At 43.7% G+C, this 110,961-nt stretch overlaps 1 protein-coding gene across 1 annotated transcript; it reads right to left on the reverse strand.

Annotated features, from left to right (window-relative positions):
• Positions 1 to 383: 383 nt before the first annotated feature.
• Positions 384 to 70,726, reverse strand: LOC122172274 (protein AHNAK2-like). The gene is made up of 7 exons (XM_042841279.2): positions 70,551 to 70,726; positions 31,659 to 31,723; positions 30,589 to 30,684; positions 28,831 to 28,893; positions 25,582 to 25,723; positions 24,807 to 24,988; positions 384 to 23,849 (listed from the first exon to the last, which is right to left on the reverse strand). Exons 4-7 carry the CDS (start codon positions 28,843 to 28,845, stop codon positions 1,431 to 1,433), a joined length of 22,758 nt encoding a protein of 7,585 aa, XP_042697213.2. The 5' UTR covers positions 28,846 to 28,893; positions 30,589 to 30,684; positions 31,659 to 31,723; positions 70,551 to 70,726; the 3' UTR covers positions 384 to 1,430.
• Between the last annotated feature and the right edge of the window lie 40,235 nt (positions 70,727 to 110,961).

Raw genomic sequence — 110,961 nt, forward strand, 5'->3', positions numbered from 1 at the left:
TGGTGAGTGCAGTTTGTGTGGAATTCTCCTTTGGGACAGCTGAGAGCTTGAATATGTTAATTTAGCAAGATATGATTTGGGACTCATGAAATATACTCTAGTAACATTCCAGTTTTTTCTTCTGCTGCATTTGCTTAGCCCCAACTAAATTGAATAGATGGGAACAAAAATATAATATAAAGAAACTGGGATAAAGAAGTGTGAGTGAATATGTGAAAATACAATATGCAGAATTACAATGGTGATTAGTTATTTGCCAGTACCAATGTCTCTTAAAAAAAGTTCTCCCCCCTCTAACTGAAGTTGCAGCTACATCAACCTTTCAAGCAATGTCCATGCTACTTTGTATTGTAGTTTTCATAATCAAAAAGTTATCACAATAATAATGTTACTGCATTTATTATCAATACAGTGACTGTACTGTGAATTGAGAATACATTCAACATTCTAGTAATACATGTACAGTGATGGCTAACATATATGGTACTATCATTTTGGTCGTGTACTTAAGAGAAGCATTGATATAAACAAAAGGTAAATAACTATTTACATCTTATTTCTCCGGAAAAACCTTTCCAGTGATTCCTCACATATGCCCCATTCTATGCATTAACTATTCTGATAAATATTTACATAATAAACTTTCTTACCCCAATTTTTTCTTATTCTTCTTCTCAGTTGCCATATTTTATTTTTGTATTTTGAATATGTGAATCAGCAGTATATATTTTTCAGGAATCTGGAGCATTTCCTGAAGTTTTTATTTTTTTTTAAGGCTAAATATTATCCACTCTACTAACTGGGGGGGGGAAAGGATTGTCATATCTACAGTATTATTTCTGTTTGTTCTACATTTTAAAATGATCATGGAATACAAATATTGCTCTATCTAAGATAAAGAAAATATATTTTTCATAAGAAAGCAACATCAAGGCAGAAATATATTTAATAAAATAAAATCTAAACAGTTATGTATATTTCTAGTCCTCATAGCACTAGCTTTATACTCCTTTCTGCAAATAATCTATAACTAAACACAATTGGCATGTTTTAGAGAATTATATTTAATAAAATCTTTTCACTATCTATGCTCCATTCAACACTTTATTTTGCATGGTTAGGAGAATTTTATCAGACTTTGTTAAAAGTATGAATGCCTCCTTTTCATCAGTAGTTGTGTGTTTCTTCTTGGCTACATCTCATGAAACAAATGTTTCATTAGGACCTACAGTATGTTCATGTGCTTGCAAATGCCAGTGTAGTGAAGAATGATCCATAGACTGTTTTCATAAATATCAGTTTTAAGTTCTGTTCCACTTTCATTTCTTCTGGAAAACTCTTTGGAAAGACAGCATTTTTCTGCATATGTTTTTCTCTTAGTTTGTTCTACATTCAGACTTTCCATATACATTTAGATCAGAAAAAAAACCTCATTTGGTGGTCTTTTCAAGAATACTTTGCTGACTAGCTCTTTCCCTCTCCAACAAAATTAATTCAGTTCTTGCTGATGATGTAACTATAGCACCAGAAACTTGGACATTAGATGAGGTCCCTGTGGTTTCATTTTCTTCACCCTTAATTGTTTCTTCTTTAGGTGATAAGCTTTCCTCTGCATCAAAAAATGTTTCAGGTTTCTCTGATGGACTTTCATCATCTGAAGTTTTCATTTCTTTTAGATTTGTCTCTTCTTCTTTGTCAACGTTCGTAGCCTTTTTTGATGGGGATGAGAAGCCTAATTTGGGAAATCTAAACCATCCACTTTTTTCAGTTTGTTTAGAAGAGTCAGTATCTGACACAGAAGAGTCAACAGGCTGGGTTTCTTCAGGAATTGATTTTTGGACTTCAGGTTTGGAATCTGAGCCTGTGTCATCAACAGAGGAAGAAAACCCAATACTTGGAAGCCAAAATTTGAATCTGCCAGATCTTTTACTGTCAGTTTTTTCTTTTTGATCCTTCATATCTTTTTCTTCATCTTCTGGTATTTTAGCTATTTCATCATCTTTAGAAAGAGGAGATACAGCTATTTCCTCTGGTTGCTTATCAGATTGAGTGTCTCCAAGTTTACTGGAAGGCTGTACTTCAACTGTAAATGTTTTCAATTTTGGCAAACTCACACTGGAAGATACGACATCATTAGATTCATCAGTTTCACTTTGTGGTTTACCAGATAATTTAAACTCAGCAGTGCCAGTCTTTTGTATTGCTACCCCTAAATTTTCATCAGAAAGTTTAGGTTGGTGAACTTCACTCTCAGACACCTCATGTTTATATTCTGTATAAGACTGCAGTTTGACTGGCATGTCTAGTTTAACATGTGACTCAGGTATCTTCACTTTGAGAAGTGAAAATCCAAAACTAGCAGTTTTAATTTCTGATGAAGGAATCTCAGATTCTTTCACTATCTGAGAGGAATAAGTCTCATGCGTTTCGATATCAACATGTCCAGATTCAACTTCACCTTGTGTCTTTATTTCTTTACTCTCTGCAAGTGGTCCCTGAATCTGTAGTGCTGCTTTTGAAACCGAAGAGTCTGAGACCTTAACGTATACCTGTGGGGTTTTAATGTCACATTCAGCCAATGTTGGAATTTTGACTGATGGCGTTTGGAAATTACCACCTGCAAACTCTGGTTTTTCTTTAGGGATCCTAGTGCTTACTTCCAGTTTTGGTGTTTCAATGTCAGTACCAGCACCTTTTAAGTCTGTTGCCACTTTTGATGTTGAAACGTCAGTTTCAACTGTGGGTGCATTGTAAGTGAATGCTGGTATTTTTAACTTGGGAATTTTAATATTTACCTCTACACTTTCACTTTGTTTGTCTGGCTTGTCCTTTGAAATCCTGGCTGATGATTCCATAAGGTCTGAACTTGGACTTTGCAGGTCAATGGAGCCATCTGCTTTTTTAAACTGGATTTCTACTATGCCTAGTTCAGTTTTAGGCAGTGAAACATCAGCCTCTAACTTTGGGAGAAAGACATCAACTTCAGAACCCTTTGCTTTTGAATGTAACACTCCAAACTTTGGCATCTTAAATTTAGATGTTTTCATTTTGCTTGCTTCATCTCCATCTTCCACTTTCACTCTGACTCCTGCAGAAATATCCTTTTCAACACTTTCAGCTGGAAACTCTATTTCATGGTCTACAACACTTATTTCAGTATCCATTTTAATTCCCGGAGCACCTATCTTGGTCTCTTCAAGGTTGGTTTTAACATCAGCAACATCTCCTGTTCCCTTTGTGGCAGGCCATCCAAATGAGGGTACACTGAATTTTGGCATTTTTAATTTACTTTCTCTTCCTTGAACATCCTTTCCTGTCGATTTTATTACACTCCCTAGCTTTTCAGTTTTAACTCCTGCACCGGCGTGTAGAATGTCCAGCTCTACTTTTGGGAGGACATCTAATTTCTTCTGTGTTCCATCCAAAGCAATTTCAACAGATGGTGCTTTGGTTCCTATTTCTGGACTTTTCAGCTCAATGGAATGTTCTGCTGTTGGAATCTCTGCACACTCTGATTTGGCTTTTTGTTCTTGAAGGGTCAGATCACATTTAGGGAGTGTAATGTCAGCTTCTGGTAAGCTGATGTCCATCCCAGTTTTTGAAGCACTAATTTCTGATGTAGAGAGTTCTGCCTGAGGTATCATGACTTTTGGAGTGTGTGTTTTCAATTGTTGTCCTTCAGCACCGCGTTTAACTACATCAGCATAAGTTTCGGTTTCAGGAATGCTCACTTTAATAACTGCTTTTTCTGGAGGTCGTGAAACTTCTGCTTCAAACTTTGATGAGGTAACATCAGAACTTTTACCTTTGTGGAGAGAAACTCCCACTTTTGGAATCTCTGCTTTAGCAGATCTGATTTTACCTTCCAAAACATCCTTTCCAGCAGCAGATTCAGTGTCCACATGTGGCAATGATGTTGCATATTCAGGAGCTTCTATTTCAGTTTGCATTTCAGCAGAAGGAGCACTTACTTGAGGCTTTTTCAGGCTCCCTTCACTATCAGTGTCACCTCTTTTTTCCTTAGAAGATGACCGACCAAATGTTGGCATTCTGAATTTTGGCATTTTAAACCAGCCCTGATGTTCTTCAGTCTGAATTTCTCCAGACTTCATTTCATGTTCTCCGTGCACTTTCATATCCTCCACCTCAGGGCTTTGAATGGCCACCTCTGTGGTTGAAACAGAAACTGATGGGAGACTAACATCCATCTTTGAAGCTTTAATGTCAGTGATAGAAACTTGAGGCATTTTCATTTTCCCAGCTGAAACCTCTATTTCTGCATCAGAGACATCAGATTTAATTTCTAGTATTGGAGCTTCCACAGCAATGTCAGCAATATCTGTTGTCATTGTAAGCTGGGGAACTCCAGCTTCCATTTTGGGTAAGCTGATCTCACTTTCTGGTCTTTTTCCTTTTGGAAGTGAAATTCCAAACTTTGGCTTTTGGAATTTAGGCATTTTCATCTTCCCTTCAAGACCTTCAACTTTCACTTCCGCTCCTTCCACCATCAATGGTCCTTCAATTCCTGTTTCTGGACCCTTCAGCTCAATGGAAGCTTCTGCTGTGGGAACTTTAATACCCGGGGACACGCTGACATCATCACCAGCAGACCCTAATTTGAGGTCAGCTTGTTGAAGACTCACATCATATGTAGGAAAGGCGGCATCAACCTTAGGTAGGCTAATGTCCATGTCTGATTTGGGAACTTTGATTTCTGGTTTGGAAAATTCTAGAGTAGGAATCTGAACTTTTGGCATTTTTATGCTTATTTGTGCTCCCTCTTCTATGCTTTTGGTATGACTGCTTTCTATATCAGGTATCTGCACTAAGTCTTCTCCATCTCTTTCTGATTTAGGAACAGTAACATCAGCTTCCACTTTTGGCAGATTCACCTGAGATTTAGGAACCTTAATTTTGGAGAATGAAATTTTAGGCATGATAAATTGAGACTTTTTAATTTGGCTTTTTTGTTCTTCTTTTCCTGTAGATATTTCAATATCAAGATCCATGCTTGGACCCTGTTCCTCATTTACAGTTTCTGCTAGTTTTGTGTCTGTTTTGCCTGATGATACAGTAATTTTAGGCTCTTCCAGAGGTGCTTCAAAATCAGCTTTAACGCTTGCTTCTTTTTTTGGTGACCAACTAAATGATGGCAATTTGAATTTTGGCAACTTGAAATGTCCTTCTTTCCCTTCCATATCTGTATCTCCAGGTTTTATTTCTCCCTCAAACATTGTTGCTTTAGATGCCATATTTGAATCTTGAATGCCAATCTCTGTCACTGGAACAGAAACGTTGGATTGGAGGTTAATGTCAACTTTGGGTGTCTTAATATCAGCTTCAGGTATTTTGGGCATTTTGATTTTCCAGCCTGAAGATTCTGTTTCTGCATTAGGGATGACAGATTCAACTTCTACTGTTGGTGCTTCCACAGCAATGTCAACAATATCTGTCATCGCTTTTAGCTGGGGAACATCAGCTTCCATTTTGGGTAAGCTGATCTCACTCTCTGGCACTTTCCCTTTAGGATGTGAAATTCCAAACTTTGGCTTTTGGAATTTGGGCATTTTAATCTTCCCTTCAAGACCTTCAACTTTAATCTCTGCTCCATCCACAGCAATTCCAGCTGATATTCCTTCAACTCCTGTTTCTGGACTTTGCAACTCTATGGACCCTTCTGATGTTGGAATCTTAATAGCTGGGGCTGACAGGCTGACATCAGCACCAGCAGACCTCAATTTCAAGTCAGCTTGTTGAATAGTCACATCATATGTAGGAAGTGTGACATCAACCGTAGGTAAGCTAACGTCCACATCCATTTTGGGAGCTTTGATTTCTGGTTTTGAAAATTCTGAAGTAGAGATCTTAACCTTTGGTATTTTTATGGCTATTCCTTCTCCATCTCCACTGCTTCCTTTCTCTGATCTCTGCACTGAAACATCTCCTTCATTTTCTGGTTTAGAACCACTAACATCACTTTCCAATTTTGGCAGAGAGACCTGTGCTTTGTGACCCTTCATTTTAGGAAGTGATATCTTTGGCATGTTGAACTGAGACTTTTTAGTTTTGCCCTTCTCACCATCTTTTCCTATAGGCATATCACTTTCAAGATCCACACTTGGGCACTGAACCTCAGCTACAGTTAATGTTAGTTCAGCTTCTGTTTCTCCTAAAGAAGAGGCCAAAGCAGGCTCCTCAAGGGTTGTTTCAGTATCACATGTAACAACCGCTTCTTTCTTTGGTGACCAACTAAATGATGGGAGTTTGAATTTTGGCATTTTGAATTTGCTTTCTTTCCCTTCAATGTCTTTTTCTCCAGATTTTATTTCACTCTCAGTCTTTACCACTTTACTTTCTAAATCTGGGCCTCGAATGTCTACCTTTGTTGTTGGCATGGTAACATCAACTGATGGGAGGCTGATGTCCACCTTTGGTGCTCCGACAGCTTTAGGTATTTGAGGCATTTTGAGTGATGGCAGTTGCATTTTTAAGCCTGACACGTCTGTTCCTGCATCAGAGTCTTCAGATTTAATATCTAAAGATGAAGTTTCAATAGCAATCTCAGTAACTTCAGCTATTGCTTTTGGCTTGGGAATGTCAGCTTCCATTTGGGGTAAGCTGATCTCACTCTCTGGAATTTCTCCCTTAGGCAGTGAAATTCCAAACTTCATTTTTTGGAATTTAGGCATTTTAGTCTTCCCTTCGAAACCTTCAAGCTTCACTTCTCCTCTATCTAGAGCAATGTCAGCTGATGGTATTTTAGCAACTATTTCTGGACTCTTCAGCTCAGTGGAACTTTCTGTCATTGCAACTTTAATATCTGTCTCTGGAATGCTTACATCACTAACAGCAGACCCAGATATCACTTTGGGTTCTTGAATACTCATGTGATACTTAGTAAGAGTGACGTCATCTTTCAGTAAGTTTGCATCCTGGTAAACTTTAGGGGTACTGATATCAACTTTGGAAAAACCCAAATCAGGAACCCAAAATTTTGGTAAATTAACATTTTTGGCCCTTGAATCTCCTCCACACTCAGGAAGGTCCACGCTGCTCTCAGGGCCTGAAAATTTCAATGGTATTCCTTCAGCTATTACATTAGATTCAGTTATAGGGTGAAAAACATCAGCCTGCAAATTGGGATCACTAATTTCAGATTTAGGAATCTTAGAAATTGACACCTTTGGAATTTTAAAATGAGGCATTTTAGATATCCCCTTAATGCTATCTTTTCCAGAACTACTTGGAATTTCAAGTCCAACACTTGGACCATGGATTGCAGGTCCTGACACTGTTATCTCTCCTTCGGCCCTAGCTGGTGGAATAGTCACCTGGGGCTCTTTCAGGCTTCCTTCAACATCTGCTACTCCATAACTGGTTCTTTTTGAGGTGGACCAGCCAAACGAAGGCATGCCAAATGTTGGCATTTTGAATTTACTTTCTTTTCCTTTAGCATCTTTATCTGTGGCTTTTATTTCACCTTCTATCTTTACCGCTTTAGCTGTTGCTTCTGGGCCCTTAATGTCCACCTCGGCCTTTGGTAGAGAAACGTCTACTGATGGGAGGGTGATGTCCACCTTTGGTGCTTGAATGTCTGCTTTAGGCATTTTGGGCATTTTGAGTGATGGCATTTGTATTTTCCAGCCGGAAGCTTCAGTCTCTACGTCAGGAACATCAGCTTCCATTGCTAGCGTTGGGATTTCCACGCCGATTGCACCCACTTGGCCTTTGACTTTTGGCTTGGGAAAGTCAGCTTCCATTTTGGGTAAGCTGATCTCGCCTTCTGGCACTTTGCCTTTTGGAAGTGAAACTCCAAACTTTGGCTTTTCAAATTTAGGCATTTGAATTTTCCCTTCCAAACCGGCAGCTTTCCCCTCTGGTCCCTCCACCGCAAGTTCAGCTAATGGCTCTTTCGCTTCAATACCTGGACCCTTCAACTGAATGGAACCTTCTATTTTGGGAATCTTGACTCCAGGTACTGAGATTTTGACATCTCCGGGAACAGAGGCTGCCTTGAGGTCAGCTTCCTGAAGACTGACATCACACGTGGGAAGTGTGACATCGACTTTGGGTAAAGTAACATCCACGTCTACTTTGGGAGCTTTGATTTCTGGTTTAGAAAATCCCATCGAAGGCATCTTGACTTTTGGCATGTGTATTTTCATCCCTGTTGCCTCTGCTTTCCCTGTCTCAACTTCAATACTACTTTCCATGTCGGGAACTTTCACTTCAAATCCCCCCTCTTTAATTTCGGCTTGTGATTTGGGAAGGGAAATATCTGCCTCCACCTTTGGCAGACTGACCTGTACCTGGGGAGCCTTGACTTTGGGAAGCTTCACACTCGGCAGCTTAGCATCAGGCATTTTAATTTTCCCCTTCTCACCATCTTTTCCTGCAGAAGTCCCGATTTCCAGTTCAACACTTGGAGCCTGGATTGCAGGTCCTGACACTGTTATCTCTCCTTCGGCCCTAGCTGACGGCATTGTCACCCGGGGCTCTTTGAGGCTTGCTTCAACATCTGCTACTCCACCACTGGTCTCTTTTGAGGTGGACCAGCCAAATGAAGGCATGCCAAATGTTGGCATTTTGAATTTACTTTCTTTTCCTTTTGCATCTTTATCTGTGGCTTTTATTTCACCTTCTATCTTTACCGCTTTAGCTGTTGCTTCTGGGCCCTTAATGTCCACCTCGGCCTTTGGTAGAGAAAAGTCTACTGATGGGAGGGTGATGTCCACCTTTGGTGCTTGAATGTCTGCTTTAGGCATTTTGGGCATTTTGAGTGATGGCATTTGTATTTTCCAGCCGGAAGCTTCAGTCTCTACGTCAGGAACATCAGCTTCCATTGCTAGCGTTGGGATTTCCACGCCGATTGCACCCACTTGGCCTTTGACTTTTGGCTTGGGAAAGTCAGCTTCCATTTTGGGTAAGCTGATCTCGCCTTCTGGCACTTTGCCTTTTGGAAGTGAAACTCCAAACTTTGGCTTTTCAAATTTAGGCATTTGAATTTTCCCTTCCAAACCGGCAGCTTTCCCCTCTGGTCCCTCCACCGTAATTTCAGCTGATGGCTCTTTCGCTTCTATCCCTGGACCCTTCAACTGAATGGAACCTTCTATTTTGGGAATCTTGACTCCAGGTGCTGAGATTTTGACATCTCCGGGAACAGAGGCTGCCTTGAGGTCAGCTTCCTGAAGACTGACATCACACGTGGGAAGTGTGACATCGACTTTGGGTAAAGTAACATCCACATCTACTTTGGGAGCTTTGATTTCTGGTTTAGAAAATCCCAATGAAGGCATCTTGACTTTTGGCATGTGTATTTTCATCCCTGTTGCCTCTGCTTTCCCTGTCTCAACTTCAATAGTGCTTTCCATGTCGGGAACTTTCACTTCAAATCCCCCCTCTTTAATTTCGGCTTGTGATTTGGGAAGGGAAATATCTGCCTCCACTTTTGGCAGACTGACCTGTACCTGGGGAGCCTTGACTTTGGGAAGCTTCACACTCGGCAGCTTAGCATCAGGCATTTTAATTTTCCCCTTCTCACCATCTTTTCCTGCAGAAGTCCCGATTTCCAGTTCAACACTTGGAGCCTGGATTGCAGGTCCTGACACTGTTATCTCTCCTTCGGCCCTAGCTGACGGCATTGTCACCCGGGGCTCTTTGAGGCTTGCTTCAACATCTGCTACTCCACCACTGGTCTCTTTTGAGGTGGACCAGCCAAATGAAGGCATGCCAAATGTTGGCATTTTGAATTTACTTTCTTTTCCTTTTGCATCTTTATCTGTGGCTTTTATTTCACCTTCTATCTTTACCGCTTTAGCTGTTGCTTCTGGGCCCTTAATGTCCACCTCGGCCTTTGGTAGAGAAACGTCTACTGATGGGAGGGTGATGTCCACCTTTGGTGCTTGAATGTCTGCTTTAGGCATTTTGGGCATTTTGAGTGATGGCATTTGTATTTTCCAGCTGGAAGCTTCAGTCTCTACGTCGGGAACATCAGCTTCCACTGCTAGCGTCGGGGTTTCCACGCCGATTGAACCCACTTGGCCTTTGACTTTTGGCTTGGGAATGTCAGCTTCCATTTTGGGTAAGCTGATCTCGCCTTCTGGCACTTTGCCTTTTGGAAGTGAAACTCCAAACTTTGGCTTTTCAAATTTAGGCATTTGAATTTTCCCTTCCAAACCGGCAGCTTTCCCCTCTGGTCCCTCCACCGTAATTTCAGCTGATGGCTCTTTCGCTTCTATCCCTGGACCCTTCAACTGAATGGAACCTTCTATTTTGGGAATCTTGACTCCAGGTGCTGAGATTTTGACATCTCCGGGAACAGAGGCTGCCTTCAGGTCAGCTTCCTGAAGACTGACATCACACGTGGGAAGTGTGACATCGACTTTGGGTAAAGTAACATCCACATCTACTTTGGGAGCTTTGATTTCTGGTTTAGAAAATCCCATCGAAGGCATCTTGACTTTTGGCATGTGTATTTTCATCCCTGTTGCCTCTGCTTTCCCTGTCTCAACTTCAATACTGCTTTCCATGTCGGGAACTTTCACTTCAAATCCCCCCTCTTTAATTTCGGCTTGTGATTTGGGAAGGGAAATATCTGCCTCCACTTTTGGCAGACTGACCTGTACCTGGGGAGCCTTGACTTTGGGAAGCTTCACACTCGGCAGCTTAGCATCAGGCATTTTAATTTTCCCCTTCTCACCATCTTTTCCTGCAGAAGTCCCGATTTCCAGTTCAACACTTGGAGCCTGGATTGCAGGTCCTGACACTGTTATCTCTCCTTCGGCCCTAGCTGACGGCATTGTCACCCGGGGCTCTTTGAGGCTTGCTTCAACATCTGCTACTCCACCACTGGTCTCTTTTGAGGTGGACCAGCCAAATGAAGGCATGCCAAATGTTGGCATTTTGAATTTACTTTCTTTTCCTTTAGCATCTTTATCTGTGGCTTTTATTTCACCTTCTATCTTTACCGCTTTAGCTGTTGCTTCTGGGCCCTTAATGTCCACCTCGGCCTTTGGTAGAGAAAAGTCTACTGATGGGAGGGTGATGTCCACCTTTGGTGCTTGAATGTCTGCTTTAGGCATTTTGGGCATTTTGAGTGATGGCATTTGTATTTTCCAGCCGGAAGCTTCAGTCTCTACGTCAGGAACATCAGCTTCCATTGCTAGCGTTGGGATTTCCACGCCGATTGCACCCACTTGGCCTTTGACTTTTGGCTTGGGAAAGTCAGCTTCCATTTTGGGTAAGCTGATCTCGCCTTCTGGCACTTTGCCTTTTGGAAGTGAAACTCCAAACTTTGGCTTTTCAAATTTAGGCATTTGAATTTTCCCTTCCAAACCGGCAGCTTTCCCCTCTGGTCCCTCCACCGTAATTTCAGCTGATGGCTCTTTCGCTTCTATCCCTGGACCCTTCAACTGAATGGAACCTTCTATTTTGGGAATCTTGACTCCAGGTGCTGAGATTTTGACATCTCCGGGAACAGAGGCTGCCTTGAGGTCAGCTTCCTGAAGACTGACATCACACGTGGGAAGTGTGACATCGACTTTGGGTAAAGTAACATCCACATCTACTTTGGGAGCTTTGATTTCTGGTTTAGAAAATCCCAATGAAGGCATCTTGACTTTTGGCATGTGTATTTTCATCCCTGTTGCCTCTGCTTTCCCTGTCTCAACTTCAATAGTGCTTTCCATGTCGGGAACTTTCACTTCAAATCCCCCCTCTTTAATTTCGGCTTGTGATTTGGGAAGGGAAATATCTGCCTCCACTTTTGGCAGACTGACCTGTACCTGGGGAGCCTTGACTTTGGGAAGCTTCACACTCGGCAGCTTAGCATCAGGCATTTTAATTTTCCCCTTCTCACCATCTTTTCCTGCAGAAGTCCCGATTTCCAGTTCAACACTTGGAGCCTGGATTGCAGGTCCTGACACTGTTATCTCTCCTTCGGCCCTAGCTGACGGCATTGTCACCCGGGGCTCTTTGAGGCTTGCTTCAACATCTGCTACTCCACCACTGGTCTCTTTTGAGGTGGACCAGCCAAATGAAGGCATGCCAAATGTTGGCATTTTGAATTTACTTTCTTTTCCTTTTGCATCTTTATCTGTGGCTTTTATTTCACCTTCTATCTTTACCGCTTTAGCTGTTGCTTCTGGGCCCTTAATGTCCACCTCGGCCTTTGGTAGAGAAACGTCTACTGATGGGAGGGTGATGTCCACCTTTGGTGCTTGAATGTCTGCTTTAGGCATTTTGGGCATTTTGAGTGATGGCATTTGTATTTTCCAGCTGGAAGCTTCAGTCTCTACGTCGGGAACATCAGCTTCCACTGCTAGCGTCGGGGTTTCCACGCCGATTGAACCCACTTGGCCTTTGACTTTTGGCTTGGGAATGTCAGCTTCCATTTTGGGTAAGCTGATCTCGCCTTCTGGCACTTTGCCTTTTGGAAGTGAAACTCCAAACTTTGGCTTTTCAAATTTAGGCATTTGAATTTTCCCTTCCAAACCGGCAGCTTTCCCCTCTGGTCCCTCCACCGTAATTTCAGCTGATGGCTCTTTCGCTTCTATCCCTGGACCCTTCAACTGAATGGAACCTTCTATTTTGGGAATCTTGACTCCAGGTGCTGAGATTTTGACATCTCCGGGAACAGAGGCTGCCTTCAGGTCAGCTTCCTGAAGACTGACATCACACGTGGGAAGTGTGACATCGACTTTGGGTAAAGTAACATCCACATCTACTTTGGGAGCTTTGATTTCTGGTTTAGAAAATCCCAATGAAGGCATCTTGACTTTTGGCATGTGTATTTTCATCCCTGTTGCCTCTGCTTTCCCTGTCTCAACTTCAATAGTGCTTTCCATGTCGGGAACTTTCACTTCAAATCCCCCCTCTTTAATTTCGGCTTGTGATTTGGGAAGGGAAATATCTGCATCCACTTTTGGCAGACTGACCTGTACCTGGGGAGCCTTGACTTTGGGAAGCTTCACACTCGGCAGCTTAGCATCAGGTATTTTAATTTTCCCCTTCTCACCATCTTTTCCTGCAGAAGTCCCGATTTCCAGTTCAACACTTGGAGCCTGGATTGCAGGTCCTGACACTGTTATCTCTCCTTCGGCCCTAGCTGACGGCATTGTCACCCGGGGCTCTTTGAGGCTTGCTTCAACATCTGTTACTCCACCACTGGTCTCTTTTGAGGTGGACCAGCCAAATGAAGGCATGCCAAATGTTGGCATTTTGAATTTACTTTCTTTTCCTTTTGCATCTTTATCTGTGGCTTTTATTTCACCTTCTATCTTTACTGCTTTAGCTGTTGCTTCTGGGCCCTTAATGTCCACCTCGGCCTTTGGTAGAGAAACGTCTACTGATGGGAGGGTGATGTCCACCTTTGGTGCTTGAATGTCTGCTTTAGGCATTTTGGGCATTTTGAGTGATGGCATTTGTATTTTCCAGCCGGAAGCTTCAGTCTCTACGTCGGGAACATCAGCTTCCACTGCTAGCGTCGGGGTCTCCACGCCGATTGCACCCACTTGGCCTTTGACTTTTGGCTTGGGAATGTCAGCTTCCATTTTGGATAAGCTGATCTCGCCTTCTGGCACTTTGCCTTTTGGAAGTGAAACTCCAAACTTTGGCTTTTCAAATTTAGGCATTTGAATTTTCCCTTCCAAACCGGCAGCTTTCCCCTCTGGTCCCTCCACCGTAATTTCAGCTGATGGCTCTTTCGCTTCTATCCCTGGACCCTTCAACTGAATGGAACCTTCTATTTTGGGAATCTTGACTCCAGGTGCTGAGATTTTGACATCTCCGGGAACAGAGGCTGCCTTCAGGTCAGCTTCCTGAAGACTGACATCACACGTGGGAAGTGTGACATCGACTTTGGGTAAAGTAACATCCACGTCTACTTTGGGAGCTTTGATTTCTGGTTTAGAAAATCCCAATGAAGGCATCTTGACTTTTGGCATGTGTATTTTCATCCCTGTTGCCTCTGCTTTCCCCGTCTCAACTTCAATACTGCTTTCCATGTCGGGAACTTTCACTTCAAATCCCCCCTCTTTAATTTCGGCTTCTGATTTGGGAAGGGAAATATCTGCCTCCACCTTTGGCAGACTGACCTGTACCTGGGGAGCCTTGACTTTGGGAAGCTTCACACTCGGCAGCTTAGCATCAGGCATTTTAATTTTCCCCTTCTCACCATCTTTTCCTGCAGAAGTCCCGCTTTCCAGTTCAACACTTGGAACCTGGATTGCAGGTCCTGAAACTGTTATCTCTCCTTCGGCCCTAGCTGACGGCATTGTCACCCGGGGCTCTTTGAGGCTTGCTTCAACATCTGCTACTCCACCACTGGTCTCTTTTGAGGTGGACCAGCCAAATGAAGGCATGCCAAATGTTGGCATTTTGAATTTACTTTCTTTTCCTTTTGCATCTTTATCTGTGGCTTTTATTTCACCTTCTATCTTTACCGCTTTAGCTGTTGCTTCTGGGCCCTTAATGTCCACCTCGGCCTTTGGTAGAGAAACGTCTACTGATGGGAGGGTGATGTCCACCTTTGGTGCTTGAATGTCTGCTTTAGGCATTTTGGGCATTTTGAGTGATGGCATTTGTATTTTCCAGCTGGAAGCTTCAGTCTCTACGTCGGGAACATCAGCTTCCACTGCTAGCGTCGGGGTTTCCACGCCGATTGAACCCACTTGGCCTTTGACTTTTGGCTTGGGAATGTCAGCTTCCATTTTGGGTAAGCTGATCTCGCCTTCTGGCACTTTGCCTTTTGGAAGTGAAACTCCAAACTTTGGCTTTTCAAATTTAGGCATTTGAATTTTCCCTTCCAAACCGGCAGCTTTCCCCTCTGGTCCCTCCACCGTAATTTCAGCTGATGGCTCTTTCGCTTCTATCCCTGGACCCTTCAACTGAATGGAACCTTCTATTTTGGGAATCTTGACTCCAGGTGCTGAGATTTTGACATCTCCGGGAACAGAGGCTGCCTTGAGGTCAGCTTCCTGAAGACTGACATCACACGTGGGAAGTGTGACATCGACTTTGGGTAAAGTAACATCCACATCTACTTTGGGAGCTTTGATTTCTGGTTTAGAAAATCCCAATGAAGGCATCTTGACTTTTGGCATGTGTATTTTCATCCCTGTTGCCTCTGCTTTCCCTGTCTCAACTTCCATACTGCTTTCCATGTCGGGAACTTTCACTTCAAGTCCCCCCTGTTTAATTTCGGCTTGTGATTTGGGAAGGGAAATATCTGCCTCCACCTTTGGCAGACTGACCTGTACCTGGGGAGCCTTGACTTTGGGAAGCTTCACACTCGGCAGCTTAGCATCAGGTATTTTAATTTTCCCCTTCTCACCATCTTTTCCTGCAGAAGTCCCGATTTCCAGTTCAACACTTGGAGCCTGGATTGCAGGTCCTGACACTGTTATCTCTCCTTCGGCCCTAGCTGACGGCATTGTCACCCGGGGCTCTTTGAGGCTTGCTTCAACATCTGCTACTCCACCACTGGTCTCTTTTGAGGTGGACCAGCCAAATGAAGGCATGCCAAATGTTGGCATTTTGAATTTACTTTCTTTTCCTTTAGCATCTGTATCTGTGGCTTTTATTTCACCTTCTATCTTTACCGCTTTAGCTGTTGCTTCTGGGCCCTTAATGTCCACCTCGGCCTTTGGTAGAGAAACGTCTACTGATGGGAGGGTGATGTCCACCTTTGGTGCTTGAATGTCTGCTTTAGGCATTTTGGGCATTTTGAGTGATGGCATTTGTATTTTCCAGCCGGAAGCTTCAGTCTCTACGTCGGGAACATCAGCTTCCACTGCTAGCGTTGGGATTTCCACGCCGATTGCACCCACTTGGCCTTTTACTTTTGGCTTGGGAATGTCAGCTTCCATTTTGGGTAAGCTGATCTCGCCTTCTGGCACTTTGCCTTTTGGAAGTGAAACTCCAAACTTTGGCTTTTCAAATTTAGGCATTTGAATTTTCCCTTCCAAACCGGCAGCTTTCCCCTCTGGTCCCTCCACCGTAATTTCAGCTGATGGCTCTTTCGCTTCTATCCCTGGACCCTTCAACTGAATGGAACCTTCTATTTTGGGAATCTTGACTCCAGGTGCTGAGATTTTGACATCTCCGGGAACAGAGGCTGCCTTGAGGTCAGCTTCCTGAAGACTGACATCACACGTAGGAAGTGTGACATCGACTTTGGGTAAAGTAACATCCACGTCTACTTTGGGAGCTTTGATTTCTGGTTTAGAAAATCCCATCGAAGGCATCTTGACTTTTGGCATGTGTATTTTCATCCCTGTTGCCTCTGCTTTCCCTGTCTCAACTTCAATACTGCTTTCCATGTCGGGAACTTTCACTTCAAATCCCCCCTCTTTAATTTCGGCTTGTGATTTGGGAAGGGAAATATCTGCCTCCACTTTTGGCAGACTGACCTGTACCTGGGGAGCCTTGACTTTGGGAAGCTTCACACTCGGCAGCTTAGCATCAGGCATTTTAATTTTCCCCTTCTCACCATCTTTTCCTGCAGAAGTCCCGATTTCCAGTTCAACACTTGGAGCCTGGATTGCAGGTCCTGACACTGTTATCTCTCCTTCGGCCCTAGCTGACGGCATTGTCACCCGGGGCTCTTTGAGGCTTGCTTCAACATCTGCTACTCCACCACTGGTCTCTTTTGAGGTGGACCAGCCAAATGAAGGCATGCCAAATGTTGGCATTTTGAATTTACTTTCTTTTCCTTTAGCATCTGTATCTGTGGCTTTTATTTCACCTTCTATCTTTACCGCTTTAGCTTTTGCTTCTGGGCCCTTAATGTCCACCTCGGCCTTTGGTAGAGAAACGTCTACTGATGGGAGGGTGATGTCCACCTTTGGTGCTTGAATGTCTGCTTTAGGCATTTTGGGCATTTTGAGTGATGGCATTTGTATTTTCCAGCCGGAAGCTTCAGTCTCTACGTCGGGAACATCAGCTTCCACTGCTAGCGTCGGGGTTTCCACGCCGATTGAACCCACTTGGCCTTTGACTTTTGGCTTGGGAATGTCAGCTTCCATTTTGGGTAAGCTGATCTCGCCTTTTGGCACTTTGCCTTTTGGAAGTGAAACTCCAAACTTTGGCTTTTCAAATTTAGGCATTTGAATTTTCCCTTCCAAACCGGCAGCTTTCCCCTCTGGTCCCTCCACCGTAATTTCAGCTGATGGCTCTTTCGCTTCAATACCTGGACCCTTCAACTGAATGGAACCTTCTATTTTGGGAATCTTGACTCCAGGTGCTGAGATTTTGACATCTCCGGGAACAGAGGCTGCCTTGAGGTCAGCTTCCTGAAGACTGACATCACACGTGGGAAGTGTGACATCGACTTTGGGTAAAGTAACATCCACGTCTACTTTGGGAGCTTTGATTTCTGGTTTAGAAAATCCCATTGAAGGCATCTTGACTTTTGGCATGTGTATTTTCATCCCTGTTGCCTCTGCTTTCCCTGTCTCAACTTCCATACTGCTTTCCATGTCGGGAACTTTCACTTCAAGTCCCCCCTGTTTAATTTCGGCTTGTGATTTGGGAAGGGAAATATCTGCCTCCACCTTTGGCAGACTGACCTGTACCTGGGGAGCCTTGACTTTGGGAAGCTTCACACTCGGCAGCTTAGCATCAGGTATTTTAATTTTCCCCTTCTCACCATCTTTTCCTGCAGAAGTCCCGATTTCCAGTTCAACACTTGGAGCCTGGATTGCAGGTCCTGACACTGTTATCTCTCCTTCGGCCCTAGCTGACGGCATTGTCACCCGGGGCTCTTTGAGGCTTGCTTCAACATCTGCTACTCCACCACTGGTCTCTTTTGAGGTGGACCAGCCAAATGAAGGCATGCCAAATGTTGGCATTTTGAATTTACTTTCTTTTCCTTTAGCATCTGTATCTGTGGCTTTTATTTCACCTTCTATCTTTACCGCTTTAGCTGTTGCTTCTGGGCCCTTAATGTCCACCTCGGCCTTTGGTAGAGAAACGTCTACTGATGGGAGGGTGATGTCCACCTTTGGTGCTTGAATGTCTGCTTTAGGCATTTTGGGCATTTTGAGTGATGGCATTTGTATTTTCCAGCCGGAAGCTTCAGTCTCTACGTCAGGAACATCAGCTTCCACTGCTAGCGTGGGGGTTTCCACGCCGATTGCACCCACTTGGCCTTTGACTTTTGGCTTGGGAATGTCAGCTTCCATTTTGGATAAGCTGATCTCACCTTCTGGCACTTTGCCTTTTGGAAGTGAAACTCCAAACTTTGGCTTTTCAAATTTAGGCATTTGAATTTTCCCTTCCAAACCGGCAGCTTTCCCCTCTGGTCCCTCCACCGTAATTTCAGCTGATGGCTCTTTCGCTTCAATACCTGGACCCTTCAACTGAATGGAACCTTCTATTTTGGGAATCTTGACTCCAGGTGCTGAGATTTTGACATCTCCGGGAACAGAGGCTGCCTTGAGGTCAGCTTCCTGAAGACTGACATCACACGTGGGAAGTGTGACATCGACTTTGGGTAAAGTAACATCCACGTCTACTTTGGGAGCTTTGATTTCTGGTTTAGAAAATCCCATCGAAGGCATCTTGACTTTTGGCATGTGTATTTTCATCCCTGTTACCTCTGCTTTCCCTGTCTCAACTTCAATTCTGCTTTCCATGTCGGGAACTTTCACTTCAAATCCCCCCTCTTTAATTTCGGCTTGTGATTTGGGAAGGGAAATATCTGCCTCCACTTTTGGCAGACTGACCTGTACCTGGGGAGCCTTGACTTTGGGAAGCTTCACACTCGGCAGCTTAGCATCAGGCATTTTAATTTTCCCCTTCTCACCATCTTTTCCTGCAGAAGTCCCGATTTCCAGTTCAACACTTGGAGCCTGGATTGCAGGTCCTGACACTGTTATCTCTCCTTCGGCCCTAGCTGACGGCATTGTCACCCGGGGCTCTTTGAGGCTTGCTTCAACATCTGCTACTCCACCACTGGTCTCTTTTGAGGTGGACCAGCCAAATGAAGGCATGCCAAATGTTGGCATTTTGAATTTACTTTCTTTTCCTTTTGCATCTTTATCTGTGGCTTTTATTTCACCTTCTATCTTTACCGCTTTAGCTGTTGCTTCTGGGCCCTTAATGTCCACCTCGGCCTTTGGTAGAGAAACGTCTACTGATGGGAGGGTGATGTCCACCTTTGGTGCTTGAATGTCTGCTTTAGGCATTTTGGGCATTTTGAGTGATGGCATTTGTATTTTCCAGCCGGAAGCTTCAGTCTCTACGTCGGGAACATCAGCTTCCACTGCTAGCGTCGGGGTTTCCATGCCGATTGCACCCACTTGGCCTTTGACTTTTGGCTTGGGAATGTCAGCTTCCATTTTGGGTAAGCTGATCTCGCCTTCTGGCACTTTGCCTTTTGGAAGTGAAACTCCAAACTTTGGCTTTTCAAATTTAGGCATTTGAATTTTCCCTTCCAAACCGGCAGCTTTCCCCTCTGGTCCCTCCACCGTAATTTCAACTGATGGCTCTTTCGCTTCTATCCCTGGACCCTTCAACTGAATGGAACCTTCTATTTTGGGAATCTTGACTCCAGGTGCTGAGATTTTGACATCTCCGGGAACAGAGGCTGCCTTGAGGTCAGCTTCCTGAAGACTGACATCACACGTGGGAAGTGTGACATCGACTTTGGGTAAAGCAACATCCACGTCTACTTTGGGAGCTTTAGTTTTTGGTTTAGAAAATCCTATAGAAGGCATCTTGACTTTTGGCATGTGTATTTTCATCCCTGTTGCCTCTGCTTTCCCCGTCTCAACTTCAATACTGCTTTCCATGTCGGGAACTTTCACTTCAAATCCCCCCTCTTTAATTTCGGCTTGTGATTTGGGAAGGGAAATATCTGCCTCCACCTTTGGCAGACTGACCTGTACTTGGGGAGCCTTAACTTTGGGAAGTTTAATACTCGGCAGCTTAACATCAGGCATTTTAATTTTCCCCTTCTCACCATCTTTTCCTGCAGAAGTCCCGATTTCCAGTTCAACACTTGGAGCCTGGATTGCAGGTCCTGACACTGTTATCTCTCCTTCTGCCCTAGCTGACGGGATTGCCACCGGGTGCTCTTTGAGGCTTGCTTCAACATCTGCTACTCCACCAGTGGTCTCTTTTGAGGTGGACCAGCCAAATGAAGGCATACTGAATTTTGGCATTTTGAATTTACTTTCTTTTGCTTTAGCATCTTTATCTGTGGCTTTTATTTCACCTTCTATCTTTACTGCTTTAGCTGTTGCTTCTGGGCCCTTAATGTCCACCTCGGCCTTTGGTAGAGAAACGTCTACTGATGGGAGGGTGATGTCCACCTTTGGTGCTTGAATGTCTGCTTTAGGCATTTTGGGCATTTTGAGTGATGGCATTTGTATTTTCCAGCCGGAAGCTTCAGTCTCTACGTCGGGAACATCAGCTTCCACTGCTAGCGTCGGGGTTTCCACGCCGATTGAACCCACTTGGCCTTTGACTTTTGGCTTGGGAATGTCAGCTTCCATTTTGGGTAAGCTGATCTCGCCTTCTGGCACTTTGCCTTTTGGAAGTGAAACTCCAAACTTTGGCTTTTCAAATTTAGGCATTTGAATTTTCCCTTCCAAACCGGCAGCTTTCCCCTCTGGTCCCTCCACCGCAATTTCAACTGATGGCTCTTTCGCTTCTATCCCTGCACCCTTCAGATTTATTGAACCTTCCATTTTAGGAATCTTTACTCCAGGTGCTGAGATTTTGACATCTCTAGGAACAGAGTCTGCTTTCAGGTCAGCTTCTTGAAGACTGACATCACACGTGGGAAGTGTGACATCGACTTTGGGTAAAGTAACATCCACGTCTACTTTGGGAGCTTTGATTTCTGGTTTAGAAAATCCCATCGAAGGCATTTTGACTTTTGGCATGTGTATTTTCATCCCTGTTGCCTCTGCTTTCCCTGTCTCAACTTCCATACTGCTTTCCATGTCGGGAACTTTCACTTCAATTCCCCCCTCTTTAATTTCGGCTTGTGATTTGGGAAGGGTAATATCTGCCTCCACCTTTGGCAGACTGACCTGTACCTGGGAACCCTTGACTTTGGAAAGCTTCACACTCGGCAGCTTAGCATCAGGCATTTTAATTTTCCCCTTCTCACCATCTTTTCCTGCAGAAGTCCCGATTTCCAGTTCAACACTTGGAGCCTGGATTGCAGGTCCTGACACTGTTATCTCTCCTTCGGCCCTAGCTGACGGTATTGTCACGTGGTGCTCTTTGAGGCTTGCGTCAACATCTGCTACTCCACCACTGGTCTCTTTTGAGGTGGACCAGCCAAACGAAGGCATACTGAATTTTGGCATTTTGAATTTACTTTCTTTTGCTTTAGCATCTTTATCTGTGGCTTTTATTTCACCTTCTATCTTTACCGCTTTAGCTGTTGCTTCTGGGCCCTTAATGTCCACCTCGGTCTTTGGTAGTGAAACGTCTACTGATGGGAGGGTGATGTCCACCTTTGGTGCTTGAGTGTCTGCTTTAGGCATTTTGAGTGATGGTATTTGTATTTTCCAGCCAGAAGCTTCAGTCTCTATGTTGGGAACATCAGCTTCCACTGCTAGCGTCAGGGTTTCCATGCCGATTGCACCTAGTTGGCCTTTGACTTTTGGCTTGGGAATGTCAGCTTCCATTTTGGGTAAGCTGATCTCGCTTTCTGGCACTTTGCCTTTTGGAAGTGAAACTCCAAACTTTGGCTTTTCAAATTTAGGCATTTGACTTTTCCCTTCCAAACCGGAAGCTTTCCCCTCTGGTCCCTCCACCACAATTTCAACTGGTGGCTCTTTCGCTTCTATCCCTGGACCCTTCAGCTGTATGGAACCTTCTATTTTAGGAATCTTTACTCCAGGTGCTGAGATTTTGACATCTCCAGGAACAGAGTCTGCTTTCATGTCAGCTTCTTGAAGACTGACATCACTCGTGGGAAGTGTGACATCGACTTTGGGTAAAGTAACATCCATGTCTACTTTGGGAGGTTTGATTTCTGGTTTAGAAAATCCCATGGAAGGCATCTTGACTTTTGGCATGTGTATTTTCATCCCTGTTGCCTCTGTTTTCCCTGTCTCAACTTCAATACTGCTTTCCATGTCAGGAACTTTCACTTCAAGTCCCCCCTCTTCAAGTTTGGCTTGTGATTTGGGAAGGGAAATATCTGCCTCCACCTTTGGCAGACTGACCTGTACCTGGGGAGCCTTGACTTTGGGAAGCTTCACACTCGGCAGCTTAACATCAGGCATTTTAATTTTCCCCTTCTCACCATCTTTTCCTGCAGAAGTCCCGATTTCCAATTCAACACTTGGAGCCTGGATTGCAGGTCCTGACACTGTTATCTCTCCTTCTGCCCTAACTGACGGCATTGTTACCTGGGGCTCTTTGAGGTGTTCTTCAACATCTGCTACTCCATCATTGGTCTCTTTTGTGGTGGACCAGCCAAATAAAGGCATACTGAATTTTGGCATTTTGAACTTACTTTCTTTTCCTTTGGCATCTTTATCTGTGGCTTTTATTTCACCTTCTTTCTTTTCCACTTTAGTTGTTGCTTCTGGGCCCTTAATATCCACTTCGGTCTTCGGTAGAGAAACGTCTACTGATGGGAAGGAGATGTCCACCTTTGGTGCTTGAATGTCTGATTTAGGCAGTTTGGGTATTTTGAGTGATGGCATTTGCATTGTCCAGCCTGAGTTTTCTGTCACAGTATCAATTTGAACTGGTGCTTTTGGGACCTCCATATCAATTTCAAGTCCTTCTATTTTTACTGTTTTCTTGTGCATGTCAGTTTCCACTTTGTGTAATGTGATTTCACTTTCTGGCTGCTTTCCCTTTTTAGTGTAAATTTCAAAGTTTTCTTGTAGATCTGATATTTGCGTCTGATCCTGCTCATATTCTTCATTTATCTCTTTTTCTTGTTTTGTTTTTCCAGTTTCTTTTGTTGTTGTTTTTATTTCTAGACCCTTTATTTGAACCGAAGTGTGTTCTAGGTGATCCCTCATTTCTTTATTTGTTATCTCTTCTCCAGGATGTTGCAGAGAAACTTTTGTGGGTTTTTGTTCTGATGAACTTTTTTGTTTCTTTTTTCTGGTCCTTGGTAGAGCTTGTGGTATTTGTTTGCTTTGTGTGTCTTTGAAACCAGGTGTTTGTATTTCTGAAGTAGGTTTTGATATTTGTGTTGTTATTGGTGGTATTTGTGATGTTGTAGTAGTAGGTTTAGATATTGCTAACTGTTTTTTTTGTTTTTTAATGTTAATTTCAACTTCAGGGTACTTCTTTGTATAAATTGGTAAACCATTTTCCATGTCTTTTAAGTCTTTTTTGACATTGTCTTGTATGTCACCTGCTTTTGTTTCATATGCAGAAGATGTGCTATATTGTACAGTTAGTATTTCTGGAGTTTCCATGCTGATATCTTCTTTTCGTATTTTATCCTTTTTTGTTGGTGTCAGGGTTTTTATTTCTAATCTCTGCTTCTCTTCTGTTTCTGCTTTTGTTCTATGCATTTTGAATCCAATATTAGGGAACTTCAGTTTCTTTTGGCTTCCTTTTTTCTCTTTAGCACAGAATTCTTCTTCTTGTAACTGTGACTCAGTGTCAGTGCTTGTTGGGGAAATATCTTGTATAGCATGCTCATGTGCATCTGATGTACTATGAGATCTTCTGTGCCCCAAAATCTTTTTATTTTTCATTGACTGGAATTTGGGCCATGACAATCTCTCTTTTCTGGGTCGTTTTGTTCTTCCCACCCTTTGTTTTACAATTTCCTTTTCCTTGTCTTCTTCTGAAATAATCTTTTCTGAAATTTCCAGTGTTGTTCCAGGAATTTTTTCAGTAAGCTCTTTTTCCTGAAGAAGAGGTTGTTTTTTTGTAAATATTAATATAAAATGTGTATAATATTCATCTTGTTTTGTTTAAAATCAACTACTTTTTGGACATATAAACACACTAAAAATTGAGGGTGCACTACAATCCAAAGTTACATGAAATGAAATTAGTATACTAAGTTAATAGATATATATAGCTACCGAAGTCTAGATTCTATATAAAACATGCTGGCTTGTAGTCAACAGCAACTCCTAAATATATTTTATTCAGAGATTATTCAATTTGCAATGTGAGAAATAAGATGCATTTTGATCAGATGGAGACCCATGATTAGATTCTGTTGCGACAGATGTCAGTGACTAAACCAATATTGACTAGAGGTGCTCAACAGAACAGCTATTTTTCATTGCTATTTTGTGTGATGAAAAATTCCAACCATGGCTAATACTGACTTCGTTTGGAGCAGGCTCAGATCCCTAGGATACCTAATTGAACTCTAAAACATTGTGATTACAAATATGTTTGTCCTTACTGTTTGATGATTTTATATTTTCTCTATCACTAGTTTATAGTCGAAGAACCAAATCCCTTTTTCACTCTGGACCTGTTCCTTTTCCCATTCAATGTAACGGAAGCTGGGTCAGGCGCTGTCTCCTCCCTTCAAGAAAACTCAACTTCCATCATATTCAATGCAAGTTTAGCTTGATTAAGGACTTAAGTGAAATACTCCCTTGTACACAGGGCTTAATTTGGACTAAAGAGGTGCGTAGTTTTTGTGCTGGCTTTCTGCATAGGAGTGGATTTCACCCTGAGTGAGAACTGCAGGTTTTGTCCGAAAGTATCATAAAGGTAGTAAAGTGAAGCATGTGTGTGTTTGCAGGACAAGGGCCTGTATTTCCCCATCTCCAATGTTACTATATAATGTACATTTGTAGTATTTTCTTATTCTTTCTAACATGATACAGAAATAATTTTACCTGACTTATTTTTTCCTTCTTGTGTTGTGCTGTAGAATGTATTTTTTCTAGCTCTTCTTTCCCAGCAAGTTTTCTTTTGAGACTGAATTGTACTTTGTATGGCTCGGAATATTGTAGAATCTTGAGTGCATCTTCATATTTGATATTATCAAAAAATATTGTGGCACTTAATAGCTGATCACCTGCAAACGGTACCAGACATTTTATTTTAAGATATCAGTTTGCTATATCATGCGGTTTTTCAAATCACATTGTTCTTGATGATCATATAAACATGAAGGGTCATAAACATATGATGATTATATAAAGCATATCATGATTTGTTTTAATATGTATGCTTTGGAGTTTTATTTGTTTAAATAGTATTATTTATTGTATTATTGTGTATTCATACATATAATAGTTCATAAAAGGCTTACTGCATATTGGGCCATATTCTTCATAGATGTAAGTTACTTTTATCTTTGAAATTTAATGAATTAATTGTATCATATATATATTTTTTAATTACTGACTAGTTCTAGTGAAAAGTAGTGTATTCCATGATTTATAGGAAATCCATATTTCATTATTATTTCAGGTACTGATCCTGCAAACTGCTCATGGGAGTAAAGTTAAACATGTGCACTGGTGTTTGCAGGACGGGGACCTATTTTTGCTAGTATCTGAAAATATGAGTGTGTGTGTGTGTGTCCTTATAAACAAACTTTGTGATTTTTTTTTTCAAATTTCTAGATAATAGTGTTTTTAAAAAATCCAGAATATCAGACTGTACCTTCTCTCAAACTGAATATTTTCGAAGCAGGGGATCCCTTGAGCACCTGTTTTACAAATATTCCTTCATTTCCTCCACCAGTCACACTAAAACCGCTAGCACCAGATTCCACTTCTGTTTTCAGGGTCACCTCCATAGACTCCTAGATGCCCAGGAAGATGTCATGTTAAAATTCATTGTTAATTCATACCGACCACTTGACACTATATTGAAATCTTCCTCTCACACACAAGATGAGCATCTTCAGAAATACTTACCATATCTCCCTCAAGAAAGATTGCTTAAAAATGGGAACTTATATGTACAATATGGGCAAAGTGCTGAACACCTTCACTCCATTCCAATGGGACTGTGCAAATATTTACAGTTAAGCACATGCTTAAGTGTTGTATTGGACAGGGGCCAGATTGCTCAGCTCAAGTACGGCTGGGGGAGCAGAAAGACAGAGCCTCAGGAAGGAAGGGCTGGGTCCTCTCTTTAAAGTTCATTTCATTCGCCCCAGTCCTAAGCTGCACAGACGCCGACTTTCCAATGTGCCGGGGGTAGGGTGACCAGACAGCAAATATGAAAAATCGGGACAGGGGGTGGGGGGTAATAGGAGCCTATATAAGAAAAAGACCCCAAAATCAGGACTGTCCCTATAAAATTGGGACATCTAGTCACCCTAGCCGGGGGGTGCTGGATCCCTGGCTCTGCCAGGGCTCCGCCTCCTGCCCCCACTCATCCCTTCCCCCAAGGTCCCACCTCTGCCCTGCCTCTTTCTGCCCTCGTTCCACCCCCACCCCGCTTCTTCCTGCCCCGTTCCACCCCCTCTCCCAAGCGTGCCATGCCCTCGCTCCTTCCCCCCCCCCAAGAACCTCCTGCATGCCGTGAAACAGCTGATCGTGGCACGTGAGAGCGTGGAGAGAGAGGGGGAGGTGCTGATCAGCGGGGCCTGCCAACGGGCAGGAGGCGCTGCGTGGGTGGGGAGAGCTGATAGGGGGGCTCCCGGTGGGTGCTCAGAACCCACCATTTTTTCCCCATGGGTGCTCCAGCCCCAGAGCACCCACGGAGTCGGTGCCTATGCCAAGCTGGGCTCAGCCCCTGAGGGTCTGTCTTCCTGTTCTCCCACCACCACCCCTTGACAGGAGTTTGACCTTCTCCACAGGTCTTTGCTGTTGGTGTCTTTGGGGCAGAGAATGTTTTTTTGTTCTGTATTTGTACATCATCTAGCACAGTGCATCCTGGTTCATGACTAGGGCTCCTAGGTACTATGATAAGACAAATAGCAAATAATAATGCACTTTCAGGAATGTGCCAGACATAAGATTGCGTTGGCTCCTCTATATGATTGGTCAGAAGTGAGCAATAGATAAAAATTATATTAATTCGTAAACTAATCCTTCTTTTATTGCCATTCAGATCTTCCAGTGTCAGTTTTTGGCCCTGTATTTCCTTGAATGGGCCAGATCCTTGACTTACCCTACTCTTGAGATAAGTCAGCATTTATATCAGCTGATGATCTGCCCGAGCATGAGATTTGAGTGTGTAAAAAATGTAGACTCTTACCTTAAAAAGGCTGTATGTTAAACTTCCCCCAAATAGATAAAATAATGGTAGAGTCTGACAACAACCATACCAAGAAAATTGGCTTTTATGTGTCTCTGTATGGCAGAAACCTATAAGAAATGTGGGAGACCACTCACTCTTCTTAGAACACTCCAATCCTGAGATCAGTGGAGCAAATAAAAGAGAGAGGGGTATCGCAGAAGAGTGTGCACCTGTATTCCCAGCAAGGGATTAGAGGGCACATCTGAAAGCAAGTGTTGTAGTCTCATTTTCTTTTCTTTATTCTGTGTGTTGATCTCCATCACCTCACGGACTCGCAGTGACAGAATGTACCCCTGTATTCGCACCCTATACACTACATGTACAAAGTATGCCTTGTAAGGTATCATTTGAAAACTCATAATTTTCTGTTCACTATTGTCCTGATAAAATATTGTGTGGCAACATTGTACGTAAAGTTTATAAGATTTCCCTGTATGGTGTACATATTCCAATCCTCACAGCCCTGCCCAAGCAGACGTTGGCAAACAGGTCTGTCCTAAATAAAGGAATATGTGTTCTGCTTAATTTGCATGTAAGCTGTAACCAGAGTATTCAAGCAGGAAGAGAAGACAAAGGAAGTTCAAACAGGTGGAAAAAGCAGCAGGGAACATCCTTCCACATAGACTCTTTGTCTCCTAGTGCCAGCTGGAAATGTTTTTCAGGAGAGGGACTGAAACTGTAAAAAGGGGCAAATACCCCAATACACCCCTCTCTCTCTCTGCCAATCACATTCTCTGCACCTGAAGCGACAAAGTTGGACTCTGGGAGAGGGGTCCTGATCTACAGGTTTTGGTCAGTAAGACTGCTGAAAGCATGTGGTGAGAAACTTTGCTTGACTCTGATATAGTTTGTTAGGCATTAGTAAACATCTTATCTTTATTTTTCTTGTAACCATTTCTGACTTTTATGCTTCAGTGTGTTTAAATTGAAGTGTCTGGGGATAACTCCATTTGGTTCAAGTTGTGTGCATATTAGTCTCATAAAGGAATAATGGACTTAATAAAACTTGTATTGTCCAGGAGAGTGCTGGGCAATACAGGACATTCATTTCTGCGGAAAATCTAAGACGGGGGTTAGGGTGGGAGGTGTGCTGGGGTTACCCTGCAGTATAGTCAAGGCTGGTGAAAACCAGAATGTAACCCACATGTAGCTGGCAGGCTGCAGTGACACACACTCAGGGTGTGGGTGGCAGCTACTTTAGCAAGGCATTGTAAGGCACCCAAGGTTGCAGGGCAGGAGTGATACAGCTGCTCATTAGTCTGGATTGTACCCTGGTGTGTCACACACACCTGTGAAGCTTTTATACTGTAGAAAACAATGAGCCTAACTGTAAAAAATTGCTCATGGGTTTTTACAGAGGTGTGGCATGCAAGATTATATTCTCTCTCTATCCCATCCCATCAAGGCAGGAGTTTTACATTATAACAAAGTTCTTTCCACTGGGAAGGGGAAAATATCAGTGGTGCATACATTCCCATGATGCAGTAATTTCTTGTGATTTACACAGTATACAATATACAAAAGTATACAATAGAAATCTTATTTATTAAGCAGGTTGCCAAAACTCATCTGAATCCATTGTTCTTTCTCCTCTGTTTACTCTTGCCATATTTGCACTGTCTAATGAAATTTGCTTTCTGTGTAACCATTTAAACTCACCTGTGAATGACTCATTTTTTGTTTGTCTGTAGAATATTTTTCGTTCTCTGTATCTTCTTGTAGCTGGAAAAGCAATTGTAATTATTTAGTGTTCGGCTAAGATAGTATTGTAAAGTTCACACAGAGATTATATGGCCTGTGCCTTGCTCAAAACAGGGCTCTTAGCCTATATTTTGGTGAGAGCTAACATTCATAATTCACACTGAAGTCTATTACTGTTTTAAAAACCAGTAGCGGATGTCTCCATTAGCGTCTATAATGTTAATTTTCAGCTCAGTGTGTGTGGATTTAACCGCATGATAAGAGCTGTGCAGATTGTTTGCTGGCACTTAAAAAAATAGTTTCCTTTTTTTTTAATTTTTGGTGACTTAAAAAGCCAAAAAAAGCCTAAAAAAAAAAATCATTTCAGGTCAGTCAAAGCAGATAACACTTCATTTTGGTTTTGAGCATTTTTAACATTTTTAAATATTGTAAATAAAATTAAAAGCCATTTCAAAATGAGAAATCATTTTACAGAATTTTTTTTACAACCAAAACGTTTAGATGAAACCGACAAGAATTCCCAAATATTTTGATTTCATATTTTTTCGACGGAACAAACTGTATGTCAGTCACGCTGTGGATTCATCATGTTTGTTTAAACATGCATGTCTGAGGTACAAAAAAATGGGATAGCCGAACCATTTTGTCTGGGACAGCTACCTCAAAAAAGGGACAATCCTGGGAAACCCTGGACAGGGCGCAGCCCTACTGGTTGTGTGTATAACCCCACAATGAGCAAGAAGGATTTCATGAGAGCCTGTGGGGTCAATCAGCTCCGCCTCACTACACCAGTAGTAGCTGTCAAACTTAGAGGGAGGAGCTAAAAGCTCAGTGGGATACTGACCAGGAAGGAGAGCAGATATCTGGCTCTGATTCAGGGGCAGAAGACTGGCTGCCTCCAGGTATCTGTGTTGGCCTGCTGGCAGATAGAGCCTCCCTGAAGGAAGGCAGGCCAGCCTGCAACTGGGAGTACAAGGCAGTTGTGAAGGCAAGATGGAGAAAGTGAGTTTCCCAGGATTCTGCATGCTGGTGGAGGGACAGGAAAACTCCCACAGGGTCAGGGACTGCCCTGCTAGGGAAGTAGAGAAACTCTCCTGCAGCAAAGCCACATGAGTGGCAGAAAGTGCTAAAGCTCTGCAGTGAACTTGTGAAAGGGGTCTAGAGAGAGAGAGAGAGGCTGATAGACAATGAGCCTTGGACAAGGCTGTGGGAAAGGCTCAAGACAGGTGGAGGAAGGAAGTGGTCCAAGGAGGCAGCAAGGGGTCTGTGTAGACACACCTTGGCTGCTTATTAAAGGGTGCCTGGGCTGGAACCCAGAGGTGAGGGAAGGTCGAGGAAGTTGTTTCCTGATACTCTCCACCCCACCTCCAATCAGGAAAGAATTAGGAAAAAATCCTTGAATGCTTTACATTTTCATATAGAAAACCAAATATTTTCTTAATATATTACTGATCATGCTTTTTCTTCACAATGAAATGTCAGCTGAATCCTGAAACTCTCCTGCCCATAAATACAAGTAATTATGCACTGTTTGGTAAACTAAAACGGCTATGAAAGGATTGAGAAGGTGAGGGTGTGGATTTCAAAGTACTTTTTATACATGTCCAAATTCTAGTCCTACAGAAGTCAATGGGATTTTTGCTAATAAGCCCCAAAAGATGAGAATTTGGCCAAAAATGAATTGAGTGTAACATGAAAACCTTATGTATGTCTTGCCTTTTTGTTAAAATATTCTTCTTCTATGGAATACTCATAAACTGGAGAGGATCCTTGTGGCCTTGGCCGTATGTTTTCTATTGTCACTTCATTGACCTGCAGGAAAGAAATGAGGGGAAATAATGGTCAACATTTAGCAACAGTAATCCCTATTGGTCGGGAGACAATGAATATAATATAAAATTCCTCTCTGTGCAAGCCTGATACCAGTCACAGTGGCTGCAGAATGGCCATTCGTTATTTTCTTTTGGGGCAAACATAATTCCCATTTAAGAATTTGATATAAACAACAGAGGATATAGTCCTTGGAAACAGAAATGATGCTTTCACAATGTCTTTCTTAACTAAGGATACATTTGAAATACAGTAAAAAGCAACAGAGGGTCCTGTGGCACCTTTAAGACTAACAGAAGTATTGGGAGCATAAGCATCTGAAGAAGTGAGGTTCTTACCCACGAAAGCTTATGCTCCCAATACTTCTGTTAGACTTAAAGGTGCCACAGGACCCTCTGTTGCTTTTTACAGATTCAGACTAACACGGCTACCCCTCTGATATTTGAAATACAGACAGATTAGACAGAAATAATGATCACAAGAGGTTATGACGACTTTCCCCCCTTGCTTTAGGGTTAATTATGCCCCCAGTAACCTCAGATGTGCAGTGGAGCCTCATAGCAGTTGGAATTCCTAGGAGGAATTCTGGATGACTCAGCGAAATTCTTTCTGGGGTCTCTCGGGAAGCTCATGCCAGTGGACAAGTTAGGCCATCCTTGAAACAAAAATTCAACCACTGTGAAAACAAGAATTTGCTATACCATGGAATATAACTTTTACTGGCACGTTACAAATCTCTGAGGGGGAAAGCCCTCCCTTGAATGCAAAGAGCCCCACTCTAATGCATGTGACGTTGCCCCGAATTCTGAATATCTGAACATCAGTTTATCAAAAGGCCGATCAAGCTGCCAGGATATCTCCTTAACAGAAGTAATAATAGACACATCTTTGTGAAAAAAAGTGTAACTAAAACATTAATTAGCAAGCTTTCAGAAGTGAACAGTAACATTACTCACAGAATCGTCTTCTTCTGCATCAGCATCAACCTCAGGCTCCCCTGGTCTCAGCTGTATGCCAGAACCTGGAAACAACATATGAGCCATCAATCCTAGGTGCTAGTCCATCAACTCAGTGCAGAAGGCAGTGAGTTTTACAAATACAAAGTTTACAGAGCAGTATGGTTATGGAAAGTCTCAGGATGGCCTGATATCCTTCAAATCCAATCTTTATGGCAGGGTTTCTCAAATTTCATCCTGCTAGTCTTCCCAAAGGTACAAAAAGTAGTCACACCTCCACTGATGTAAACTTTGTAAAGAGAAAAGAAGAAAGAAGTCCCGAACCTGGAAAAATACATTACAGACTGGCAGGAATCTTTTAAATTAATGGGAGGGATTGTGGCCTAATGGCTCGAGACAGGCACTAAGCATCTGAGTTCTATTCCAAGCTCTTTAATTGACAAAGAGACAGGAAAGCATACAGCAGTCAGGTGGCCTGAAATAATAGTTCCTGAAATGTGGGCATTGCCTCATGCCGTGGGTGTTAATGCTGAAGCTTAATGATGGCATTTTAAATATCAACATTAACTATTTTACATCAATCATTTTAGCTGAAGCATCTAGTTAATGTGCTTATCCATAATTGTTTGGTGCATTGAAGCATATTGGGACTGGGAGATGGGGGTTGGGGTTGGTTGCTGGAATAGGAAACTTGGAGTTCCACTTTCCAAAGTGTTCAAGTCACCTCTGCCCTTGCCCTCTCAGGGTGAGTGAAAGAGTAAGTCCAGAACTTCCTTACTGCCAACAGATTCAACTGCCTCGTGGATATGAAATCTGAAACTGCTGCCTACAGCTTCTCAAGGTTAAAACTCTCTTTCCACCAAAGCCACCGCCATTCTAATGCAGTTATGCATTGGCAATACAAAAATCTGCAGTGAATGGAAAATTTGGGGGCAGGATAAAATCAGGTGAATTAGCACATGGAATATTATGCTGGTTGCAAGATTTATTTTTCAAATATGATTCAATAAAAGCGTCAGAGTTTGAATTTACTTGAAGCTGCCAGAAAATTTCCAATGGGCTGCAAATTCAGCACTGGGATAGATCAGAACCAGGGGGCCTTGCTGTGGAATGTAGGTCTATCTTTGTGCAGAGTGCTTAGGGCTATGATAACCAAAAAGACTCAGCTGTTATTGGTCAGTATCAAATAGCCATGCAGGGATAGCTGAACTTATTTAGACAAAATAAAAAGCAAACTAAACCTTTGTCTAGTGGAACCAAATTTCCTAAAATTTGAAGGCCTTCCATCCCTTATCCAAGGACACCAGATGGTCAGAAGTGACCAGGGATTTTGAATCCCTCAGTTTTGGGTGCCTAAACTGAAACATCTCTAAAAAGCTTAATTTTCAAAGGCTGGGTTGTCATCACTTCCTGAACACCAGACCCCCTTTAGGTGCCTTGAGTTGGACACCCAAAAATTGAGATACCCAAAATCACTAGTCACTTTTGAAAATGTAGGCCTAATCGATCATAGTGTGATAGAATTGCACATTCTCTAATGTGCATATTGTTCCACTAATACTCCCTCATGAGCAAATATTCCTTTTCTTCTTGCCCTTTCTAGTCACTCCTCTTACCTCCCCACCCAATCAAACTTCCTGCTCTATTTTCTTTTTACTTTGTGTTTTTTATGCCACATTTAGGGCCCATCTTGCAATTGTCAGTCATGTGAGTAATTCTCACTCACAGATGATCCTATTAATGTCAAAGAAATTTATGAGCAGTTCAGACAATAGCAAAGAGACCCACAAGCAGAATGGTTCAACTTACTGACCACTCTGAGTGAAGAATCTCCAGGTCAGATCTCTCATGTAGAGTCTGATGAATGATAACAGGGATGTGTGAACAGGCCAGCCCTACTTGTGTATATTTAACCCTCTATAATGCTGATCTTTTGCTACGATTTTCCAAGTCACTTTTTCTACGGTGACTTTTTTGTTGTTGTTGCTAGCTCATCTTCATAGGGCTCTGCACTCTGTTCTTTAGTTTTTCCTAATCTGGTTTTTCTTTGAATGTGAAATTATTTAGATAATATTATTGGTATTAAATAATAATACTCAGAAACAGCAAAGCAATCTGATTGAGGATTAAAAGCTTCACTTAAATGAAGAGAACAGAGTTCTTCAAATATAAATGTCCAAAACAATTCTGGGCTAAAGTTTTCAAAGAAGGCGGGTATGCAGGTTGGGCTCCTAAGAGCCTACGTCATTTATATGGGCCTGATTTTTCACAGGTGCTGAGCCAATATAAATCTCACTAAAGTTAATGAGCATTGCAAAGGTTTGGCGGCTTTGAAAATCAGTACAGTTCTGTTTAGAAGCCTAAATATGTGTTTCGAAGCCTAAATTTGGGCACTGAAGTTTGAAAAGTTTGGCCTGGGAGGGATGGAGGGGGGGAGCTTTTACCCACATGTAAATCAGTTTCACACATGCAGAATAGGAAGAGACTGTCTAGGAAGGAGTACGGCAGAAAGGGATCTAGGGGTTATAATGGACCACAAGCTAAATATGAGTCAACAGTGTGATGCTGTTGCAAAAAAAGCAAACATGATTCTGGGATGTATTAACAGGTGTGTTGTGAGCAAGACACGAGAAGTCATTCTTCCGCTCTACTCTGCTCTGGTTAGGCCTCAGCTGGAGTATTGTGTCCAGTTCTGGGCACCGCATTTCAAAAAAGATGTGGAGAAATTGGAAAGGGTCCAGAGAAGAGCAACAAGAATGATTAAAGGTCTTGAGAACATGACCTATGAAGGAAGGCTGAAAGAATTGGGTTTGTTTAGTTTGGAAAAGAGAAGACTGAGAGGGGACATGATAGCAGTTTTCAGGTATTTAAAAGGGTGTCATAAGGAGGAGGGAGAAAACTTGTTCACCTTAGCCTCTAAGGATAGAACAAGAAGCAATGGGTTTAAACTGCAGCAAGGGAAGTCTAGGTTGGACATTAGGAAAAAGTTCCTAACTGTCAGGGTGGTTAAACACTGGAATAAATTGCCTAGGGAGGTTGTGGAATCTCCATCTCTGGAGATATTTAAGAGTAGGTTAGATAAATGTCTATCAGGGATGGTCTAGACAGTATTTGGTCCTGCCATGCGGGCAGGGGACTGGACTCGACGAGGTCCCTTCCAGTCCTAAAATCTATGAATCTATGAATCTATGTAATTCAATGAGAATTTGTGTGTGTCATGGCTGTAGGCCTGAGCCCAGAGCGTTTAATTTGGTTGGTTTTTCTAAAGCTGCAGCTGCAGATGCCTAGTTTTATGGCTGTTACCGTAAGCCCAAGTCTTTACTATTTTCTTGGACATTTTGTATTATTGTATTTTCACTGGAAAACAAAAACAAAAATGCACCCACAAGCACAGGTGGCCAGCAAAGTGACTTAACAAAATATCATTTCAGTCTGTTAGCTCACTTGCTCCTCAGACATGTCAAATGCAGCACTTGAAGTCCTGCCATTGCTAGGTTAATTTTAGTGTTGAGTGTGGGCAGTTGGCAATAATGTTGTCATTTGTTACTGGAAGACAGAAAGGAAAAAGTTCTCTGTACAGTTTGTAGGGCTGACTCACCCTGTTTTCCCTCCTGTTTTACCCCGGTATGACATCAGTGATTGCAGTGAAATTACCCGTTTATCGAACAGGAGCAATGCAGCAGGGAATCAAGCCCACCGTTTTCAAAACCAGAATGGCCCTATAAACTGTACCTGATTGGCTTGTTTAGCTGGGCAGAAAGCCACACCTTTTTATGTCCTATGCGGTGACTGTATGCATTTACACTAGAAGTTCTGACTAAGGTACAATGAAACTATACACAACATGTTAAACCACATGCTTTAAACAAAGGAAACCTATAACTACTATATGTCTTTATCACCTGCTGGTCTAGCCTAATCTCTAAGATTGGGATGTTCAAAAGGCCCAAGGGAGTTAGGCACCTCATTCCTACTGAGTTTGTGACAGTTGGGCACTTATCTCCCAACCTTGACTGCTATTTTTAATTCTGATTTTAACTGTCTGTGACTGAATCATAAGTTCATCTCTTCTCCAGGGCAAGCACGGGCAGGTAGGTGGATTGTAGCAATGACGGAGCAAAGGGAGTTTCCTGTATTTTGCCAGGGATGGGTCAACAGGGTGGGGGAACCTGATACCCACAGGTATTTTTCAAATACCTGACCAACCTACAGATGGTAGATATCACTCATCATTCTGACTCATTCAGGGGTATTGTACATCTGACAGGCAAACCCCTCACCTATCTCTGAACATAGAGGTGTTTAGAGATTAGGGTGACCAGATGTCCCGATAAAATCGGGACCGTCCCAATATTTCGGGGTGTGTCCCTGCTCCGCCGGCAGGACTGACTCGGGGTTGGTTTTGGGTTTTTTTGCTTTGCCGGCGGGCACCCTCCCCTCCTCCCCCACTCCATGTGTCCCAATATTTGCTTTCCCTCATCTGGTCACCCTATTAGAGATTCACCAAAAGATACACCAAAATGCATCCGTGTATTTTAAGGAGCAAATCCATCCCCAAGAGTAAAAAGACCTCTTTCTTCAGTTTTGGTTAGTAAGGGAGGGAGTACCCCGTGCATCTCTTCCTGAAGTACCGCTAAAATTATTTACTTTTACTTCATGAAAAAATTAGGAAACCCAACCCCATCTCACCCATATAGAAATGACTCGGGTGATGGAGAGAGGAGGTCTCCTGCACAAATATCCTACCTCTCAAGAAACTTTGCACGTCCTGCCACTGAGTGAATATGAATCTGTCCTTGCTGCCCTCTGCCTACTCATAGGTCAGTTGCCCTCCAGATCAGTTAGCCTTGTATTCAGCCTCCTTATGCAGCCATCTGGGGCTAATACGCCCTTTTCTGCCATAGTAAAACTAGCCCCAAGATTTGGCCCAAATTTTTCTTACTTCACAAGACACTAAAAACAAACTTATAAAAATGAGAACTATGCTGATTAATTCTGTCTTAAGCAAAGCTTTTTATTTTTCTGTATATAAATAAACGTGCCAAGAAACTGTGATTCATGTGTATGTCATTTTCATGCTCTAAATAGCAGTTATGCCAACATTTCATAGGTTTTAATTCTTTTCATAAATCCTTAACAATCAATGCTTTGTCCAAAATGTTTTCATAAACAAAATGGAATTCATGCCTGTAACCACTTCCAATAGCCACTGGACTGATTTCAGAACAGAGGAATTTTTTTGAAAGTGGGGAGTAGGAGTTATATCGAACAGAACAAGTTCATATCATATGACTCAAAATCACATTAGCTTTTTAAAATAAGTTTTTCTGATAATTTCTCTCTAGCGTGGCCAACTCAATTTGGAAAAAAATGCAAAAATTTAAAACCAGGTAACTATTTCAATGTTCAAATCTACAGCTGTAACAATTTCTAAAAAAGCAACATTTAAGTGTCAAAATAAAGTGTGACAGTATCAGCTAATCTAACAGTCATGCTTGAATTTGTCATTTACATTTAATTAAAATCTAGATTTAATTTGGAGACTGGGAAATTAATTTACAATAATATTTATATATTTAAGAAAATAAGAGAAAATAAGAAAATTCATATAAAATGTCATTAAAAGTATATTTTAAAAACTTGAATGAATTGTGTGTATACCAATTAGTATACTCTCTGTTTTGCTTGCATATTGCATCTCTTCTCCCCACCCTGTTCTGTTGATTAACACGGGTTAGTTTAACAAGGGGTAAAAATTCACCTTTTTCCTAGTGTAGCCTTAGCCTGAATCATGCTAACACTCAAGCCTTGTCTTCACCAGGAAAAAAAGTGTGTTCTTACCATGTGTTCCCTAGCATGTGGCAACTAACACAAGTAAAGACACGGCTGTTGTAGTTTTAATGCATATTAGCAGACAAATGTGACACTCCCCTCTCGTGTTTACCTCAACCTGTTAACGTGTGAAAACTACAAACTGCTTTGTCTTCACTGTGATTTTTTTACATGTTAGGTAACACATGGTAAGAAAATGCCTTTTTTCGTGATGTGGATGCAGTCTTACGTATGGGATTAACTTTGAGTTCAGTTGAAGTACTCATGTGCATTGTGTTTGCAGGATGCAGTCATAAATTGCAATCTCTTTAGGGAAAGGACTGTGTTTTCCTATACTGCATGTTGTACAGGGCCTAACACATTTTGAGCATATAATAACACAATAATGAAAATAATAATAGCAGATTTTTGAGCCTGCGCTGGATTTTAAGAGCAATTTTGCAAATCGTGTACAATATAAATAAATGTCAAGTGATGTCACTGGGTCTACTCACATGCTTAAATGTATGCATGCAGTGTTGTGGTAGCCATGTTGGTTCCAGGATATTAGAGAGAAAAGGTGGGGGAGGTAATAGCTTTTATTGGATCAACTTCTGTTACCTCCCCCACCTTTTCTCTCCTGTTTAAATATAAGCATTTGTGTAAGCCTTTGCAGGATTGGAGCCATAATAGGTATTTATCCTCAGCTGATGTAAATCAGCGCACATAAATAAATTCACAGTATAAGGAGGATGTGATAGAGTGTCCATTCCACACAGGACTGGAAGGGGTTAAGGTCGCCAGCTAGGCCCAATTAACTTTCCAGGCTGCCCCGGGAGGAAGAGCCAGGGAGCAGGAATTGATTAATCAGATGCAAGGCTCCACTGAACAGGAACAGGAGGGGCCTGTATAGAGGTAGCTGGCAACAGAAAGGGGCTGCAGAGAAGGAGTCTGCAGTCACTCCCTGGGAGAAGGGAGGTGAGTCTGCGGCTAAAGGCAAGTAGCCTAGATTACTCCCTGGGTGAGGAGAGTTTGGACTGGCAAACCCAGGGGGAACGCCAGAGAGATAGGCAGGGCTTAGGAGAAAGAGCAGCCAGGTATGAGGTAGGTCAAACCTTGGCTGCTGATGAGAGAGCCCCTGAGCCAGGCCCCTGAGTAGAGGGTGGGCCCAGGAGTGGGGAACACATGGTGATCCAGCTGAAGAGCTGAACCACGAAGAGGAGGCTGCAGTTCCTGGAGAGAGAGAGGTCCGAGGGTGAGAGGATGGTGGGAGAGACACCACCAGGGCGCAATGCCTGCCCGGAGCTAATCCCCAGGATGGCCAGCAGGAGGTGCCACTAGCGGTGAGTGGACCCTGTGACAGAGGACCTGCGTAATTAGCATCTTGGAAGGTTTTAAACAAGCCCTTATACCAATAAGCCATTCCAAGATGTGCATTAGTAATACACCGGTGGAAGCACCTCACATGCATTTAGCTCCATGCCTTTAGTCACCCCAGATGTGTGCCTATTAACTCACACACTTGAGTGGCTGATTGCTGTCAGAGAACAACTCTGTAATTCTATGAATTTTTATTTGAAAACCCTTTTTCAAAATACGCTATTGTGGCAATCGGTGCAATGTAGTCCTTCGCTCTGAGGAGTAGTGTCTATTAAAAGCACAAGCAAGAACATTTAAGAAATGTTTCTAACACCTTTTCTCCATTATTTTTAGTATATGAGCTATTTGTTATTTTTTCTCAGCCTGTTTTCTCTTTCTTTAAAGTGTCCTTCCTATGTGAACTCTTCCTTTTTCCTTCTAGCCCTCAGAAGCCCAGCTGCGCTTGCAGCTGCGGTTTGTGGCCCAATGGCCACTTTCAATTCACTTTCTCTGACAAATGCTACATTTAGGATATGAAACAGTTCCTAGGTTAGCCCCTGATTCAGGAAAACACTTGAGCCCATGCTGAACTTTAAGCATGTGCTTAAGTTTCATTATTGTCAATGGGATTTAAACACATGCATAAGAGCCGTTCTTGGATAGGCAGGTTGTCCTGAATCTGGGCTTTTTGTTTGTACAATAGCAAGAGGGTTAACAGTCGCTGAAAGGGCCACATCTGGTGGCATTGCATTTGGTGGTGGTGGTGATAAGGGCAGTTCAAACTTGCTCCTTTTCCTCTTTCAGCCCTTCACCAGTCCCTTAACTGCATCTTTTTACCCATTCCTCCAGCATTCCCATCCACCGCCCTTATTACCTTTATTCGCCATTAACCTTCCCCGTTAACTTAATGGGCTTAGGGATTGTTTGTGTTTCAATGGTGAGATCCTCGCAGAATGCCCTTTGGGGAGCTGGTGAATAGCTGAGACATCCTCCAAAAGGTTCATGTGGCCAATCACAACAGAGCTTTGGACAGTCAGTCAACTCCCAGCCTTTACTAAACTAGTGAATTCTTGGGTTTGGTCTCCCTAAAGTTCTCATAATTGGAAGTTTCCTAAATTGGAACTTTTAATTTAATTAAAAAGCATCACAAACAAACAAAACCAATGTTAAAACAACAGTGAAACAGACCAACCCCATCATCTCTCCTACTTACCATTTTCTGAGCAAAAGCATGAATCTGCAGTATTTAAACTACTCTCTGCTCTTTGGCTTCCTTTTCTGCACTTTCCAAAATCTACCGTAATAAAGATTCATGAATCAATAAGCAGAACCACTTTCTTTTTCCTAATTGCATCATGTGGCTGGACTAGTCAGAATTTGCCAGTCCATCTGCTAAATGTGCTGTGCAAATGGTATGTACAGCATAAAAATAGTTATTGCACTCAATGTAATCAGCTGCCTAAAATATTCCAATATTCCTCCTGATTTTCCCCAGAGCCTCCACCTTCTTTTTTTTTTGCTCAAGTTACAAATGGAAATGATGACCCATTGCTACACTAACGAGTAAAAAAGCCAACATTTTCATAAGCTTCAAGATCTATTGTTATAAAAGAAACCCCCTGTAGATTCGCTTAATGAAACTGCAGTCTTGAAGGGCCATGACATGACTGATTAGTGCATCTGATTCAACTGATGCTAAAACATCTTAGCTACGATTCAGCTGAGAGGGTTTTTTTTTAAAGGACAATGTTGTTTGAACACAGGAACACGAACAATAAAATCTATAACCACAGGGTGACTCAGCGCCTGCCTGTTAGTTTTTCCTCTTCCCCGTGGGATATTTTGTTTGAAAGAGAAACCGAGAAAACTTCCTGCTTACCATGGGCGTCGATCCCATTTTCATTAGCGGTGCTAGTGGCTATGCACTGGCATGAGCCTATGACATTCCAGTATGAACTTCCCCAAAGATCTAGGCTGTTTGGATACACATTTGAGTTGGGGGTGTCTTGGTTGGTCAGTTCCCCCTCCTGAGGCAGTCAGCAATCTCAGCTGTTAGGGAAACATCTTTCTAGATTCACTTGCTGAAGGTAAAATGTATTTGTGAGGGGAAAAAAGCAATAAATGGCCTTTACTGATAAAACTACAATGAGCTGTAAGGCCCGTATGCTTGCCTGGCTTTCATGTGGTACATATATGCCTGAAACTGAATGCCCACAGGTTAATCGAATGCTGTAATATGCATCTCTAGGAAAGGTCTGCCAAGAACTGAGAGACTCATTTTCAGTAGAGATTTCCTAGAACACGCCATGTACTCTATGACTGGAGAATAGTATTTTTTAAAAAAAGTGGGGAGGGGGGCGGGAAAGTGATTATTAATGACCTTGAGACGAAAAGTGGAGACCGGAAGCGGGGCCGTGAGCAGGGGTCATGGCCGGGGGCAGGGCTGGAGCAGAGCAGGGGGCAGAACAGGGCTAGATGATGCTCCCTTCCCACCCTCTGTGGGGGCTGGCTCGGGCCCTGCCGCGCCCCCTGGGCATTCCTCTGTGTCCCAGTTTGGGGACCACTGGATTGGACTGAACTCTGGGGGATCTTTTATTATTTATTTATTTATTTATTTATTACAAATTCACCTAGGACACCCAGTCAGGACCCCTTTGTGCTAGGTGCTTTTAACAGAACAAAAAGACAGTTCCTGTCCCAAAGAACGTAAGGCTTATAAAACATTTTCTTTGGGCTTATCCAACTATCCGTGAAAGATGAGGGATAGAAACATGGAAGTCAAAGCAGGATGGATATTCACACTATTCTAAGTACAGGATCTAACGAACCACGGGTGGAAAGGGAGGTGGATGATTTTATTAATGATTGTGTTTTAATTGATATGCTCTCTTCACAGATAAAATCCCCAGAAAAGGCATATTGCTCACGAAAAGAACCATCATTTGCAATGGGAACCAGGAATTTAACCAGCTCACTCAGGAACGAGCTGTTTCCTGGCACAGTGGCACATCTATACTGTATTTTGGAAGATAAACTTAACGGACTTAGAGGACATTTCAGAGCATGAGAATTAATGTTCTCAGGCTGGGTTATACACAGGCTTTCTCGGTGTCATATTTTAAACAAGGACAGTATGCTAGTGGGGTTTTTTCCAACCCCTTTTTTTCTTTATTGTCAAAATGAAGTTTCCCAGGTCCTGGGTTAATGTGTTTCATCAAACTATCTCTAGAACATCCATTCCTCATCACTCGGCTGAGGAATACTGCAGCATGTTTACACTTTCTCTCCTGATCTCTCTAGGAAATGCAGTTTGGTGGGGCTCACAAAAACTCTCGTGTTTGCCAGGATGAAACCTCTGTTATTAATAGAACATTTTCAGGCTAACACCCAAAACTAAACTTGTTTTCCAGAGGTAATGTAGCCTTTGGCAACAAGCCCTTCAGCAAAAGTTTATTAAGGGAATGTCCCCATATTTGCAGGACCCTCAGCAGGATATAACCAACAAGTGAGGAGCAGGGCCACCCAGAGGGGGAGGCAAGTGGGGCAATTTGCCCCAGGCCCTGGGCCCCGCAGGGGCCCCCACGAGAATATAGTATTCTATAATATTGCAACTTTTTTTTATGGAAGGGGCCCCCAAAATTGCTTTGCCCCAGGCCCTCTGAATCCTCTGATTGGCCCTGGTGAGGAGTGATATCCCAAGAGACATAAAGACCACGCAGTAATAGTAAGTCTTTGAATATATCCCTTCTGGTTCTTCCCCTTCTCCATTGGTTTGAATACAGCTGGGAGTGGCAGGATGGAGAAGTATACTCTTATGGCAAAGGCCCTGGCCTGAGATTCAAGAAATCTTATCCTGGGTCAATCTACCCAATGTTTTTGTGTTTTTAATGGCCATGTCTCATTAATGCTAGGGCTTGTTCTGATTTTTGCTTTGTCCTGAAGGGGTAGGAATAATTTCCCTGGATATATGGGCATCCTGTGCTCTAGTGTTTTTTTGGTTTGGACATACAGGAATTTTCTATATGTCAGTCTTTTTATGTGATAGGATTAGGGTTTCCAGATGTCCCGATTTTATAGGGACAGTCCCGATATTTGGGGCTTTTTCTTATATAGGCTCCTATTACCCCCCACACTCTGTCCCGGTTTTTCACACTTATTATCTGGTCACCCTAGATAGGATGGGATGTTGATATGTGTCTTCCTTTCTGTATGAATTCTCTTGGTGTTTTATAGTATGCCATAGTTATAGTAATAACCATAAGGATGTCAGGATGATCTTCTAACAAGTCAAGTTACCATCCGTTATAGTAACTTCTTTTTAAAATTATGATGCTCCCATTCTCACGCCTTCACTGCCAGCATGAAAGCACTTTTATATTTGTTTCAAGTTTCAAATCGTATGTCACATCTTATGACTGGTCCAAAATTCATTGCCAAAATCTGGAAGGCCAGAAATGGGTTACAGCCTTGCCTCCCAAACAAGGCGTATGGTGAAAATGTTCAGAATCAGTCTCACCATAGGTGATACTCAAGAGCCAACTCTTGTGAGGGCAAACCTGGGAGAGGGCTCATTTCTTGCAGGAAATCAAGCCTGTATCAACTAGAACAATATAAAATTAACATGTCACACATTAAATGGATTAAATATTGGCTAACTGATGGGTCTCAAAATGTAACTGTAAATGGAGAATTGTCATTGAGCAGGTCTGTTTCCAGTAGGGGTCCTGCAGGAATCGGTTCTTGGCCCTACACTATTTAAGATCTTTATAAATGACTTAGAAGAAAATATAAAATCATCACTGATAAAGTTTGCAGATGACACAAAAATTGGGGGAGTGGTAAATAATGAAAAGGACAGGTTTCTGATGTAAAGCAATCTAGATTGCTTAATTAACTAGGTGGAAGCAAACAACATGCATTTTAATACAGCTAAATATAAATGTATACATCTGGGAACAAATAATGTATCCCGTGCTTACAGGATGGGGGACTCTATTCTGGGAAACAGTAACTCTGAAAAAGATTTGGGAGACGTAGTGGATAATCAGTTGAACATGAGCTCCCAGTGTGGCCAAAAGAGCAAATGCAATTTTGGGATGCATAAACATGGGATCTCAAGTGGCACTGAAAAATGTATTTTACTCCTGTAATTGGCACTGGTGTGCTCGCTGCTGGAATGCTGTGTCCAGTTCTGGTGCCCATAATTCAAGAAGAATGTTGTTAAACTGGAGAGGGTTTAGAGAAGAGCCAGGAGAATTATTAAAGGAATATGAAACCTGCCTTTAGTAAGACACTCAAGGAGTTCAATCTAGTTACTTTAACAGAGAGAAGGTTAAAGGGTGACTTGATTACAGTCTGTAAGTACTTACATGGGGAACAAATATTTAATAAAGGGCTCTTCAGTCTCGCAGAGGAAAGGTATAACAGGATCCAGTGGCTGGAAGTTGAAGCTAGACAAATTCAGACTGGAAATAAGGCATAAATTTTAATGGTGAGAGTAATTAAACATTGGAACAATTTACGAAGGGTCGTGGTGGATTCTCCAACACTGACAATTCTTAAATGAAGATGTGGAGGTTTTTCTAAAAGATCTGCTCCAGGAATTATTTTGGGGAGGTTTTATGGCCTGTGCTATACAGGAGGTCAGACTACATGATCACAATGGTCCTTCTGGCCTTGGAATCTAGGCCTGTGATGGGGTATTCACCCTCACACAAGGCAGAGTAGGTTAAGTAAGGTTAATTAACTTGATTGGCGCAACTGAGGGAGAGCCAGGGATTGAAAGACTGATGGAAGATGAAGCTCAGCTGAGCAGGTGAAGACTGCGCTGGTATAAAGCCAGAAGTTGGCAGCAGAAAGGGGTGACAGGGAAGTAGTCTGCAGTCACTCCCTGGAAGAAGGAGGTGTGTCCAGGGCTATGGTGTTAGGTAGTCTGCAGTTATTCCCTGGGAGGAGGGAGTTTGGGCTGATAAACCCAGGCAAGATCAGAAGATAAGAGCAGAGAAGTAGGAAGGAGTCCAGGGAAATAGCAACTAGGTCAGGGCACAAGCAGACTGCAGTTGCTGGACATAGAACTGGAACCCGGAGTGCAGGCAGGCTGGGATCCCCTACAAGCTGCTGGAGAAGTGGCACAGACTGAGCAGTGGAGTCAAAGACTGTCTGGGACTATGTCATAGGACTATGATATCCTGGAAGGGAGGATTATAGTGACCTGGCTGGAAGGCTGAGTCACAAAGAAGGAATACACCAAGTCCTAGAGAGAGAGTGAGACCATGGGGTGAGGAAAGGGATATGGCATCTGAGTGGAGCTAATCACCAGACGTGGCCACAAGGAGGTGCCCCAGCGGTGAGTGGAAGCCTGTGGCAATGCCCTATTGAGATTTTTGTATTTTAAGCAGGCCCTCAGGGGCTTGTGTCTGATCTTAGTGTCTCACCAGGCTTGGGAATTTTGGAATTACAAGGGAGTTACAACTTGTCACAACAACTGACTGGCTAGTTGTTTTGGTTAATTAAGTTGCAGCCTTTTTACCATAATAAACTGATTCTCATTAAGCTAATCCTTGATCTGTATCACAAACCAGTCTATCCAGGTAAAATTGAATCTCTGGCTTTCCTTCACAATGTAGTGGAATAATTCCCTAATATACTGCCTTCTAGATAGCCATGAATTCAGCATTACTCCTCTAGAAAGGCAGGCAATGAGTATCTAATGTGAAATAAGATCCCTCAAGCTTAAGCATGTTATCTATACTGCATTGTTTTGCATCTCCAACCCACTGAGCCAAAGAACCAAGCTTTTTCTACAGTAGATTTCCTATTTCACTGTCAAAGCTCAGCCTGGTTCCAATTTAAATATTGATCAAATAAAAAATGAATGTATTGCTTGAGGCAGTGGCGGATTAATAATTTTGCCGCCCCTAGGCCGGGAAATAATTGCCGCCCTGGCCCCGCCCCAACCCAACTCCGCCCTTTTCCCGCCCCCATTCCTACCCCCTCCCCAAAGTTCCCCTCCAATTCTGCCCCCTCCCTTCCCCTATTGGATCCCTTCCCCAAATCCCTGCCCCCGGCCCCACCTCTTCCCCCAGCACGTGGCATTCCCCTTCCTCCCCCCCTCCCTCCCTGCCCCGCGAAACAGCTGTTTCGCGGCACAAGTGCTGGGAGGGGAGAGAAACAGGACGCCGTGGCGCGCTTGCAGAGGAGGTGGAGATGAGCTGGAGCAGGGGGGCGGGGCGCGGAGGGGAGCTTCCGCCCCTGAAAATTTGCCACCCTAGGCCTAGGCCTTGTCGGCCTAGGCAACAATACGGCACTAGACTGGCAGCCTAGGCAATAATATGGCCGGCTAGACTGGCAGCCCTGGAGGCTTTAGTTCTCTGTCTAACCAGAGAACAGGTACAGCATGAGCATAGCTGTAAGCTTCCACTGGCCTAATGTGATTCAGCACTGACCTGGAGAGGCAACAAGCAGGGCCGGCTCCAGGGTTTTGGCCGCCCCAAGCAGACAAACAAACAAACAAAAAAGCCACAATCGCGATCTGCGGCGACAATTCGGCGGGAGGTCCTTCGCTCCGAGCAGGAGTGAGGGGCCATCCGCCGAATTGCCTTTCAAAACAGGAATGCAATCAAAACATTGTAGCTTTTGTACAACCATTTATAAAGACTCATAAATATCTGCCCTTGGAAACTTCTTTGCTATTTGAGGAAAGCAACTTGTTTTGATGTTAAACATTACAAAAGAAAAGACTTGTAACTTAAATTACTCAATTTAAGAGCAATAACAAAAGTCTGAGTGTGGGGGGGGAATGCAACAGAAATTTTCTATGGGAAAATATTTTATATCACAGACAACATTATTAGTTTCCTAAATTTAGTTAGATAAAAATCTTTTCTGCCAAGACGCTGTGGCTGTAGCAACATAATATTTAGCACAGAACACTTTGCTTTATTTGTATGCACTTCAATGGGGAGGAAACTCTTTTAAATTCAGAAAGTTTCCGGAAACTGTAAACTCTGGGTTCACAAAAGGGAACCCAGATTTACAGATAAATCTAGATACAGCCAGATTCATCCCTGGTGCTATTCCACTGACTTAAACAAAATTGACGTTTGGTTGGGTTCACCTGAAGGGGGACAGATTTGCAAGTACTCAGAACTGCCAATTGACACCAGATCTTCAAAACACCTCAGCTAGTAGAACCAGATTGTCAAAAAAGCAGAGCACTCAAAACACTGAGCTCTTCTGAAAAATCTTGACCATTTATTTTGGTTCCTAAATGGGAGCTGATCTCTTCTGAAAATCTGGCCTAGTTACACAGGGGTAAATTTGGGCCAGTATGTTTTAACCATGGGAGGATGCAGTTGGAAAAACTACTCTTTATGTGTTTGTTAAATAATCATAATCTGTTTTCTAAGCTTGAAGAAGAACAGGAGTACTTGTGGCACCTTAGAGACTAACAAATTTATTAGAGCATAAGCTTTCGTGGACTACGTGGGCTGTAGTCCACGAAAGCTTATGCTCTAATAAATTTGTTAGTCTCTAAGGTGCCACAAGTACTCCTGTTCTTCTTTTTGCGGATACAGACTAACACGGCTGCTACTCTGAAACCTTTCTAAGCTTGCAGTTACATTGTTGGAAATTAGATAATTATCTTCAAGTGATTAAAGTACATTTAAGATCATAAGGTCATGGCTGTTACAGAGGGACAGACAGTGCTGGAGCTTGAAGATCACAAATTTAATTGATTAGTTTATTGTAGTTTTTGCAAAGTCCATGTGAACCATTGTGCGGGTATTGTAAATAATTTAATGTTCTTCACCCTGCACCTCTCCCTCCTCGCTCCCTGGAAGCAGTGTCAGCACCATCAATCCAGCACGGCTGGGGCACCCAAAGATAACAAACCAATGTTCACACACAATGTAGAAAAATACGATTTAGTTAAGGAATCAGATTTCAGTTGTATGTTTCACAAGGGTTATTATAAACAATAGTGAACATATTTTTATAGCTTTAAAAATTATCTCCTTGATAATGTCTTGGGTTTCCTTTTAAGTCTCATATAGTAGAGAACATAATTGCACTGTACTTTCTAGCTCCAGCAGGCAGTGAATGAACTGAGAGGGGTGGAGTTGTTTCAAAAATCTAAAAACATCATGTCTTGCCTGGCATTACTAATCCTAACACTGATGCATAATAGTTCCAGACGTACAAAGCAGTTCTATTAAGTAGAAAATAATGGCATCTTTATCTAAATGCATAGCTGTCTTTTTATCTTGTAGCTTGGCATGGAGGACCATTCACATGTAAAGGTTAAACATATTTTGTGAATTAAAATAAATGCTGAGTGCATTCTTCCTGGAGCTACATAGTTAACATTTTCTTCACTAAAAAAAGTAGTGCCGTGTTCAGAGGTAATATATACAAAAGCTGTGATGATTTGGGGAATCTACCTACAATTTATGAACTCTGGTTGATTTTACATTACTGAATGGCACCCTCTGCTATCAGGACTGTAGCATGTCTCTCCCAGACCAGGGACAATGGAGAGTCGTTAACCTGAATGGCTCCCATTCAGATGGAAGCACCTTAGGGCTTGGCTACACTGGCGCTTTACAGCGCTGCAACTTTCTCCCTCAGGGATGTGAAAAAACACACCCTGAGCACAGCAAGTTACAGCGCTGTAAAGCACCAGTGTAAACAGTGCCCCAGCACTGGGAGCCTTGATCCCAGCGCTGTAAGCTAATCCCCTCGTGGAGGTGGAGTACCTGCAGCGCTGGGACAGCTCTCTCTCAGCGCTGGCACACGACCACACTCGCACTTCAAAGCGCTGCCGCAGAAGCGCTCCCGTGGCAGCGCTTTGACGTTTCGAGTGTAGCCACGGCCTTAGGACAACAGGGTGGCTGAAACTAGGAGAACTAGTTTTCTCCAGCTTCTCTGAAGGAGGTTGGGGTTGGGAGCAGAAAAGAGGAAACAAAGGCCTTGGCTACACTTGCGGATTCACAGCAGTGCTGCCTCGGCTGTGTGTACTCTCTCGCAGCGCTGCAAGTACTCCACCTCTCCGAGGGGAATAGCTCGCAGCGCTGCGAGCGAGCGTGCAGCGCTGCAGGCGCTGATTACACTGGCGCTTTACAGCGCTGCACTCGCTGCGCTCAGGGGGGGTGTTTTTTCACACCCCTGAGCACAGCAAGTGCAGCGCTGTGAATTGCCAGTGTAGCCAAGGCCAAAGAAACCAGGGTTAGTGGTAGAACCTTATAAATAGGACCCTATCAAATTCATGGTCCATTTTTGTAAATTTCACGGTCATAGCATTTTTAAAATCTTGACTTTCATGGTTTCAGATATTTAAATCTTAAATTTCACGGTATTGTAACAAAACAGGAATTTGTATTTAAAAACGGCAAAATATAAACATGCAAAGCCCTTAAGACTCAGCGTTTCTCAAACTGGGGTCCTGACACAAAAGGGGGGTTTACACGGCTATTGTAGGGGGGTGGTCATGGTATTGCCACCCTTACTTCTGCGCTGCTTTCAGAGCTGGGCAGCTGGAGAGCAGCAGCTGCAGGCCGGGTGCCTAGCTCTGAAAGCAGCGCTGCTGCCAGCAGCAGCGCAGAAGTAAGGGTGGCAATATTGTGCCTCTCCACCCCCACAATAACCTTGAGACCCCTCCTTTTGGGTCAGGACCTCCAGTTTAAGAAACGCTGTGTACTTGTGTATACTTTTACCCTATATTATTGGGTATTTTTATAGTATAGGATAAAAGTACAGAAAAAAACAGATTTCATGGTCCGTGATGCATGTTTTACGGCCGTGAATTTGGTAGGGTCCTACTCATAAGCACAGAGAGACTCTCAGAATCAAAAAAGGAAGGTTGGGGCAAGTAGGAAGGACAAAGAGGCATGTTTTTTTGTAGCAGAGGGACTTTTCTGACTGAGGGATCGATTCAGCCCAGGGTAAGACCAAAGGAAGCTGATCCCGAAAAAAAAGAGAGGGAGACTCCATGATTCAGAGAAGCCATGAGCTGCAGGAGTGGGTATCTGGACACTCTAGAGCAGTGGTTCTCAAACTAGGGCCGCCACTTGTTCAGGGAAAGCCCCTGGCAGGCCGGGCCGGTTCGTTTACCTGCTGCGTCCGCAGGTTCAGCCGATCGCGACTCCCCCGGCCGTGGTTCGCCACTCCAGGCCAATGGGGGCTGCGGGAAGCGGCGCGGGCCAACGGATGTACTGGCCGTCACTTCCCGCAGCTCCCATTGGCCTGGAGCAGCGAACCACGGCTAGTGGGAGCCACGTTTGGCCAAACCTGTGGACGCGGCAGGTAAACAAACCGGCCCGGCCCGCCAGAGGCTTTCCCTGAACAAGCGGCGTCCGAAGTTTGGGAAACACTGCTCTAGAGAACTCTGCCTTAATCCCAACAAACTCTCCAAAGTGGTAAGGAAACTGAGGCACGGAAATATGTGTGGACATTTCTCAGTTTGCCTGAATCTGCCTCTTTTTTGTGCTGTCTAATGTAAAGAGAAATTGTTTTAGATTCCCTTTTTTGCCAACCCCTTGGGTTATGTACTTCAATTATCGCATGTCCCTGACGAGTTAAATGGTAAACTAGCGCGTCCACAAGGTTGGTGCTCTGGGAGAGGATGTGCGTGAGCCCCTGTGGTGTCTTCTGGGGCTCAGCACTCTTCCTGGGAGCCTCGGGAAGCTGGACTGTGAGGCCCCATTTCCTTGAAGGGGTAACAGACAGAGAGCCTGTGCCCAGGGAGTGTGCCAGAAAGGTCAAAGAAAGAGACAGTGCTGGAGCCTAACCAGCCTCAGGCCTGGTCTACACTAAAAAGTTAGGTCAACCCAGCTACGTAGCTCAGGGTGGGCCCTGAACAACGTAAGTAAGCCGACCTAACCCATGGTATAGATAGTAAGAATTTTTCCATCGACCTAGAAGCTACCACCTCTCAGTGAGTTGGGTTATCTACATCGACAGGAGAACCCCTCCTGTTGGCGTTCATAGTGTCTACACTGAAGTGCTACAGCAGCAGAGCTGTGCTGCTGTAGTGTTTTAAGTGTAGACAAGCCCTCTGCCAGCTTAAAGCACAGGGGTCCGGGGTGTTGGGACCCAAACACAACCTCCTAGTGAGCAGGGGGAGCTCAACCAGGAGTGTAAATTAAGCCTGGTCTACACTGGGGGAGGGGGAATCGATCTAAGATACATTGACTTCAGCTACGCTATTCTCGTAGCTGAAGTTGTGTATTTTAGATCGACTTAGAATTACTTACTTCGCGTCCTCGCGGTGCGGGATTGACGGCCGTGGCTCCCCCATCGACTTTGCTTCTGCCTCTCGCCAAGCTGGAGTTCAGCAGTCGACGGGAGAGCGATCGGGGATCGATTTATCACGTCTACACTACACGCAATAAATTGATCCCCGATAGATCGATCGCTACCCGCCGATCTGGCGGGTAGTGTAGACGTACCTTTAGATTCCTTGTCCTGACTCTGATCTCGTTGTAAATCAGGATTGCCTCCACTGAAGTCAATGGAGTCATACCAATGGAAAACCAATGTAAGTGAAAGGAGAATCTGACCCACTTAGACTCAGACTCCCGTAGACCTATTTAACAGTGTGTGGGCTGGAGTTGCCACTACCTTGCACCTTATGTAGTCATTTACCCCTGTTCAAAACAGATTTACACACACTGTGCACAGTTGTAATGACTGCACTTCACTGCAAGGCAGTGGAAACTCAGGTCCTTTGAGCGGAAGAGTGGGTAATATACACACCAAGGAACTGTAAAGTGTAGATTATAGGAGAGGGTGGCCTACTTTAACTTATGCCTTCTTCCACCCTGCCTTACTTCCTGGTTTCAAGGAGGCACGATCGGCAAGCACGCGAACACAGCCATGACCCCAGCTTCCTGTTCATTAACTGCAGTGAACGGTTCCTTTCTAGAGCCAGGCACACGCTGGTCCCTCACAAAGGAACAGCAACATGCACTAGAGGTCCTCGCTGCCAGCCTGCAGTGATGGCAAGAGGTCTGACACTGCTCCCCAACCCTTGGGGAGCCATTTCAAAACACAGAAAGATTGAGCACTAAAGGCAGGTTGTGCTGCACATATTACCCTGCAGAATTGCACAATAGCACTGATGGAGGGGAACAACAGTCCATGCAAAAGTCAGCCTTGAGCTGCTCCCTTAAGGAAGTAGAGGAGGAGCAGTCTCCGAGTGGGGATGAGGAAGAGAATGGTAGTGAGGTATTTCCAGTGGAGATAGAGAGGTACTGATACCATTTTACAAGGCACTGGTTATAAAACCTCAGCTGGAATACTGGGTAGGATTCTAGAATTCAAACTGGAACAGGTGCAGAGCCCGGCTACTAGGATGAGCAAAGGGATGGAGGGCCTATCTTCTGAGAGGGGACAAAGGGTATGTCTTCACTACCCGCCGTATCGGCGGGTAGCAATCGATTTATCCGGGATTGATATATCGCGTCTCGTTAAGACGCGATATATCGATCCCCGAACGCGCTCACCGTCGACTCCGGAACTCCACCAGAGCAAGCGGCGGTAGCGCAGTCGACGGGGGAGCCACGGCCGTCGATCCTGCGCCGTGTGGACCCCAGGTAATTCAATCTTAGATACTTCGACTTCAGCTACGCTATTCACGTAGCTGAAATTGCGTATCTTAGATCGATTCCCCCCCCCCGCCCCCAGTGTAGACCAGCCCAAAGAGTTTGGCTTGTTCAGCCTTGCAAAACAATGGCTGAGATGGGAGCTGATTGCTCTCTATAAACACATCAGGGAATTAAACACCAGAGAGGAAGAAGGGCTACGTAAGCCAACAGACTATGCTGGCACAAGAACAAATGGATATAAACTGGCCATGAGTAAATTTAGGCTGGAAATTAGAAGGTTTCTTATCATCAGAGGAGCATAATTCTGGAACAGCCTCCTAATAGGAGTAGTGGGGACAAGAAACCTAACTGGTTTTAATATGGAGCCTGATAAGTTTGTGAAAGGTGTTATATGGAAGGGTTGCCTGCGATAGCAGGGGATTGGACTTAGTGTCTGAAGAGATCCCTTTCAGTCCTATGTTTCTATTTTCTTATGTTCTTAGGACTGCAAAAGCAGACTGTATGTAATCCTACAGAAACTGCTATCCTGCCTTTAGGGTGACACAACTGGAGCTAAATCCTAGTGAGCCAAATGTTCCAGGCTTCCTGCCCAGGGTCAGCAGATAAGAATCAATGCATCTCTTCTCAGTTCCATTTTTTAAAAAACATTGGGCATTAGATATTATGGAAATAATAAAAACAAGCAAAGAAACCGATTAAAAAATGCTTGGTAAAATACGAAGGCCTGATCCCACAAGCATTTACTGCCAGGCATAATGCTCTGTACAGCGAAAAGCCTCATTGATTTCCATGGGACTACATCCAATATTAAGTACTAGGCCCAGTAGCAAGTGTTTGCAAGACTAGGCTCCCAGTCAATAAAACAACAACAAAAACCAACAAAGGATGATTGCACCACTTAACTTGACATTGTCCGATCTGTTTTTCCTAAGGGGGGGGGGGAATTGTCTGAAATCTGAACCCTTGTTGCATTTTTAGACACCGCAGTTTTAGGATTCCTACTTCAACTGTGATTTTAATAGCATTTTAACATTTATACCAATAATTAAAATATTTTGTTGTATATTGTATGCTTTGGGCCAGATTCAAGTGTTACTCCAGATTTATGCCAGTGTCACTGGGAATAAATTTTGGTCCTTCATCTTTAAAGCACATTTGAAACATTACCTAATCATCATCTGACTATGGTATATACCCATTTTACTTATGGGGAAACTGAGACCCAGTGACCTGATATTCAGAAAAGCTGAACTCCCAGTGCCTTCAGTGAAAGTGGCAAGTGCTCAGCACTCCTAATATCAAATCAAAAGTGGCAGATTTTGAAAAGGGCTCAGGGACAGATTTTCAAGTGCTTTATACACACAATAACTGACTTCCACAAGGAATGAGAACAGAGCTGGGACTAGTGCTCAGGATTTCCTGAGTCTCATTCTGGTGCTCAGACCACACTGATCTATCAGTGCTGACTTGTGATGTATTTCAATGGATTCAGTTTGAGAAAAGAATTAATTACTTCTGAAACTTGGTTTTGGCCATGATTATTCGGTAGTTTCTCTATTCTGAATGGCTGGACTCTAAGAAGTAGAGTGACCAGATGTCCCGTTTTTAAAGGGACAGTCCCGTATTTAAGCCCTCCTGCAGGCATCCCGACTTTTTCTTAAAAACAGGCAAATTGTCCCATACTTTCTGTCTCTTTCCATCAGTACTAGCGGGTCCTGCTGCTGACTGGATCCCCGCTTGCCAGCTGCCCTGCCACCAGCAGTGATTGAGGGGTGGGGGAGGTCCAGTGGCCAACGATGAGAGTGGGTTTGCAAAGCTGGTGGCAGGGCGAAGATGCAGCGGGCGGGGCCGGACACTCCTCTGCTGGTCATCAGCACAGCCCCTTCTGCGTGCCAGCTCTCAGCCAGCAGGGCCTTGCCCCCTGGTCCTGTTTCTGGCCGGCACTGGCTGCGCAATGTGAGCTGCAGTGACTGATGAGTGCGGGCAGGTGCCAGGCAGCAGCCAGCTCCGTGTCACCTCTGCTGCCCACCCATCCGCCCTTTACGTGCTCCCCCTCTCGTTGTCCTCTCCCTGCTTTGTCCCTTCAACCCCCAGCCCTGCTGCTCCTCCATAGCCACACTGGTAGGGCATGTCCCGCTCCCAGCGCTGTGAGGAGAACCAGCCCCTGGTTGGAGCTCTCAGCTCACGAACAGCCTGGCCGGCAGGCTCCTTCCTTTCCCCACTGCCTCTGGTTGGGCTGGCCAGGAGGAGCCAAGCCCTGCATGTCTCAAAATCCCGCACAGAGCTGGCATGAGGAAGCCTCTCTACCCCTCAGATGAGCTCTAGAGTGGTGGTGGTGGGGGAAGGGATTTCCAGGCTGTTCAGGCCCCGAACCTGCAGGCTTAGGGTTACCATATCTAATAAATAAAAAAAGAGGACCCTCCACGGGCCCTGGACCCGCCCATTTCCCCACCCCTAGCCCCGCCCCAACTCCGCCCCTTCCCCGCCCTAACTCCGCCCCCTCCTCCCTCCCACTCCCAGCCGAGGGGAAAGGGCTGCCCCAGCGCTACCGGCTTCACGGTTTGCCGGGCAGCCCCCAGACCCTGCGCCCCCGGCCGGCGCTTCCCCAGCGCAGCTGGAGCCCGGGAGGGGAAGCGCCCAGCCAGGGGCGCAGGGTCTGGAGGCTGCCTGGCAAACCATGAAGCCGAGCTGCCCGAGCGCTACCGGCTTCGGGCAGCCCCTATGCCTCCGGACCCTGCGCCCCCAGCCGGGCACTTCCCCTCCCGGGCTCCGGCGGTGCAGGGTCCGGAGGCACGGGGGCTGCCCGAAGCCGGTAGCGCTCGGGCAGCCCGGCTCTTAAACAGAGCCGAAGAGGAGCAGAGCCTCCAGCCGCGGCGGCTCTGCTCCTCCCCGACTCTTCAGCTCTGTTTAAGAGCCGGGCTGCCCGAGCGCTACCGGCTTCGGGCAGCCCCTGTGCCTCCAGACCCTGCGCCGCCGGAGCCCGGGAGGGGAAGTGCCCGGCCGGCGGCTGGGGTCCGGAGGCAAGGGGGCTGCCTGAAGCCCATTGCGCTCGGGCAGCTCGGTTCTTAAACAGAGCCAAAGAGTCAGGGGAGGAGCAGAGCCGCCATTTTCCCGGACATGTTCGGCTTTTTGGCAATTCCCCCCGGACGGGGGTTTGAGTGCCGAAAAGCCGGACATGTCCGGGAAAAAGAGGACGTATGGTAACCCTATGGACGTGGCCCTAGGTACTGGGAGAGGTGGGTCCATCCCGGAGGCCCAGCCAGGTATGGAGGGCAGAGATTGCTGGGTTGGATGTGTCAGTCACCCGCCCCCCCCAGTGAGAGAGGTGTACATGTGTGTGTCACTTCTCTCCGTGGGAGGGGGGGCGAGGGGTGGTAGGGATGTGTATGTCACTCCTCCCTGTGTGAACCCTAAAGCCTTAAAGATAAGAAGGTAAATAAAAATAATCCAGCTACGCAGTATTTCTTTTTAACAGGGGCTCAGTCAACTTGATGTTGATTTGAACGTTTCTACTTCATAGTTCTGATTGTTTGCCGTTGAACTCGCTTGAATACGAGTAATTTTACCAGTTGTCCTGTATTCAGCATAGAGAAATATGGTCACCTTACTTAGAAGTAAACCTTCCAGTGGGCCTTCCTTCAGCCTTCATGTGTGTGTGCAATGCATGTACAACACCTACACACAGGGCTGGTCTACGCTGGGGGGGAGGAGGAATCGATCTAAGATATGCAACTTCAGCTATGCTATTCACGTAGCTGAAGTCGAAGTATCTTAGTCCGACTTACCTGGCCGTCCTCATGGCGGCAAGTCGACTGCCGCGGCTCCCCCGTCGACTCCGCTTACTCCTCCTGCCGAGGTGGAGTACAGGCGTCGATTCAGGGATCGATATATCACGTCCAGACGAGACGCGATAAATCGATCCCCGATAGATCGATTACTACCCGCCAATCCGGCGGGTAGTGTAGACGTGGCCACATGCTTGAAAAACGTTGACACCTGTGCGCACACTTTGAATAGTCTACTGCAGGTGCAAGTGGGCTTAATGAGTTTTATAAGTGCAAAGTCTAACACAAGGGAACCCGTAGCTGTTAAGCTATTGAAATTCCATGCAGAGATGTTTTCCCCATGTAGATGCATGCAGACTTTTGCAACCACATGTCTGAAGGGAGCAGTCTGAAAATGTGCCCTTCCGGCTTCTAGTTAACATGAGAATCTCCCTGCTGAACAGTTCCAGCCCGAGGATGCTGGAAGATACATTTGACATGCATGTGTTTCTTATTAAGTGAAGCTGTCAGAAAAAGGGAAAGGTTTAGATTCCAGAAGTGATGGAGCTAAGGAGAAGACAAATGGTTGGGCTGCGGCATTACCAGAGAGACTGTCTCTAGCTAAGTCATGCTGCCCCTGTAGCTCATCGTTCTTCACTTCTCGCTGTAAGGCTGCAGATACTCCTTTCCAAGCCTGTCTGCAGTGAGATTAAACCACAGATTGCAAACCACTTTCTTTTATACCTAATCCCTGTGCTGCGGTCAAATTAGGGAGGAGAATACAGCAAAGAAACAGGATTAATTTCACTCGGTAAGCCTCTCTTGTTGTTCCATGTACATAGGGCCATATTCTGTTACAATGGTGTAAATTCAAGCCAACTCCACTGACTTTAGTATAACAGGGTTGAATTTACATGGGTATAACAGCAGAATTTGGCCTGTGATCTTTAAATGACAGCATCAATTAAAATCCCTTTAATTTCACTGTAGTATGTTTTTTGCAAATTTTCTTTAAGGTTTTTACTCAAAAAGCCCAAACAGCCCCATGAGGGAGCTGTTGTGTGGCAACAGAGCACCACATAAATTAAGCAAACTCTGGGTAATATCTCTAAAAATATGTGTTTATAGCTCCCTGCCAGTTTCTGACTAATGCTTTTGTTTGTTGCTATAGCGAACCATACATGAATCTGATAGCCAAAAGCATTCTTATGACTAACCTTCGCTCTCTGGGGACTGAAAAATGGAATCACAAAACAATCTGAGGAGACTGTGGGAGGAAACACCTTTTTTGGCACAAGATCCACCAACATTAAAAAGAAGAATACCGAGAGTGGAAAACATTAGAAATGCGAACGGTGCGGCTGGGTTGGCTTTAACCTACAGTGATCCAAACAGAGCCTCTGTCTAAAATGAAACACAGAAAGTTGTCTTATTTGTGCAGGGAGCAGTAGTGGGAGCTTTCATCAGGCGTTACGGGATGGATCCAAAGCCTTTGGAAATCAATGGCCTCTTGGGATCAGACCCCAAGGCATTCACAGCCTGCTCACTCAAAATCCTTTTATCTGATTCGATGACACATAAGCCACTGGTTTTAATTTTCTCAGTTTCTATTATTATTTGTATTTTGGTAGCATCGAGAAACCTCTACCAAGATCAGAGTCCCATTGTGCGAGGCACTGTACAAACACAAAGTGAAAGACAGTCTCTGCCCCAAAGAGCTTACAGTCTAAATGGACGAGGCACATGATGGGAGAGGAAACGGAGCTGATGTGACTTGCTTAACACAGCAGATCAATGGTAGAGTCAGGGACAGAAACCCCCCCACCCACCCACATGTTGCCTCAGGAAGACGCGGCCCCAGGTACTGGGAGAGGCGGGTACATCCCAGAGGCCCAGCCAGGTATGGAGGGCAGAGATTGCTGGGTTGGGTCGGTCAGTCACCACCCACCCCCCCACCAGTCCCGGGTGAGAGAGGTGTACGTGTCACTGTCCAGGTCACTGGACCAGGCTACCCAGCTTTTATTGTTTAAAGAAAGAATTTCCTACCTACAAGAAGTTTCCTATCTAAAGCAAAGTTCAAGCCATTTCTAAAATAGAATAACTTATTATTTAATCTATATTCTGCCAGACCAGATTTATGTTATTGTTGCTTCATTATTTATTTTAAATAACCCTTTTCTTCCAGGCTATACAAATGTCAGGGTAAGGTATTATTGTCTATAGGAAAAATCAACATTTTCTATTGATATTAGATATCTGACCACAGCCTGCATGCTGCCTCTTTGTCCTCAATGGAAAATTATCTGAGCTCCATGTATAGCTCTGTTGAGAGAGATTCCAACAGAGTCTGATTCCAAGCGGCCATTGACTTCCCTGTAGACCTTAGGAAATGTCTGTTTTTTGACTAGTGAACACAAGATAAATGACTGGGATACAGCGTGCTATAATTTGAAATGCAAATTTCATGGGATTTATATGGTAGTTGCTGATCATTTAATTAACTAGGACCAAATCCTCAACTACCCGGATTTCGTTCTGTCGAGCAAAGCTTTACTGGACTCCTGTGAAACTGATATTATGACGTTAAATATTAAGGGGAAGCGACATAATCATTTCCATCCTGTACCCAGTAATAACTATTGAATTTGTTTAAAGCTAGCTTTTCAATCTGTTTAACTTTAAATATTTTCACAAAAGATCAAGTACTTTGTCACTTAACTCTTCATTGAATTCATTTATAGGTAGGGCCCTACCAAATTCACGGTCCATTTTGGTAAATTTCACGGTCACAGCATTTTAAAAAATCTTGAATCTCATGGTTTCAGATATTTAAATCTTAAATTTCACAGTGTCGTAACTGTGGGGGTCCCAACCCAAAAGAGATTGGGGGGTGGCAAGGCTACCCGTGGGTAATGTAGGAGGCTTCGCGGTATTGCCACCCTTACTTCAGCACTGCCTTCAGAGCTGGGCGGCCCGAGAGTGGCAGCTGCTGGCTGGGCACTCAGCTGTGAAGGCAGCATTGCCACCAGCAGCAGCACAAAAGTAAGAGTGGCAATACCATACTTCTGCGCTACTGCTGGTGGCGGCACTGCCTTCTGGGCTAGGGGCCTGGCCAGCAGCCATCACTCTCCAGCTGCCCAGCTCTGAAGGCAGCACAGAAGTAAGAGTGGTAATACCACGGCCCCCCTACAATAGCCAGATTTCACAGGGGAGGCCCGATTTCACCGTCTGTGACACGTTTTTCACGGCCAAGAATTTGGTAGGGCCCTATGTACAGGGAAACTAACATGAGGCATCTGAACCAGGTAGAAAATAAAGACCAAACACAAATAGCTATAAGGCAGTGGTTTATGGAATTGTGGACTGTTGCTCACTATACGACTCTGGAACACTTATTGGTGGTCCATGGAGAGGTCATAGGATGCTGGCTCCACCTCTCTGCTTTCAGCTGCTTCTACAGATGCCCAGGCTTTTCATTAAATGTCTGAAAAGGTGCCAGCCTAGCTGGCTCCATGCTGTGGACAAGAATCTGAAAGCACCTGCAGGTGCTGAAGCCACCACTGTAACAATTAAAAATAGCTCAATATCCTAACGTTATTTATTTATCCACGTCAATAACTGCTGTGGATGATGGAGGGATGCCATGTGATCTGGGCTAGGAGGGGAGATGGTCCAATCAAAAATGGGGGCAGAGGTGGGCCGCAAAACAAACTCTTGTTCCGTCCTGGAGAGCAAAGCGCAAGTCACTAGCCTAACATCACTATTATGATTATTGTTCCTTAGATCTTATATGGCACTTCTTATCAATCGCTCTCAAAGGGCTTTACAAAGGAAGATAAGTATGACTATCTCTGTTTTACAGTGATGGAAACTGAGGCAGCGCAGTGAAGTGACTAGCACAAAGTTTCACAAAAAATCAGTGGCAGAACCAAGGCTAGAACCCAACTGTGTTGGAGCTCAGGGCTAGCTCTACAAGACGACACTACCTCCCTCAGCTAATGGGGGAAAGGAAATACTTCATATTTACTCTTCCACGTCTTCCCTGCTCTCCCTTTGTCAATAGAAACTGAACCAACCAAGCCTTGAGAAGGCAATTGTTTCCAACACTGGCAAGGAAGTCAGTTAGCATTTTTATTGAATCCAGCCCTAAAAGAGAGCTAGGAAACGATTTCTTTGCCAACTACAGCAAGAGTCCTCTAATTTTATATATATATATATATAATTGAAAACAATGTATTTACTCAAATAATAATTAATATCTGTTATATAGCACTTTTCCTGAGTAGATCGCAAAGAACTTTACAAAGGAGGTCAGTATCATTTTCCCCATTTTAGAGATGGGGAAACTGAGGCACGGGCAAGGGAGTGACTTGCCCAAGGTCAGCCAGTAGTAGAGCCAGGCATAGAACCTGGGTATTCTGAGTCCCAGTATAGTGCTCGGTCCAGCTGACTGCACTGCCTCCGTGAATTAAAACATTCTTGTGGAGATTTGATGTGTTTGTGCAGCGCCTAGTACGCTGGAGTCCTGGAATAGGATGAGGGCCCCTAGGGGCGACAGTCGTAATAACAATGATAACGGATTGATCTAGCTCCCTTTCTTTCAAATCCTACTGGAGCAAGATTTGATAAGTATGCACTAGGATTTATTATATACAATAATAAAAAATCTTCAATGCATCTGTGTTGTACTGGCAGGGGAGGTGGGCCACAGCAGTGGGGCCCTGGCACTGACCTCAGTGAGGAGTTCTCCTTAAAAACGGGTGGTCCAATCAGTGTTAATTTCACATCCCCTTTAAAATACAATATAAGACACAGTATCTGTCTAGGGGGTCACTCTCACAGCCTTCCCAGGAGCTATGGACTTTTATTTCTATTGAGACGTGTTGGTATCTACTGCTTCTTCAGCTCCGTACAAGATCCCCAATATATTCCTGTCTGGGTAAGCCTGGATATCTGGGTGATCATCAGCTAGGATATTCTATTACTTGCCTCCCTTTTTTCCTTTCAGGGCAAATACCACTCCATTTTTACTGCCAGTCACTGTACGAATCAAGAAATGCTGGACAGGCAGGTTTTGTGGTGCTGCTGCTGTAACTTCATTGCCTGTAGCTCTGGCAAAAGGCTATTTCAGAGGACCTGATCAGTAATTAAAAGGACAGCTGCAGGTAACAGGCATTTTATCACTCCCCACCTAGATGCTGGTGTAAACAAAAACTTGACCCTGAAAGCTGCAGTTTACATAAAATGCTTCCTTTACAAAAATCCTGCACTTGTGATTTCTCTTGAACAGAGAAGTCAGTGTTGCAAAGGTAGGCCTCTGCTCTGACATTCTGCTCTTCTCTATGACAGCAGACTGTGAGCCCCACATGTAGCAGGATCAGAACACTGACGCTAATTTCTGCTGCGTGGCTCTGAGAGGAGAAACTTGCACTAAGTGATTTACTGAATAAGTGCAGCTGTCACTTTGCCCCGAGCAGCAGGGGCCTATGAGGAGTAGAAATCACTGAGAGTTCTTGGAAGCCCCACTGATAGTAAAACAAACCCAACACCTACAGAAAAGATCTCACCCTCCCCTCCTCCACCTTTACCCATTTGTCTGTTTTATCCACCTTTCTGGTACTTGGACGGTAAGTTCTGTGGGGCAGAAACTGTCTTGTTACATATCTGTACGGCACCTAACAGCATGAAGGCCTTGATCCTTGTTTGAGGCTCTGAGGTGCCACCATAATACAAATAATCAGTAGAAAGACGTAATCGGAATAAGACTATAAGCAATCTGACTGTTCCTTTTCTGTAAACAATAGCAAGCTTGATAGACCCCAGATTTGACTCTGCCTTCCTCACAAGGACATTTTTGAACTTAGATTTTTATCCCTTGTAAGAGACCTTATTAGTCCTCCCTTCAAAAATAGGGCTAGTCATAATTCAGTGGACAGAGCACTATAGTGGGAGTCAGCAGACCTGAATTCTAGTCCTGGCTCTGCCCCTAGCCTGCACGGTAACCTTGGGTAGGTTATGTACCTGCTCTGTGCCTCAGTTTCCCTATCTGTAAAATATGATACTGACCTAATTTGTAACACGCTTTGAGATCTGCTGATGAAAAGCGCTAGGTCAGAGGTAGGTAGTATTATTAGCACATAAGCAGGCTCTCCTAGTACCAGCTCATCATGCCCAGGTTCCCTTCTCTGTGAGCCTGGTGTGCTTGAAACTCACCAGACTCATACGTGTCTCCAAGCAAGCCAGTGCATCAAAATCTGATCACTGTCAATCTCTAGAAGAACAGTCAGCACAGCCTGCTTGTTGTTGGCATGTCAGCCAGCCCAGATGCTGGGCTGTTACAGCCATTTGCAGCCCAATTTTGGAAGGAGCGGTGGTTTTTTTCACTATTATACATTTTTAAAGGAGAAAAATGTGGGGGAGACAAATTTTGATTGATTTGGTGGCACTTGACACCTGTTTTGCACTCACTTTGCACTGGGTAAATTACCCTGCAAGGTGCAGGGCAATGGAGAATCAGACCCATTGTGTATATCTCTGGGAGCACTCAGTGGGGCTTTGCAGTTCTGTATCCACCCTACTCCAAGGCTGTGCTTTAAAGCATCTGAATTTACTTGCAGTTCCCCACCCACAGAAGTGCTGGTAAGAGACAGAGCTTTGATTCCTTGTCCCAGTCATATGGCTCGGTCAGCGTTACACAAGGACCACGCACCCGTCATGTGGCAGGGGTCAGTATCTGCAGGCTCCAGTGATAACTGTTACAGCTGCCGTTTAAAAACAAAAAATCAATTGTAAACCAACCAAAAAGTCCAAGCACAGCGAACATGGCCAATTAATCAAACACAAATGGAGATGTCAGGGCAAATGACCTGAACCTCCTGACCGAAGAGAGAATTAAGTTGCTTCTTATTGGTCATGTGTCGGTACATATGGGCTATGAACCTCAAAGGCTCTCTGATCACATGGCCACCTCTCAACACAGTTCCTTCTGCAGTGGCTTGGCTGACTGCTGAGGTGGGTCCATTGCCCAGAGACTGCTGCTTGCAGGCTTTTCCAGTGTCATCTAATCATGCTATCTATGAGATTTCTGCATCACACATTTGCATACATAGTGAATTCCTCCTGTTGGTAACACAGCTGAAAGTACATCTGCCACCCAGCGTCCTTCACTGCTGCTGCTTGATGCTTTGCTGTGAAATTATTTCCCATGCTGTTTGTGGCCCACCCTTTAGCAGGAAGGAGTGTTTCGTTTTTTAATTGGTAGCTGTGTACATTGCGGCATTCACATTTAAACTGCAGTAGTCCCCAGGAGATTTAACTAAGTTGGGGCATCATTGTGCTAGACACTGTGCAGACTAGAGTAAATGACAGTACCTACTCGCTACTGCATCTGGCATCAGCCATACTTGGTAGCAGCTGCTATAGTAAATGTCATAGATTGTAAGGCCAGAAGGGATCATTGTGATCATCATCTAGTCTGACCACCTGCATAACAACGGCCATAGAACTTCCCCAGAATTAATTCCTGCTTCAAGTCCAACAGCTGTGGTTGAACTACAGTATAGCTTTTAAAAAGCACCCAGTCTTGATTTAAAGATTACTGGTGTTGGACAATCCACCACAACCCTTATTAAGTTGTTTCAGTGGTTGATTACCCAAAACCAATGTCAGTACTTCTCCTTAGAATTCAGTCTTAGGAACCTACAAATCACTGCTATTCTACAACCATCTGTGCCGCTGTCCTGCCTCCCCTTCCTATATTTACATTTCACTTTTATTATTTCCATCATATAGTATTTTATATTCTAGCATTCCCTGTATAACAGGACCTTCTAATAAGAATACCCTTTGAATGCCCACGCTCCCATCCATACTGTGCTCCTCATTGGCAACGGTATGGAAATGTTGCTCTGGTCTTCTGCAGGAGGAGTCCTGTGGACTAAAATGGACTTGTGCAGCTGTGAAGTGGGCAATTCTGCTGACTCAGGATTAGTAGTCCTAGGTGGGGAGGAGGAGAGAAACGAGGCAGAGAAATGCAAACAAAATGCTTGGCATTCCCAGTGGTACGTGTTGGAAATAACTGGCTACTACAGAGCCACTTTCTGCAGTAACCTCCTCTTACAAGGGTCGCACCGTTAGTAGCTGCATGCAGTAGAGTCTCTATTTACTTTCCTAAAAACAAATCAGTATATGCAGGAGATTACACACACCCTGAAACTAATCTGCAAGCGCTAGGCTTCCTTTTGTGGCTTTTTGGTTTTCTTTTGGATAAACAGGGTTTACATATTTGGCCAATAAAACATACAATTTACCAATTAATTTGTAACTGGTGTCATAACATTTGAGATGTCTGATTTCCTTGCATCAGCCAATACAATTATACCAATCAGCTTCTCTTAAAACTCTAAAGAGAGACAGTTTTTAAAAGTGAAGGTTGATCACTCCTGAGTTAACTTTATCCAATCCATTTCATTCATAAATTCCTGCCAGACTGACTGAAGCAGTTGTTAAATCCACTATGGATATACAATCCAAATATGGATCTAGTTTAACACCGCTTTACTAAGCGGTATCACTAAATTTATGCATTCCACGATTGTTCCATGCAATGTTTCCATCCAGTTCTCTGCAAATCACCAAAGTAACTGAAATCTCCCTCTATGAATATTTTGTGTGAAATATTTCTAAAAAACATCTTGTTTTCGACTGCTTACCATATTATAATAGTTAATTAATGGTCATATTATGCCCCGGCGCAACAGTTCGTTAAGAGTTTAATAGTGACATATCACCACTCACTAACCACTCTTATTTTTTCTAGCGATGAATAACTGTAAATATGACACCTGATTATAAAAAGTTAGGCTCACAATTGCACACTGCTACCACAACTGTGTAAATAGCCACGTAATTACTCAGTTTGCCAGTACAATGGGGGTGGAGTAACTGCTTACTTTAGTTAGGCACAGAATTGTATGCACATTTTGCTGCACAATTACATGCCTCATTCCCCCTCCCCCCCCATAATCAGACCCATAATGTGCAAGAAGTCAACTTTAACTAGTGATAGGAGACACAGGTCAGATAAAATAATAATCAACTCAAACTTTCACCTAAAACATGAACCACACCAAAACTTGACCTTGTCTGAGCTTTGAAAATGTTGGGAAATGTTTAATGACATTTTTGCATGCTTACAGGAAAGGCTCAGCTAGAACCAGGAAATGTTTGCCATCTCATGAGAAAGCTGGTTCTTTTGAAATTTCTGGATTGATTTTTTTTTTCTGACCATGGACTTTCTAATAAACTCGGGTACATTTCACATAAAAAGATGTTTGGATGCTTATCTGAACTAAATGGACACTTAAAACCTTTTTGAGGTTCACTTTCAACTAGTTTTAACCACGTTTGTTGGATAGAAGCAATATTTAAAAATGATTAACTACTATTTATAATTCACTTTTCATCTTCAGAATGCTGTACAGCTATTAATTAAATAGTCCTCACAACGCAGGTAAAGGAATATCACAGTCCCCACAGGATTTCAGTTCTTGCACATGTACTTTGAGTATTCGCTTTAGTCTAAGACTCATAGTCTTCACCACAGCCCTCCAAATAATTGGGTGGGGCTGGATGGCTGGAGCAGCATGAGCTCCATGGCAGGGGCAAGGAAAGACTGGGCATCTGGGCACTGGTGGAATGGTAAAGAATTTTAGATCAGCACTGGCTTAGGGTGAAAGGTTTGGGAGCAGGGGATTTAGTTGCTTTGAGCAGGGGGTTGGACTAGATGACCTCCTGAGGTCCCTTCCAACCCTGCTATTCTATGAGTCTATGACAGTTGGAAAGAGAGCATGCGAGGGGTCCAGGGAGATTCTTAAGGAGAAGCTGAATGAGGCTGCCCTTTCAGGACTAGGGCAGAACCACAGGGGTAGGGAGTGGACGGGAAAATGGGTGGCTGAACTAGTTGAATACATCAGATTTCTCGAATTGTGACTGCAGCTTGCAAGGTGCTCTGGTACAGCCAGTAATGCTGATGGCCATGGGAACTGTCATTACTTCATTAAGCTAATTTAAGTAGGGGGAGGTGGCCAGATTGCCTGGCTTCTGGTACTGAACAAGGAGAGAAAAAAGTTTAGCAGATTGATCCCTAACTTTGGAGTAGAGGGAAGCCAAACTAGAACCACAATCAGCAGGCACCTTGGAGGATTCACCTCTCAACAGGAGGGTCCTTAGCTCTCCGCATGAGGCGCAAGGATGAAGGCAGAAACTAAGTAAAGCCGTACTTTAAAATCAGATAGCTGCAGTGATGACAGTTACGTTGTTTGTATACTAAAGTTACAGCCTAGTGCTACCCAAGTTAAGTGGAGGGCGTATTCATTCTGCTGTGTGGACAGCAGACTGGATATTTACGATCCTCTTAGACCGTTTTCTAATGGTGAGTGTTTTTCAGCTGGCTTGGCAATGATATTAATCTGATTACTTTTATTTGCAGTTGGGCAAAAAAGTAACTTTCTTTACTTGGCAGATGAAGCCCATCCCTTTGTGTCATGTGTTTGTGTTTCTGCTCTCTTAAGTTTGGCTTGCGATCATGCGCTGTCACCGTGGGCCTGAACTTGTTCTGCTAATCGTCAATGGGAGTTTCGCCATTGGGAGCAAGATAAGGCCCTGCACCAGTTACATCCTTTATTGCTTCTGCATATTAACCAGTCTGGATTATTTTCAGCCACCATTAAAGCCATTGTTTTCCCTCTTTGACCCCCCGCGGTGGATCAGATTGTGAATGACCCCTGAGTCACTGCTTGTTCTCTGACAATCAAGGGTCGATTCCCTTGACTACCACAAGAAGGCACTGTCCTTCAGTGACTTTATTTACCCACCTACAGCCTTCGGGGGCCACAGCTACATTTGAGCTGGGAGGGGTGATCCCCAGCTCACGTAGACATACCCAAGCTAGCACAGAAAAATAGTGCGGCCACGGCAGCTACATGGGCTAGCCGTCCCCAATCCAATCCCACCTTACCCACAGGGTATGTACTTCGCTGGCTGGCCTGAGCAGCCACCCGAGCTGCCACAGACACGCTATTTTTAGGTGCTAGCTTGAGCACAGCTAGTTCAGGTACGTCCAGGTGAGCTGGGCCCTGCCCCTCCCAGCTCCAACGGAGACGTACCCTTTTTTGAAATAGGAAGGTGATTAAGAAGGCTGTAGCACATGGAGCGCCCCGTCCTTTCCCTTGCTTCCACCACGCGAGGCAGTAAAGCCCTGCCTTACAATATCTGGAGGATGAAGTGTGCCTGGCTATTGAGTGGTCTTAGGTGCCCTCCCCTCTCACACCTTTACTCTTCCTGTGCAGGGGCCAGGCACTGCTGCCATTCACAGGAGGGGTCCCTCTCCTCACTTGTCCCAAAGATGAAGCTGAAGCATCCTCCTGACCCCTTCCAACCTGCTGGGCCTCCAGGCTGAGTGCCCTAATCTCCATCTGACCTAGCCTCAGAGCAGGCAGAGAGAGCTAGGTTCTAGCTAGCCCCTCAGGACTAGGGCCTTTTCTGGAGGGAAAGGGAATGCTGCAGGCACTGGGAGCTACAGGGAGTGGGATGGGCTGCTGTTGTTGGGTGGCCTGGATAGGGAAGGAGAGCTGGCACTAAGACCCAGAGAGGAAGCAAAGCGTGGGAGCTCCAGTTTTACTGCCTTCGGCAGAGGTTGGTCCTGCCTGAGCTATGGAGCTACCCCCGCTTGTACGGAATGTCGGGTCCCCCACCTTCAGGCAGAGCTATTCATGCTTGTGGCTAGGAGATTTCTTGGTGGAAGGTTGCAGCAATATGGAGCCATTCTTGAAATGACCCAGTCGTGTACGGCTGAACCTGCAGCCTTAGACCCAGCAGCAGCATGGTAGGTTGTTGTTCCTGAGGGTGACAGTCCTGACTTTTCCAAAGCGCGTTTTGCTGGCTATATATCCTGGTCTGATTTTATAGCACACAGAAATGGCTACCTCTATATGATCCACTGTAGGTTACTTTCCCACCTTTAAAACGCCCCCATTTCTTCCCTGACTGGTTATTATTTCAACTCCCTAGTGTTTTTCTGGTTCTACAGTACAACAGAGACCCTTTTTTTCAAAGTCAGTACATTCAAGAACAAGAGCTTTGGTGATTCTTTAAAGACTCAAACCAAGAAGCATAAATTCTTATTCCTTTGCAAAGAGCGGCATACTTCTTGGAATAAATCATTAAAGGCCAGGTTCTGCCACCCTTATTTACATTAAGCAATATCGTGCCTTTATAAACAATGGCACCTCTTACAGAGTGAAGCACTGGTGGTATATTATAGACAGACGCCTGGATTTCCTTGCAGTGTTGAGCTCCTTGTCCAGCCAAAAGTGAATAAAGGCATGTTGACCTCATTTTGGGGAATTCAGATTGATCTCCCAAGATGATTAATAACCTAAAATATTCACTGTTTCCAAATCCCTGGAGAATTATCACTAACAAACCGTACAGACACCCCTTCTGGTTTAAAGACCTTGCCATCTTTCATACTAAACACAGCTGTACAGTAGACTGGAATTTAGCCATCTTCAGTGAATTACTTTTAAGTGCAGAGTATACAGTCAAACTGACTTTACTTTAATAAGATTTATACAAACCATGCAACCTAATAGTTGAGTGTACTTTACGAGAGTGCCACACCAAAAATAGTAAAATGACGAGATCAAAGAAACTGTGTTGATGCTACTTCAGCTAAAAATCTACATTATCCAACAGAGAAGCTAAAGCCAGCATAGAATGTATTAACACTGTAGCAGGACTAGTGCTGTTTTATAGTTTAACTTTTAAGGTTATTGCAAATAAATGTTTCAATCCCACTTGTCAGTTTAAAAAGAAAAAAAAAATCTGCAGCCCAATAAAAAGTCCTCAGGCATGATGCATTTTATGGTGCTGATTAAACTCCTTAAACACTGTATATACGAGTACATTAGCATAAAGTTTTGGGAGGAAACTCTCTTTAGGGCTGTGAATAATTTATATACGGTTATTCTTTAGTATAACAACCTGTACAAGAAAAACAACAATTACCGTTCTCATGACACCAATCATGATAATTATATGGAGTAGAATTAAATCTTCAGAGTGTCTTGTGTCACAAATCATAGAGAACAACTGTTACTTCTGTGGCACAGTCCCATCTGTTTGGTGTTTTCTAATTTGAATAATGTTTTCTCTTTTCTATCAAAGACTTTAAAACTGCCAGATCTTTCTCTGGGTAGCTACAAATGCAATGCTGCCCCACTTCAAATCCCCTGGCATTGAATTTAGCATTATGTTAATCTGATCAAAGATCTCTAAGGTGCACAGTAACTGTGTTGATGGGATTATATAAGAACCTAGATAGGTAGACAAACAGATCTTAGCCAGGTTTGATTAGCAGGTTTTGCTGGAGCAATCTCCCATAGGAAAGATATCTGAGATCCCATTTGCACCAGCAAGGTTGTGCATCTCTGTCTTTAAAATCTTTGAGGTTGATTCTAGCCTCACATACTACCAATATATAAGGTGCTTAGTGCCATGCACATATATTATGACTCTCTATATATTGTATATGGTATTTATTATATATAGTGCACATATATACAGTATCCCTCTTGCGGGAGCCTATTATCTACTGTAAAATACAACTGTGCGCATACAGTGGAAACCACATGTAGAAGAATCATCTTCATGATAAGACAACTTCACTTGCAAGCAAATTGCACATTGTGGTGCATTGAAACAATTTGGGAGTAGGATTTTAACTTAGTATAAACAGTTTCACTATGTCCTAGGTCACTATGAGGGGTTTCACCGTAAAGTATATAGAGTGGGGAGGAGGGAAAGATATGTGACTGAAATAGACAAGTTGTTGAATCTTAAGATGTGTGCAGGACTCGAAGCTGATTGTGCACTGAAAGCTTTTGATATCTATGAGTGTGACTGCGAATGAGATCAGAAGATTCTCAATCCTGCTGTGAACTCGCTTGCTAATTTGTAACACTGCTTCTCCAAATGCAAGAACTAGACAAATGAGATGTGGAAGCACTTAACTCTACATGCAGCCACATGTGTTATATTTGGGTGCACCTTATTTTAAGTCTCAGCTATTTTCCTCCCTCAGCATCATCAGATTTCCGATGGTCGATATATGTGCATGTCTGTGTATGTTTCACTGATCGAGTGCGTAGCTGGTAGCATGGCACCTTTATGACAGTCATTATATCAAAGCACACACACAGCTACAATTCTAATTTAAGATCCCCTCCATTTATTGCAAATGTGAGCAAACTGCATCATAGAAAGAGAGAGGGATGTTTAAACAAACTTACCAAAAATAACTGAAGTTCTCAAAAGTTGCCCTGAAGTTGAAATAGCCCAGAATACCAATCCAGAGCCTGCCCCCCCAAGCTCTCGCTCTCTCACTCTCTATTGCATTTGGAATAAGGGCAGTGCAGAAATCCAGCAAAACAATTTTCCTTCTATGTAGACTGGGGCGTTGCTCTACAGTCAGAAAGGGAGTGGCTGAGCCCCGGTGAGGCTTGTTGCCATACCCCAAGCCAAAGAGTGCAGTCGCAGATGACACAGCCTGTGAAATTCAATACCCACTGTACTGAAGCAACAGCTGTAATGCTTCATTTAGGGCAGGACTGAACTCTGCGCTTGTTCCTTGCTAGGAACTCACACTGGGGTGTAGAAGGAAAGTGTGGGTTTCAATACATGCTCTGTCTTTGTACCACTGTGAGCCTACGACTGCAAGCACTTGTATGTATACAGGGTGGAGAGACAAGCACAACTTCTTTGTGACTAAAACACATTGGGTATGAGAGAGAAAGCAAATCAAACATCTCTTTTCCTGAGATCCGTTCCCAGGCATAACTGCGTCATTAACAATATATTTGTACTGGATATAGCTTCTCACACCAGCTCAGTTCAAACACACAATTCTTTTCATTTTCTTTTATTGTCAACAGCTTATTACGGTTAAAAATTGGACACTGAAACTAACAGATCTGGCTGCACCATTACCTTACTGTGATTTAAAGATAGGGAGTGCCATTCTGTTCTTACTGCCGGCTTGGCAATGTGTCCTGATACTAAGACATGAGGAACGTTGCTTAGCATTGGCAAAAACTGGTTTGCTCAAGTTCAGAGTTCCTCCCCTCTCCTCCTGTTTTCTAATAACCCCCTTCCCCAAGAGAAGTCTTTGATAACATGGCAGCGACTGTTACACTTCCAGAAATCAGGGCAGAGGAAATGCAATGCATCATTGTTTCCTCCAAAGATTTGTACTAATTTTTTACATTCGCTAAAACATGTACGGGCCCACGGGATACTGCAAAATGCAAACTGGAAACAAAGTGTCCCACAATGTGTCCAGCTACTTTGCCAACACGCCAGAGCAGAACAGGAATCGGTAAAAAAATATGCTAGCGAGGGGGAAATGACTGTGTTTGCAGGGTTGCTTCATTTCACGTCAGGGCAGATGTTGTATAGTTCGGCATTTTTCGAGCTTTAAAAATGTTTAAACATGCAGAATTCGATACACTAAATGTTCTTTGGACCTGAGTTTATAAAACAGAGGTGTGCCTAATTTGCACACACATTTACTGCCTCTCCATGTGGCAAACAGGTATTTGCTCATGAAAATCAGCTGTATAATTGTGCTTTATTTTGTGCATGCAGCGCCACACACTTTATAAAAGTCAAGTGCCAAACACTGAAATGTGTACAGGATAAAACCAATTATGGTGTTTATATAACACCGCAAGTAGCACTTTACAAATCAAATAAAGGCAGAGTGCCAGCTTGTTAAAGGTATTTATGCACCCAGAGTCCCTGTCCTAACAAATGTGCCATCGAAACCAAGACAAATACAGAAGGTGCAGGTAGCAAATGCAGGAAGAGTTTAAGGGAGGGGAGGACCAAGGGTGAGGTTATGTGGATGCTTGGGCAAGCAGTGCACCTGTCAGTCACGCCTGTTTATTACATAGGGTATATTACGATGGTTTATAAGCCTCCCTAAAGCAATGTGTTTTTATGTGAGGCCTACGGTACAGAGGCAGCATGAAGATGGTCTCCGGCATTAGGAAAAAGAGCATGGGCCCAAAATCCTCGAAGGTACTCACAGAATCCAGGGTCAGAAGGAACCATTGTGATCATCTAGCCTGACCTCCTGTATAACACAGGCGATAGAACTTCCCCAGAATAATGCCTAGAGAAAAATATCCAATCTTGATTTAAAATTGTCAGTGATGAAAAATCCCCCACGACCCTTCATAAATTGTTTCAATTATTAATTACTGTCCCCGCTAAAAGTACATCTTATTTCCAGTGTGAATTTATCTAGCTTCAACTTCCAGCCACTGGATCCTGTTGTACTTTTTCTCTTCTGGACTGAAAAGCCCATTATTAAATATTTGTTCCCCGTGTAGGTACTTATAGACTATAATCAAGCCACCCCGACTTAGTCTTTCTTAAGCTAAGTAGCTTGAGCTTCTTGAGTCTATCACTATAAGGCAGGTTTTCTAACCCTTTAATCATTCTCATGGCTCTTCTCTGAACCTTCTGCAATTTACCAACATCCTTTTTGAATTTTGGGCACCAGAACTGGGCACAGGATTCCAGCAGCAGTTGAGCCAGTGCCAAATACAGAGGTAAAATAACCTCTTTACTCCTACCTGAGGTTCCCCTGTTTCTGTAGCCCAGGACTGCATTAGCTCTTTTGGCCACAGTGTCACAGTGGGAGCTCATATTCCGCTGATTCTATATCACCACCCCAAAATCTTTTTCAGAATCACTTCTTCCCAGGATAGAGTCCCCCATCCTGTAAGTGCAGCCTACAGTCTTTGTTCCCAAATAGCTAAATGTAAATGTATACGTGTTAAAACACAGATTTTTTTGCTTGCACACAGTTTACCAAGCAATCCGGATTGGAATCAGTATTTAGTTGTCTAACTCCTATTGAAATCAATAAGAGTTAGGCACCCAATACCTTTGAAGATCTGGGCAACAGAGTTTTGGTAAAGTCAGCAGAAATAACAGGGGTGAACTCCGGAAGATGAGAAATGGAGCAAGGGCTCGTTAATAGCTAACTAGTTCCTTTCCCCTCCATGCCCAAACCCCGAGGAAGAGCAATTGTATAGTGTCATGGGCCCAGCCCAATTCCCACTGAAATATCCCTTAGTCTGGATACCATGCACCCAGCCTTCTCTTATTGGTGGGTGAGTCAGATAATATGGTTACTTGTCAGTATCGCAGGCTGAGCTGGGCATTTCAATCCTTGGCACTCGCTGTTTGAAATATGAAAATGTAACATCTGGTGCAGTCTTTCTGACCAGTCAGTCAGGAGGGTGTTAGCGTGTGACAAAGATTTCTCACACCAGGTATGCAAAACTAAGAACCACAAGCTGACAGAAGTCAAAGGTGGCTCAGCTGGATTCAGACATTTGACTCTTTGGAGCCAACCATTATATATTGCCTCTCTTTGACCTGACTGGCTAGTCAAATTTCAAGGCCCTGGGGATGTTCTAGGTGGGAGTAAAAATTGATGGAGACTGGTATGTTCTTTGATGCTGTCTTGTTTATTAACAAGGAATGTACAAAGTCCTGCTTCTCTGAATGCAGGAGGAACCAAGAGCAAAAGAAGTCATTTCTTAGCTTACAGCCCCAAATCTCTTTAGCCAACGCCAGACCCAAAAGCTCTTTCTCTAGCTTTTTCCAGGGTCGCAATGTACTTACAGGTTGCTGGCTCTCTCTCTCTCCCCCACACACACATACACTCACACTCTGCTTCTCTCTCTCTCTCTCTGACACTCAGACACACACACAGAGTTGAACCCTCTGCCCACATGGTGCTGGTTTCTGAGGACTCTGTCAGGTCTTGTTTTAGGTATGGCCCCTTAACTCTTACAACTATCTCAAATGAAGGGCATGTTCACACATCAGTTTCAATATGGTTTTAAATCAACCCATAACAAGGATTAACCCAGCTCATAATACACACTCATATATTCACAGCATTCGAGCAGGGCCCTGATGGCATTTGTAAAAGCAGCAGTGTGTGTGCTTTCACATTTACCAGTCTATTCCAACAACATTTACTAAATATTTTGTTGCGGGGGTAGATTTCCTACTGAACACAGGAGACGAGATTGACGTCTCTGTTGACAGACGCAGGCTGCTTCTCCAAAACACAAATGAACTTGGAGGGAATGAGCATGTTCTGTATTACGGATATTTGGGAATATATATGTACATCAATTAGTATCTTGTTTCTAACTTGATTTCAGAGTTGAACAGATGGCCATCAGTGCTACACCACTAACCCCATTACTTCAACTACTTTATTGCACTGGTTTAGTAGATACAGTAGAACCTCAGAGTTACGAATTGATCAGTCAACCACACACCTCATTTGGAACTGGAAGTACGCAATCAGGCAGTAGCAGAGACTAAAAAAAGCAAATACAGTACAGTGCTGTATTAAACGTAAACTATTAAAAAATAAAGGGCAAGTTTAAAAAAAAAGATTTGACAAGGTAGGGAAACTGTTTCTGTGCTTGTTTCCTTTAGGTTAAGATGGTTAAAAGCAGCATTTTGCTTCAGCATAGTAAAGTTTCAAAGCTGTATTAAGTCAATGTTCAGTTGTAAATTTTGAGAGAACAGCCATAACGTTTTGTTCAGAGTTATGAACATTTCAGTGTTACGAACAACCTCCATTCCCAAGGTATTCGTAACTCTGGCTACAGGAAGGACTATGCTACAGTAGAATCTCAATCTATATTGCCTTGTTCTATTGGTACTAAACCATTTTATATTGTCTCAAATACATATAAAGCATAGGAGCATTAAGAAAAGGAGACTTCAAGTGATCGAGCAGCACAGGTTTATGTAATCAGTAACTTCCCTACTGAGTCATGATTACACCAAGATGGTCACAGCTAATTCCCTTAGTGATTCCGGTTCTATAGAAAGTGGCCCATTCTTCTGAGTTTACTCTGTCCAGCTGCTCTAATTTAGGGTTGGATTCTTCATAAAGCCTTTAAAATGTCTCTTTAATTTCGAGACATCTGTCAAGAAAATATAAAGAGAAACTCTTTCCAGCATGCAGAGGCAATGATGAAAGTTCTTGGCTTCTGCATTTACATGCCAGTGAGATTTGTTACATGATCTGATCTTTCCTCTCCCCTTGTCCACCCCACCTCCAACAGCACTTTCATGGCTCACTCTTACAGATTTGTTGTCTTCACTCAGGTTCCATGGGAAGACTAGAATATGCAAAAGAATGACGAACATTCTGTATGTAAATTTCATTAAAATACCAATCCCCTCATGGTCTGATCAGATGTCAGTTCACTGATACCCCTGGGTTTACACTAGACCCAATGGGAAGTTTCTCCAATTATCTTTTTCTGTAACTAACTAACTAACTAAATAGCAATTATAATAAAATAACCTGTTAGATATTTGCAAAAAAAATGGAAACAACATGTTCAAAGTGATAACAAAACATACCACATCCAATTTATAAGTACATATAATGTCATGTGAAGTATGTGAATGTTTGATGAGTCATTCTTTTCAGAAGTGTGGACATTTGGACATTTTGAGGAAAAAGATGAGAAAACTCTGAAAACCTAGATCGATAGATAGCGTCACGCTTACAGGGCTAGCTACATTTCTGTCCCTTTCCTGGTCTCTCTGCACACACTCAGTCGTCAGGCCTCGCGCCGTTACCTATCTGGAGTGGAATTTCATAATTCTTCCACATCTTAGACCAGCCCTGGACTGCAGTGCCCTATGCATCAACTGTGCTTACCTGCTTGTAATCTTTTCCTGCTTGTTTTTCTTTACTATTCTCTATTTTCTCTATTAAACTAGATCAATATATCCACACACTAAAGATGCCAATCAACATACTGTCTTCATGAACTATTACAGAGCAACTCCACTTCTGTCACAGATAAATAGGAAGGAAAATTCTGCTGGCTGCTTTGAGGAAATAGAAATTAGTCTCTATATTTAATGTATGTATAATTTTTAAGACTACTGACTAACCAGAGTACAATTTTCAGGCTTCAGATAAACTTTTAAAAAGTGTCTAAGTGACACTTTTTAAAGGGTCCTATGTCCCATTTTCAAGAGAGACTTAGCCTAAGTCTAACTGAAAGTCAGTGGGATTTAGGACCCCAAATACATGAGTCAGTTTTGAAAATTGGACTTAGGAAGTCACTTAGATGCTTTTGAAAATTTTACCCTTGAACAAGAATGGTTCTAGTTTACTGTGCATCTTACATTAAAAAAACTTATTAATTTTAATACTAATAACCACTATACAACACATGTACTTATTGCTACAATGCTAATGTCTCCATATCAGCCTTTCTTGTACAAAATCAACCAGATGGCACGTAGGCATATAATCTCTCAAACCTTGAGTGTTTGTGTATAGCAAGTTAGGTTTCAATGCTGTCTCCCTCAAGAAGTCTTAGTGTTGGAGATCAAGGGCCTGATTCTGATGCTGGTAAATTCAGAGTAATTCCAGTGTAGTTAATGGGTATAATTGAATGACAGTGGTGTCACTGATATCAGAATCTGGTCCCAAATCTTTCTGCATGTCCTCTCCTTTACATATGTTTCTCAAATGAGACTAACATCTCTGTCATCTCACCTAATCACTCTCTGCTCGGCCAGTCAGAAATGTGAATGTTTCTGGAATGATCCAGAAATATCCTGAAAGAGAAAAGAGGAAAAAATGATCTCACATAGGACAGTCTCTCTCTTTGTCCTGTCCTGATTCTCTCTTTTACTCTCAGTCTCTGAGTCTCCTGAATTTTACCCCATTGGACATTAGAGCACCAGGACAGACCCGCAGGAAACCAGAAAGACCAGATCAGAATGAACCAGAAAAACGAGGACAACTGGATCAACTGACATTGCAACCACGGCAACAGACTATTCTGGTTTATGATTAAAGCTCCTGCTCAATAACGAACCCCCTTCCTATGGTCCAGTTGTTCCAGGCTCTTATATAGATGCCCAGAGGCCAGAGAGGGTCAGCTCTTGATTTAAAGAAACTTCCCAATGCCTTGCAAGCTCTTGACAGGGATCAGGGAAAAAAATCGAAGTCCTATTGCTCATGGAAGTGACAAGACTGCTTTCTCAGTGCACTCATAGGGTGCACATTGCCCCAGAAGGGGCAGGGAAGGGAGAGGAGGAAGTGGGGCTATGGCGTGCTGACTCTCCACGCCTGCATGTAGAGCAGGCCATGAACACCACCAGATGGTACCAAATGTAATCCCTGTACTCACCTGGGAGCACAAAGAGCTCCCCCAGTGGTGATGTGATCCTGCACCGCCCTCAGTAAAGGGCTGTGACTAAATGGCATCATTTATTCCATAGTATTGTTTTCCTGTTTCCCCTACTTGTCCTATCTGTCTTAATTCTTCAGGCAACTTGGGTTCAGGATTCGCTGCCTAGAATCCCCACGTGAAAGCTATCTTGGCAAGCTGAAGATGTAACCAGACTTGCACTTGGGAAGAGAAAATCGACGAGGAACTGAGGGCATCACAGGAAAAAGAACATCCTCTTGCGCAGGAAACATAGACCAGAATGGGATGGCTTCCTACAAGTGTCCCTGCCCGGAGTGAGCTAAGCAGCAGTGTTTAAACCACTGAAATAAGAGGATTTCTCTATTTTGTACAATGTCATTAATCAATATAGCATTTGACTGCCTCAGCTCTTTTCTTACTACAAGTTCCTGACTAGAGCTGGTGAACATTTTTGAAATTTTGATGGAATTTGAGGGGGGAAACAAGAACATTTTTAAATATTTTTCATATTTTTCATTTTTTTCTGTTCTTTTTGACCAATTACACCGGTATTTGAAATATTTTGATTCTTCAAGAAAAGGGTAAAAATTATTTTAAAAATTCATGAAATGTTTTCCCGCGTTTTTCCCAACAAGCTCTATTTTTGACTAACAGGCTGTTTCTATCAAATCAACAGCTCCACGGACTTTGTCACTGGCATTCCCTGATCATATATCAAAGTAGAACAGTACCTAGCTAGGAGAGAGAGATGATTTTCTTTTGAAAATATGTTTAACATGGTGCAACCACCTGGAGCCAGAGTATGGATGTATTCAACAAAACAAAAATAATTATTTAATGAATTAATCAAATTAAATAAACACACATTTTGAATGTTCGTGGCTTAACCATGATTCTTAAATCAATAATAAATGTGCTTCTGAAAGATACGCTCTAGTTCAGAGGTTCCCAAACTTTTCTTATTGCGTACCACCTTCCAGATCTACCAGCTGCACACCTACCCCTATCCTTCTCCTTACTGATACTTTGTGGGTTCTTCTTAACACTACCTGTCGTTAGCCATCTGTCCATATTTCACTGTTACGTACAGATATAGTTCGTGTGACATATACAACCAAAACAAAAACCCTCACTAAGTTCTGAGCTCAGTTGAACTGAACAGTTGCTGGGGAACTGAATCCATGCTGTATGGTGATTGGAGGGGAGGGCTCTGTACATCAGCATCTCTGTGTATTTGTGTTTTCACTGGTACATCTTGTACGGTAAATTAACTACCGTATTTTATATAACAAATTCCCATGGAATTTTACAGCTTCGTCTGAGTAGCCTATTATGGAAATGCAATAAATAAAATAATTGATAAATAAAATCCACCCCTTTTCCTCCCCTTTTTTGTTTTTATAAACCATTGAAGCTGTAGCTAGAGGAGCAGAAAGAAGTTAAGCATCAGATGTTGGGATTGAGCGCTCCTGTCCTTCACAGGCTTTACAAAGAGTTAAACATTTTGCTTCTTGCGCAAGTAAAGATGTTGACAGTGATACGGCTGCAATCAGCTCATATGACAAAGACTGTAACCAGAAGTGGAAGTGATTCAGAATTAATCCTTCTTCAGTCCTTTCCCTAAACCAAAAGATCTCAACAAAGAAGGGCTAAACGTTGGGGTTTCCATGAACTCTAGAGAGGACATGCTGACATGAGAAAGGCAAAGGAATAATTGGGAAAGAAAGAGAAAATGATTAGGTTACCCTGGGGGGGGGTCTCATCTGGATATGGCATTAGCAGTGGAATAGGTGTTATAAATGCAACAAGGGTGAATTTGATCCCCATGCAGAGGGCGAACATCAGACTGTAGCCTTTTATTTTATTTAAAGTGGATTTTGTAATGTGGTATTACACCACTGTGGGTTCAGCCTATGCACTACTAAGTCTCAATCAAAATAGGACTTACATGGTTTTTAAGTGGTCCCTTGTGGTGGCTCTCTGCACAGGGGTGAATTTCATCCACAGTGACTACTTGCTGAGACAGCTGTACCACAGACCCTAGAGAGCTGGTACCCTTGCCTGTCACGGGCTGTAGTCCACGAAAGCTTATGCTCTAATAAATTTGTTAGTCTCTAAGGTGCCACAAGTCCTCCTGTTCTTCTTTTTGCGGATACAGACTAACACGGCTGCTACTCTGAAACTTATTACTGGATCACTAATGGTCATAGTTTTGCTCTGGTGTTTGGTCACGATTTGTCAGACTTGGCAATTGGTGGCAAGGAAGGGACTAGCTCCTGAGGGAAGAGGGGCTCCAGAAAGCAAGGAAAGGGAGAGAAATTAAAGGAGCACCTTTTAACTGAGAACAGCTTAACACAGCTCCATTTCGTTTGTCCAGGGCAAGGCTCCCCCTCGGCTCATCCAGTAGAAGGGCTTTGTGTCCCATGCTTTTTAGGTGTGTGTGAACATGGTCTAGGCGAGTGGAAAGATTCAGGAAGCGACAATAGGACTTATTGTTCCCGTTCTGAAGTCAGCAGTTCAGGTAGGATTTACTTCTTAATAAAATGAGTCCCCTCATCGGTGTCAAGTGTCCGCCTGTTATTCATGGAACTGGGTAGATTCATGTGTCAGTGAAATTTGATGTGTTAGATATAGCATTCACTGCTCGTGTTAATTCTCTGTGTATGTGACATCCCTGGGATGTGGATATGATTTTAATTAATTAGATTTGAGGATTGTAGGTGTCTTGATTTCCTGAGAGCTGAAATTTATAATCAAACTGTGTGAAATTTACCCCAAAGCCCCATGCCCCACTTAAGCCCTCAAAATAGGACTTGACTTGACATGGGCCTTGGCAGAGACCACCGAGCCTGCAAATAGTCGGGGGGCAGAGTGAGGGCAACCGGCTTCAGCAGTGTTACTGAGCATGCTCAGTACAAGCCAAGCAGCAAATCTGGGTGGAGCACCTGACACCACCCCCCAGACTCTCCCACGCATCGTGTCTGTGTCTTGGGCTGGCCCACTGCATGGGCTGAATATCACACACTGTAAATAAACTCTGTGGGGCCTCTAGGACCTGTGGTGGTGAGGAACTCACTTTTGGAGGAAGAACCCAAGGTGATGGGATCCTGTGCAAGATAGCTACATATCTCCTTCCTTTCTGCTTGTTTGGTTTGTTGGTTTGATTGGACTGGCTAACGCATGGCCCTAGAGACCATTCTGTGGGAAATGACAGTTGCAGCAAAGTATCCAGATAGGATTGCTGGCTCTGCAATAGATTTGCTGACGTTGGCTTGATCCTGTGAGATTCTAAGGCACGTTCAGGTCCCAGTGAAATTGATGGAAGTTAAGTCTCTCAGGATGTGCTCAGCATCTTGTAGGACCAGGCCCTTCAGGTCCCATGTCTGCTCCCATTGAAGTCAATAGGAGTTTTGCCTTTAACTGCAATGGGAGCAGAGTGGAGCCCTCTGCTCTCTTTGCCTCAGCGTCTCCATCTGAACAATGGGGAGAACAATGCTTATCTACCTCATTCATGTTTTTAAAGCACTTTGAGATCCTCAGAAGGAAGGTGCCGTAGAAGAGTAAAATATTCTTATTGTGATTAGCACTGAAGCACATCTAGTTGCTATGTATGCAGCCAGAAATTCTAATTATTTTAGATGCTGCTTGCCAGGAGTGTCATTTTGAACAGCGTAAATAGAAGGTTCAGGATCTGATTATGTCTAGAGTTAAAAGACATGATTATGTGTAATAAGTAAAATGCACTGGGTATCTGCCAGAGCCGCAGAACAATCATAGCATCTGGTAGATTGAACTGAATCTGTGTTGTTCGAAGTGGGATGCTTATGAGTGGCACATCTTGTGTCAGGTAGCATGCACCAAAAGGAGGGACTGCTCATAATTCTGACATATTGAGAAATCCCTTTTCCTCATCGCTCCCCTCCTCCCCCAAGAAGTCCTCTGTTTTGTTTCAAAATTCTCTACATTTGGTGTAGTTCAGTTTGTCTATTGGCCACTGCTTGTAAGTGACTGTTGAATGGCCATTGTTATCCACCCTAGAACAAACTCTTGAGCTAATAACTAAGGGAACATGATTTGATGATATAGAGAAGTGGTGCACTGAGCTAATGTTTAATCATTATAGTGCATGCTGCTCTGTTCAATTGGCTGCAGTTGTTCATTGATAGAAATCAATGAACCAAGACTTTATATTGTTTCGGGAAGATAGATTAAACATTAAACATTTCAGAAGTATTTCAGCATAAAAGTTTGATGTCAGTCTCTTACATCAACTCAGTGAACGTGGAGTTAAATGGAAAGGCCATACAGACAGAAAGCACCTGAAAGTCAAAAAAACAAAAACAAAAAACGGGGAGCTCTTACTTTGAAAGGAGGAGGCCTCATAAAACGGGAGGCATACCCTTTCTGGTATACAGTCACCAGAGCCCATCATCCAGGATGATCTGTTGCTTTTAGAGCTGGTTGAAGTTTTTCAAACTTTTGTTTTTTTGTCAAAAAACACCATTTCGAGAGGGAAATCGTAATTTTTTTCCAAATATTTTAATCAACTTTTGAAAAAAAATTATTCAAAAAACTTAGTGGTGTTTATCATTTTTTAAATCTTTCTGATGTTTTAATTCTTTTCAAAACAGGAAATTTTCAGAAATGTTTATTTATTAAAAAATCAACCATGTATCTAAGCTAATCAATCAAAAATTATAAACTAGCACAGAGAAAAGGAGAGAGGCATTCACTTTTCCCCCCCCCCCCCCCCCTCCACACACACATTTTTTGCTTTACTACTGTGTAACGTTTTGATTAATCATCTTAGGCACATGGTGGATATTTTTCATTTTAAAAAAAAATCCTATTTAAAAAATGAAAAATTCCAAATTTTTTAAAATAAAAGTATCAGTACAAATGTTGTGAAAAATGTCACAACATGAAAAGTCATCTCTGATCATAAACTAACACAACAAAAATTATTTCAAAATTTTCAGGTTTTTTCCCCACTTGCCATTCTAATGGCTCATGAATTTAGAGCCAATGTGAACAGGGCCGGCTTTAGGCCAATTCCACCAATTCCCCCGAATCGGCCCCCGCGCCTAAGAGGGCCCTGCGCCGAGTGGCAGGGCCGCCCAGAGTGGGGGGCAAGTGGCAGAGAATCCCTTCCCTGGCTTGAGGTGCCTTTTTAATTTTTACTCACCCGACGGCGCTCTGTGTCTTTGGCGGCAGGTCCTTCAGTGCCACCGAAGACCTGTAGCAAGTGAAAGACTAGAAGTGCGGCCCAGTGAGTACAAGCCCCATGTGGTTTTTTTATGGTTTTGTTTTTGGTTTTGTTTTTTTAAGTCAACCCTGCCGGGGCCCGTCGAAACTATTTGAATCGGGCCCCGCACTTCCTAAAGCCGGCCCTGAATGTGCACATATACTCCTTATGGCCTCCATCCTGCAATTAGCTGTACACAGACAAGCCTTGCCCGCTTGCACAGAGCCCATTGATTTCTGTAGGGCTCTACATGGTACGACGAGGGGTCCACCTGTGCAGAAACACGTAGGATCAGAGCTTATGCTTTTGAGAACCAGAATGACTCAGGATATAAACACACCTCAACATTCAAAAACTAATTCTTCCCATTTTGTTCCATCTATAAGTTTGATTGATGGCCTTACTCTAACAAGTGTTGAACACCTCTTGCAAGAGTTTGGAGGATCAGACCATATGTTTCCAAAAGCAAAATCCTTGATGCAGTATATTAAATAAAATCTCCTGCATTACATGAAATATTCTTATACTCACAGAAACATTTTCCTTTTGCAAATACTCATTTTTCTGCAATAACCAGTATATAGAAGAGGGGCATTTTATGATTGACAAGAAAACCCTATGTCTTGCTTGCTGAAAGTAGGCACAACTATAAGAAGTCTGTGCTGTGAGTTTAAGAATTAAAGATCTGATCCTACAATCTTTTAGCCCTTACTCACAAGCATCAGGAGAAGCATATTATAGATGCAACAAAATATACATTAAGGGTACCTAAATCTACCAACATCTACCCCTGAAGTCATCTCACTCAGTTTGATACATGAATAGTTAGCATTCAGTCCTGCATGTCTGCATGTAGCCCCATGAGAGCCAACGGAACTACATGCAGTAGTCAGCGGAAGCAGGATCAACCTAATGCAGGAGAACAAAGCTACATAGCAAGTGCTTATTTATTCTGATGTAATAAAGATTATCCACACAATTATTTACAATTGTTGAGTCTGCTCAGTTCTCCTTATGATAAACTGATGTCTGGTGTCTGAAGCCGTCTTGCTTCTATAATTGTTAACACAGCTGATTGCTGTGAATCAGTTACTGGATCTCTCATTACCCCGGGCTCCTCTTATTATCAGCTACTGCCAGCTGCTAAAATGGCAGATGATCGCTTTTAGAAATGATCTTGTGGGAAGAAGTTGCCAGGCTAGTGTCCCCTTTGCAAAAATAGGCTGTGGCTTTTGGCAGCTGGTTCACATTATAGGGGTATAATCTGGCGAACGAAGGACGTGTGCTCCTGCGCTCTGAGCTGTCTGAACAGATTAAACGGAATGAAGCTGTCATCGCGCAGCTGTACTATTTTGATGCACAGTAAATGATCCATTACTCATCAGCATAAGGAAAGCCAGGGGAATGGAAAATTAAAAGGTAAAACTCGTGAGTAAAAGAAATTGGTGGGCGATAATAATATGTCTGACCCTCAGCGGGTGTCAATCAGTGTCGTGCCATTGGTCTCAGTGGACTTATATTGATTTACAACGGCTGACAATTGGCCCAGTCAGTAGTAATACCGGTCTTTCCCTTTAAGGCTGAGCTCTAACCTGAACAATGATGCTGTAAATATGGTACAGGGCCACTGCTTGCAAATGAAATCAACAGATCTGCTCCGTCAGTCCGATCTGATGAGTTTAGGGACAAGGATAGGTTTTACTAGTTTTTACTCTTGTTAGCATAGCAGAGCCAATCCAACTCTGGCAAGGAGAGTTATATTTCTGGTTGCACTTCTTCTGAAGTGAGTCTGTAGTTCCCTGGATTCTCCTTCTTCCCTTTTTTAAAGATGAGCACTATATTTGCCTTTTTCCAATCGTCCGGGACCTCCCCTGATCACCATGAGTTTTCAGAGATAATAGCCAATGGCTCTGCAATCACATCAGCCAACTCCCTCAGCACCCTCGGATGCATTAGACCTGGACCCATGGACTTGTGCAGGTCCTGCTTTTCTAAGTAGTCCTTAACCTGTTCTTTCACCACTGAGGGCTACTCACCTCCTCCCCATACTGTGCAGCTCTCCAAGGCTGATCCATTGGGATGGAGCAGAAAACTCTCTTAGGGCTGATTTAGAGGGACCATGACCCCAATTTATTCCTGCCCCACCCAAGCCCCTTTTGGCAACCTGCCCTCCAGAGGAAAAACAGAAGCAAACAGCACCTGTGCTTCCCAGATCATGGTCCACTTACATGCACCCGACTGCAGTACGGGGGCCAGAACTTCCCGAAGTGTCCACTAACTTTGGATGTCTCCATTTTTGTTTGCCTAACCTGTGGCAGGTAAGGTATCTCAAAAAATGAGGGCATCCAAATTTAGTGGGCACGTTTCAAAGTGTGTGCCATCATATGGGAAGTCTGTGGCAAAGCAATAGAACCTAGACCTCCTGTGTCTAGTTATGTGGCTAATCACAAAACCATACTTCCTCTCTCAAAGGCTTTGCACATATTTTGTCTCTGTGAGTGTATTAATCCCCACCCCTTCTACAGTAGAAACGCTATAGCAGCGCAGCTGCAGCAGGGTAGTGTAGACACTGACTACAGCGATGGAAGGAGTTCTCCTGTCACTGTAGTAAATCCACCTCTCCAAGAAGTGCTACCTAGGTTAACAGAAGAATTCTTCAGTCAACCTTGCAGTGTCTACACCAGGGCTTAGGTTGGCTTCATTACATCACCAAACAACAAGGAGTCTGGTGGCACCTTAAAGACTAACAGATTTATTTGGGCATAAGCTTTCGTGAGTAAAAACCTCACTTATCCGAAGAAGTGAGGTTTTTACTCACGAAAGCTTATGCCCAAATAAATCTGTTAGTCTTTAAGGTGCCACCAGACTCCTTGTTGTTTTTGTAGATACAGACTAACACGGCTACCCCCTGATACATTACATCACACAAGGTGTGAAATTTTTCATAGCCTGGAGCAATGTAGTTAAGCGGACCTAACTTTGTAGTGTAGACCAGCCCCAAGCTAGTGTACTAGGATCCAACTCATGCATTTTGGCCCTGTGAGTCGAAGAGAGCCTAAATGAATAATTAAGTCACGGGCTGCCAAAGCAAGTACAGAGGGAGTATAAATTGATATAACATACTCACTGTCGACAGTTAAAGAATGTGTGAGCTACTCCAAGTTTGATGCCCCTTGACTTCCTTGCTCAGACTCACCTCTGAATTTGGCCCATACAAATAGAGAAGTAGTGGTAACTTGTACTTCATATTTTTAATGGAATGTACAAGTGTCTTTAAAAATAGCTACCTTTTCCCCATTTTGGAGTAGGGCTAGATGCCAGTTAGGTCCAATGATTCCTAATCGGTTAAAGAAGCTCTTCTCCATTTTCTCTTCTTTCAGAGAGCACATTTACACAGCACAGTAATGGGTAGATTCTATCTATCAGAACAGTGGGATTATCCTTTCCACAGCTTGCAGCAATGTCATTGAAAAAAAACTCATAATCTGGGCACATATCCAGCAAAATATAACCTGACAGCAGACGGATTTAAGAATTACAAAAATCAAGAGCTCTCTAACACTCAGAATTGCTCCAGCTAATACGCTGTTCACTCAGAAAGGCATGAAACGGAGTCTCTCAAGAGCTACTGACTAGCCCTTTTATCTACAAGAGTGAATATAGCATAATAGACTGAACACGTTCATCAAAGTTTGAGCATGTCCAGTTAAAAAGTGACCATCTACCTGGGGAGATATACCTTTCTAGCCACAGTCTGCCAGATGTTCCCACTCCAATGGGTTAGGTGTTTTAGCTATTCATCTGCAGTTTCCTGCAATGATAACATGGGGTGGGGTGCTTTTAGTTTTGAAACCACACCCTGCATCATATGAACTATCTGTGATTTAACAGAGTTCTCAAAAGCCATTTCAGTTTGTCTAGGATTTTGGCTTTGATGAGCTTTTCTGCTTTTGTAAACAGACTACAGAACACTGATGTGTCTGTATTCTCTTTGAACACACGCCAGGGTTTTGTTTGCTTGTTCCTTGATTTCAAACATCCTTTGTCTCTTTCTGCCGGACTTCCATTGAATGAAAATTAAGGCTCAGCACCTTACTTTTTAAAGTCCTCCACAAATATTAACAATAATAATTAATGGAGATATCCCATCTCCTAGAACTGGAAAGGACCTTGAAAGGTCATCAAGTCCAGCCCTCTGCCTTCACTAGTAGGACCAAGTACTGATTTTGCCCCAGATCCCCAAGTGGCCTCCTCAAGGATTGAACTCACAACCCTGGGTTTAGCAGGCCAATGCACAAACCACTGAGCTATCCCTTCCCCCTTCTTAACCTCCAGGTGGAACAGGTAAGCGGTATTGTCCACAGGCTAAAGGTGGGGAAACTGAGTCATTGAGGAGTCAAGTGACTTGCCTAAGTCACATAGTTTATCAATGATAGAGCAAGCTGTGGATTCAGGAGTTCTAGCTCTTTGCCCCATCCTCAATGCCTAACCTCCACTGGCTCCCACAGAGCATTGTGAGAAGAAAGAGAAAAGGATAACAGGTAGCACAGAGGGAAGGGAGTAGAGGGAGAGACCAACAATTTAGAGAGATTCCAGAAGATTTTCAAGCATATCCAGTATTTTAAGGGTTTACCTGAGTGGGACCGATTCTGAACCTTTTGAGCATTGTCCATCCTTACTTTCCACACCAAAACCCACTGTGGGGTGAAAATTGTAACCCCTTCACAAGCAGTCCTAATGCTTATCGATATAGCTAGCCCAGCAAATATTTAGCTCCAGCACTACTGGACTGGTAGGCATGTGTTTTCCGTTTTTCTTCCATCTTTGCTGATTAACAAGATATTCTTGTGCAAATGGCAGCTTTCTTCTGATTAGCGAATAAATTCATTAATCAAGCAAAGGCATCATGAGACCTCCCCCATTACTGGTCAGTTCAACTGGGGAAAGTTTGAAGTGTCTTCCTGTCCCTACTATCTACTGTCACTCATAAGATGTAGAAAAGAGCATCGGAGACACACACCATACACGTAAAGAAGAGATGGAGGCATGAAAATGGAATGAGGAAGGTAAGTCACCTTGGGAGTTGGTTAGGCTGTGCCAGAGCATCCTTGTGTTACTATACTAATGTGACTCAAAGCCGAGAGACAACACAGAGGGGATGGAAGAGAGACAAGAAGAGAGGCTGTTTTCGTAGTGTTTTCTCAGTGCAGCTGACATCTTTCCCTTTACTCAGAATCATTAAGATGGCTTGAGATATATTTGCATGATTGACCATGACAGAACTTTCCTAGGACTTGTTTATTCTTATTTCCTTTTGTACTATTCCCTTATTTGCACTGCTCATCAGCTGAGATCTCTGAATCTCAAGGTTTCTCTTGCTTCCCGCCTTTCTTTGTAAAAAGAACAGGAGTACTTGTGGCACCTTAGAGACTAACAAATTTATTAGAGCATAAGCTTTCGTGGACTACAGCCCAAGTACTCCTGTTCTTTTTGCGGATACAGACTAACACGGCTGCTACTCTGAATCCTTTCTTTGTATTCGACTTGGAGACCACGCCATTGCTCTCCCACCCTAGCAAGATTCTTTGCTCTTTTCTGTAACTCAGAGAACAGCTGCTGAATGTACAGATACCATTACAATTAACTGGACCAAATCCTCAGCTGAGGTGAATTGATTTAGCTCCAGTGACTTCAGCTTATTACAATTTTCACCTACAGATCTTGCTACCTTGACTGATAATCTTGGTCTTTTTTTCTAGTTGTTGACTTCATCTCCACCCACTAAATCTCACTGTTTGACAAATTCTTCTCCCAAGGTATATCTACACTGCAGTCGGAGGTGTGATTGCAGCTCAGTAGGCATGCCCACACCAGCTTTAATGTAGCTAACGCAACTAAAAATGGCAGTGAAATTGTCTTATCTAGCCCCCTGAACTGCACAGTGGCCGCCATTTTGCTTGTGGACATGACTTAAATCTCATTCAAAACAGTGGGAGTTGGCAGCCCACTTTATTAACTCCCACATGCAGATAGACCGTAGGGAAATGGCAGCCTTCTTGCTGGCTTCAGCCCCATTGACTGTCATGAGATGGTGAGACAGGAAATGGTGGCCATTTTGAATAAGGGAGTGAGTTGGCGCCTTTCATCATTTTTTTTATGAGGTAAGTGAAAAAAAAGAACCAAAATTGTTAGAGTCACGATCACATCGCAAGAGTTGGCAACACTGCCAAAGCCACGTATCTAGGACCCAGTCCTGCTCTCATTGATGGCAATGGTAAAACTCCCATTGATTTTACTGCAAGCAAGGTCAGACTCGTGGTTTGTGGCAGATTAACCAATGGAATTTAGCAGTTGTTACTCCCAGCCCCGTTCCAACCAAATACAACACCAACTCGCACACGTCAACAGCCGTTGTAACAACGGCTGCAGCAAAACTGCTAGTGTCTCTTCTGAGACACAGTAAATGCTGTACACCATAGGGATACATTTAGTCTGATTCCAAAATGGAATGCAAATATTCGTGAAATAAAAAAAGGCTGGACTGAGTGAAAGAATATTTTCATGCAGAAAGGTCTCCATGTGTCAGAGAACACCTTTGTGTAATGGAAACTCTGATCTTGACTGTGTCCACCTCAAACTGTCTTCTGCATTCATCCATATTCAGAGCACATCTCCAGTGCAATTCATGGTGCTGCTCTAGACTCAAGCACTCAGTTTAGGGCTGCTTGTGTTGAGCTCGCTTTTAAAAAAATGAGTCTGGAAAACTTCCCAGACTATTCAGAGTACCTGCCACCGCTGATTTGTAGCTCCAAGAATGATGAAGGTGACTGGGCTGTTTTCTCTTTTCCTTTTAGTGTGGTATGAGTGTATACTGGATTAGCACATCTGCATATGTGTGCACTGCGGCTGAGGCACCAGAGCAGCACCCAACATGCCAGCTGCATGATTTAAGAGAGAGAATCCATTTAGAGGTGAGACAGAAAGTCCCACCATAACACAGGACAACTGAGGAGACATATTGTTTTCCCTTAGGCTCCCATGTCTTATTGCTGGTCAACCCAGGGAAATTTACCGACAGAACCACACCGTTATAATTATTTATGCTGCTATAGCAGTACTGGTATAACTCCAGAATAAGAGCATCCAGATGAGGATTTATACTGGTATTACTGTATCACTATAGTTCTACATGGAAACAAGCCCTCAGACACAGTAATTTGATCAGTTACTATCTGTCTCAGACATAGCTCAGTACCCATAAATCAGTTTATTCAGTTACCTGGTGTTGTATGGGTAAGTATATCAAATCAGGACATATCTGGCATTTCAAAACCTGCCTGTGCCTAGTAACCAAATCAGATGACATAAACATCCATGTTAAAGGGGAAAACAAAGGTGTGTTCTTAAGATGTCACTGTTCTGTGGCATGAGTTAAAGCTGCAGAAGTCACTTTTTACAGCAGTAGTCCCCAAACTGTGGGACATGCCCCCCAAGGGGAGCACAGAGGAATGTTTGGGAGGAGGAGGGGGTGCGGTGAGGCCTGGGCCAGACCCCCCCCCCAGGGGCAGGGAGGGAGCGCCACCAAGCCCTGCTCCACTCCCAGCCCAGCTCTGCCCTAAGCCACAACTCTATTCTGCCCCCTGCTCTGCCCCCAGCCCAGCTCCGATCCCAGCCACAGCTCCACTCCACCCCCAGTCCAGCTCTGCCCTCATTCCCTCTCTGCTCACAGGCCAGCTCCACTTCTAGTCCCGGGCTCCTTCCCCATCCCCGGTTCTTCCCCCAACTCTGCCTTCAGCCCAAGCTCCTCTGCTGAGGAAGTCTTGGCTCTGCAGCACTGGGGGAGGGAGGACAGATTCTATTACTGGTAAAGGGGGGGGGGGTGCCACAGGAGAAGTTTGGGCACAACTGTTTTAAGGGCCTGATCCAGAACCCACTGAAGTCAACAGAAAGACATCTCGTCACTTCAGTGGGCTGCAGATCAGGCCCTAAGAACTTAAAACGTGATTGTTTCCATTGACAGCAGACAGTCACGGGAACCAAGGGCACCAGTTATCTCACTCAGCAACAGCCTTCACCATTACCAGTAGCAATCGCAACAGACCCAGCGGCTCTAGCTGGCAAACCCTAACCCTGGCCCTGGGCCTGCATTCGCAGACTTCTTGCGCAGTAACAATACTTAAAAGGGCAGTGTCCCAGACTGAGCAGGTTGGACAGACGCGGATGAGGCCTGAACATTTACCACCTCAAAGACAAATTTGTCCTGGGGGAAATTTGCTACCAAGACTGCTTGTGGATCCTCTAGAAATTGTCTCCCTTTCTTGAAGTTTCTAAACAACATGCTAAGGAGCATCCCCGTTTTCATTCCTCTTGGAATGGTTCCTACATCAGGCTCATTTCCCTTATGAATCAGAAATCTTGGCAGTGGCAACCTATTATTCCACTAACTAGGACATACCATCCCTTGTTTGCCCAATTAAGTACAAAATAGTAATAGTGTTTACTGCACAGTGATGACAGACCAACAAAGCCTCGCTGATTCTGAGCCTCTGTGGTTTTGAGGTTTCCATTCCACATGGTACTTAATACATTTACCAATGTACAAAAGAACCTGCGGGTGTCCAGTGGAAACACAGATATAAAATCATTAGCAACAAATACAAGCTGGTGAGATGACCCTGGAAGGAGGGGAAAAGAATCCACAGGGAGATAACTTAATAGGCTCCCCGACTGAGCTGGCAACCATCACCATACCAGAAGCCAAAATGAATCAGATTCTTTTGCAGCCTCTACTGACACCACAATTGTTTTGGTGTCAGCATGAATACAAGCGTGCATGGATTTGTGGCGGCTTATTGGAGAGGCGGGGAGTTGAGATTCGATAACGTTTCTGCTGAAAATGTTAAGAATCAGTGTTGTTTTCACACTTTGAATGAATTAAAGAAGGAAAAGGGAAATATGGCATAGAAGACCAGACCCTCAGCTGGTTGAAGTCAATTGAGTTATGCCAGTTTACAATAGTATAAAATGTTTTCCTTATCATTGCCTCCTAACGATACTGGAATACATGTTGTTAAATCATTGCTTCCTATAGACAAACATCAGCAGAGGGCATTTCAGAGAAAAGGGGCATTCAATCAACGGTATTTATTATTTTACTTTAGATCTACAAGGTTGATGCCCATAATCAGCAGCTTCTTACTCATAATGAACATCCAAAAATTCAGTGGGCCAATGGTATCATATAACAGAGAAGACAATCTGCCTAAAGGGGAAAGGAAATTCTGTTTTTATTGGTCATTCCTTCTTTTTTACTACTTGCATTAGAATTCTGTCTCTGGCCCCGTTCATAGTTGCTGCTGACATCAGCCACATGTGTACTGGCATACCCAGTTGGGTGTTCCTCCCATACAGGGCAAAGATGAAGCTGGCCCTTGGGAGGCAGCAACCCTGAGAACCAAAGCCTCAGTTAAGCAAACCACTTGAAGTTCAGATCATGCATAACAGTAAGCACTTTGTTAAATCCCATTGAAATGCATGTGCTCAAAGTTAAGAGTGTGGCTAAATGCTTTGTTGAATCAGGGCCTAGAAAGACTCCAATTGACTTCAGTGGGCTTTGGTTCAGGCCCCAAAAGAAGTTCCAGTAGATGGTAAGTTAAAAGACCATTGTGCTGGGAAGCCCTTTAATGGTTGTTATTTGGGGATCTGGTGATTTCCCTGCTTTGCTGAGACAGCATTTCTCTTCTATTATTTTTTAAACTTGAAAAAAATTAATTCATTAAAAATATTTCATCAATTTTCATCAACAATTCCAAAATGTGCAGCAAGCATGTGTCCCAAACCCTCCCCAGATATCTGATCTCTGGTCACAAATGTGTCCTTGCCTTTCTCATACAGGAAACATGCAAAATATTGTTTATCTTTTTGCCATGTGGGTTGGGTATCATCATGAGACACAGCGAAGCTAAATGCAGTAAACTAGACTAAGAACTATGAACCTTATCTATTTTCAACATTTTTTTAAAAGGAAGGAACATGTGTGGTTTGCTCCACTTGAGAAGTTCCTTATTTGTACTGAGATTCTCCACCTTCTGGTCAACATGTGCCTGCCCCTAATCACACTTCTCTCCCCCCTCCCTTCCTTATCCGGCAAGGTTTCTCAGATGCATGTCATATCCTAGACAGGAAAGATGACATTACATAGTTTGCCTAAGAAATCTATACAAATCTGATATACAAATTTGAGACCCCTCTACGTGTATAGGTGATCATTCATTTTTAAGGAACATGAACAGCAATTTTATGGAAACCACGCGTTGGCAGAACAGAATGATTGTTTTGCTAACACAAAATCTCTTAGGGTAATGGCTGTGGGAAGTATCAGTTACAGGGGAGGCCCGAGTGGTGAAGTGAGAGTGGAGTGTTAGTATTTTTTTTTTCTATATAGCACCTAGAGACTGCAATCAATACTCTTTGGACAGTGGGAAATATTAATACCCGCAAAGGGGGTGACTTTGTTAAATAAGTGATCCTATTTAAGGAGATAAACATGTTAGCAAATACCAACAGAATGTTATTGTTTGAAAAAGTCATATTTATAAAGGAAAATCTTCCCTTAAAGGCCATCAAACAATGTTCTGGAAGCATAAGTACGGTATATTTTAAGTAAACCAAATGAGATGAGTGCTTGTGCATAGTTCTAAACGAGAATCTTAAATTATTGACTCAACAGTCTAAACAAAACATCAATGAGTTAATAGAGGACTAGATTGTAATTCCCTTACTCATGCTGAGGGATAATTTACATCTTGAGCCATCCCAATGATTTCAATGGGACTACGCAAGGTGTAATGTATTATTTTATTCAACAAATAAGGGTAAGATAAGCTACTCCTTAATATCTTGTGCTATGGAAAACAGAATACCAAAATATTTACAAACCAGAAAGCAGAAATAATCAAGCATGTTAATTAAAAAAAACCACTCCCTTTTATATCCGTTCAAAACTTTTACACACAATCTTTAAATTGACTTCTCCCCAGAATGAATAAAGGTCAATTTAATGCAGCACATAGATAAATGCAGTTTATTTCTGCTTTAGGATAAAAGGAGGTACTACAGGACTCTCAGATCCTGGGAAGAAATGAAGGCACAACTTAAGACTACTAGTTGCCTATCATAGTACTGACCTAACTACACACTAGAGGACAAAATTCTAATATATCAACATGCTTTGGCCAGCTTAGAATTTGTTTTTTGTTATTTTATATAGTTTTTTAATGTCTTTGGACTAAATCATCCAGTCGCTGATGTTCTGTTTCAGCAATATTTTACACTAACGTTTGTACAATATTTTCTTTCAAAAGAAAGTTTGAATTTCTGATTTCTCTCCACTCTACTCTGTAGTAGAGAAATAGAGAGAAAACCCTTCTGGAATGCTATACTGTTCACTCATCAGATCAAATACGAAGCACAGGACTTAAAAATTCAGAATATACAACATGGATTTTTGCTACAATAAAAGCCAGCTTGTTTGCATCATGCACTGCATACTGCTGTTTACTTTCTAAGAGCTATGAGAAATGAAGGGCAAACGTTTCATGTAAGGCATGCAGTCTGAAAACGACTAATTTAGAAAGCATTTCATTTAATCATACACAATGTTGGAGGATTCCTTAAACTTGGCTCCAGCATAACTGAGGAAAGTTTAGACTGAATAACTACAGGAGAGGAGTCTCTTAATTCTATTCCTTCTTATCTGATTCATGCCGCATCAGAGAAAGCCACACCCTAGGAGCTGCAGGCTTTGCTTCAAAGGAGGAGGAATTGCAGCTAGCAGAGCACAGTAAAGCAGAAGCAGAATACAGCAAAGTATAGAAAAAGTAAGCCCACCACTGGCTGGAGATCCTTGCCAGTTAGGAAGAACTAGATGAAAGCAGTCACACATCTTGGTAGATTGCGGTAGCACAGCAATAATAAGAGAGGAAAACTCTGTCTTTTCAGAGGATCCGAGTGTTGAATCAATCCCACTCCAGATGAGGAGACGGAGACTTTGTGATTCTGTGATGCAGGAAAAGTGCAGCTAGACTGAAACTTAATGCTGATACACTCCCTACTCATTCCTAAATGTATTTCCTTGGACGACCACCAAATTATTTCAGGCTGGCCTGCATTGCATTGTGCCTGAGTGATCACAGCTTGCCGCGCTGGAGCCTCAGGTCATTGCAGAGAAAGAAAAGAGAGTGATGTAGATACTCCTCTCAGGGACCAAAGAGGCTTAGGGAAATTGATTGAAGAGACCCAATCTGCTTCACTCACCTGATTGGCTACTGCTTTCCTGTAGCTGAAATTGAGAGAGCAAACTGATACAGAGAGTGCAGCAGCTTTTGTGAGGCAGTGCGAGCTTGGAGCAGCCTGGGAGTGAGATGGTGGCATGCCGTGTATCTACAACAAGTGTCAAGGTCCCACTAGTCTCTGTGTAGGGAAGCAGGAGCTTGGAAGAAACATTATTGCAGGGGAATGGACACCCCGGTGTTCTGCCTTTGTGCTCCTTGATAGTTAGGGAACGATCCAAAGCCCATTGAAGTCAGTGAGACTCTCATTGATTTCAGTAGGCCTGTCGATTGGGCCATTCGGCTGATTAAAACCTGTGTGACGTGTTTAAACATCTGTATCGTAACAAAAGAAGGAGAAATGCATTAGGAGAACTAATTTCACATGTGGCCCTTTTAACAGCCATGAAGGGTGAAATACAGTGGGGTGTGAATTACATGACGGTGCTGGTTCTATGGAATAATACTAATAATACAGTGCGTTTCAGCCAGATGGATTCCAAAGCACTTTACAATCTTTACTAATTGTTTATAGAAGATACAGAGGAATGACATTGCTCACCACAAAGGCAGAACATAGCAGCTGTTTAGCGGCAATGCAAAATGCCTGATCTGACACCCACTGAAATCAGGGGAAGTCTTTCCCCTGATCTCAGTGTGACCTGGATTGAGCCCAAGAACAATAAACAGTGTATCACAGAATGTGAACAATATATGAATGTGGAGAATTTAGGAAGGCAGATTGTAGTTATCCAAATCAGAGTGCAGCCAAGTCACCCCTGCTGCTTGCTTGGGAACATTGCAATGGAATCCATAATGACGATAAGAAGACAGGTCCTAGGTTCAGAGTCTCATACTAAAGATGGATGACAACGGATAGACCTGTGACAGACAACAGTAGAGGACAGGAAGTGAAGAAGACTGTAGTCAACTTAAAGTACATAGAACTACCCAGATGGGAGAGTGGATACTTGATACCCCTCAAAGATTCCAGGGAGGGCTCACTGATGGCAATGGGATGTGTGGGATCAGGCCTTTGCCCTCTTTACAAAGTTTGCGGGGCTCCAAGTGTCTAGGGTAAAGTGAGACTGGGGAGGCCAACTAGCGATCCAGGACTGGGGGGGCCTGAGGTTATGTGAAATACATCATCCCAGATTCACAAACATTCGTGGTTCTGGACTGATGATCATGAGAGGACCAGAATCTGAACGTACCTTAATATGGGAGTGGTTTAAGGTTCTAGTCAAACTGTTTGTGCAATGCCTCCCCTACATCCACATGGATCATAAGCAGGGCTTGAACACCATAGCATAGAACTCTACCACTTGAGCTAAAAAGGTAGCATCTTTAGCTGGGAGCAGTAGTAGGCTACTAGCTTTTAGAGATCCAGCCACTAGATGAGGAGCAGGGCCGACTCTGGCTTTTTTGCCGCCCCAGGCAAAAAAGCCTCCCGCCGCCCCCGCCCTCTCCCCCCCCCCCCCCCCCCCAGCGTGGCAGGGGAGGGCGCCGAGCCCAGCCGCGGGCTGCTCTCCCCAATCGGCCGGAGCACCGGGGGGAGCGCCGCGGCTCCGCTCTCCCCAGCAGCCAGAGCGCCGGGAGGAGGGCGGAGAGCCCGGCTGGGGCTCCGCTCTCCCCGGCAGCCAGAGCGCCGGGAGGAGGGCGGAGAGCCCAGCCGGGGCTCTGCTCTCCCCGGCGGCCAGAGCGCCGGGGAGAGGGCGGCGAGCCCGCTGCGGACCCGCTCTCCCCAGCTGGCCAGAGCACCAGGGGGAGGGCGGCGAGCCCAGTCACGGCCCCGCTCTCCCCGGCGGCCGGAGCCGGAGCACCGTGCCGCCCCCCTCCAGGTGCCGCCCCAAGCACAAGCTTGGTGGGCTGGTGCCTGGAGCCGGCCCTGATGAGGAGATAACATATTCTTTGCCAGTATATTACATTTGCACAACTTTACGTTGCACAAGAGATTCAAGAACCCTAACCCAGTGATGCATCTGACCCAGTAGGAGACAAGAAGATTCTCTGTCTCAAAAGCCTTACTGAACACAGCCCTGTAATGACAGGCCATTCCAAGCTCTGAACCTCACAGCCTGAATATTATAAATATGAATCAGTGACTCACATGGATTTTCCAGTTGCATCTGATGTGAATCCTCTATATTTTCAGAGCCAGCTGACCAGAGAGTATGAGCATCCAGCACGTGGTAGCCAACAAATGGGTTATTGTTAGTGCAGAAGGGAAAGAAAAATCCAAGTGCTATTTCCTATTTATTATTATTATATATTATTTGCACTACTCCAGAGACCACTACTAGACCAGGGCCTCCTTGTGGTAGGCACTACACAAACACAGAACCATGACAGTCCCTGTTGATGATCATTCACAAAATTTGTTTTTCAGATTAACATGGTAAATATTGAGTTTAAGATGACAACTGTTGCAGAACAAACACAGGAAGGCAACTCAGCTGGAACCCTCTGTTCATTTACTCACTTTAACCATATGTTTCAGTCACAAAGCTGAAATATTTGTTTGTTGAAAGTTCCTGTTGGTTCAGTTTATTTTTGCCTCTCAGTACATATGCAGGAAAAGTTTGAGATATAGCAGCATAATATATACAGTAGAACCTCAAAGATACGAACACCAGAGTTACAGACTTACTGGTCAACTGGACACCATGTGAAACTAGAAGTCATCAATCAGGCAGCAGCAGCAGGGACAAAAAAACCCACAACACAGAAAATACTGTACTGCCTCGGCGCTTTAGCCCTCGGACTCACGGCTTCAGCCATGGGGGGGTTGGAGCTGCCACCCGCGTGGAGGGGTCAGGGCTCCGAGCAGGGGTAGGGCTGGGGGCTTCTGACCCTCGGGAGCACCAAGACCCAGGGCTTTAGACTGGGGGGGGTGCTGGGGCTTGGGGTGTTAGCCTCGCGACTCCATTCCCAGATTCAGCCTGGGGGGATGTGTATGCCGGGGATTTAGCTACAAGGGAAGCGTCGATTTTAGCTCCATTGTTCCCCTGTAGCTAAAGCCCTGAGCCCCAGTGCCCTCTGTGGGGCTGAAGCCGGGAATGGAGCTGTGGGGCTGAAGCCTCGATCCCTGGCAACCCCCACAGGGCAGAAGCCAGGAATGGAGTCGTGGCGCTGAAGCCCCAGTGCTCCCCCCAGGTCTAAAGTCCTCAGCCCTGGTGCTCCCAAGTGGCAGAAGCCCTGAGCCCCCCGCCAGGAGCCCTGGCAGCCCCTAGGATCAGAAGCTCTGACCCCCTCTCCTCCCGCCTAGATCCTTGACCCCCGCCCACACCCTGTGGCTGCAGACCCAGCTCCCCTGTGGCTAAAATCCCTAACGTCTTGTTCAGAGTTATGGACCCAGGGCCGGCTCCAGGGTTTTGGCCATCCCAAGCAGCCAAAAAAAAAAAGCCACGATCGCAATCGCGATCTGTGGCGGCAATTTGGCAGGAGGTCCTTTGCTCCCAGCGGGAGTGAGGGACCGTCCGCTGAATACCTGGACGTGCCGCCCCTCTCCGGAGCGGCCGCCCGAAGCACCTGCTTGCCAGGCTGGTGCCTGGAGCCGGCCCTGTATGGACCATCTCTGAGGTGTCCATAACTCTGAGTTTCTACAGTATCATAAAAACATAAGAATGGCCATACTGCGTCAGCCCAGTTGTCCATCTAGCCCAGTATCCTGTCTTCTGACAGTGGTCAATGCCAGAGGCTTCAAAAGCATGAACAGAACAGGAAATCATCAAGCGATCCATCCCCTGTCATCCACTCCCAGCATTTGGCAGTCAGAGGCTTAGGGACACCCAGAGCATGGAGTTGCATCCCTTACTAATAGCTAATAGCAGTTGATTAGCCTATCCTCCAGGAATTTATCTAATCCTTTTTTGAACCCAGTTATAGTTTTGCCCTTCACAACATCCCCTGGCAATGAGTTCCACAGGTTGACTCTGTGTTATATGAAGAAGTACTTCCTTTTGTTTGATTTAAACCTGCTGCCTATTAATTTCATTGGGTGACCCCTGGTTCTTGTGTTCTATGAAGGAGTAAATAACACTTCCTTAGTCACTTTCTCCACACCATTCATGATGTTGTAAATCTCTATCATAGTCCCCCTTAGTCGTCTCTTTTCCAAGCTAAAGTCCCAATCCTTTTAATCTCTCCTCACATGGAAGCTGTTCTATACCCTTAATCATTTTTGTTGCCCTTCTCTGTACCTTTTCCATTTCTAATATATCTTTTTTGAGATGGGGTGACGAGAACAGCACACAGTGTTCAAGTTGTGGGAATACCATGGATTCATATAGTGACATTATGATATTTTCTGGCCATAAGCATCAATGGGAGCTGCTGGGTGTTGATAGTTTTTGAGTCTTTTGCTAGTTGCACTTCACATTCTTTTTTTGCCCTGCCTAGTATACTTTTACACTTGACCTGACAATGTTTATGCTCCTTTCTATATTCCTCACTAGGATTTCACCTCCAATTTGTAAAGGATGCCTTTGTGTATCTGACTGCCTCTGTTACTCTGTTGTTTAGCTTTTTTTTTTTTTTTGGTCCTCTTACTTTTTTTTTAATTTGGGGTATACATTTAATTTGAGCATCTATTATGGTGTTTTTACATAAGAACAGCCATACCAATGGTCCATCTAGCCCAGTATCCTGTCTTCCGACAGTGGCCAGTGCCAGGTGCCCCAGAGGGAATAAACAGAACAGGAAATCATCAAGTGATCCATCCCCCGTCACCCATTCCCTGCTTCTGGCAAATAGGCTAGGGAAACTTCAGAGCATGGTTTTGCACCCCTGCCCATCCTGGCTAATAGCCATTGATTGACCTATACTCCATGAACCTTATCTAGTCTCTTTTGAACCCTGTTATAGTCTTGGTCTTCACAACATCCTCTGGCAAAGAGTTCCTCAGGTTGGCTTGGCATTGTGTTAAGAAATACTTCCTTTTGTTTGTTTGAAATCTGCTGCCTATTAATTTCATTTGGTGACCCCTAGTTCTTGTGTTATGAAAAGGAGTAAATAACACTTCCTTATTTACTTTCTCCACACCAGTCATGATTTTATAGACCTCTATCATATCCCCCCTTAGTCATCTCTTTTCCAAGCTGAAAAGTCCCAGTCTTATTAATCTCTATTCATATGGAAGCTGTTCCATACCCCTAATCATTTTTGTTGTCCTTTTCTCTACCTTTTCCAATTCCAATATATCTTTTTTGAGATGGGATGACCAGATCTGCATGCCGTATTCAAGTTTTGTATGTACTATGCATTTATATAAATGCAATATGGTATTTAAAAAGTTTCCATCCAGCTTCCAGGCATTTCCACTCTTCTGATTGTTCCCTTTAATTTCCATTTAACTAGCTTCCTCATTTTTGTGCAGTTCCCCTCTTTGTCATCCATCCAGTACAGAAAGCAAATGAGGCAAGGACTTCAATGATTCTAAGATCAAGATGAATAAATATGTATTATTTGTAAATATATAAGTATTTCCAAATAAATATTCTGGACGGTCAAGAGCTATAATGTTCTAATCCAGCCAGATCCAAACTTCTTCAAAGCTTGGGGCTGTTTAGATAATAACTGAACTTTCACAACAGGTGATGTACTCAAAGCATCGAGCTGGACAACAAGCTCATGGGGGAGGGAACCATTTTAGAGATGGAGACGACAGAGAGGTGAAGTGATCTGCCCAAGGCCATGTAGCATGTCAGTGACAGAACTGGGTGTCATGAAGCCACAGGACTGGTGCTAGCCCCCAGCTTTGAAACAGTCTCTTGGAGAAACCCCTTCAGTGTTCCCTAGGGATCTCACTTTTCCTCCAGGGTCACCACCTCCTTAGTCTGAACCTTTGGGCTTTCTCCACTCCTGCTTCGCACCATCAGCTCTGTTCAGCGAGTCCAACTGAGATAGACTCCTGCTAGAGACTTGTACACTCTTCAGGATTAATGCACCTCACCAAGCATTTGCAGTGACGCTCCAACAGCGTGGTCAGAATAGTTGGGTTTATTAATCAACTGAAACCCTAGGAAGTCCTTAGGTTAGCATAGAGAACTGAAGATTGAAGCATAGCCCAATACCCAGCCAAGCTATCAGTGTCACCATGCCTCTGAGAATAGCAGATCCAGGACAAACTGCTGAGAAATGGGGCAGACTCACCCCAAACTGGTGGTTATTCTTCCATAAAATATACCACACCAGTTACAAAAGTAAACTTCTGTCTCACCACACTGGCAAACAGGAAGTCAGAAATGCAGCCTCCTTAGGTATCCCAGTCCTTTCAACACCCAGACACTAGACTTAATGATGAGTGGTTATTTAAAACCAATTTCATCAAAGGAAAACAGGAGTACTTGTGGCACCTTAGAGACTAACAAATTTATTAGAGCATAAGCTTTCGTGGACTACAGCCCACTTCTTCGGATGCATATAGAATGGAACATATATTGAGGATATATATATACACACATACAGAGAGCATAAACAGGTGGAGTTGTCTTACCAACTCTGAGAGGCCAATTAATTAAGAGAAAAAAAAACTTTTGAAGTGATAATCAAGATAGCCCAGTACAGACAGTTTGATAAGAAGTGTGAGCATACTTACAAGGGGAGATAGATTCAATGTTTGTAATGGCTCAGCCATTCCCAGTCCTTATTCAAACCGGAGTTGAGTGTGTCTAATTTGCATATCAATTCCAGCTCAGCAGTCTCTCGTTGGAGTCTGTTTTTGAAGTTTTTCTGTTGTAATATAGCCACCCGCAGGTCTGTCACTGAATGACCAGACAGGTTAAAGTGTTCTCCCACTGGTTTTTGAGTATTTTGATTCCTGAATACTCAAAAACCAGTGGGAGAACACTTTAACCTGTCTGGTCATTCAGTGACAGACCTGCGGGTGGCTATATTACAACAGAAAAACTTCAAAAACAGACTCCAACGAGAGACTGCTGAGCTGGAATTGATATGCAAATTAGACACACTCAACTCCGGTTTGAATAAGGACTGGGAATGGCTGAGCCATTACAAACATTGAATCTATCTCCCCTTGCAAGTATGCTCACACTTCTTATCAAACTGTCTGTACTGGGCTATCTTGATTATCACTTCAAAAGTTTTTTTTTCTCTTAATTAATTGGCCTCTCAGAGTTGGTAAGACAACTCCCACCTGTTTATGCTCTCTGTATGTGTGTATATATATCTCCTCAATATATGTTCCATTCTATATGCATCCGAAGAAGTGGGCTGTAGTCCACGAAAGCTTATGCTCTAATAAATTTGTTAGTCTCTAAGGTGCCACAAGTACTCCTGTTCTTCTTTTTGCGGATACAGACTAACACGGCTGCTACTCTGAAACCTTTCATCAAAGGGTTCTTCTGATTCTAAAGAACCAGCCACATACCCAGGTCAATATATAATTCAGATCTTACCCAATAATCACGCTGTTGCCAATCCTTTAATATCTAATATCTAAAGGTTTATTTATAAGAGAAAATAAAGAGGAGAGTGTTAAAATGGTCAAAGGAATCAAATACATACACTCATTGCAAAGTTCTTATATCAGGTTTGTAGCAGTGATGGAATAAACTGATGGTTTATAATGTCTCTGGTAACATCCAAAAGATTGGAAGGTCCTCAGTCCTTTGATTGTAATGCTCCTGTTACTGTAAGCCATAGTCCAGAGATCAGATCCAGAAAGAGGCAAAATGGAGATGCTTCCAGGGCCTTTTATACCTTCTTCCATGTGGTAGGCCTGCTACAGTCAGTGGAAAAGATGCAGTTTAGGGTCACATGATCTAGTCTCATGCTCCGATGAGTCATAGCCACATAGCCATTACCCACATTCTGGCTGAAGCATCCACAGAGTAGTCCATCAGGTGGGGATAAACTTCTTCCACGGCCCATTGTGTTTGTTAATGGGCCATCAACTTGACTAGTCAATTCACAATGTGCTGGCTAGACTGGATGCAAACTACCTTGTGCATGTTAGCACAGGAGCAAACACATCTGACATACAGATACGTAGTCAGTATTCATAACTTCATATACAAAAATGATAAATAGGATAATCATTCAGCAAACCATAACTTTTCCATTGACAGCTTACATGACACACTTTGTACAAGCATTGTTGCAATTGTATAACAGTGATAGTAACAATGATCTACATGGTCATATTTTAATCATATAACTTCACAGTCAAACTCCAGGTGAGAGCCCTGACTTCTTCCAGCAGCCAACTCTCATCCCCCACCACACACCTCTCCAGCCCTTCATTCTTGGATTGAGGCATGTTGCTCAGCTTCCCAGCTGTTAGGTGGGGAAATCTATCTGCCTTTGGGTCATTGATTGCTAGGTATGAATGTCCTGATGATTGGATTTGCCATTGTCCTCTCAGATTCTCCACTGATATGGAGTCAGCCTTGGCCAGTCTTTTTTAGAGTAGCAGCCGTGTTAGTCTGTATCCGCAAAAAGAACAGGAGTACTTGTGGCACCTTAGAGACTAACAAATTTATTAGAGCATAAGCTTTCGTGGGCTACAGCCCACTTCTTCGGATGCATATAGAGTGGAACATATATTGAGAAGATATATATATATATACACACATACAAAGAGCATGAACAGGTGGGAGTTGTCTTACCAACTCTGAGAGGCTAATTAAGTAAGAGAAGAAAACTTCTGAAGTGATAATCAAGCTAGATTGAAGCTATCTCCCCTTGTAAGTATTCTCACACTTCTTATCAAACTGTCTGTACTGGGCTAGCTTGATTATCACTTCAAAAGTTTTTCTTCGGATGCACTCTATATGCATCCGAAGAAGTGGGCTGTAGCCCACGAAAGCTTATGCTCTAATAAATTTGTTAGTCTCTAAGGTGCCACAAGTACTCCTGTTCTTTTTGCAGTCCTTTTTCATCACCCAACCTTCCTCAGACATTCATACCTATGTCCTTAGCCTGCACTGAGAACAAACAGTCCTTTTCCACCCACGGGGTAACAATTCAGCATAGAGGAGAAACTGAGGCACATATGGGCTTCATAAAAATATTACAGAAAATTCCCACTTCGTCACACTGGGATCACAATTCTGGACCTCCTGAGTCAAAGTGCAGCGCTGTATCTGGGGACAAATCTCTCTGAGTTCAGAGCTGTTGGGATCTAAGGATGTGGCTTAGGCCCAGCTCTAAGAGATAACTGGAAGGGCTCAACACTGACAACTATGGCCAGATTTTCAAAAGACCCTGATTTCTCCATTTAGGCATCTAAACAAGTGGCCAAAATCTCAAACAGACTCAGCACAGTGGATCCTGAGCTCGTGAAAATCTGGCCGTAAGCATCAATGGGAGCTGCTGGGTGCTGAGCACTTTGGACAATCTGGCCCTTTTTTAGGTGCCTAAAGTGGACCTGAGGTCTTGTGAAAATCTGGCCTCATTGTTTGATGTATCATGTACCAAAAACTCCTTCTGAAGTCAGCAGAGGCTGCATATGCTTGGGCTATAACTGTCCCACTTGATAAATTGTGTAGGGAGGAACAGAAGCATAGTCATAACTTGGAGATTTTGATCCAGCTCTAGATATATCTGCTGTGTAGCTAATTTGGTCCAATGTCCCTAAATCATTAGTTAAATGAGGTTATCCAAAACTATCTATAAAATCTGCACCAGTTGGGACACTGAGCTACATACCTGTTACATCATTTGAAATGAATGACAACCTAAAGCTAGGTTTCAGAGTAGTAGCCGTGTTAGTCTGTATCCGCAAAAAGAACAGGAGTACTTGTGGCACCTTAGAGACTAACAAATTTATTAGCGCATAAGCTTTCGTGGACTACAGCCCACTTCTTCGGATGCATATAGAGTGGAATAAATATTGCATATTGTTTATACTCTCTGTATGTGTGTATATATATCTCCTCAATATTTATTCCACTCTATATGCATCTGAAGAAGTGGGCTGTAGTCCACGAAAGCTTATGCTCTAATAAATTTGTTAGTCTCTAAGGTGCCACAAGTACTCCTGTTCGTCCCTTCCAGTCCTATAATCTATGATTCTATGATATGATTCTAAAGCTAGTGCAATGGATACCGAACACATCCCTCTGCTAGCTGACTAAAGAACAACGCAGATGGGTTTTAGGAAACCAGCCATCTTACTTGCTTCACCGGAAGCTGCAGCTGTTGGCAAGATGATGGGAGTTCCTGTTGCATTGCTGGTAATGCCCTTTCCAACAGTCCTGATCTTGCATATCTACAGGGGAAATGACTGTCCCTTTATAGAGGACCTGGTGAAAACTCAGCAATTCTCTCCTCTTTGAGCCAGTATGCAGTGTCACTGCATGGGGGAGTAGCAGCAATTGTGGGCACATGCAATTATCTGAGGTAATGGTGAAGGAGAACTAGCCTTGGAAGCAGTATTGGACACATACAGCTGCCCTTACAGGCCACGTGGGAGTGAAATTTGTATTTGCCATCCAGATGCATTGAGATTTTTGGTAATCTACCTTCAGTTGCTACAGAACAAGAGAGAGAAATCCATTATCCAGTCTCCACAGGTCCAAAATCTGAGCTACTACTTTCTAGCCTATTCCCAGCTCCTCTACCTTTCTGTACAACCAGGAGATTGTTTTACCTGTAAATAAAGACACAATATTACTTTTATAACAATACATGCACTCTCTGTTTCTGTTGCCATAGCCTCTGGCAACATCCTGTTAGTGTCACACCTGTTAACTTCAGACAGGTGTTCAGAATCAAAAGAACCCCCTGGCTTAACAGCTTGGTTCTTCAGGCTTTGGGACATACGCATCATGGAAAAATTGACAGATAACAAAAGAATAGAGAAAGCAACTTCTGTGTGGTAAGGCTCCCTTCGAGACTGAAAACAAGAATAGACAAGGAAACAACCCTTCCTCCTGATACTGTAAGCCCCAGAGCTAAAAGGTTTAGAAGGATAGAACTCTCTGCTCCTTCTATAGGGGAAAGGGGAAAAATCCATACTGGGCCAACCTTATTTACATAAATTATAACACTGCAGCAGGGCTAGATGCTGGACCCTCTATGCCATAGTTCCACCTTATGTGTGTTGTTGCTTTAGTTGAATTTGTCTAAGTTCTGATTGTGTAAATGAGAATAGATTGTTACTGTGAGTCTGCTTTCAAAAGGGCATATGAATTGTGCAAAACATGTGAGTGGTTCACCCTGACCTTACAGGAACAGACTCTGGGTTGAGAACAAGATTCAAGGAGCAGCTAGAAGAATCTATGCTAAAGACTAGGAGCTCTCTTCCAGGGACTTTGTTTTGAGTTTCTCATCGGGAGATTCTTCAGAACCTGGTCTGGAGCAATTCTATAGGAGTAGACCAGGCTGACTTGATAGCGGTAGCACAGAGCTGACTTTGCAATGAAGCCTGCCTGGACCAGTAGCACATGTCATAGAACTGAACCAAGTAGTAGAGAGCTACTCCCTAACTACCACTGCATCTAAATCAATAGTTCTCAACCAGTTTATCAATGTGTTACGTGTGCTGCAGACTGAGAACCACAGCGCACCCCCCCCACCCCTGTACAATCCCCTATGACTAGCGCCCCCACCCAAAGCGGGGCCAGGAGCAGAGCCCTAGGCATTGGGCCGGGCAGCCGGGACCCGGACCCCTGCATGGGACCAGGCAGCGGGACCCTGCAGCGGGACCAGGCAGCTGGACCCTCTATGCCATACCGCGGGACCCTCCCCTGGCACGAGGCCAGGCAACCAGACCCCAGGACCCCACCGTGCCGGACCCCTGGGACCCCACCACAAGGGGCCAGGCAGCCCGCAACCATTCCTGGAGCCCCCAGCTGACCCGGACCCGACCCCTGGAGCAGAGACCTACTTAAAACCAAAACTCTAGATCCCAGCACCCCCCTCTGCCTAGAGCCCCCTCCGCCCACAAACCTACCCACAGACCCACTCTCCCACCCGCTGCCCTCCTGCAGGACTGACCAGCCCCCTGCTGGAAGGAGCACTCCTGCAGGCTGCCTTACTCTCTCTCTCCTCCTCAGCTAGCCCCGCCCCCTGACAGCACCGCACATTTTGAATTTTTTGGGGGGGCCGCAGGTTGAGAACCACTGGTCTAAATGGACCTGTGAGAGAGGTGTTAGTAGGGTGGGGACTGTTTTTGACTAAGAGCTCTGGCCCTCAGTAAGCCAGCCAGTTAATACAGTAGACCTTTGGGGTTGGCCACACTCATGATACACTGACTGGGTTTTGGTCATTTGCTCATTTGTAACTGTATGTTGGGTTATAATGGTTATTTTATTTGGTTTTCCCTTTCCCCCAAATAAAAGGTACTTGCGGTCCCATGTTCCCACAGACTCCAAGTGACTGAGAGTGGGGAAAACCCACCTGCAGAGATGACCAGGGAGGTTATATTTTAATTTCCCAGAACCAGAAATAGGAGTCCAGCTGTGGGTGGGGGCTCAAGCCATAGTTACCAGATAATGATTACCAGATAATGTGTTTAATAGCGAATGCTAAACTAGAACACAAGATCAACCTCTCCCCTGAGATTTGAGGACATTTGGATCCAGATCAAAGTCTCTCAGGGCTTGGCTACACTTGCGAGTTACAGCGCATTAAAGCAGCCCCAGGCTTACTAGCTCACTCCCTGTCCACACTGGCAAGGCACATAGAATGCTCTGACTCCGCAGCTAGAGCGCTCCTGGTACTCCACCTCAGCAAGAGGAATAACATTTGCTGAGCCTTGGCTACCATGCCCAGGGGTCAGTGTGAACAAGGTGTTGCATTACTGCGCTCTGATCGGCCTCCAGAAATGTCCCATAATCCCCTTAAGTCATACTGATTGCCACTATCAGGTGGTGAGCTGTACTCTCATACTGGAAGGCTGAAACTGTTGAGATGACTGACATCTTCATGTGAAAGCTTTTTTTTTTTTTTTTTTTTAATGGAGATATCCCATCTCCTAGAACTGGAAGGGACCTTGAAAGGTCATCGAGTCCAGCCCCCTGCCTTCACTAGCAGGACCAAGTACTGATTTTGCCCCAGATCCCCAAGTGGCCCCCCTCAAGGATTGAACTCACAACCCTAGGTTTAGCAGGCCAATGCTCAAACCACTGAGCTACCCCTCCCCCCTAAAACTACAGCATTAGATTTGTTTTGTTTTGTGTCTATTCTTGGATCTCCTTATTGGATGGTGATAGTAATTATATTAGTTGCTAGACACCTATTTCCAAATCAGTTTAGCCTAGGAGTTGTCATTTCACATGCAAGGTAGGACGCCTCCAGTCTGATTTACAGTTTTGTCCCGCACACTGTGTTCCCTCTGTATTGTGTTCACAGGGCACCATATGCAGTAGCACAATGGCAAGGTGAGATCACAGCAAAGAATGGAAGATTAGTTATGAGCAGGTGTAAAACCATTTCACAGCGAAGCCAGCGGACACAAAGCTTAATGACAACACCAAACTCCCATTTAAAATAAAACTATCGGCATAGAGTTGGCACTTAGAAATCAGCTTTCTGGAATTGTTACAAGTGACCTCTCCACGGGTTGTGATTTCAGCTGGCTTAGTCCTCACTGTGTCCCAACAGAGTTTACATGGACTGATGATTGTGTTTGAATGTTATCTTTCCCATGGCACAGCACTTTAACCATGTTATAGGGAGAAAGTGTTCCAGCACTCTTCTTACCCTTGTCACTTTCAAATTACTGAAAGACTCACAGGGCTAAATTCCTCCTTCATTGCAGTCACTGGAATTACACTGGGAATATTTTTAGCCTTTTGAATTTAAAGGTGGAGGAGAACCGACAGGCCATTCTACTCCATCCCCAAAGGGGCTGTGCAAAATTGGTCCTTACAATATATTTTCCAGGGCTTTAGCTGCTCTAGATTTTAGTTTCTTAAGTGACAGGGCTTCCCTTTCTACAATCTCACTCTTAGCAAGTTGGTCCTCAGTCACGTTACATCTTCCTTTTCTTGTTTCCATCCCTTTCTCCCAGTTATACTTTTTACTACCCTAAACAATTCCTCTCCCCTCTGAGTGATGACACTCCTTTAGTCAACGCATAGCCAAGCTGTATTTTATTTGTAGAAATTGTAGAAAGGGAAGCCCTGTAATATTTATTATTTTATTGGAAAACATCTGTACATTTAGAATTGACTACGTTATGGCCTCTTAATGAGGAATCTCCCAGTGACTTCGCTGAACGGGTATACTGATGGCAAACTTTAAGAAATGTTCAGACTAACCAGTGGGGAAAGGAGGAGAAAGGATTTCTGGATACGGTCCCTGAAGTACTGCAGGAGGGTTGTAAGGATTACATGCATCAGTATACCGCTATGGCCAGTAATCTAAATGATATGCTCGATAGGGCTGAGCATTGGTGGAAAGTGAATAAGAATACTATAATGGTTGCAGAGGCTAAATTATTCAAAATGGAAACAGGAAAAACATGAAAATAATTGGAGGGGTCAGGGGCACAGATTCAGGAGTAAGGGAACACATAAGGAACAAGAAGAAAGGTGTGTAAGAGTTGAGGAGCTATGAATCAAGGGGAAAACTGGATTGGTTTGGGGGAATTACTGAGAAAAACGTAGCGGACAAAAATCATCTGATGGACTCTCCTGCAGGAATAGATCCCTGGTAAGTAGGTGTCTCTCCCACTAAAGTCAGTGATCCTGTCTAGACCAGCACTTCATTTAGTCCCCTGAGGAAGGTGGAGGTGCGACTGTGTTATCCTAGTTTCTTCTGAGTTGCTGCTGCTACACCTCTGCTCTTTGGTATGTAAGCCACAGAATTTTGCATAACCACTGCATGCCCAGCAACTCCCGGCATGAGTCTGCCCCGTTATGATTTTCACACCTCTCCATATTACAGTGACAACTCCCATATTGTTTGATCAGATTTTACAGCTACTCTGTTTGAAAAACAAAATCATTTGCTTGGTCCTTTTATAGATTCCGGATCAGGTAAGTTTATATCTGCCACATTCATGGCAGACTGCCAGTGCCTGAATCTGTGCAGGAAATCTGTCTTGAAAAACATGTTAATGCTGCCAAGAAATGCATCTACGCTTTCCAAAGGCACAGGCAGACACTGGTTTAATTAGCGATCTTCAAGAGATCAAGTTACACAAAGTGTTTATCTCTAGCCAAAGCCAGGGAACGATTGCATTGTACCGTAGCTGCCGGGTCTTTATTACTCTTTGGGGCTAAGAGAAAGAGAAAAGCTGCTTATGAGTCTTATTATATGCAGTTACCGAAGGCTTAGTTGCTAGTTCATTTTGTTAGTTGTCATTTCCTTAGCATAGGACTGAACTGGGGGGAGGGGAGATGTGGGGGGAGGCGGTGTGCCCGTGTTTGAGCCCATGCATGTGCTCTGCATCATAATGGGGAGAAATCGGACTCATTTTAGATCAGCTATTCAAATCACTGGACCCCTTTTGCATTCCTAAATCCAGAATTTTATCTGGAAAAGAGTTCTGCCATTGACTTCTATATATCTTCTATCTAGTGCTTTAATATATTGCCAGACTGGTCCCTTAGTTTATTGACTTGGGAACTGAAATATTGTTCTTAACCTATGAGCTCTTTTGGGGAAGAAGCTGCCACACTTCTTGCCTATTTGAAAAGCCCCTTGCATAATGGGGCCACCATGAATAAATGCGTAGTGTTCTTCTTAGTGTTCATCGTATAACAGAGGTTGGGCCAAAAACTGAAGTCCTTACACGGATTGCACTCAGCCCTTACTCTAGGAAGCCACTACTTGTTGTCAATGGGACTTTGGCCTGTGTACAAGCTAAGGGAGGAAAATCAGTCTTGTAAATCTGTTCACGGAGAGGACCCTCCATGCC

The sequence above is a fragment of the Chrysemys picta genome, chromosome 4 (assembly GCF_011386835.1).
Source record: "Chrysemys picta bellii isolate R12L10 chromosome 4, ASM1138683v2, whole genome shotgun sequence".
In the NCBI taxonomy this organism is placed as follows: Eukaryota; Metazoa; Chordata; order Testudines; family Emydidae; genus Chrysemys; species Chrysemys picta.

Coding starts and splice junctions, on each gene's coding strand:
- LOC122172274 (XM_042841279.2), bottom strand. Junction 24,989..25,581: donor AATATTCAGTTTGAGAGAAG/GTACAGTCTGAT, acceptor TACCGTTTGCAG/GTGATCAGCTATTAAGTGCC. Junction 23,850..24,806: donor AGAAGGAAAAAATAAGTCAG/GTAAAATTATTT, acceptor CCTCTTCTTCAG/GAAAAAGAGCTTACTGAAAA.